At 47.7% G+C, this 141,341-nt stretch overlaps 6 protein-coding genes across 12 annotated transcripts; 4 read left to right on the top strand and 2 right to left on the bottom strand.

Annotated features, from left to right (window-relative positions):
* Nucleotides 1–1,908: 1,908 nt before the first annotated feature.
* KY (kyphoscoliosis peptidase) lies at nucleotides 1,909–19,567 on the top strand (the record flags this gene model as incomplete). The annotated part of the gene is made up of 12 exons (XM_082288407.1): nucleotides 1,909–2,041; nucleotides 3,027–3,089; nucleotides 5,239–5,301; nucleotides 6,890–6,964; nucleotides 7,070–7,102; nucleotides 7,664–7,714; nucleotides 9,407–9,489; nucleotides 9,848–9,956; nucleotides 12,557–12,674; nucleotides 16,905–17,093; nucleotides 17,657–17,847; nucleotides 18,660–19,567. The coding sequence occupies 12 exons, from the start codon at nucleotides 1,909–1,911 to the stop codon at nucleotides 19,565–19,567; spliced, it is 2,016 nt and encodes a 671-aa protein (XP_082144533.1).
* A 4,468-nt stretch (nucleotides 19,568–24,035) lies between these two features.
* Nucleotides 24,036–45,617, bottom strand: CEP63 (centrosomal protein 63). Of its 3 annotated transcripts, XM_082288078.1 has the most exons (16): nucleotides 45,437–45,617; nucleotides 43,066–43,245; nucleotides 42,759–42,877; nucleotides 41,009–41,189; nucleotides 39,702–39,797; nucleotides 37,446–37,568; nucleotides 36,516–36,629; nucleotides 33,910–34,143; nucleotides 33,509–33,654; nucleotides 32,617–32,751; nucleotides 31,721–31,835; nucleotides 29,691–29,888; nucleotides 29,181–29,267; nucleotides 27,463–27,662; nucleotides 26,639–26,936; nucleotides 24,036–24,477 (listed from the first exon to the last, which is right to left on the bottom strand). In XM_082288078.1, the coding sequence occupies exons 3-16, from the start codon at nucleotides 42,800–42,802 to the stop codon at nucleotides 24,319–24,321; spliced, it is 2,130 nt and encodes a 709-aa protein (XP_082144204.1). In that variant the 5' UTR covers nucleotides 42,803–42,877; nucleotides 43,066–43,245; nucleotides 45,437–45,617; the 3' UTR covers nucleotides 24,036–24,318. The 3 variants fall into 3 exon arrangements, with proteins under 3 accessions (XP_082144204.1, XP_082144206.1, XP_082144205.1); XM_082288080.1 differs by lacking the exon at nucleotides 29,691–29,888; XM_082288079.1 differs by lacking the exon at nucleotides 43,066–43,245.
* A 136-nt stretch (nucleotides 45,618–45,753) lies between these two features.
* On the top strand, nucleotides 45,754–49,202 carry ANAPC13 (anaphase promoting complex subunit 13). 3 transcript variants are annotated; one of them, XM_082287988.1, is made up of 3 exons: nucleotides 45,754–45,771; nucleotides 46,619–46,744; nucleotides 48,819–49,202. In XM_082287988.1, the coding sequence occupies exons 2-3, from the start codon at nucleotides 46,646–46,648 to the stop codon at nucleotides 48,942–48,944; spliced, it is 225 nt and encodes a 74-aa protein (XP_082144114.1). In that variant the 5' UTR covers nucleotides 45,754–45,771; nucleotides 46,619–46,645; the 3' UTR covers nucleotides 48,945–49,202. The 3 variants fall into 3 exon arrangements, with proteins under 3 accessions (XP_082144114.1, XP_082144115.1, XP_082144116.1); XM_082287989.1 differs by lacking the exon at nucleotides 45,754–45,771 and adding an exon at nucleotides 46,024–46,163; XM_082287990.1 differs by lacking the exon at nucleotides 45,754–45,771 and adding an exon at nucleotides 46,116–46,181.
* A 3,199-nt stretch (nucleotides 49,203–52,401) lies between these two features.
* On the top strand, nucleotides 52,402–64,688 carry LIPH (lipase H; the record flags this gene model as incomplete). Its single annotated transcript, XM_082288077.1, has 10 exons — nucleotides 52,402–52,453; nucleotides 56,457–56,824; nucleotides 57,490–57,598; nucleotides 57,684–57,785; nucleotides 58,730–58,819; nucleotides 59,923–60,090; nucleotides 60,872–60,967; nucleotides 61,861–61,972; nucleotides 62,931–63,104; nucleotides 64,616–64,688. The coding sequence occupies 10 exons, from the start codon at nucleotides 52,402–52,404 to the stop codon at nucleotides 64,686–64,688; spliced, it is 1,344 nt and encodes a 447-aa protein (XP_082144203.1).
* Nucleotides 64,689–65,038: 350 nt separating this feature from the next.
* On the top strand, nucleotides 65,039–68,017 carry TMEM41A (transmembrane protein 41A). Of its 2 annotated transcripts, XM_082287698.1 has the most exons (5): nucleotides 65,039–65,221; nucleotides 65,323–65,476; nucleotides 66,268–66,429; nucleotides 66,946–67,084; nucleotides 67,590–68,017. In XM_082287698.1, exons 1-5 carry the CDS (start codon nucleotides 65,124–65,126, stop codon nucleotides 67,808–67,810), a joined length of 774 nt encoding a protein of 257 aa, XP_082143824.1. In that variant the 5' UTR covers nucleotides 65,039–65,123; the 3' UTR covers nucleotides 67,811–68,017. The 2 variants fall into 2 exon arrangements, with proteins under 2 accessions (XP_082143824.1, XP_082143825.1); XM_082287699.1 differs by lacking the exon at nucleotides 66,946–67,084.
* Nucleotides 68,018–72,272: 4,255 nt separating this feature from the next.
* Nucleotides 72,273–140,739, bottom strand: MAP3K13 (mitogen-activated protein kinase kinase kinase 13). 2 transcript variants are annotated; one of them, XM_082287707.1, is made up of 17 exons: nucleotides 140,704–140,739; nucleotides 132,041–132,155; nucleotides 114,441–114,586; nucleotides 93,312–93,886; nucleotides 86,863–87,046; nucleotides 86,501–86,692; nucleotides 85,487–85,645; nucleotides 82,519–82,677; nucleotides 80,996–81,104; nucleotides 80,264–80,373; nucleotides 79,004–79,120; nucleotides 78,371–78,508; nucleotides 76,641–77,361; nucleotides 75,430–75,500; nucleotides 73,314–73,611; nucleotides 72,565–72,662; nucleotides 72,273–72,476 (listed from the first exon to the last, which is right to left on the bottom strand). In XM_082287707.1, the coding sequence occupies exons 4-17, from the start codon at nucleotides 93,811–93,813 to the stop codon at nucleotides 72,440–72,442; spliced, it is 2,895 nt and encodes a 964-aa protein (XP_082143833.1). In that variant the 5' UTR covers nucleotides 93,814–93,886; nucleotides 114,441–114,586; nucleotides 132,041–132,155; nucleotides 140,704–140,739; the 3' UTR covers nucleotides 72,273–72,439. The 2 variants fall into 2 exon arrangements, with proteins under 2 accessions (XP_082143833.1, XP_082143834.1); XM_082287708.1 differs by having other exon boundaries at nucleotides 72,273–72,662.
* Nucleotides 140,740–141,341: the final 602 nt, after the last annotated feature.

Raw genomic sequence — 141,341 nt, 5'->3', positions numbered from 1 at the left:
GGAGAGCAGAGTGTTCCACCCGGGGTGTGAGGGAGAAGGGACAGCAGGGACAAGGGCTGCACCCCAGGCGAGTGGCCAGGGAGGAAAGGGTGCTCCGGACCGGGCAGGAGCTGCGGGGCTCGGTGACAGGTGACAGGGGGGTGCTAAAGGCCAACAGGCAGATGGTGAAACTGTGATTAGAAAGTCACTCCAGCCATAAATCTCGTGGACCTGAAATGGAGATGGGCAAGCCCCAGATGGCTTGGAAAGTCTGCTTGGCGGAGCCCAGCATGGCTCAGCGTGCATCTGGCCCTCCTTCTTCCTCCTCCTCACCGGGTTTAACCACCTCCAGCCAGCTCCTCACAGCCCTGTCCTCCTCACAGGGACCCCTGTAACAAAAATTCCTCTAATGCATGAACCAAAGAGCAAAACCTGGACCCCAACAACATTGTCATCCATCCTGGGACGGGACTCTCGCCGCGTTACTGGGGGTTACAGGCACATCCCGTCCCTGGTGCTCCCCTCTTGGCAGGGATGCTGTGGCACGATCCAGCGGGGCACGGGGGGCTCAGGACTGTGCCATGGTGCACCAGCAGAGCTGGATGGATGCAGGTACCCTGTGGCCACACACGCTATTTCTGGATGTGCTGAGGAGCTGCTTAGGGCTGGATTTGCAGGCGAGCACGGGGGCGTATCAGCTGTCCGTGCTCTGGAAGGGGCTCAGGAACAGAAAAGGGGCAGGAGATTGGGAGGGGACGGGATTTATACAGAGATCCACGGGAAAACCCGTGTCTCCAAAGACAGTAACCTAACACCAGGTAGTAGTACCAGCTCTTGCCCGTGGATCCAGGACAACAAATTTCCCCACCTGCAGGCAGAAGAGCCCAGTGCTCTCACACTCCTGCCTGAAAAGCACCAGCAACACCCACAAAAAGGCACCCTGCCCATGCCACGCTCCCGAACCCCCTCTCTGCCAGCGGGTGCCTCCCACAACCTTTCCCAAGGCTGCCGGAGAGCCCTTCAGCCCACAGGTGCTGTCGCTCCCCCGGGACCCCCGGCCAAGGCGGGGGCTGGCAGCACGGCCGGGACAGGGGCCAGTGGTAAAATTAGAACGCGTGTCCCTGCCAGCCCCTTCTGCGAGCTGCAGGGACCAGCTGAGCCCGTCTAACCCGCACTGTAACCCTTCATGTCCCCCGTTTTGTGGGCTGGGACAGTTACTAGAAAGCCAGGGATTTGCAGGGCTTTCCTTTTTGATCAGCCGTCTCCAGCTACCCCAGGGAGCCGGGCTCGCGGGCTGATGGGGCAGAGAGGTGGGGTTTTTGGATCCTTTGGGACAGTTGGGATTGCAGCCTGCAGTTCCCTCCTCTGCTGTCCCTTTCCAGGCCAGGCAGTCCTGCAGAGACCCATCCTCCCGCTCCGAAGGTTCGTGTCTCCTTTCCAGACGCTTCTCCCCATCGCTGCCCTCCTCCTGCAGCAGTTTTGTTATTATTTACGCTCCTAAGCATCCTTTGAGTTCTGCCGGGGGACAGGATCCAAAGAGAAAGCCTTTTAAGGATTTGTGCCAGCTCCGGGAAGCGAATCCCCCCCAGCGAACAGTGGTGCTGGGGGATTTGAGTGTAGACAAGTGCTTAAAGCTGAAAAGGGCAGAGAGAGGGGAGGGAGCCGGGGGCACGCTCTGAAACCAGACCCCCCGCCCGAAACGCAGCTCCTTCCTCTGCTTTAGGAAACGGATCCCTCCTGCGGTTTCCTTTCAAAGGTGACTTGTAACCTCTTCATTAGGGTCGGCTTTGGCAGAGCCCTGATGGTGCAGCTGGCAGGGCCGGGGCTGCGCTGGGCGGGAGCGCTCGCCGTGCCAAGGCTGGGCAGCACTCGCGGCCGCTCGGCGCAGCGGCGGCTCGGCGGCAGCACCGGCGCCCCGGCCATGCGCTGATGGGTACCATGGACTTTAAGACAGATCCCAGTGCAGTCACCATCAATCTGTTGCTTATCGTGCGCCCCGAGGAGGCAGCGAGCAAGGAGAAGGGGCAGCGAGAGGGGCAGACGGAAGGCGGCCGAGGCGCAGGTAACACCGCGCCTGCATCGGGCGAGGGAGGGCAGGGCTGCAGCTGCACGCGGAGAAGAGAAGCAGCGGCTTTGGAGCAGGGTTTGGGCTTCCCCTCCTCTTTCTCCTCTTTGCACACATGCTGCCGAACTCCAAAACGCCAACTTTTTGTGTAGAAGCGCAGCGTGTCTCCGCTGGTGCAGCAGAGCCTTGCGGCAGCCCCGCTCCGAGCTGCGCCCTGCCCAGCTGCAGTGCGGGCAGCCCCGGGTGCACGGGCAGGGACCCACGGGGACCCTCCCGCCAGGGCTGTGTTTGCGCCGTGTGTGTCCTGCCCCGGCCCGAGCTGCCCGCACGGGCTCTCTGGGCTGTGCGAGGGGAGCAGGGAGAGGGCTCGGCAGCTGCACCCCACAGCAGCACCCACTGCCCCGGAGTACAGGAGCAGAACTGTTTTGTTTGCAGCGTGCCCAGGCTTTGTCTCCGAGGATCACTGTCCTGAGCCATTTATAGCTACAGTTTGGGACAGTGTCCCTGGCCCAGCTCCCTATCCTGCAGAGGGTCTTCCAAAAAGCTACCGCTGTGCTTTGCAACTGCAAGGGGAGCTTCCCTGCAGAAGTAACAGGAGGAGAATGAGAATTCCTGCTCTAAAGCCTGGGAGAGAAGCTGAATTTTCAGACAACCAGTCCCAAGCTAACAACTACAGGCAGAGCTATCACAAAGTTGTGCCCATGCTCCACCAAGCACGGCACCCAGCACCTGCTCAAATAAGAGCAAATCCTAACAAGCGGCTTAGACCTGGACCACTGCACCTCCTGCCCCTTGGTATTTCGTACTTCAGCAACAAGAACTGCAGCCAAGGCTGCAGATGAGACAGAAGGTGGATCCTGATGACACCTGGCTTCAGCTGGGAGAGTGTGTTGCATGCAAGGGTTTGGGGTGCTTGGCCTTCAGGCAGTGCCAGCACTTCAGTCCAGGAGGGCCCTGCCAATGTCCTGTTTGTACCTTACAGGTTCGGAGGGTGATGGCAACGGGAACAGCAGATCACAGCCACGCTGGGGCACAGAGCTGAACGGTATGTCACCCTCTCCCCTGTGAGAAACCAACCCCAGCACACAGCCCAGAGCTCCAAGCTGTGCCTCTCGAGCATAAATGTGCTTCATCACACAACTCGTCCCTTTCCAGCGCTTTCAGGGGCTCCAGAGGAGGCACACGGAGGGCCCTGGGAAGCATCCCCTCCCTCTGTGCTCTCCGTGCCCCGTGGGGCAGCATGCACAGGGGTGGCACTGCCGAGCCCCTGAACATCCATCTGCAGGGATTCTCCTGCTCGATCGGATTACAGGCGCACGGAGCTCTTACATTTCACAGCCAGCTGATGGCAGGGGAAATTCAGTGCCCCCAATTGCTCAGGTTGCAACCAGAGCTTCCAGAGACTTCCCCAGCACTCACACAGCTTAAAGTAGGGTCTGGGGGGATGCAAAGAACCTTTTCAATCATCTCTCCACCTCTCCTTTCTTCATCTCCCCCCTCAGAGACTGAGCACAAGGTGGGTGGGATTGCTGACCAGGAGTGATATGGCTGCTAGTTCTCAGTGTTCCGCTGCCAATTCCCAGCCTTCTGCCCTAAAATAGCTGAGGAGGAACATCTGAGGAGGTGATCCCAGAACTACGGAGCAGCTCCCAGGGAAGGGACTCAGACCTTCCCACTGCTTTCCTGGCACTCTAAGCCTACCATGGCTTAGCAGATAAAGGCAGGGGCAAAGGTAGAGCAAGACACAGGTAATTGTCAGGTTGTCAGTGGATTTTAGTTACACCAGGGAGGAACTTTGCTTCCACAGGTCAAGCAATAGCAGCGTGCAAAAGCCATGGCTGCTCCCAGCAGGATGCCTGGCAGGAGCCCTGATCCAGGTCCCTCTGTAATCAGTGGTGGCTGGAGGCTGCTCACAGTCTGGGAGCAAATGACATCTCATGCAAGGCACTGCTTTGGGGCTTTTTTTACAAAGCAGACAACAAAAGCCTCCACTCCAGGAAGCAGATAAATATCCTGCATTCTCTCCCTCTGTCATGCTCAAGAGGTTCTGCAACCAGAGCTGCAGAGTCAGCCTCCTCTACGAGTGAGTAAGAAGCTGGTATTGATCATTTCCCACCCTGAATTAATGGCAGGGGTATTTAGCATGCACATGGGAATCCTTCCCTTGCAGCTCTACCTTAGGCACAATTTAAACCCCTGGGAGGGGGGAATTCAGACACTGGAGGAGCAGGCAGAGCTTTGGCTCCTCTGGCACCACAAGGGTTAACGAATTCCCCTTTCACCAGCATGTTAGTGTCCTGATGAGGCCTCTGACACCCCTGGTGATGCCACAATATTTTCACACTTATATAATCCCCAGCCCCACTGAGGCAAGGAGGCTGTGGCCCCACTCCACAGGATCCCGTCATGGCCACACGGCACCAAGGGACTCGGACCAGCTGTGAGATCCAGGTTCCTCCCTGGCTTCTGGTGGAGGTGGGATGGGGATCCCAGGACGCCTTGAAAAAGAGCAAGAGATCACCCTGGCCAACAGCCACCAGAGCCTGGAGCGAGGGCTCGGTGTCCCCTGGCATTTGCTCCCTGCCCGGGGCAGGGATTTGTGCTGCTGCCACCTGTGAGCACCCTGGGCACGTCGGGTGCTGCCCACACCTCCCTCTGCCCCGAGGACTCCAGGGCCAAGACAGGCAGGGTCTCCCAGGGGAGAGAGCTGAGGATGAGGATGAGCTGCTGACAACCACACCGAAGTTCCCACTTTGCCTCCAAGCCGCCAGCACTGCCCTTCTCTCCTCCCCACCTCTCCGAACACCCCCTGCTAGTTCTCAGTGTTCCGCTGCCAATTCCCAGCCTTCTGCCCTGAAATAGCTGAGGAGGAACATCTGAGGAGGTGACCCAGAACTACGGAGCAGCTCCCAGGGAAGGGACTCAGACCTTCCCACTGCTTTCCTGGCACTCTGAGCCCCCCGTGGCTTAGCAGAGAAAGGTCCAGGCAGCCCGCCCTGAGCAGCAGCAGGCTGGGCTGGAGCGTCCCTCTGCAGAGGGGTCAGGCACCCCGGCCAGATCTCTGCATCTGAAGAACAGGGTTGAGCTTCCTGAGCCGTTCCTTAGCTCGCTGCTGAGCACGGCTGATTTAACCCCGTCCTTGCTGACGGTTCGCTCTCTGCAAGGCACTGAGATGTTTCCTTTCGTGCCCCCAGGCCGGCGCGGCCCCGCGGATCCCTGTGAGCAGGCACCACCCATCACTTCGAGCCTCGACAAAGGTAAGTGGTGACCCAAAAAACAGAGCAGGGCTTCACTGAGCTCCCAACAAGCTTTTTCTCCAATGAAATAACCTCAGAACATCCCCAAAGAGAGAAAATATCCCACCCTGGGACAGCTGCCCCTCAAAGCACTTGCTGGCCAAGGACTTGTCTGGCCACAAAACACAAGGAGAACAATAGCAAGTGCTTCTCTGAGCTTGGAGCAACCTGATCTAGTGGGCAGGGAGTTGGAACAAAAGGATCTTTAAGGTCCCTTCCAACCCAAACCATTCTATGATTCTTTATGAAGGATATCTTGATCAGGAATAGTTAAATAAAAAAATCATCAAAGCACCAGCAGCCATTTCATACCACCAGTTTTTAAAGCAATGATACAGCACGTTGAAAAGTTCGTGTGGAATCACTTTTCTCATTTGTTAAATGCCTTTTAAACTCATCAGCAGAAAGCATTCATCACCAGTAAGTTTGTTTCTTGAAAACAAAGGATTTTAATTTATGGGGGAAAACTTAGAAAGTGGAAGTTGGGGAGAAAACCCACAAAAAAGCAAAGGAAAATAATCTTGAGCAATAAGAAAGGATCCCTGAAAATATAAAAACTTTAAGGAAACCAAACCATTTGCATAAAGTCTTCCCTTTGAGAAACAACTTGATTTTACCTTTGAATTAACTGACAAAACACAGCAGCCAGCTCTGTCCTGACACCCTGATACCTGCAACCATCCTAGAACTGGAGTCGAGCTCTAAGATTTAGGTTATTACAGGCTTTACAGTTTTTCTTGCTTTCTGCTTTTGGGGCTTAAAGGACATTGAATCTCTCTGCATAATCACGGGAGAAACTTCACTTTTCTAAAGGTAAATGCTGCAGAAAAACTTATTCTTGGATGAAAATGCAGATTCCCACCTAATTAGCTGGTTCCAAGAGCTGCCTTTCAAGGAAAACCCCAAATGTCACGAGGCTCTTGATGAATGTGTAGGAGGGATCACTGGAAGGCAGCCCCGAGGTGCATTAACATCTTGACCTTCGGTCTCCCGAGTAACCTCTGCCTGATCCGAAACAGAAGCCCAGGAGCATGTGGAGCTCCTCCAGGGAACCTCGGGAGCTGCAAACGCTTCTGAAATACCTGCCCAAAAAATGCAGTCTCTGTCAAAAAGTTCAGGTAGCTTTTATCAGAGATTCCCTCACTCTTTTTCTGGTATTTCCCTCTCTGAAACTTTAAAGACCAGAGCCCAGGTTTCCAGGGAAGGTTTTTCTGGAGCATCAGGGCATGCCTGGACCACAGCTGGCCCTGCCAGGACAATGCCTCTTACAGGCAGTGGCCTTTGTCAGACATTTTAGTATCACAAGTCTAACCATTTTCATCACTTCAAGCCTTTCTCTGTTTAATTCCAAGAAAAATCAATGAAAGGCATTGATTGTCTGCCTGCTGTAGCTCCATCAAGAGCTCTTTAATATGGTGATAAACCTTGGCTATCACCGGAGCTGCTGCTTTGTCTGAAGCTAAGAGCTGCCTCGGCAGGCACTCCTGCCCCCTCCTCCACATCCTGGTTAGATTCCCCTTTTTAGGGAGTTTATCGCTGTTTCTTGCAGGAACCCAGGTGACAGTGGAGATTCACCACGAGGATACCAGCCCCCAGCTCATCAAGAGACTCTCCTTGGGAAAAGGTACAGCCCCAGCTTTAAACCCCGGCAGGGGCTCAGCCCATCCTCCCTTCCCCAGAGCCGGGGAGCCCGGGCAGGCTCCCACTAACCCTGCCGGGCTTGTTGCAGGTTCCCAGAGGCTGAAAGGACACGACAACAAAGGTGAGGCTCTGCTCTATCACGGCGTGTCTCCGGGCTCTCCCTCCCCTGGGAGGCTGCTGAAGGGCACATGCTGCTGACAGTGCCCATGACTGGGGCTTGAGGAGCAAAATCCCTCTGCTCCTGGGCTGTGGGTGTCTCCTCCTCCTCTGGCCCTGGGATAAGGCGGGTGGTGACACTCCAGTGTCCCTCAGCAATCCCCCAGCTGCCGCAGAGCTCCCACTGGGGTTATCACCTAACAGCTCTGGAGCTCAGAGCTCCCTTCTTCCACGCCTGGGGAGGTTTGGCCGTGCTGGGCTGGGGTTTGATGTCCCAACCCTCGGGCTAGAACAGGAGATGCCTGACTGCTGGAGAACGCGGGCTCTTCGGGATGGCAGGGCGGGGATGCGGAGCACACTCCGCAGGATGCTGACATCCGTGTCCAAACGGAAGGGAATGGGCAAAGAAAAGCCTCAGTTCCAGCTTTTTCCACCCAGTCCTGCTCCCCACAAAAATTTATTTCTATTTCTCTTTTCTTCTGCGGGCAACAACCTCCTCGCCATCCCTCTCTTCTTTGCTTTGCAGGTTTCCAGAGGACTGAGGCCCCGCGGCCACCGGGAGCGAAGGACCTGCACGGTAACTCGCCACTAGCACAGGAGGAGCGTTCAGCTTCCCGAGCCCCTCTCATCGGGACTGCAGAGGGCAGCGGCTTTGGGAATGGCACACGTGCCCAAGCCCTTCCCAAGGCTCTGTCCCCAGGGAAGGCAAACAGGCACAAGGCACAGGATTGTCCCAGGCACTGTGGATCCCACTCCTGCACAGAGCCCCTGCAGAAAGAACCTGGCAAAGACAAACCCTGATAACCACGTTTAAAAAAAAAAAAAAAAAAGACCATCCCCTTACCAAAAAGGCAAAAAGTCATTTTCAGAGCTGCAGAGAATGGGAACCTTTGAAGGTGTAAATCTGCTTTCTTTCCCTTTAGGTCAGTGAAACAGCTCTTTTCAGGGAAAACACAGACAAACAAACCAGCCTGTTAAGAAACAGGTGCCGTGTGCCTACACGCTGATTTTGGCAGGCAGCACTGGGACGTGGGACGAGGGATACCCCAGACCCCCTCCCTGGGCAGAGGTTTCCAAGAGCAGGGCTCACATTAACAACACACCTTGGCAAGCCAGGAATAGATCTTCTGGCCACCCCCAGAGTGAGCTGGAGCTGGGGCCAGAGCCCATTTTGGGGAGGTGGAGCAGGAGCAGAGGGTGGATACAAGTTTCAGAGGCACTTCTGGCTCCTCAGCCAGGACAGGATGCTCTGGGAGCCTCTCCTGCAACTCCCAGCACCTGCAGAGCAGGCAGAGGGGTGTCCCACTTGCCTAATGAGGGTCAGGAGTGAAGGCAGAAGTGACCAGCTGTGCCCCTACACTGCCCAAGGCAACCCAGGCAAACAGCAGCTCCACGGCACCGTCCGTTCACCTCTCCCAGCACTCAGGAGTCACACAACAGTGTTTTCACTTCAGGTTCTCTTTTAAATCCTTTTAGCCCAGAGAAATAACAATCCTGCAGAGACAGCTAGAGGAATCTCTCAGTCCTGAGCAGCTCTGACAGCACAGGACAGGCAGATGGCTCTCAGTTCTCCTCTCTCCAGCCAGCAGAGCAGGGAGGGCTCAGGTCCAGGGGATATGTCCATCCATCCCCCATGGCTCACTGACGGGAGGCAGCAGTGTCAGCTCCTTCCAAGACTGTTCAAAAAAAATCACTTATCTGGTTAATTAGGGCAAGGTATTAACCCTTTGTTCACACCGAGTAGAACCAGGAGCTCAGAGGCTGCAAAGATGCAGAGGGTAGGCACAGCAGGTTCAGTCTGACTGCTCCCAGTGTTCCATTCCTCATGTGCCTGAATTCCTGCAGAACTGTGGTCCTTTACCATGCAAAACTCCTAGAGAAACCCAGCTCTTTAGTGCTGGGGTTTTTTTAAGAAGTCATGTGTTTTCTAAGGCTTGCACAGTACAGATTTTCCCTGATACTTCTGCATTGTTCTCCCATCCCTCCACACAATATCCCAGGATTTTCCATGCTGTTATGCAGTGCCGAAGTTGCAGGGGCAGCTCGCACTCCAGCATTGCACAAATCCTAGCAGACTAGACAGGATGGCTCCTGCTTTCCACACAGCTGGCAGGGACCTCTGCGGGTGCCCTCGTGTCCTCTGCTCCCTGAGCACCCGCTGATGGATGTCTCCATGGGCCAGGCAGGAGCTCTGTCCCCTTGTTCCACCATACTGCCAGGAAAAACACCTCCTCCCTTCCCAAAACAATGACAACTCGTTTCTTCCCAGCATATCCATGGGACAAATCCTCTTTGAAATCCATGCCAGTAGATCTGCAGCAATTTGAGAAGCTGGATGCCTACGCGTTAAAAGTAAGTCTTGCTTTTGCCTCTGTCCTCCTCCCAGCTCCCCTGCATGGATGTTCCATGAACCTGGCTCCCAGCACCAACACCAGCTTAGGCTGAGCTATGGGGCAGTGGCAGAATCTCCCAAATAAGTGAAAAACCTTTTCCCTTTAAACATTAGCAAAGAGATCCCACTCTGGGAACTCTAACCAAAAATACACGGACCTACAGCACTGTAGCTCTATTTCTAAGGAAGCCAGAGGCAGAGCAGTCTCTGGCAGGTGGGGTCTCACTGGCTTCAGAAGAACAAGAGATGGGGAGGACAGGAGATCTACCACAGGGATTTCTTCACCATGACATTGCAGTGCTTCCTCCCCACACACAGGTGAACGTCAAGAACAGCGTGGAGGAACTGGTCAAAGCCCTGCTGAAACAAGCCCGCACCGACCTGGAAAAGGTCCGAGCCATATGGATGTGGATATGCCACCACATAGGTAGGCTGAGGTCTCCAACTGAAGATAAGGCTGCCGCTGTCACCCATGGCAGCTTACTCTGTATTTGTGAGTTAGTTCCATGTGGGGAGTGGAATGAAGGCTTTCTGGAGGTTTTTATCCAGAAATGCACCCAGAGTGTTTCCCAGTCCCTCTCCTCACACTGCCAGGCCCCACAAGGTTTGTGTGTACATGATGGTGTAAAAGCTCTGGTGAGGAGATCCCAGCAGAGCTGTCAGGGACAGAGACATCCCCTGAATGTTGAGGAGCTTGGACTGACTCCAACCAGGCCTGGCCCAGGTATCGTGGGCAGAAATGGGTTAACAGTGGAAGGAGAATAACCAGTGCTGGGTGAGTCAAAGCCTGGGCTTCAGGACATGCAGTGAAATCAGCACTCTCCATATTTCAGGGCAAGACTAAAGCAGTTTGAGACTGACCTGGCCACGCTAACCCTGTAGCTGCTGATATCAGTGCATGCAAGATGAGGCCAGTACTGCCCAACCTGTTCTTTTCCTCTCCATCACTTGGCCTGCACTGCAGCAGTGCCCCATCAGGAAGTGTAGGAGGTGAGGGAAAGGACAGCTCTGCCTCTGCCCCCAAGACTTAATGGGAAAGAAACCTTTCTGCTCATGTTATGCAAAATGCCATCATGTTGCATATCCAGCTTCCCCCCATTGGGGTGCTGGGGTGGCAAGAAGCCCCCCTTTGAGGTGCCACACAGGAAAGGCTACAAGTGCTGCCTCCTCCTCCTCTTGCCATCTCCAGGCTGTTGTGTAACTCTGGCCTTGGGACTGAGTAGGAAGGGGCAGGGGAACCTGAGTGGTTGCAGCTCTCAGGAGGGTTGGAAAGGTGCAGCTACAGACAGGAACTGCAGTCACACAGCTGCCAGTGTGGGACATGGAGCTGGGCAAGGCAGCTGGATGGTTCCTGGTGGTACCTGTGTGGCACTGGGACCCTCCCAGAGCAAAGGCACCAGCATCAGACTGTGCTGGAGGGGCTGTATCGGCCTGTGGGGACTTGGCGCAGGGATGGAGATCAAACTTAGAATGGTTTGAGTGGGAAGGGACCTTAAAGATCATCTCATTCCAACCTCCCTGCCACGGGCAGGGACACCTTCCACTAGACCAGGTTGCTTCTGAAGTCTGGATCATCACTTGCTCCCTGTCCACCCCCTCAAAACTGGGCTCTGGGGGTGGTGGGTGGCTCTGAAGGTGACGAGCAGGCCCCTGGTGTTGGGAAGCCTGGCTTTGTGCTCTGGTTCTTGGGTGCTGTGGACTTGTCTGGTCACACCTCCAATGGAGTTACACCACCTTGGCCCTGGCTCTCATTCCTTCCTGTGAGACTGACCCCTATTTACACACATGGAAAAGAAACAGAGTTGGGAATTTTAATCTGCTGGCAAAAATGCAACGAATCTGTCCTGGAATTGCACTGATGACATAAACTCCTTCCTCAGATGGATTTTAAGTGAGAACACTGTTCTCTGGGCATCTTTTCCCACCCCATTCAATTCCTGCCTGTGACGGGCTGCTATCCCCACGCAGCACCAGCACTAAAGGAAATCATTCTTTTAGCTGTCATTTGTGGTACACATAGAAAGCCCCATGGAGCCAGCACCCCCCAAAGTGCCCTGTAGCTTTGCTGGTGGTCAGTGAACAGCCAGGATGGAGCTGCCAGCCTTTCCCAGTGCCTGGAGCCAACGCCGAGGAGGCACTGGCTGAGCCCCTCGGATGAAAGTCAAGCAGTTGGCAGCATTTCATCAAAGCACACACACAGCCTGCTGCTGCTTTTCCTCCTCTGCCCCAGCACTGAGGGGAGGGGGAACCAGCTGATGCAGCATTCCTGAGAGCTTTGTCAGAAAAATAGATCTGTATTTGAAGAAAGAGGTTGTGGACAGGGCCAAGGTTGGTGGTATTGAATTAACCTTCCCAGCCCAGTTCCACAAGTTCTGCCTGAAGGAGCCCTGCTGTGCTGCTGTTGTGTACTTGTTCCAACAAATCAAGATTTCCTGAGCTTCCAGGTATTGATATGACCAGACTGGACAGGGCTTGGAGCAACCTGGTCTAATGGAAGGTGTCCCTGCCCCTGGCAGGAGATTGGAATGAGATTAGCTTTAAGGCCCCTTCCAACCCAAACCATTCTACAATTCCGGGACTTATTGCAACAAACCACTTCAGGTGTTTCCCATCAAGCTGCTTTTCAAGTATTTTTACTATAAATTGCTTGCAAAGAGTGCAAAAATCTCAGCAGTTTCTTTTGAGGTAACACCAATCCGACTCCCTCAGATGCAGCGTGCTCTGGGTTGTACTGGGAACTCTTGAGACTGTAGATCCTCCACTTGAGGACAACTCCTGAGGACACTCATTTTGTCCAAAAAAAATCAAAGTTTTCCTCCCACTTGGATTCAACTGCTGAACCCCAGCCCAAGCTCAGAGCAAAGGGTGATGAAGGGCAGAGCTGTCCCTCTGCCCCAGTGATGTCCAGGCCAGCTCCCCAGCACAGCCACGGCTCGTTCCGCTCCGCCCCGTGCGTTGCTCCTGCTGCCCATCGATCCCATTGCCTCAGGCTTTCGGATGAACTTTTGTCTGTGCTCCTCCCCCCAGAATACGACGTCGTGGGCTATCACAACAAAAGCCAGCTGTCGAGCAAGCCCAGAGATGTGCTTCAGATGGGCAAGAGCATTTGTGAGGGCTACGCTGAGCTCTTTGAACACATGTGCAGGTAAATTAAGTTCAGAAACATTCAGTGTCGGGAGAGTTAACATTCCTTGTCATCTCCATGCCTATCCTGTCTGCCTTTGCATTGACTGATGTGACTTCAAGCAGGACATGGAACTTCAGCTTTCAAACCATGCTGTGGAAAAACAGCAAGTCCTAGAAAGGTCAATTTTGCTCCCTCCTCCACCCCCCTCCCCAGCATAATTTACTTGGTGCCATCTGCTGAGCTTCGCATTGCATTAACATAATGGCAGATGAAAACACGGAGCTAATTTGATTAGAAGAAGTAGAATTTTCCTTGGAGTATCTGGATGTGAAGGTTAAAAGCATCGCAAGACTTGAACAAGGAGTGCTGTCTCCAACACGCTCCCTTAAAAGAAGTAGGCAGACTCCCAGGAGGAACTTTCCTCCAAACCCTCTGGAGATGCCCTGTCCCCTCCAGGAGCACCCCAGGGACATTGCCTTGCACTTACCACACTCTTTTCTGTGGCCAAGCTCAGGGTGCAGCACTGTTGAGGCCAATACTGCAATTCCCATTTCATAGCCACGTTGCCTTTTAATGACTCTAATCCTTTCTTCTACCAACAAAATCTTGTGGACTTCACTGAGGATTAGTCACCTAAACTCCTCCACAGAGCAGGGCTTTACAGTCACAAAGCCATTTCTAAGAAGAGGCAGCCCCTTCCTTGGTAGGGAGCACAGGGGGCAGCCCCAATCCCTTCTCCCTCACGTTTCTCCAACCCAGTAAGGAAAGGAGTTGGCTGTTGCACAAGGCAACCCCCAAAACCCACAGCAAGGAAAGCAATGAAGGTGCTTGGAGAGTTTGGGGATCAGCCTTAGGCAGAAGGGTTGCCCAAAAGGAGAAAACTGGACCTGACAACTCAGGGACGGGAGATTTAGGAAGTCATCCTAACAGGGTGGGCTTGCAAGGTGGCCCCCCCAGGGAGCAGTTTCCATTCCCTTGGAAAAATCACAGACCAGTTATTAATAGCATGTGCAAGTAATAATTGGCTTTCCAAAAGGATTTGAGAAGGTTTTCACCATAGAACAGACAAAATCTACAGGGAAAAGGAGAGAAAAAAAAAAAAAACCCCAGCATACTGTGCCAGATGCTGAAGTGGTAAATGCTTGCAGCCAACAACATATCCCACAATATAGTTTGGTCCATTCCAACCCAAACCATTCTATGATATTGGATCTTGTTTTCTAAAGAGTAAAGAAACAGGATGGTGAAGTATGCATTTATAGCTGCATCCTATGGAACAGTTATTAGCAGTTAGAAGGGGGGAATTTGCATCTATTCATTAAAAAGCATATGCTTAGTTCATTAAAAGCATTAATCTTTCCAAGGATATCTCTGACTATTTAAAGGCTCTGTTGATTTACCCGCAATTCCTCAGTTCCAGGCTGATTAGTCACCATGTGATTCAGGAAACCTCCCAGTCATCCAGACTATTATATTGTCAAATATTAGCAAAATGTTTAGCTCCTGTCCTGAAAAGCTGTACTTGAAGACAACACCTCTTTCTTGCACAGAGATCTCCTCATCCCTTCTTCCCGTGCTCTGTTCTGCTCTTACGCTGAGTCTAAGCAGAAAGGCAGGAGGCAAAGAGCACTCATCTTACTGAAAGGCTTCTCAGAGCCAGGTTTTTGGGGGGGAAAGGTGTTTTAACATGCCTTTTTTTCCCTAGCTCCTGTGAGGGAACTTGAACAAACAACCCAATTTGCCAGTCACCAGGAGTCCCCCCAAAGGTCCTCCCGAAGGCAACGGCTGACATTGATTGAGTCCTACTTGTGCCAGTGCCAGAGGGAACAATTCCTGCTGCAGACAAAACAGTGTCACCTCTGACCACAGCTTTGGCAGCCAGACTTCTTCCCATTAGCTGAGATTCCTGTCAGAGAGGAGAGGTGGGGACAGTGGGAAGCTGGCCATAAGGCATCACTTTCCAAACATCAGGTGTGATAGCAATGAATGCAAACACAGGCTCCTGACCAATATTTCAGCAGCACTTATCAAGTACTGGCTTCCCAGCTGGCAAGCAGACTCGAGGAGGCAGCATGGCTGAGTGAAGCAGTGCAAATCCATGAATCCAATTTAGGGCAAACCTCACAGCCTGGAATTAGGGAGACTCTCGCTCACCAGGGTTAGTGATGAAGGCACAACAATTGTTTTCCCAGGAGAGGTTTCAGCAGCTTTGGGAGCAAAGCTGGCCTCACTGCCCAAAGGGGATCTGACCACTCAGCTAGCTGTGCCTTCTTCATAACCCGTCTGTGAGTATTCCAGATTTCACATCCTCTTGCTTCTCCCATTTCCTGCAGGCAGCAGCTTTCCTCTTTTCAGGCACAGAGGCGTACACCTACCTACCACAAGCATAAACCATTCTGTTTCCTTCTGGAGAAGCCAGATTTGCTCCTTTTTTAGATGAAATGATCAAAGTCAACCTAAAATCAAAGGGAAGAAGATGCCATTGAATTCCAGTGACACCTGTAGTAAGAGCCAGACTATTTCCAACTGGTTTTGAGGCAGAAAAGCAACTTTGTGTTTAATCTCCTTGCTGCACCAAGCAAATGCTGCCAACTGTTTCTTAATTCTGTTCTTCCAGTCCATTTTATATCTAGGTCATCTTCAACCTCACACTGCCACCTCAACCAGTTCTGCAGATCTTCCCAATCTTCTCTCTGCCTGCTTAATTTATCTACATAAAGTCATTGACACAAGAAGAGAGACATGAGCACCCTTTTCAGCAATACAGAGTTGCTCCTTTACAGGATGTTTTAGCTTGGATTTTTGTCTGTCCATTACTAGAGAGACCAGTTTAAATGCTCTGGTCTTTATTTTGGGAACTTTGAACACATCCAAGCACAAACTCTTGCTGCTTTGCCAACATTCACTGTAATTGAGAGCACCGTGAGAGCAGAACTTGTCCCTTAATGTTCCCTCTGAATATCCCAGCTAACAAGAATGTCTAGAGAAGCCTAGAAGGATTAGATGCCAATCCCCATGAAATTAGTGGGAATTTGGTACTTAGCTCCTTGAAACTCCTAGGATCAAATCTTCCCTAAAGCTCCCAGGCCAGCTCCTAGTCTCAGTTACATCATGCAAATCCAGGCTCTCACCAGTCTTGTCAGTGGAGTTGTTCCAGATTTACTGCCCAGCTCCACGATAGAATTTGACTCACAGGGGCCTGTGGGCTGGCAAGGGCTTTCCAGACCACCTGCAGCACCAGGTTTCTCCGTGGCATTCCTTCCAGCCTGGCCTGTTTGTTCTGGATACTCGTGGAACAGGCAGTGCCCACTATCACTGCTCCATCCTCTCCTTTGCTCAAGTGCCCACCTCCCCTGGAAACCAGCATCCTCTCCCTGGAAAAAGCAGCCCTCCCTACAAGCTCCACTGCACTGCCGATTGTCAGCCAGTATCTGTTATCAGGCCTCCACTTCTTAACAACCATGCTAATTATCTTCCCCATAAATATCACTTTTCTCCTGAGCTAAACCCACATGATGCAGACAATCTCTCTCTAGAAGCCTGCACATTTTATTACTTAAGGTAGTTGTTCCATTTAGCACACTTCTCAATGAAGAAGAAAAATGTCAGTGCTGTCCTACACAAAAGACAACGCTCCAAGTGAAGCAATTTTAGATTAATGGTGAAATAAGATGCCAATGTTAGAATCCATCAGCAGAGAGCTTATTAACACAGTGCTTATTTAAATCTTATTTACACATCCACACAGGTATTCATCATGTTTTTAGAAAGAGACTATTTAATCATTTCTACCCTGGGCAAGCACAAGCTCATTCTTTCAGGAAACTAAATCAGCATCCACAATCCCATGAGGTCTGAGATACCTTAGCTGGTGTCAAACACCAGGCCCACAGTCACGGGGAGAGAACAGCCTGTGCTTTTAATTTATAATTACATGGGCTAATTGTGGACAGCAGCAAAGGGATTCCACTGAGTAACAAGACAGAGAGCAATTAAGCACACTTTATCTTTGTCATCCTCTAACAGTGCTGAATTGATGGCGCATCAGGCAAAAAGACTGGGAATACACAAAAACTGGGAGAGAAAAGGCCCTTCCTCCAGCAGGGCTCTCTGAGTCTCTGTGCAAAGGCTACAAAAACAAACAGCCCCACCCAACACCTCAGGCAGCATCACCTTTTCTCCTTCCCCAGAAGTACCTGACAGGTTTAAAACAGGACTCTCCTGCTGCAGCTTATCATTTCCTTCCAGTCTTGCAGGGATTCAGTGCAAGAAGCTCTCGGGACATGCCAAGGGACACGGGTACAGGACAGGGCAGACCTTTACAGGGGACTCTGACCATGCCTGGAACGCCGTCTACCTTGAGGGAAGGTGGCATTTACTGGACAGCACCTGGGGGAGTGGTTTTGTGGATGATTCCTTCACCAGGTTCACCTACAGGTAAAGAACCCCCTCTCTCTTAGTACATAAACCCTCCACAAAGGCAGAAGGAAAGCTGATGGGATTGGCGGACCAAACAGGTGCATTTGGTACCACAGCAAGACCCAAAGCCATGAGCGAGGTACCCAGGCTGCCTGCACAAGGCATGGGGCACAGCCTGTAGAGAGGCAGCAGCCCTGAGCAGCAAGTCACAAACTGCCAAAAGCCAACTGGGTTTGCTTATCACAGCTTCAGTTTAGGCAACAGTCCGTGGCACTCGATTCACAGCTTTTGTGAATCGATTGGAGTCAACACCCAGTGCCTCCCTCTTTTTCCAGAAGCCTGTGGGTGCAAGGGAATAGTGCAAATACCCAGGGTTTATCCCAAAGCTCAGCATTTGCCCTGGAAACAGAAGACCAGAGCTCAGGTTTCTTCTCTGCCTGGGGAATTTCAAACCCACGGATCTCAGTTTATCAGCAGCTCAAACCACTCCAACATCCTCCTGCTGAAACCACCACCACTGTGCGGGGGAAGAATTCACTATTTGTAATTACTCATTTTCCCTAATTTCTCCCTTCTCCCAGGTACAATGAGTTTTACTTTCTGACTCACCCGGCCCTGTTCATTAACAATCACTTCCCAGATAACAGTAACTGGCAGCTTCTTAAGCCCACGCTGACGCTGAAGGAGTTTGAGAACAACATGCTGCACAACAGCAACTTCTACACGCTGGGGCTGCTGGCCGCACACCCCGAGACTCCCATCATCCACACAGGTAACGGAGAGGCCACGGAGCATCTTCCCTCCTGCATCCCACATCCAGCACACACCACTGGGCACCTCTCTGGGCAATACTGAGCAACCTGAGTGCAGCAGCTCCTTTAACATAAAGCCACTCAGGTGCCATGACTGAATGACAAGGCCCACGTTTAAGATCCCCTTTCCTTGGATTTTCCAAGTGCTGCAGGAATTTAACTGGATGGCTGATCTGTGAATGCTAAGAACAGAGTTAAAACTTAAGGACATCAACATTTTAGGACTTAATGAAGACTTCAAGCTGTTTGGGAACAGGCTCACAGGGAGGTAGATTAATCTCATATCCACATACTGGAGAGTTCCTGCACTTTGAAGCTCCTGGGCTGGCAATTGGGTCTAATCACCTCTAATTCAGCCCTTGACGATCACAGAATTACCGAAGTCCATAATGGTTTGGGTTGGAAGGGACCTTAAAGCCCATCTCATTGCAACTCCCCGCCATGGGCTAGACCATCTACTAGACCAGGTTGCCCCATACTTTCAGTCATGTTTCACACAGGCTTTCACATTCTATCAGACCACAGCTCCATGTCAGGGTGTATCAGAAGAGGATAAATGCACATCTCCCAAACAAAGGCCACTCTCATTCTTTCTGAGGGACACTGGTCTATTCAAACAGCTGACAAGCTATGACCTGCCAGTTGCAGCTCTTGGTTTTACTGCTAGAGAAACAGCAATTTACTGGGCCAGATTAGCCTTCCCAGAACAGGGGGTACATGCAAAAATTGTACCAATACTCCTATGCAGCCTCTTCTCTTTTGTATTTCCTAGTAAAAGGAAAAGCCTCTGTATCCGTGGACTGCCGTTCCAGCATGTTATTCATGTTTAAGCTGGAGGGAACAGACAAACACGGTTTGATGACTTTGAAAAAACACGGAATGAAGCTGGATGTCTACCCACAGCAGACAGGGAGTCACAAGCTGGAGATCTTTGCCAAGTCCTCCAATGCCGAGGCTTCAGATGACGTCTACAAGTGCGTGGTGGAGTACGTGGTGGAGTGCGAGTCCGTGGACAGGGCCATGTGCTTCCCCAAGGAGCTGCACCAGCCCGTCGGGCCCAGCTGGTTCTCGGAGCGCCAGGGCTTCCTGCAGCCGTCACACCGCGAGCCCATCCTGCACACCAACGACGGGCGCTGCTCCCTCACCTTCACCCTGAGCAAGGACATCAGCGTCCTGACCTCGCTGCACACCGACGGCAGCAGCCTCGACGAGGACATGGGCAGGCGGCACGTGCTGCAGACCCACCGCAGGAACCAGGTCGAGCTGAAGGTCCACCTCCCGCACGCAGGGAGCTTCGTTCTCAAGATCTACTCCAAGAAGAAGTCGGACCCTGGTAATTACGACTACGTCTTCAACTACCTCATCAGGTGCCTGAACACAGAGGTGAAGTGGCCAGCCTTCCCCGAGAGCTACGGCAAGTGGCTGCAAGACTATGAGATCCTGGAGCCGCTCTCGGGCCTGCTGCCGGCCAACTGCAACGTCCACTTCAAACTCAAAATGCACAGCATTGCCAAGGTGATGGTCCGGGCTGAGGACATCCACCCTCTCACCCAGAACAGGGACTGCTGGGAGGGAACCTGCAACACCTCGGGGTGCAGAGAGGTGTCTGTGATGGTGCACGAGAACGCCAACCACAACTTCTTCTCAAGCGTCCTCAAATACAAAGTTGAGACCCAGTAACACCCACTCCTTGTTCTTTCACTCACCTGCATGAACCAACCTCCCCAGCGTGCCCCAAACCAAAGCACCTTTTGGAGATTGCTCATTCTCTCAACCAAATCTGTTCTTTCAACAAATGCAGGATAACACTTGCAGGCTTTTGCAAGACCGTGGGCTCAAAGATGGTCAAGGAAGCAGAAAATCCTGTTAAGAAAAGGAGCAGCAGTGGAAGACATGAGATAAAACCCTTGCCTGTATTTCAGTAACACTGTCCAGGCAAATACTTACAAGAAAACAACTGACTGTCTGCAGGGAATTCTGTGCCAGCAGGGATTGCTGGTTTCCAAGTTATGGACCATAAGAAAAGTCTTACGAGGGCTACTCCAAGAATTCACCTAGTTATGGGGCAGGATGAAGAAAGTGCACCCTGGTTTTGAGCAGCAACATTGGACATGAGGAACTTCAGGATATTTAAACCAAGTTTCTGTATAACTTTAGTCAAGTTGCAAAATACATCTGAGGAGAAAGAGGAGTTAGGAAGAGCATACAACATGAAGTTTCCTTGTGCACTTCACTGTCTTACAGATTTCAATAATACTGGAAAAATACTTTTTACACTGACTCTTAAATACAATAAACAAAATCATTTTTACCTTTTTATATTAGAGTATTGTAGACACTTTTTCTGCTGTAATTATATCTGAAGCATATGGGTGTTTCCAAATAACCAAAATGACCATAAAAATGAGAAAAAAGTTCTCAGAAATCACTCCTTACTCCAACCTGTCTATGCAATACTGCAGCTATGAACTGACTGGGTTTTGTGAGACAGCAGGCTGAGTGACATTATTATCTTGTAACAAATCATTTGGTGCTGTTCTCTTGGAAAACGCCTCCACTCACAAGGCAAAGGGGGGCTTCTACTGAACCCTATCACAAATGCACATCCTGAGATGGAGCAACATTTTCATAACTGATTCAGATGCCTGTGAGTGTTAGCATGACCCAAGAGGTATTCTGTTTGAGCTTGGATTGAAAATAAACCTGTTATGTTTTTGCACTCTGTTTCATTGACCAAACAATATGAATTCTCTTCCCAAAGCTGCTGTATTCTCCACACAAAAGAGCTGGGTTATTCCTACATTCCCTCCTCAGTGACTGGGTGGCAGGAATCACTCACAGGGCTGCCCACCTGCAGCAGGCTCACTCCTACATTACTCCTTCCACCGCAGCACCCAGGGTTAAGTTCCCACTTAAGCGGGTTGAGTACCTGCAGCCATATTCCAGGATCAGCACTCTCTGTGATGATGCAGGCTGCTGCAGACAGAAGCTGCCAGCATAAACACAACATGTAAGCTAACAGGGCTTACTCTAGGGTAAGCTGGGAGCACAGCAAAGCTTCAGAGTCTTTTTGTACTTGGAGACAAGATGCTCCATATGCGACATAAAAGTAGGTTTTAAGTCCTCCCCCAAACAGCTCAGTGTCTTTGCCCTCAAAATCTGGTGGCAGCAGCTCCTCCCTGCAGGAACACTAACAAGCCGTGGAGCCCAGCAGGCACCCGCTCCCTGGGCATCAGCACAGACTGAGCAGCACAGATGCAAGGCAGACTCAGGGATCTTTTGTTTGCCTAAGGACCTTGAAGGCTAAAGCAAGTATTGTCTGTCAGCACAGACAGCCCTGGTTTATTTTGGTGCCTGGCAGAACGGTTCTTTTTTCTCAGATCCCACTTTTCAGATCAAGGAGGACACACTGCAGTAGCTTTCATTTCACAGGTCAAGCTGATCCAGTCAAATACGTCACTTCTTACAATGGCAGGATAAGGAAGCATCCCAGAGAGCTTAGTGACTAAAGAAAACAACTCCTTCCACTGAACAGGGTCAAGGATACCGAAGTGCAGAGGCCCTTCACGGCACCACATATTTGATGCTCACTCACACGCACACAAACAGGCACAAGCACACAGACAGACACGTTGGGAAAGCCTCTCCGCAGGTGACACCGCTATGAGCGCGGTCCCTGCTCCTTGTCTCAATGACTCACTTCCACAAGCCCTCTCTCTAAGCCCACGTGCTCTATTTCTGTCTCAAGATGGCAGGGGGAACAAAAACTTACCCCAAGAGAGTAGAGAGGACAGTTTATGTACTACTGCCCCCTACCTAGCACGACCTCGGGGAGTATTCCCTGTTCCTGCAACCCAACTCTGCAAAACCCAGGCAGCTGCAATTCCACGCATCTACAGAGTCCCAGAGTCTTTAACCCCTCATAGTGACCCCAAGCACTGTCACACCCACAGCAGAACATCTGTAACATACTAAAGACAGATGGAGCCTGCACAGCTCCCCCCTCTGCAGATGGACAACAGGAAGTGATGCAAATAAAGTTCCACACTTCTGTCTCAAACAGAAAACAAACATTGTCTCTGCCCTGCAAATGTGCAAGAAATTCTCTAGTGCTATCGAAGGCATAAGTTCAAAGACACAAACCCCCTCTCCAGCTTCATTAATTATAAAGCTTCCAGGGCCAGGTGATTAGTCCAAGGGAGGTTTGACACTGCAAAGGCAGAGAATGCCTGAGAAACCCTGCAGCCCCAGATAAAAGCATCTCAGAAGTCTGCACTTGCTGTGACATCCCCCTCCAGGATAAACACAGCTCCTTCTCCTCCCCCTCATAAAAAATGCACATTCTTCAGCACAGCCAAGGCTCCAACACCAGGAGAACAGCTCTGGAACAGACTTTTCAGTTATCTCAGGGCATCTGCAAAGAGAGAAGCTGGGAAAGACAGAGCACACACACACCAACACAGGGAAGTAACTCAGCAGTTCCCCTGCTGCAGATGTTACTTTGGATCACATTAGTTCCAATTTTTTGGCTACTCCCTGAATGAAGCAGCTTATTACAGGTATTAGAAATTGATAAAACTGTAGGATTACGGCTGCTAATTAAACAAATGGATCATCTTCAAGCTTGCTCTTCCCTTCTTCCAACATGAACTGCCAAATATCTCTGAAGGGATATGGAAGAGAACATCAGAAACAAGGCAAAATGTCTCCTGAACTTCTGAAAACACCAACTCCATGATGCAACACTCAGTAACTAACTTAACAAATCTTCAGGAAATATACTACTACTTTCAAGGTATCATTTCAAAAATTAAATTGGTGGCCTCACTGAAGGCTGTGAGGGATCCCTAAGGGTTCTGGCATGTCACACACTCGGTGCATGTGCAGGGTCATCTGCAAAGAGGAAACAGTTGGGTGTATTCTGCTATTCAGATTTTATGAAATGCCCCACGACCAACAAGTCCTTACCCGAGATCTGGACAGACAGGGCAGATGCTCCAAAAACACTTCCCCATGGACAGCTCTGCAGAGGATCCGAGGCCACTGCTGACTTTGTGCAGAACACGACCACAGCCCAGCCCCAGCTGGGGGCAGTTCAGCACCCCATTCCAAAGGCAGCACAATGAGAATCCAGAATGGATTTGAAGGTTTCATCCTCGTGCAAACAACTCCACAAGAAAGCCAAAATACAAGGACTTTTGGATTGGAACATTTCTAAACCCTGGCATGCAGAGGTGCATGCCCAAGCACAGCCCCAGTCTGCAGCCAGGCATCCCCTTAGCTGAACTCACCTGCCTGACACAATGGCTGGGCTCTGGTGCACCAGGTGCTTTTGAATCCCTGTTCCTTGACAGCATTAACCTGCTCTAACATAAGGGGAAGCTGATGGAAAAGAACAGGAAACTTATGGACATGGAATGCCCTCATCCCAAGGTTTGCCTGTACAAAGGCTGTGAAGACTCAGCCACAGGAGCACTGCGGAGACCCCAAAAGAAAACAAGTCCATAGAAACAAGTCTTGTTACTCACTAACAACACATTTCCCTCGAGGAAAGACTGAATATTTTCCCCAAAAGAGGTCACAGATGTATTTTGATGCAGCAGTTCCACCAGACTGCTCAGATTCAAACCAGGCTGGCACCAGCTCATGTGGCAGCTGCAACGACGTGTGGATGAACCTCACCTGCTTGTGGGTTCTCCTCCCATCCAGTGTCATTTCCTATTTCCATATCTCTTTTCCAACAGCTGTGACCACAACCAGAATTCAGCCACTCATTCCTCAGCTATTCTGCAGTACTCCAAGTACCTTGTACAGCAAGATAAAGACACCAGATACTACACAAACTGTAAAGGGCAGAAGCTGCAAGAACCAGGAAATATTAAGAAATTCCACTGAGGGCAAATTAACTGGAAAAAATACAGATAGCCTAAAGGAAAGAGGAATTACATTCCTTGGTCCTTGAAGAACATAGCTATGCTGTGATGGAAAAGGTGTTGATCCAAGTTCCTGATGAGAAGGGAAGATAAGCCACAGGAGTCACTTTGTGTATTTGTACGAACAAGAAAAGAGGTGTTTGCCATTCTGATTTATTTCAATGCTTTTACATGTATAAAATATACTTAAAATACTTCACATAAAAACCAGCAAACGGTTTGCTTTTAAAAAACACCATAATCTTTGTGAGTGAGCACATAGCTCTGATGCAGGCCTCTGACCTACAGCAAGCTGCCTAAAATGTTTGTGGTGTAACAGCCCTCAGCAGAGCAAGCACGTAGAGACGAGCTCCTTCTCAACTCCCATCCTGCTGATTCAGCTCCAGCTGGGACACATGGCCTCTCACCCAAGCTCCAATACCAACTGGATATAGGCACCTTCCCAGTCACAGTTTGGAACCACATAAAGTAACCAGCATTCCCATTCCACAAGAAACATTATTCCTGGTGTTCAAATCGTCTCACTATCTTTGCACTCTCTTTTTTCAGTTCCTCAATGTGAGCATTTAGGCATTCCAGGATGTGCTGGGATCTTGCTTCTTCATCTTCCAGGTATCGTGCAGCTATGGATCCGACAGAAGCTGTAGGCAAGGGGCACTAAAGGGAAACACAGGGATTATCAGGTATTCCTTCATTCCAAGCTTTGGCCAGAAACACCCCTGATCTGCAAACCACACAACTGAAAATGCTCCTAGAGGGCTCATTTCCATCTTAGTGGGCAGACTAAGCACTCAGGCCTCACACTTGTATCACAGGTCATGTCCCTCCCAACACCTCCAGCCAGCAATGATTGCTGCACCAAGCCAACACTGCCAAAAAGTCAATACCAAAAAATCAGGGCTAGAGAAGGTCACTATGGAATACCAAGGGGTTTGTCCTGGCTGTTAGTACAACTCAAGGTCTACATCCTGCTCCTTGTCTCCATAAAAATCTCAGTGAGCGGGAGCACCACAGAGTTTGGGTCCAGGGAAGGGAAAGCACTGCCAGACTGGTAATTATTTCACCAGATATTCCACACTGGGAATATCTCTGCTTTCTTTCATATACCTCTCCTCTTCTTCCCCAAAGTAAAGGGCTCCTGGTACAATCCCACAGGCAAGTACAGGCCAAATCTCATTGCAGCTCATGGAACAGCACTTCAGCCAGCAACAGTCAACAAACTACTCCAGATTCTTTCCTTTACAGTCAAGAACTATTCCTGCTCCTCACATCGCTTACCCACAAGTTATTAACTTACAAAAACAACACTGTGAACTAGGCTTAATGTACAAGTTGATGAAGAGAAGCCTCATGCACAGGGGCTGGCACGTGAAATATTAAGGTTACTAAAGGGCTGCTATCCATTACAGACAAGTTGTCTCAGTGTCTTGGCAAGAGAAGACAACTGGCTATTTCCAAATCCTGAAGTCTCATCATTTTCAGGTCTTATCAACAGCCAGGAACAAAGGGAAACAGAAAAGGCTACAGACAACAATCTCTCCCACCCCACTACTGCCTACTGAAGAGAACTCTTAGCACTCTTAGTGCTAAAAGGATTGATTTAAGGACACTGGAGCCTGACCATGAGCAGGGAGTTCCAGTCAACACCAGGACAAATATCTGCATTTCCTTAGAAACCTTATTTCTACCTCTCAGAATAAAAAGCAGCCCATTCTCTTCTATTAAACATCAAGCCCTAGAGCTTCTCAGACCCTGAAGTGGAACTGTTCACACTTTAGGTCCAATCCTGCATCCTGAAGAGTTTCCATTTAGAATATTGCAGCTGCCTAAGTTCCCAACACTGTTTCCTGGGTGTGTGCACAAGCTACTTCAGTCTTGAAACAATCAAAACCTGTTCTTGGTAGTAAACTGCACCAAGATCTACAGACCTGACAAGCCTCCACTTATCTGTGCACCAGCTTTAGAGCCTCATCTCTGGACTCCCACAAAGAGATAGCTAATAGTTTAAAAGTTGTCACTGCTACCAACACACAAACAGAGGAGAAACTGCTCTGAGCACTGCTAGAGCAACACGTCTGGAGCAAGGACCAGTGCTCAGCATTCTCCCCTCCCCAAACACGACAGGGGAAGAAGTGATTCAGTGCAAATTTTCTGTATCTTGGTCAAGTGCTTCAGCAACTGAGCTGAGGTAGGACAGAGAAAGTGCCAACACTGCCCCCTATGAAAAAAGTATCATCAGCAATTGGGAAAAAGAGCAGGCTCCCCTTGTCAGTGAAGCAGGGATTTCAGGCTTTTCCATCAGCAAGCATAAGCAGCTTTAGGTTCAGTGTGCTGACTGCTGCAGCTCCATGGAAAGGGGTAAAACCGACCCTGTGCTTTACAGACGTGCAGCAACAGGCAGCCAGAGACTGTGTGAAACAGACACACCCAGCACTCCACATCCACACTGAGCCTCTACTACAGACCCAAGCCAAAAGCTGAAGCAGAATTCGGAGGGGACACGAGCAGGTCCTGGTACACACTGAGGTAGAGCACCAGCACGGAGAGAACCATGAGCTCCTGGAATTAGCTTAGCAAGCACACAAACACAAAGTTCTGCTCCAAGGAGCTCAGAAGAGCCACCATGTGGATCCCCCTGGCCAAGTCTTAACCATCCAGCAGTGGCTTTCTCTCCCTGTTTAACACTTGATTTACATACAGGATCACACACAACATGCAGTTAGGTCATGCATTCAAAAGCCTGTCTCTTTTTGCCAGATGAGAACCCAGCTCTGTTTTCAGCTGTTGAGCAGCAACTAGCTCCTGTACAACTGCTTACCAAAAACACAGATTCTCTGTGATGATTTGAGGCAGGCTGCTTAGATGCTTCATCTGCAAAATCTTTGTTTTCATCCACTGCATGGAGCACAGACTCCGCTCCCAGCCAGGCACGTGACTCCTTGCAGCTCTTGCTGCTGCTCTGGGAGGGCGGCTCACCCATCTCGGGGGTCACAGTTCCTGTTTCAGCAGCCCCACACCTCTGGGACTCCCTGTGATGATGCTGAGCAGTCCTGTCAGGCTGGAGATGTGTCCTCCCTGCGTGTTCATCCTGCTCGTGCTGTGCTTCCCGAGCTGTCCTGGAAGGCAGGTTTGAGCACAGAACTGAGTTTGTTTCTTAGCAGCTGAACTCCAGCAAAAATTCACACAGAGGCAACAATTAACATAGATGTTACTAACAGCCCTGGCAATCCAAACTTGTTTCCATAGCACTTCCAGATGCACATCCAGTCCCTGTAGAGAATTCTCTCTTCTGCTGCTGTAGATACCAAAAACCACAGCCTGCACATCCTAGCACAGCACAGAAAGGAGCACGGCTGCCTGGGTCACATCCAAGCCTGTCACCAAAAACAGCACAGACTGCTGCTCCAGAGAGAGGCAAAGGCAGCCAAAAGACAAACACTGCTGGCTTTGCAGAACACAAACCAGCTGGGACTCCAAGTCCTGCACTGCTTAAGGCATAAAGGCAGATTCCCAAAGAGTCCTTGCGTTCTCCCAGACACACGATGCACTGGAGAGAGACACAGCATGCCATTAAACCCCCCACACCCCCACACCTTCTGCCCTCCTTCCCCCTGAGGAAGCAGCATCCCCAGGGTCACTCACCTGTGCTGTACATCCCTGGGCTCTTTGCCCTGCCCTTGCTGAGCAGTGCCCTGGGGTTCACCCGGGCACACCTGTGCAGTGACCCCCAGTTTCGCCCTGGTCTCTGCGAGGTCCTTCCGCAGCTGCTGGTTCTCACATACTAATTTCTGGAGCTCAGTGGTGTAGTCCTCCCTCAGTGCTCTCAGGGTGCCATCGTCCCCCTAACAGACAAAGAAGGGCAGAAGTCCGAAGTTCTGGTTTGCAAGACACCACAGGCACATCCAGAGCAAGGGCCAGCAAGAGATGCCTTAAGGCATACCCCCTAAGCTCATTCTGACTGGTGAAACCTTCAAGACTTTCCTAGGAGCAAATGAATTACATATATGGCTTATGGGGCCTGCATCCAGACCCAGCGTGCTGATCTGCCTGGAAGATCAGTCTCTCTCACCACTGGATTCCTTTTAAACATGGACCTAGGATAGTTGAGATGCACCTGCCTCTGGCCTTTTTGAAACTCTGAACAACTTGCTTCTTCCCATCATCTTCCTCTTACTAGGCCAGGTGGGTGTAATTTCCACTGCTTCTACTCCCATGACATTCCCACTTGCTTTTTGCCACTTCTATTTAACTTAGATGCTTAACTCATTCTCATCACCTCTGTATCTAAGGTCTTTCCAAATGTACATTAGGACCCCCAGGCCAAGATCCAGCTCCTGTGCCTTGGGCTGTGGGGCTTTTTTTTAAGGCAGATTTCTTGCTTTGCACACTGCCACCACATTTTTGGGAACTCACACAGGCAAAAGCCACCAGCTACTTTTCAAGCAGAAAGTAATGGGCCTTAGGTTAATTCAGTTTCAAATCAGCCCCCCAGAAAGCTCTGGGTTTAATCCATCCCACCAGCCACAAGCTTCTGTTCAGCACTTTCCCAGGAACTTGGCACATTTGACAATCACTCCAAACTAATACTAAGAGCTGAGTATTTCCTTCTCACAGATCTAACAGGATAAAAGCTCTGATGTACTCTCATGAGGTTGTCAGCTGTCTGAATCCAGCCCTTGCCCTCTGGGAAGCATCCATTCTGCTTAAGGTGAGACAGAAATTGCAAACCAGCCACTTCTTCCTTCACAAAATGAGCCAGCTCATTACTTCTGCCAAGGCTGTACCTCTTCCACACAGGCTCCTCTTCTCCCCTCTGCCTCAAGTGTTTTTGGAGGTTTTGTTCAGCTGCAGGAGCCCACCACAGGGCCCTTTCCAAGAACACTGCCCCAGCACATCCAGCCCATATTCCCAGCCTGCATCCTGCCCATGGAGTGCAAGGGAGAGCCCTGCTGAATGGCTCCTCAACAGGGGAGAACACGCTCTCACCCCAAGTCTTTCAAGGGCCAGAGCAGTTACAGCTCTAGGACAGGTCAAAAGGACCTCACAGGTTGAGAATCAAAGGTTTGAGGTAAACTGGTTTAATATGGAAGTGAAATGAAATGTACTAAAAAATGTGGGCCAGAGCCCATGCAGAAGAAATGGAAATGATGGCTGCTTCTGCAGTTCTCTTCACCACTCTCTGACTGAACAAAAGCTTGATATTTCTGCACCTTATTTCCTCTCAAATTGCCCCTTTTGCTTGGGTTTTAAGTTCACTGAGCTCTATCCCCCATTTTGAGAGGCCTGGGCAAAGACTCTGACTATTCCCAAGCAGGAACACTAGGCTAGCCCCTTCCCAGCCCCTGGTCCTCATGGCATACCTTCAGCTGACCACACTCTGTTTTTTCCAGAGTCTCGGAGAGATGACGGTTTTCCAGCCTCAAGGTTTCCAGCTGGACCAGAATTACCTGAGGAGACAGAGGCAAAAAACAAGCTCAGAAAAAGAACACAATACATGCTCAAAACACCCTCCAAGCATTTTCCACCCTCAGATTCAAGTACTAAGCAAGGTTTGGGCTGTCAGTCGTACAAGGACCCTACAGAGAAGGCTACAAAAATAATCATGCAGTTTTCAAAGATGTCATCCATCCTGGCCTAGTTAGCATGAATGATCCCAAAGAATTCTGAGGGACTGTAGGCTGCTGGTTTGAAAAGAAGCAGCAAGACAGATTCAGTGAACACCATCATTAGAAGATTCCTTCAGAAGGTCTCAGTTTTTGTGCAGAGGCTAAAGAGAGAAGGAAAGTACTAATGTAGCTAAAAAGCAGGATGGTGTTCCAAGCCTTCAGATCCCTTGAACAGACAGCATAAGAGCCTTGTGCCTTTTTTACCCTGTGCTCCACTGCTTTCCTCTCTGCTCTTTCAATCTCTGCTCTGAGCCGCTGCTCCAGGTCTGAGGTGGAGCCGCTCGCCGACGCAATGGTGATGTCCCGCTGGTGCAGCTCCTGTGTCAGCCTGGAGATCTCCCTTTTCATCCCTTCTAGCTCACTGCTGTGCATTTGTTCAGCCCGAGAGAGCTGCTCTTTCAGCTGGAGGAAGACATGCACACACCACCCACGAGCTTTTAAAACACATTTCAGCAAAAAAAGCAAAAGTATGGCATGTGGTAACATGAAATCTCAGTCCTGGGAAACAAAAAAGCTCTATGTAACAAACCCTCTGCACATGCTTGTCCTTCCTGATTGAAAGCCACCTCATCCCAATCCTTTCCCACACCATACACTGCCAACTGAAAGAAGTTTCATGCCATGAAGTACGTGAGAAGACCCATAACTTATCAAACCAACAGCTTCTTCAGCTCATCATTCAACCTCTGTAGCCAAAACCAGAGAGCCAAAGGTTCACCATGACTGAGGAAGCACAGTAACTCTTGGAAAATATAACCCTGCAATTTGCCACTCTGCCTTCCGGAGGTATTGAAAGATAGGAACTTTAAATAGCTCAAGCCAGATATTCCTTCCAGGAATTAATTTGCCCGAAGTCTTTTGAATCGATATTAGAGTTGAATCAATGTTAGGTCGTAGCAACTAAAGCTTCCCATGGCAAACTTCCCCCAGCCAGCTATGCACGGGGTAAAAATACATCTCTTTGTTTTCATAACTCTGTGTGATGATCACTAGTCCCTGCATTATGAGAGAATAATCATTCCCTATTTACTTTCCACATGACAGGCATGATTTTATTTTTAGTCCATTCAATCTCATTTGTCTCTTTTCCAGTTGGGTAAGTCCTATTCCATTCAGCTGCTCCTTGTACAAAAACCACTCCATCCTTTTGGTCATCTTTTTCCATACCTTATCTTGGTTTATTCAATGCTTTTTGAGGTGGCAGACCTGCACCACATACAATATTCTGGTAGGCACACTGTATATTTATTCAGTGGCACAACAGAACGACAGCAGCATAATTCCTTCCCCCAGACTCCATTCCATTAGTCAGAAATATTAACCACCCAAACACCTAGGATTTTTCTGAGAATTACAAGCATTTTAGAAAATTGAACCAGATGATCTCTGCCTACCCATGTAAATACTGTACACACGGTGATTTATCTCCATGTCACCTCAATGCCTCCCAAGTATATAAAACAGAAACAGCCTTCATAAATCTCTCCTTCCTCCCCAGCAGCCTGTGGGAGATTCATTTACTGTGTGGCTGTTTAGATGTGTAACCAAGCACAGATCTCTGGCAAGATCTGCACCTCTGTATGTTCAGAATAAAGGATGAAAGATTTCCACACAAGTGAGGTTTTTCACTCAGGTTCAATGAGGCTTCCACTCTACCAGGCTCCAGTGAAAGCTCTCACATGAGCTCACGCAGACCACTGTGAAGAGCCCCCCTTGGGTGCTCAGAGCTCTGGGGTGAGCCCCTCGTGGCAGGTGAGCTGCTCCATTCCTCCCAGCCCCTGCCCTCATGTCCAGCTGTCAAGCCTGAAACACGCTCCCCTATTCACACAGGGACCAGGACACATTTGAAGTCCTGTCTCAAGTGTGAAAGGACATATTACAGCAAACTCATTCCTTGTCTGCTCTTCATCCTGTTGGGAGCCTGCATTAAGCTTAAACTCTGGATTCCAGACCTTAATTTCTTCACATATTTGCCCCTCCAGCACTAATTCAAGTATCTCCACAGTGTACAGAAGTACTGGGGGATGCCCAGGAGATGCTCACAAAGGCAGGTTCAGACACCTGCAAACAGGTGTCCTCTCAACCCTTCCTCTGCCAGGTGTGCTCCTCACCTCCAGCAGATCCCTGCCTGCACAGCAGCCCTGCCCTGGCCCCACTGCTGAGGCACGTGGCACACAGGGATCAGCTCACTCCACCAAGGGCCATCCCCCTCCCCGGGAACACAGCCACGTTACCTTTTTAATCTCTGCCCTTGACTCAGTCTGGTCTTCTTCCAGGGACTGCAGCTCTTTGATATTCTCACCCAGCTCTTCACTCAGCTGCACACACCTGGCATTTGAAGATACCAGGCTGGGTGCCAAATGCAAAAGTATAGATTAGAATAACCCAAGGAGGAGAAAATGGTCAGAGAAACTTTAATCTTCCAGGCAGTCCTTTATGTCCATTACAACAGAAATTGAACTCAGCCTACAAGTTCCTTACCAATCCTTTGGGTTTGTTTTCCAAAATCATTTCACAAGAGATCAGGAAGCTGATCTAACAGATGACAGCTGTTTCTTGCTTGTTTCTTTACAAACTAAGATTACAAAACTTCTATGTAAATACAAGTCTGAAAACCACAAACTTGGAGAGGAATCATAGAATCACAAAATGCTTTGGGTTGGGAGGGACCTTAAAGCTCAATTCGTTCCACCCCCTGCCATGGGCAGGGACACCTTCAACTAGACCGGGTTGCTTCAACCCCCATCCAGCCTGGTCTTGAACACCTCTAGAGATGGAGAGTCCACAATCTCCCTGGACAGATTTGTTTATAATCCTCACTTCACAGGAAGGTCTGGATCTGGTTCTTACCAGCTGCCTAACAAAGACTCCTCAGCCTATTAGGAGTGAAGGTGCTCAGTCTAAGCAAGCTAGAGCACTGAGAACACCCACTGTGTGCAGTGGAAGGCAGCCAGGCAATTACCAAAGCAGTCACTATTACACTGCAAAATGAATAGCACTTGATTTCTTTAGCCCTTTGATATTTAAAACAAGCCTACAAAAACCACTGGTTAACTTGATGAACACAACTAGGTGTCGTATTATTTTCCAAGACTAATTGCACTTCCAGAGGGAGCAAGCAGCAGGCTACCTGTTCTCAAGACGAGTCACCTCTGACTGCAAGTGCTGTTCCTTCTTCTGGGCAACATCCAGCTGCAGCAGCACCTGCTCCAGCTCCAACCCTGGAGAGGACAACAGCTTCCCTTGCAAGCGGTCCTCCAAGGCCCTGCACAGAAACAGCAGCTTTTATCTAAGCACAGAAACAGCAGCTTTTATCTCAGCACAGAAACATCATGTCTGAGTTCACTGGTACAGGGAACATAACTACTGTTTTCTTGGAATTCTCTGGAAAATGCACAGAACCTAAAAGCAGGTGACCGCTGCGTGCAGGGTGAGTAAGCAAACACAGCTGCTGGATGACAGCCCCTGCTTGAGCTCAGGCTGATTTAAAAAGACTTCATTTTATTTTGATGTTGGCCTTCCTGCCAGAGACTGGTAGGTGACCAACACCCAAACCTTCTGACACGGCCACCAGAACCCAACAGCCTCTGCACATGGCCAGGGCAGAAGGGGAAGGCCAAGATGATTTTGTCATTGATTGTAGTTACCTCACCAAGCCCCAGTCAGTGAGAACTTTAGCCTAGGTTAATAAGCACGTTATCAAACCCTGAAAGGTCTCCAGCACTTGGCTGAAAATGCCTGGGAGAAGCACCCTCAAAAGCCCTGTGCTGCCTCCAGAAACCCAGATGAGGAAAGTGGATTCCTTCCATGCTCTCCACTGATTATCTGCTAATTTCAAGAGCAATGCAAATTGAAAAATGCTGCAAGGCAGCGCAGCGCTTGTGAGAAACTGCAGTGCACTACTCTGAATACTAGCAGTACAGATCCAGCTGCATGAAAATGCTGCTGCTGTCCTCAGTGAGAGAACCTGGAATATAGATCTGGATTGAAAAGCCAAAGTACCAGCAAGGCACAGATGCTACCTGATGAGGAATTCTTTTGTGTGAAGAGTTTCAGTCATCCTGGCCAGCTCTTTCTGTAACTGCTCCAGGTGCAGCTTGGAGCTGCCAATGAAATCTTCTTGAGACTGCAAGGTGGCTTTCAGTTCCATCTTTTCATCCTGCAACACCTGCACAGGAGGCAGAAGGAACGACTGCTGCAAGATGGACCAAACCAGTTTGTTGCAATGTGATGAGAGGTTGATCAGATTTCTTATGACCCTTGGAAATACTGCAGAGCAGCACACAGCTACGAAGTCGATTTTGATGCCAAGCAGGAACTTTACAAAGGCTCTAGAAAGAGACAACTCCAGGATGAAAAGCCTTCCCACCACTTCTCACCAGCACTGCTTTAGACCCCGTTTCCTAGGAGTTCCTCCACTGACCTCTAACATTTTCTTGGACTGCCTTAATTCTTCTTGAACTCTCTGCTGATCTTCCAGAATCATGCGGTTGTCCTCACTCAGGTCATCCACCCTCATGCTCAGCCTCTCCACCTCCAGCTCATTGGCACAGATGGTGTCATTGGCCCTCTCCAGCCTGCTGGTTAAGTGCTGGATTTCCGAGCGGCTCGCCAGCTCCACCGAGTCCAGGATCTGCTTCCGATTGGCCAGCTGGGTCTGCCAACAGCAATCATCTGCATTAAAGTATTAAATTGCAAAAACACAAAAGTTGTACCAAAGCTACATTCAACACAACTACTGATTTCTTAGTGTAATGAGCCACATTCTCAGAGTGAGCAACAATACCTTCCAGGGAATTAGGGAGAGCATTGTTCCAGGGTTACGTGATGGATAAAACTTCCAAAGGCAAACAGAGTAAGTAAAAAACAAAATGAAAAAAGAGAGGACTCTTTGATTCCAAAAGCAGTTCAAAGAGAATCTGGAAAATGAGAATCTCAGATCACTCCTGCTGCCCGAGTATGATCTGTCTAAGAACAAAGCCTCCTGCTATTTCTTGCTCATGAGCCCAAGACTAGACCAGGACTGATGGCTGCGGGTAAGAAGGTTTGTAAACCATGTACAGGGCAGAGATTACCCAACCATTAATTCCACACCAGGACAGAAAGCAGCTCTGGGTGCACAGTGGAAAAACCACAACCACCAAACAGCCCCAAAACAAACCAGGCATAACAGCCAATTTGCTTTGCTCTCTGCAGTAAATACCAGGTTCCAGCAGCTTGGGGGAATGCTCACTTGGAATTTTTCAGTGTTTTAATGGCAGATGAAAAAGTTACAAGGAACGTACAAGAAGCAGACAATACCTGCTCTATTATTTATAGGCACAATACTTTATTGCAGAGCGTTTCTTTCCACGCAGCTAGCTGGTGAAATTTAACAAGCCAGCTCTCACATAAGCTTCTAGGAACATCTACTTCATATATTCCCTTTTTGTATACAATCGTTGAATTTTTAAAGGCTGGAACAAAATATTTGAGCAGTCCTATACTCCCAGTTTGAAAGAGTAGCAATGCCTGCCAGCTTCAGAATCACCACATGCCTTGATTTACTCAAACTATAAGAAGTGCTCATTTGCAAGGCTGTGGTAGAGTTTTGATTACAGCCTTTTATTATTATTTGAATAGTCACGACAGAAAAGGTAATCAAGAGGGCCGAGAGTTTAAAGCACAGCCTTTCTTCACCCAAGAAGCTGGAGTACAAGACTGCCTGAGTATTTATTTCTGCATTAAGAAAACATTTAAGCTGTCTCTTATTTCCAGCCACACAACATCCAAGCCAGCAGAGAATTCCAGGTTTTTAAGAAAGGCTGACTTTAAAGGCTGCAGGTGTTCCAGAAGGTGGTCTGTACTGGGGAAGAACTCCAGGCTTCCCTAAGCTGCTCTGCAAGAGATGAGGGGAAGCCAGATGAAAGGAGAGAGAGGGGAAGTACTCCAAGGTCATGGATCTCAACTTGACCTTGGTGCTAGAAAGACAACTAAGCACATAAAATGTACAGAAACATCTAAGGGGAAAAATTTAGCACTTCCATGCTGGGCTTTTCAAAGCAATTGAGGATTCAGGCAGTGTGTTCACAGTACCTGTGCACCTAAGGCACCTATGCTGCTTTGGGAAAACCTCCCCAACCTCCTGGTTTTCTGCTGCACAGTAAGACAAGTTCCTCTGTGCCCCAGTGTCCCAGCCTGCGTTCCAAGGACACATCTGTTCCCAAACAATTGAGCTATCAACGACACACAGACAGCAGAGCAGCAAGACCTTCTGCTCAAGGACTCTCTCTGCATTTGTAGATCTCCTGGTGTCAGCCTCTCACAAAGCCCCTGTCAGAGCCAGCTTCAATCCTGTCATCACAGTCTCCCTCCTCGCAGGAGCTTCCACTCAAGAGCAACTCAGGAGCCCATTAAGTGCAAAGTCCCAGCAAGAGCTTCTTATCAGTGTCGGCTGTGATTGTGTCTGTGTGACTCCACAGCTGTGCTCTAGGTCAATTCATCTCGCTCTGCTGCAGCACCACTAATTCACCGAGCCATCAGCTTTGCAGAACAGCAGCCCCACCACTCCTTACCTTTGAGAGACTGATAAAAAGGTGTGGGGGCTGAAAACTGCTGTTGCTTCAGTATTTTGTGAAATTCTCTATTGTAGGGGAAGACTGTTTTCCAACAGTACCCTCTCAGCTGGACCCACAAGGTACGTACTTAGCTGCTGGCAGGTACACAGCTTTCAACTAGACAACATGATGTAACAGATACTTTTAAGTGTCATATGCTGTGGTCTCTGCCTCCCAGGGAAATCTGCACCCTACTGTCTTCCCTGCTAAACAGAGGGATGGCAGGGAGAGCTGCACAAGGTTTATCTAATCTCTGATGACAGACTCCAGATCTTTTTTCCATACAGCACTCGTACAAGCAAACCTTATTTCGCCAGAACATTAAAAGTCACTTCAATGGCAATCTGAACTGGATGGGAGCCTCAGAGACTTCATTAGCCTGTCCCTCCCTCCCACAAACAAAGCAGAAACTTTCAGCAGATGTTAATTGTACCTGCACAAGCTCGGAGTGCTCTGCCAGAGCCTTGCGCTGCGCCTCCAGCGATGCCACCTGCTGCTGGTACCGCAGGCGCTGCTTCTCCCAGTCAAGTGATTTTTGACGGAACTCCTGCAAGGACAGCAGGGGTGGCTTGGAGCAGTACATCCCCCTCCAGTTCACATCCACGTTTGCCTTCTCTCCCCACCATATCCTCACACCTTTCCCCCAGCAGGGAAACCATTAGCCAGTCACCTGATGCAGAAGCTCAGCAGTGCAGAGCCCTCACACACCGTGCTCCCCTCCAGAGGTAAAGCTGCTCACAAATGTTAAGTGCCAACACATGCGTGGCTGGGTTCATGAGTTTGCTGTCAGGGGTTTAACAATTCAGACTGGCTTTAGCTTCCAAAACATGCTGCTATTGAAATCACCAAGATGACAAGAATTAAATACAGAATTTGAATGCTAATCTCTGCCCCAGAAACTGGGCACTACATCAGTCAGGTGTGTGCTGTTACCACGTCTTTCAGGAGGAGAAAACTGGGTGGGGTTGAGCTCAGCAGAGCAGAAAGATTAGAACATGAGACAGGGTTGAGAAGAAGTTTGACATGTAGCTCCCTCCTCCTCAAAGAAGTGAGAATACAACCTCCTCACACTGGAATTCATTCCATTCTCACAATTAGTTACTCTTCCAGCACCTTCTTCCTTTTATTTAGTCTAAGGGTAAGAACAGCACTAAGGTTTATGCTGTGCAGTCAGAGACCCCAAGACATGAAACTGCCTTTATTACACATGCAGTTAAGAAGAGCTGCACCTGGAGAGTGGATGGGCAGTGCTCCTTAAGCAGGACTCAGCCCACTTCCTAGCAGACTGTTCAGTCACCAGTGAAGCCCAGTAAGTCAGTTAATACACACAAGCTGGTCAGCACGTGCCTTTTTTACCACATACCTCCAGCTTCCTGGTCAGTCGGCTCAATTCAAACTTGTCCTCCTCTTGTCCCTTGTTAGCTTCTCCTCTGCTTCTTGTTTTTTTCTTCTGCAGCTTCTCATAGCTCCTCCTCAGCCGGGATAACTGCAGGATACAGTGAAAGAGAGAGCTTTGCTCAAGGCCCCAAGGCAAGAATTACACAGCCCTTTGAAAGAAGACACACAAAGTGGTTCACACAAACAAAGCCCTCATCAAGGCTGCACAGCTCCCAAGTGAAGGCTTCCATTTGGATAATGAGTCTTTTATACCAACAGCACTGCAAAACACACGAGTTGTATGAGAGTAGCAAGATGCCACTGAAGTCATGACATCAGCAGCTTTAATTACAGCTCTGTCTTACCACAATTAAAGCATGACTGAAATATTGATAAGATGGAGGTGTACATGCAGCTGTCAATGCAGCAAGGGCACAGCATCCCCCTCTCTACAGGTGGTTCCCAGCCCCAGAAGAGGCGGCAGTGCCTGTGGCTGATCTCACCCACAGGACCACACCACACGTGGGTAATTCTTGTGTGATCAAAATACCCTGGTGCAGCTCAGGTGGGAACTGGAACTCTCCTGCTTAGTGGGAGAAGGTTTGAGAATTGCCATTATCCATAATATCAACACCACTTCATCTGTCATTTTCTGCTTAGATACACTGTGTATTTCACAATGAGTGGAGAATGCCAACAGAAAATATCACTCCTACGCCTGCTGCTAGGATGCTGAAGTCGTATCAGAAGCAGGAATGAGGAAAAAACTCTTGACATTTAAATGACCCTCCATGCAAATAATCACTTGCAACTTGCAAAGAATTTTTCACCTGATGAGCTCCCCCCGACTCAACTATTAAACAAATGGTGTCCAAACAGCCACACGAATTTGAGAAGCCATCACTGCCATTTTACTGATGGGCAAAACCAAGTCTGTGGATGAACAGAAGGACCATGAGAAGAAAAAATATCTTATTCAAGACCTGATGCACTCAGTACTTTGGTGTGTTCAATGGGAACGGACAGATGTTCAGGCTTAGAGATAATACCAACATCTTTTGCCAAACATATCAGGAGATAAGAGGTTTATTCTTTCAACAGTGTCAGTAAGTTAGACACTGTACCTGTAATTGCACTGGAAATGGTGGTAAACAGGGACAGAAATAATTTCCCCAAACAGTACTAAGAACAGAAGACTGAGGAATATTGAAGCTCGGCGCCATCAGCATTAATACTGTGTAGGTAAAATACCCGCAAACTGCAATTTAGGCCCCAACGCACAGGGTGTATTTCAGCCTTAGCAATTTAGGCTGATCTGCCAATGCACCTCAGCTTTGCTTTGCAGCTTATCCACAATTCCAGTGAGGACACCCAGTGAATGAAGACTGTTAGTCATATGGAATAGTGAGGTGTTTTTAAATGAGAAAAGATGCCTTCTGTCATCGCAGCAGAGACTACCAAATTAATTTCACTTATGGTTTACAGTGAGCAGGAACTAGGTCCAGCCCTCCAGAGAAAACAGGTCAGTGCTCTATGAGCTGCTCATGCCAGTTCAGTCCCTGCTACGGGCAAGTGGAGACAGGCAGAGTTCAGGCATAAACCTGGAATGCTGCTATACCACCTGCAGGACAGGTACCACTATGCACTGAGCAAGAGGCTTTGAGATGAAAGCTTTGATATTATTGTAAACCAGCATTTTCTAAATATACTCGGTTTTTATGAAGGGTATTAAGACTAATATTCCTTGAGAGTACAAAATCTCTACTAAAGTCATCAGTGTTAACAGAGGCAAAAAGATGAGAGCACAGGCAACTGTTATTTCCTGATGTCACACAATCCAGGCCACTTACATCTCCACCCTGTTTGAATTTCAGAAATACTGAAAGAACAAACTGCTGCTGCCTGTACCTGTGGCAGCTCCAGAACCAGCACTGTGGTGACTGGGATGGGCAAACACAGGACATTCTTGCAGTAAATTTCTGCAGATGTCCAACATATGAAAACATTCCTACTCCAACACTTCTCTGTCTGTCACCAAGTTCCTCCAAATCGCAAAAAACAGGCCAAGTGAGCCATAAAAATGTCACTTTATCTATGCTCAATGCTCTTTTTGGTAAGCACACAAACACTAACAGAGTGGGGAGTTTTAAAACCACAGCATTGAAACAAAAACAATGACATGAGGTATTTGACCCGTCATCAAGTAGGAACTAAAAACCGAACTTCTCTTTTTGCAACTCACCTCCTCCTGGAATTTCTTCAGCTGTTGCTCATACTCTCTAACCATGTCCTGCTTGGATTTTTCCACGTCTTCGACCCGGCGACGCAACATGCCGACCTGAACAAAGGGATAAAAAGCAAATAACAACAACAGAAGTGCCCTTCATTGTCAGTAGGTACATGGACATTTCAGTGGGGTCCCTCATTATGAAACAGATGGAGGCTGTGCCTAAATCTTTGGTAGGCTGGGGTCACAACTGTTTCTGTTCCGGCCTCTTGTTTTGAGGCAGTTTCTGGATTTCACTTTTGGGGACAAAGCTGACATATGTGGTTTGTGCCAAAAGTCTATTTCTCTCCAGTATTTTCATCAGTCTTCACAAATATGCATTATGATTTCAAGCTATCTACCCAGAGAAAAGCTGACCATGTCATTATCTTACTATCCTCAGGCAAAGGAGAGATTCCTAATAGCAAGGAAAAAGAAAGAAATGGGGTTTTGAAGCTCACAGAAAAGACTTCCCTGGCCCTGATTCAACTGCTCCTGTGACTCATTTTTATCCCTTTTTTTTTTTCCTCCCATCTTTTTCCCATCTACAACCTGAGTGGTCGACAAGCCAACCAATTAAAATTAAAAGAAAACCCACAGAAAATTCATATGACTAAACCAAAAGCATGAATATACTCCAGCAGAGACGTCGAACATACTTTACAGTTCAGTTTGAAATTCATGTTTGCTTTTGGTGGTAAGAAACATTTCAAGTGTTTTGAGAAAACATAATTGATAATAAGAACAATAACCTGTATGATAAAAATCATCATTCTTGCAAATTAAAATCCTGTGGCTCAACTGCATCTTATGGTCCACATCCTGCACAAAAACTTCACTTACTGATAATTTTCCACCAATACAGAGTTCTTTTGCACTTTCTTCAGGCCTTTAATTAAGGACCACAAAACCAGAGCTCTGTAAAACTGCCCGTGGAAAGCTTCCCAGCAACATCTTGGTGTAGTTTACAGTAGGAAATGGTTTTCTTGGTGCAATTGATAGAGTAGAAAATGGGTTTTTTCTACCAATGACCACAGGTTGCTGGGCTGTCCATTACTGCTGTAGCCAGAACCAGTGTCTCTGGGTTCTCTCTAATAACTCTAACAGTTCAGTATGTGGGCTTCCACCAACCCTAGGGGAGCTGATCACTTGACTTGGATTGAACTATGAACCAGACACCTTGCTCCAACAGGTCCTTTAAGAATTCTCTTCCTGATTTCCTGATTCTAACAGGTAAAACACACTACTGACCCCAACCAAAAAACACCATGAAACAAAGGTACCTCCTTTTGTTTTTCCTGCAGAGCTGCCTTGGCAGAGGAAAGTTCCTGCTCCCGAGCACTCAGACAAGCTTCCAAAGCCTGTGTCTGCCCTTCCCACTCGGATTTCTTGTGAGCCACCATGATGTCAATCTGCTTCATCAGCTCCTGCAGCTCAGCCTCGCAGGAGGTCAAGAACCCGCCGCTGGAAGGGAGAGAGCCTGGAGTTACAAAGCAGGTCCCACCCAACAGGTCCCGTGTCCCAGACCAACAAAGGCAGCAGAACACACTGACTGGTACCAGGGCACCGACTCTGCACATGCAGTGCTTTGAACTCTCCTCAAATCAGCTTGCACAGAAATAGAACCAGAGAATCATTAAGGTCAGAAGAGACCTCCAGGGTCATCAAGCCCAGCCTTTTACCCAGCACCATCCATGCCTGCTAAACCACATCGCTTCACACTCAGGCATTCATCCCTTTGCCTTGGGTACTATGCATTACCTAAGTAAACCAAAGCGTGTTTAATTCATATTTTGTATTGCCTTAATTGCTCTCCAGGCAGAGGCATTTTATAGCAGGTTTCAGTCACCAGAGGAATCTTACAGCCAGGCTATGAGCTCCCAAAAACAGAAGTTTATCACAAATGCAGACAAACCCTGAAGCAGAGGGGGCTGGATGACAACATGATAATGAAGAATCAAACCCTCGCAATCCATCGGGGAGCACAAGCTCCCTAGCGACGCCCAGATTTCTAATTTGGTGCAGTAATTATTGAAGCCAATTCAAGTAACTCCTTTGAAACTTCCCAAGCTGCCAAGACAGGGACAATATTAAGGTTTGCCAGACACAGCCCTAGAGGGTGGCAAACTCCATAATGATCTCTACCCCTTTAATTTGCCTGTCAAATGGGAAGAACTGAAAAGAAATGGAAATCAATAGGTTAAGGGATGGAAATTTCTCTGTTCCCCCAGGGCATATGCACACTTCACGACTTGGCACTTTTTCTATAGGAAAAGAAATACTTCTTAAAGGAGCCAAAATCAGTCACATTTGAAGTTCACCCTGTCCTGCGAGTTAACCAAAAATTAGCAGCTATTATGCAGAGCAGGAACATTTCCTTCACAGCAGCTGCTAATATGTAGCAAATTCTAAACTTGATTTCTGCAACCAGCTCTCTGAAGAAGATACAGTATCAAATAAATTTGAGTCACATTCTCAAGGATGACTAGGAAAATGGCATCGGTGACTTTTGCTTCACGGTTGTTTAACACATAAAACATTTTGTTCTGTTATTGTCACTACAGTGTCTCTCGGGGATTGAAAAGTCTAGAGGCTCTCACCTCAGACAGAGCATTAAGAATTCCTCAGAGCTGAGTGGGACTCTGCAGTTTCAACGCAAGCAGGAAATAATCAGATGTTTTCAGATGAAATCAGATAACAAAGTCACATCTCATTAACCTTGCAAGGCTGTTACAAAATAAATATTTATTCACAGCTCTACTTACTACTGCTCCTGATGTTGGACAGTAAGAAGAGTTTACAACAACAGAAGAAGAAGAGGCAAGGTTTCAGGAATATGTAGAACTAAAATTCTGACAACTAAGGCTATAATACCTGAGCAGGGATTAGTGCAGATCCAGCCCACCCAGTGACTTTGCTCCTGCAGCAGCTGAAGGCCACTGCACACTGATACCAGAGGATTTATTCTGAGTAAGAGGCAAGGGTAATGCTAAAATCATTTGTAATGGCTGCTGTGTATGGTTGCATACATACCTCCCCTGCCCATTTCTCTGCATTCCTTCCAGCAAAGCCTCCATCACTGAATCCTGGTGGCTTCAGTACTAGGGAAGCACAGGAAAGCAGTGCACAAACCAGGCTGCTTCTCCATCCAACTGCAGAACAAGCAGAAGCCCACAAAGCAAAGAAGTTAAAAAACATACCAGGAGCATGCAGTTGAGGTGAGGAAAACAATGGCACCTTCATGAACTTACAAGCCAAATAGAGGAAAACAGATTTTTCTACCAGAAAAATATATCCAATGCTATCACCCAGCACCACCAAACTGCAGTGCCAGACTCACGTGATCTAACAAATTCAGAGAGGAGCAATGAGAATCTGCACTTGAGCAACTCTGCACTTGTGTGAACTCAATACAGAGGGACTGGTAGATGTCCTGAGAGCACCAGACTGTGGAGTAACAGGAACATTTGGGCTTCAAAGGGGTCAGCCCGAGATCCACGTCTGATGGGGAAGTTTGTCACTTCAGAGAGAAAACACAAGCAAGTAGCAGTAAGAATTCATCCATAAATTACATCTTTTCCAGGCCTTATTAGAGACTAGGTTAAAGAGACTGTGCAGTTTCCCACCACACTCAGAACACACTGGTTGTACAAATGGTTGTGGGAATTTTAACAAAACACAAACTCCTTAAAAATTCCTCTTAAATTATGCCTTAAATTATGAAAATAAGTTGAACAGCTTTACAGCAGCAGTACACTGTTTTAGTTTAAAATTATACGTTTTAAGTCACAAACACGTGCACACCCATAGAAATTTCACATCTTGGTGAAAGCAAGAAGGCTTTACATTAAAGCCAAAAATGGGGAATAAAGTGACCACAGCCAGGAAGCCAGAATTTGTTTCAATGTCTCCTTCATGAAGCTGCAGCTAACACAAAAATGATTAGACTCATCCAGAGCTATTAACACAAACTTATGTTTCCAAAATCTACACACTTTCCAAGATGTGTAGATCTTTCCAACATGAAGATGGATCCTTCCAACACCTTCCCTCAAAGATTAACAAGGCATTATTAAGCAATCAGCAAAAGGGGAGCAGGTCACAGCAAGGGAGACTTCCACAAACGCAGGCTCAGCTTTGCTCTCCTTCCTGAAGAATCTTCCATCCTGCTCCTACAGCACTTTAAAACACAATTCACAATTTAAAACCTGTCCTTGGGAGCTGTGTTTTAAAACACAAGCATATAAAAGATACACAGAAAAAACTGTTTCCCTATTCTGATAGTGTTTTGTCTGTCTTTGGCCCTCTTTGTGCTTAACAAAACCCCATCAGTATGCAGAACAACTTCATGGTTCTGCTGAGGGCAGGGTGCTGAGGAGAGCAGATGAGCAGACCCCCTGAGCTGTTGACAGCATTCCAAGAGTTCTCCAGGTGGCAACAGCGGCCACTAGACAGTAGCAGCTCTCCTCTTACATTCTAATCACACCAACACAGAATGAATTTTCAGTGGTCAGAGAGATGAGGAGACAGACAGCATAGAATTCCAGAACAGTTTGGATTGGAAGAGATCTTAAAGCCATCTCATGCCAAACCCCTGCCATGGGCAGGGGCAGCTTCCACTATCCCAGATTGCTCCAAGCCCCGTCCAACCTGGCCTTGGTCACCTCCACGGAAGGACAGCCACGGCTTCTCTGTGCCTTACCACCCTCACAGACTGCCAGCTTTGCTTACTTTGCTGGCATATCCAGATTTTGGGGGAAAGCCTTAAAATCAGACACCTCTAGCCAGTTTTATACTACATAAGGTTTGCTGATTTAGTATTAAATTTTGGCCTCTCATGCTTGCAAGTTGCAATGTGCAAGTTACAGGCACCTCAGTAAAGACCCACAAGAGGAAACAATCTCCTTCATAAACTACAGCTAAAGCAAGGAGAGCTGGCTGATCACTTCTGAAAATGAAGAAAATGGAAGTATTTGCAAAAAAAAAAGGGGGGGGGGGGCCAAAAAAAAAAAGCCCAAACCAAAACAACACATTTAAAAATAAACAAGGCTTAGCATCCCAGCTCAAGGCAGAATTGTAGTAGAGTCAAGAGGAGAGAACTTTATAATATGCAGGAGGACTTAAGAATAGCGCCCATGAGAAAAGATTGGGATTACTTCACATTTAAAAACATAGAAAGGTGCAATCTTAAAGCGCTGCTGGAAGCATGCTTGCAATGAAAGGAGCAAGAACCTCCCAAACGCAATACCACAGACAAGCTCCACTTGCCAGCGGCAGGAATGGCACCAGCGGCAGGAGCCCGGAGCCAATCACCCCTCGCCAGGGCAAGAATCCCAGAATCACTGAGGCTGGAAAAGCCCTCTGAGACCATCAGGTCCAACCTGTGACCGATCCCCACTTTGTCACCCAGCCCAGAGCACTGAGCGCTACGTCCAGTCTTTCCTTAAACACCTCCAGGGATGGGGACTCCACCACCACCGCCCTGGGCAGCCCCTTCCAATATTTAATCACCCCTTCTGTGAAGGAATTCCTCGTGATGTCCAATCCAGACCTGCAGCTTAAGCCTGTGAAGTAGCCGGGGCCAGTGTGCCCGGGCAGTGCTCCCCGCCACAGCCACCGGAGCTGCCCTCCGGCAGCATTCCCGGCTCCCCCGCTGCTGCAGCTCCTCCCCAGCCGGAGCCTCCCCGCTCCCGAGCCCTCACGGTGTTTACCCCGCACCCGCCGCGGGAGAGTTTCGCTGCCCGGGGCCCTTCCAGCGCCGCTCCCCGGGGACCAGCCCCGAGCCCCCGGGCCGAGCTCCGCTCCGGGCTGCCCAGCACCCCAGCTCTGGCTGGCTGGCCGACCCGCCCTCCTTCCTTGTTTGTTTGTTTGTTTGTTTGTTTCCTTCCTTCCTTCCTGCCCTCCTTCCTTCCTTCCTGCCTGCCCTCCTTCCTTCCCCCCTTCCCGCCTTTCCCACCCTTGCGGCGCGCACGGCGGCCCCGCGCCGGCAGCCCCGCGCATGCGCTGCGGCGGCGCCTGCGCAGCGCCGGCCCCGGGGATGGGCAGGGTAGGGCGGGCAGGGGCCCGCGGGGGGACACGGGGGGACACCGGGGGGACACGGGGCGGTCACGGAGCCGTGCTGGCCGGGAGAGGCAGGGATCGCATCGCCCCGGGGCCGGGATGCGCTCCGGCCCGCGCCCACCGCCGCCCACATCGCGGCTCCGGCAGCCGGCGAGTGCCAGGCCTGGCTTGCTTTTGAATGAGTGTCAGTTCTCGCGTACCCCCCGGATCGAGCCGCCTGCTGCTGCTGCCCTGCAGGGTCACACCGGGGCGAGGGCCTGAGGTGACCCTTCAAGGAGGGCAGAGTACAATGAAACACTCTGGAGTAATTATAGTAGCTGGGGCTGAAAGATAGGTCTCGTTTTGCTTCTGTTTGTTTCACTGGAAACTGGACTTCAGGTTCGGGCAGGATTCTGGGTACTTTCAAGTCCTTTGTTGTGACACTTCCAGACGTTTGAAGGTGTGGGTGAGGCACGGCACTGGTCAGGGTCTGTAAGCCAGCAGGCAGCAAAGGGTCCTGGGCAGCTCTAGGTGCTCAAACTCACTCAAATGAAGACTTCTAAAAGTCAGTCAGTAGATATAAATGAACGTAAATATCATTAACAATAACCAGCTGGTTGTATATATTCATCTCTGATGCATATCAATCTGCAATTCACTTTGATAGAGTTCTTTTCAGATTAAGTTCTTCTCCTGTGGTTCTAACCCCTTTTTGAGTAGATTAGGAAAATCAAGGTTTTCCTTGTAAGTTTAAGCTTCATATGGATTGCATCAAACCTGGAGCAAGCCTGTAGTCCAAACTGCAGCTCCTTGGCTGGGGATGTTGTTAAAACAGCATCTGCTTTGTGTCACAGATTTAGCTGCTCTGACCCTCTGTGACGATGGACAGCGAGGTGCAGAGGGATGGCAGGATCCTGGACCTGATCGATGATGCATGGAGGGAAGATAAATTGCCCTACGAGGATGTGGCCATCCCTCTGGTAGGTGAATTGCTACTTATCAATCTGAGTTAAGGCTGCTGTGTTTATCACAGCCCCTTCCAAGAAAAGACACAGTGTTGCTCGTGGTGTACAAAAGGCTCCTGGATCTGACCCCTTCCTTGCCCTTTATGCCAGTCATTCCTGTGTGCATGGACATGGAGGTTTCTGTCCCTCTTCCCCTGACCAGTTGCTGAATCTTCTCAGAACTGGAGTGCCCTTCCCATTGCACTGTCCTGGGTTTGGCAACAGGAAGAAGTAGAATTATCCTTTCTCTCTGCTTTGCTTTGTTGTTCCTGGTGTTTGGTATCAGTCTCGCACTGACAGTCTTAGTTACACTTTATTTCCACTTCCTGCAAAGCTATTAAAAGAAGCTGAGAGGTTTCCATAGGTGTTTCAAAGCAGTCTTTTCCAGATACAGTGTTGCTGTTGGCAGTTCCAGGATAGCAGTGAAGGGCTGGCAGGTGCAGCAGGACTCTTGTCTGCACTGCTGTGCCCAAGGCATGGCACCTCTCCTTTCATCCAGGGTACAGCTGCGAGGCCAAAGAGGGGCAGCAGGGGAAAAGCTCCTGCTGACCCCACAGAGCCCAGAGCTGAAGCTTCAGATTTCCCACAGTGATACCTTTCCTTAGCTATTTTGAAACTTCCAAGGAAGTGGGAGGTAGCTGAGGATTTCCCCTTTCCTTGTTCTCTCTGGTGCATGAGCTTCACCCCAGCTAGCACAGATAGAGCAGCCATGGGGATTGTGGGGTGCTGATTTCTTTCAGCACAGAGATTTCCAAATTTGTGACGTGGCTCAAGCTTTAGCCCTGCCACCAGTGGCTTTTCAGAGGGGGCGAGGAGCAGCTGCACAACTCAAAATCCATATGTACAGCACACATTTTCCTGCCAAGAGTTGGGCTTGAGGGAAGCGTCTTGCAGAAGTGTGATTCTCAGCTAAAAGAGCCTAAACCCTCCTTTGCTTCGGGTAACCTTTATTAAGTAAGCTGAGTATCATAAACAGGTTCCTTGTTGACAATTGCCTTCACCCTGAGTCGAAACATTATTGTTTCTTCCCTTAGAGCCATCTTGTGATGGCTTACAGTGACATACAGATGACAGCCCCAGAGAAGGAAGCCTCACCAACTAAGAATAGAAAGAAAGGCCTGGCTGTGGATATAAAGATCCCCAGAGATGGGAATGGCCCTGATCACATGGAAAGACCAGCATGAATTCACAGGGGGCTTACTCAGGGAGAATGCAAAGGAGCAACCAGAATGGCTGTGAAAGTGGTATTTGAGCCTGTCCTGAGAATCTGCCCCAGTGCTCACTTGAGACATTTCTGGGAACTCAAATGGGCATGAATCATTCACTGTTTTCAAAGCTGAAACATTTTATTTAGCTCACGCTGGGATTTCCAGAGGTCTAGAACTCAGAATTCCAGCCCAAATGGTATCTGGCAGAATAGCACATGCTCAGTGTGACTACACCAATACAGCAAGACAGAGAACAAATAATAGAAGGAAGGAAAATGAAATCTCAGTTAAACTCTCCTTCCCCTTACTGTGCTGTGAGCAGCTCAGTGGCACACCTGGCAGGGGGTTCTGGCTTCTGCTGTTCATCCAGCACAGCCACACCTGAGTCCAGCACACAGACAGGAAGGCCTTCTCACCTGCCATAGGATAGTAACAAGTTACAGAACCAGTTGTCTGCAGTATTTGTATTCTTGGCAACAGCAGAAGCAGCACATTGCAAACAAACAATGGAATAATTGCATTGTACTGTTATTTACTTCCTTTGCATTTGCTGTATATTCTCCCTCACTGTGTGTGCAGTCTGAGTGTATAGAAAGGCCCCAGGATCCTGGAAAACAATTTACCTTTCAGATTAAGCACCATATTCAAATGAAAAGAATACTGTTTGTGACAGGGCTCTGCAATATTTTTAAGTGGATCAGTATGTATGATATTTATTGTTCAGCTGCACCCTCTGGTCTCGTTTGTGGGTTTTTATATCTATCCATACAAATAGTAACAACCTGCTGCTTTCAGGAGGTGTATTACATGTGGAATGCATTGTACCTGTGTTTTGTTCTCAGAATGAGCTCCCTGAACCAGAGCAAGACAACGGCGGCACCACCGAGTCTGTGAAAGAGCAAGAAATGAAGTGGACAGATTTGGCTCTCCAGTATCTCCATGAAAATATTCCACCCACAGGAAATTAGTGAATCAGTGGGATTTCATACAGTGGATGCAAGAATGCAACATAAAAATACTTTTTAGCTGACCATTGCTGTCATAAGCTGCCCTAAGGAGGAAACAACATTTCTGAAATTTCCAGATTCCAACAGTGGTTCTGCTCACAGAGAAGAGTTTAAAATGCTTGTCTCTTGAATGTGAAATAGCAGAGGTTCTGACATGTCACAGCCAAGTGCAAAATGTTTCATGCTTATAAGATTATTTCATGGTTTTTGTTAAATTATTCTTAATTCTGATCTTAAATGTTTTCTACACATGATTAAAAAGTTTTTACTGTCTCAAATTGCAGTTGATTTCAAAGCTCACAGTGGGATTATTGTCTAGAGTTCAGTGTACAAAACCCAAATAGCTGTGAGTTGTTGCCATCTTTAACAAGTGTGTGGCTGAGGCAGGATGTGTGGGGCAGGTGTGAAAGGTTGGTCAGCAGAATCAAGAGCGGGGAGTAGCCTGTAAGCACTTGGATTCCTGCTCTCAGGATCTGACAGTAGTAGTGGACAGCATTTCCACTACTCCATAGTGCTGACATCCTGGGAATGCTTGCCAATGTGTACAGTGAACAGACAGTCTAATTGATGCTGAAATGGTGGTTACTCAAAATCATGGTCTTCTGAGGGATGGTTGAGAGTTCCAAGGAAGAGCCTGCCAGCCCCAGTGTAGGGCCTCTTGAAGTGAGAGCCACTCGGATGAGCAACCTCAGATGGGAAATGAAAATCCAAAACAAAAAAAAGAAACAAGTAGGGCTTAGCTTCAGGCAGCAAATTGTTACCTCTCTTTGTATTGAGATGAAAGGCAAGGCCCTCTCGATTTACCTTATTTTATCTCTGATTCTCAGGTGTCTTTTGCAACAGGTAAAAGCCTTCTGTTCTTCATGTTTCACTGTTGGACCAGTTCCGTCTCACCATTGGCAGAACTTCTTGCTAAGGAGAAAATATTTTGACAGAGTTTAGGATTACTGGTAGAGGTGAGAAAGGAGCTGGAAGGAAAACAATGTTTAAATTATATTCTTTTGCCAGTGCAGCAGAAAAAAAAGCACTGGAGCTTCCAGATCCGCAGAAGTTATTTGGTGTCTTTTCTCAGTGTTCATCCTATTCAAAATAACAGGCCCCAACTTTTGCCTGGGTGATTTTCAAATGGGACCACAGCATGGCACATGTTCAGTGAGACTCAGATTGCTGAGCTGCTTGAGGCTGAAGAGCTCAAGGTGCTTGTGAAGGAATCGTGCTAGGCACATGCTCTGCTTCAAGTGTGATCCGTGCCTGCACCAGAGGAGCAGCACACACTTGTCTGAACGAGAAGGAGCTGCAGACAGCAGGAAGAGTTAAGGATTAACCTGAGAATTAGCAAAGTCAAAAAACTTAATAAGTACAGCATGGACCAAAGAACCAGCTATGCAGCTGGGAGCTGTAATAGTTCAGCTCCTCTTTGGGTCATCACCAGGGGAAAAAAAACAGAGCCTGGGCTTAATGAGTTATTTCTAATCCACCCCACGTTCCCTTTCCCTGGCCTATGTTAGAAGAATTTGCTAAGAAAACACCAGGCAAAGCTACCACCCAACTTCCATCCAGCAGCCATCCCTGCTCCCTCCCTTCTCATCCCTTTACAGACTCCCCACCACCCTCGTTTTCCCAATTTTGGCCTATACCTTCCAGCTCCAATTTCAGACTACCTTTCCTGCCCCTGACAGTTGTCTTTCCTTGGCCGTCTTCTTCCTCCCATCCAGCAAGGAAAGAAAAAGCATTCCTTACTTGAATTAGAGCTGAATTCATGAGGTTCCAGCATGTCATACATGAAATCCCTATTAGTGCTTGGTCTTTGCATATTAAGTGCTTTAATTAATTAATTTTGAGTTAATTATTTTTAAATTGAATGTTACAATTAACCCATCAGCCCAGGTACAAAAATCCAGTTCCATTATCAGTGTTTTCATTTGTTTGAAGTAGTTTATTAATAGAGTTGCACCCTTCCCAGTTAAAATTTTCCCAGTTAAAAATCACAAACTTGTCCCTTCCCAAACTTCAAACCACCTATACACCATAAGAGTTACCTTTCCTGTGTTTACTGTATACTTTTACAAGTGTTTTGAGGTGTGTTGGATGTATTTTAATACTTTTTGTAGGTGTTTCACTTGCATTTTGATTCCAAGGCCAAAACCCCCACCCAGTCTTAATAGCCAGCAGCTATTTTTTAGCCACGGCCATTACTCTGCAGGCAAGTTCCATGGCAACCTGAATACGTGAATTTTAATGAAGGTATTGTTTTCCCTTATCTCTAACTGATACCACCAACCCCCCTTGACAACGATGAGCCATTGGTGGACGGAGATGATCCATCAAAGGGAAAGCACCAATCGCCTTGGACCGAAGGGGCGGGCTGTGGGCGGACTGGGGGCGGAGCAAAAACTATAAAAAAGACGAAGCCGAGAGGCGGGCTCTCTTCTCTTTTCTCCTCTTGCTCTCTCCAGACTAGCTGTGGGAGACATCGGTGCTGGGGCATTCAAAGCCTTACCCCTTTTAAGGGGCTTTTAGTAATTTTTTAAAGTCAACCCAGCACTGCAAGTTTTTTTTCTCTACCTGAGGTCTAGTGCTGTCTCAGCCAGAAGATCTCATATCCCTGCGCTCCTGGGGCATACCATCTACTGAGCCATAGGATCCCAAATTTTTATATTTTTCTGATTTCTGTAATTTTTCAATTTTTCTGTTTTCAATAAATTAATCTTTTTAAGAGTTGTCTCATTTCTCACACAGCAGGTCTGTGAGAAAATGTGGGAATGCCAGTTGTGTGTTATCCAAGACAGCAGTTGCTTGGGAGCCCAGTGGAGAGCCAGACACCTTGAAGTGGTACCTTCCCTTTGTCACAACACAGTGCTGTCACCTGTCTCCTGTCTGAGGTGGTGACAGGATTTGTGGAAGGGACTCTGCACCGTGGCACTTGGGAGAGCAGGAGGGACATGGGAGATTAGGGATCGTCATGAGCTCTCCAAAGGCAGGGCCCTGTGAAACCAAGCGCCAGCCCCGCCCAGATGCTTATCAGATTTGCAGACACCTACAACCATCCTGACATTCTTTGCAAAAGACAAATAGGCAATAATTTCCTTAGTTTCAACACATGTAGTCAAATTGCTGCTCACAGAGTGATACCAACCCATTTGTGTCTTTGATTAGTCATCCCCCAGGGCAAACAATATTTAAATTAAGGAAACCTGCTAGAATAGAAGGTGCCCCACCTTCTTAAGAAGAAGCTTCAGTTGTATAACCCAAGACTGGTCTTCATTTCTTGGCTGGTAACTTCCTCCTTTCACCACACCTACTGTTACTGGCAGAAGAAAAAGCAAGCTAATTGCTGTCAGAGCCAGCAGACACATGCCAGAGAAATTGTGGGATCCTTCAAATCTCTTACCCTTAGAAGTTCCATGAGGAAGTCCATATGCTGAGGCTGTGTGTTGTGTTCATCTACCTTTTGTATGGGGTGAAAACAGGTAAGAACTCAACTGCTTGTTTTGAATATTTTTGTCACATATAACACATTTTTTGTGTTTTACGGCAACATGAATGTACTTGCTAGGGTTTCTCACTAGCATTATTTATTTTGGCAAAGCAAATTATGCTGGTTACATGAATGTAGTCAGTTCTAAGAGTTCCAAATGGAAAACCAGAAGTATTTTTTATCTTTTCCTCCCTTTGCGAACATTTCTCTTATATAAGTACTATCCATTGACACTGAAAATGTCATTTGAAATCTTCAGAGAATAATGATTTCTTCTCAGGGGTGTCATGTATGACAGAGGTGAAGGATGAATTACCATTTATGAACAGTAAGATCCATTTGATAGCTTCACAGCCCTACAAGAACCAACCTGTGTAAAAATAAACAAATGTACTGCCTTGTGTTAGCATACACACGGGAGCAAGGCAAGTTACAGCTCTCTGCTTTGCAGGGAAAACAAAGAGGGTTAAAAAGACCCAGTGTTCTTCTAAATACTAACATGTGTTTCATTGGGTCCTCTGGAGTAATCTCAGGGTTGCCTTTGCTTGGTTTGTTTAATATTTTGTAGGAAATGCAGTCACAAGAAGTGGGGAAAGAGAATGCTGTGAGAAGGCACTGATGAAATGCAGTGAGCTACTGAGGACAGTTTCAGAGTGGAGGGCACACCCTCTCTGTGGAAAAGGGATGGAAATCTGCACTAATGCTCCCGAGATTCGTGGTGTGGTAGTGAAGTATGCTTAAATGGGGAAAGTTGTTGCTGATGGTTAAGACCAGTCTGATGACACACACTGCACAAAGACCAGGCAAGGTGGCAGGGGCTGGAGGACCAGAGCTCCTGCAGACAGAGAAGTGGCGACACGCTCACCTGAGCTCCACGCAGGTGCTTACTGGGCGAGCAGCTCTGTGTCCCAAGGACCACAGCCGGGACAGCCACACATCCAGCCAAGTGACCACTGACCCACTGAGGTGAAAAATCTGTTGGAACTTCCCTTTGCAAGATGACAGGCTGGTAAAAACCTCAGCTGCTACTTTACTCATGCAGACAGCTAGGTACCACAGCCCCAAAACACCAGCATGGCAAACCCTGCCTGTCCATAGGATCACCATCAAACAAAAAGCCTCCAAATATCATCTCCTAGAAAGGAATGAGAGAGACCAGGGGAATGCAGGCCTTAAGAGCACTGACTGCAGTAAATACCAGGAGTCTGCCTGGGACTGTTCCCACGACTGCAACACTCCCACCTGGGAGTATATAACTTCAGAATATATATATATATATATATATATATATATATATATATATATATATAAACTTCAGAACCAAGTTATTCTGAAGATACCTACACTGCTGCAATAGCACCTTTGAGGCTGATCTCAGGCTCCAGACCAAACATGTCCAGTTCCCAGGCAGGTACGTGGATTTAACACATTTTTATGCTCCCCGCTACAGGTTCTGGGAGATCAGAGCACCTTGCCCAGCAGAACAGTGTTTGCCTACTATTTTACATATCAGAAAACGGAGCAGAACGAGAATGGGGATTGCCAGAGACTGTCTAGCAAGCTAAGGCAGGGCTGGAAATGAGTTACTGGAATGCTGGGTTAATGGCCATATTCGTTCTCCTTTACTGGAGGGAAGTGGTCTGTTAGGCATGGGTTAAGTACAGTGCCAGGGGATGTTTCTACCTCACCTATTTGCTTGCAGAGTAAATCTCAATAAGCCACTTGCCCCAGTCATCCTGGAGTTTCAAAGACACTTCCAGCCATTTGGGTAGGAGTCACTGTGCTTAGCAGAAGGAAGAGCAAAGCCAGGATAACTGGCTGTCCTCATTTGTCAGTTTTTGAACACATGGTGGATGAGGCTGGGGTTGGCACCAGCTTGCCAGAAGAGAAGCTGGCAGGTTTCCTCCCCTTATTAGCACTGATTTGATGTTGTTAATCAAAACAGAACCAATCTGACAGACCTGGTGCAGATATAACAAGGCCCTTTATACAGACCCCGTATTAGGTATCAGCAAATGCTGACCAGCTCTTTGAAAGCACTTCTGTACCAGAAGGTTTGGGCTGTTCTGATGACAAACAGTGCTCCTCTGGGCAAGCCTAAGCACAGTGCAGGAGATACAGAGACAAATTCAGCAATTGGTGCAATCTTGCACCATATAGAAGCAATTCTTGCCTGGCATTTCTGCCTGTATTGCTACAGCTTCAGTGGCAGTAGATAATTAATAACACTATATAGTGCTACTATACAGTAACTAAAATAATGCCTAGTTATTAGTAAAACACACAGTTGTGGTTTTTTATGCTGCAGTAGCACCTAGAGGACAGTCACTGAGTCTCACTGTGTGAGCTGGTGTGCATGAGCAAAAAATGTTAATTTTTCTCAGCTAGTTACTTTGGGATCTCCACAAGAGCAGTGTCATAGAACTCTTGCTGCTGTTTCCCTGGAGCATCTTGGCACTGTAAGAATGAGCTGAGAGCAGGCTGGCCAGGAGGCAGCCACCCAGCTCACCTTTCCTCTTGGGAGCAGGGCCCAGAGTCACACTGCTCTGGGAGCTCTGAGTGAAGCATTACAGAGGCAGGACACCCTCCATTCAAAGGCCCCTGATTTCACTGGGCCTGGCTGAGGGCTCATTTCCCACCACTCCTGTCACACCATTCATATGTTACCATAGGCTTTATACAGGAAGGACTCCATGGATTTCAGATGTTAAAATTTATTTCTAAATTTATGGTAGCAATTTAAAATATTCAGTTGGACTTAACTGCAACATCCTTTTAGCCTATTAACTTTTATTTCTGGAGCTCTTGGGGCTTCTACAAAGTAATTAGCAGAACTGTGGCAACTGAGCAGATTGTTTTATGTGCTGGGCACATAGCATTTATATCACTCTCATGCTCCTGATTTCTCAAGGAGGAGAAAAGGGAAAGTTGCTCATAGAAACAGTGAGTTTCATCATTCAGAAATTAAAATGCACAGAGCATTGGAGATTTGCTAGAGCATCATTACCTTACAGCTGCAGGTTTTCTAAACCCTGCTACCTACTGCACAGTCCTTTAAGCAGCAAAGATCAGGAAGATTCCTCTAGAAGCTGTAGGCTGAACAATTACTGCAGCCCAGGACATATGTGTGAGAGAGACACTCTCCCCCACAAGGTTCTTCAATCAGATTATGAGGATTTGAGGGAAAGGACTGTGAGCCAGGAAGAGGCTACTAAACCTGGGAGGGCCTTCATAAGCAGTGTCTGTCTGGAGACAGTTATTCCATTCCCTGCCAGTGCCCTGCTGGAGACTGTATTGGGCTCTGAAGGCTCAGCTGGTGTTCTGCTGGAAAAGCAAAGAACAAAGACAGGCTTTCCAATGGCACAGGCCATCCCATCAAGCAGCACTTACATCAAATTCAGTTACACTTCAGCTGTGTATAAAGCTGTGTATATTGCCATCTCACACAGTCAAGGGTGCCTCATTTTGCAGTCTGGAATACCTGCAGATGCAGGCTGCATCTGCACATACAAATGAAGCACTGAGCTGCCCCTCACCACGGCAAGACTCTCTGCAGCTTGGCAGCTCCAGAAACCAACCCTGAGGACACCTGTTTAGCCTAGAACCTGTCCAGAGCACCTGGGTGTGCTCACAAACCAATACAGCAACCATCCTTCTTGTCAGTCTCTAATACCTTCCTCACACCAGTGAGATTTTTGGAGAGAGTCCCTGCCAGCTCCTAGCTGCCACAGGAAGCTGGGCTGTGGTGTTTCAGGGAATGCTGCTCCAAAAAGGTGTGATTGCTCTCTTTGTTCCAACATGGCAAGAAAACTTAAGTTCCAAGGTAACTTCAGTCATAAGCATGACAGAGAGGAGAGGGAGAGAGGAGACAGGAGCAGCCCCTGTGTTCAGACAACTCACAACACATTTCCCTGCCCTGTGCAGGGTTAGCAGGTACAACAGGCTAAAGAAAACCCTTTGGTGCCAAACTCCAATTGCCACTGTGCTCCTTTCAGATCCTCAGGAGACATGTCCTGCATTCACAGCCCTCAGCTTCGGGAATGCTTTGATAGGGACAGAGCTGAAAGTGAAGCTGCTGCTCTACACCCGGCAGAACCCAACCTGTGCTGAGGAGATCCACTCTACAGCCTCCAAGTACCTCAATGTGACCAAGAAAACCACCTTCATCATCCACGGGTACCGACCCACAGGCTCTGCCCCGGTCTGGATCCTTGACCTGGTGCGTCTCCTGCTTTCTGTAGAGGACATGAACGTCATCATTGTGGACTGGAACCAGGGGGCAACGACTCTCATCTACAGTTATGCTTCCAGGAAGTGCAGAAGAGTTGCTGAGATTCTGAAGAAACTTATAGATGAAATGTTGGTAAGCTGGACACTCATGCTATGATACAGTCATTAAGGCACAGTATGTAAAGGGCACAAAGGAAATGCTTAAACCAGCAGGATGTCTGGGAATAGAAACTCCTCAAAAAGGAATACATTAATTTTTGGAAGTGCATGTATACTGCAGTGCCAAATCCTACCCTTGGACTTGGTACAATGGTATTTTGGTGCAATATTCAGTTTACACTCTAATTCTCTACATTTCTGGGTACAAAACTCTCCAGACATGTTTTCCCATACATAGAAACTCTACTTCCACTTTCTATACATCCAAAGGCAGCTTATGGGGATCAGCTACAGTTCACAGCTCCTCTAAGCTCTAGCACAGGCAATGAGGAGGCTGGATCATTAGGATCATAGTGTCTGCTAATTCCTTGCAGGCACCACATGTGGGGCAACTGGAATTTTACTGCTGGGTTCCATCAGTGGTTCGTCCACACCTGTAGTCATTGCCCCAGGAAAATACAACCATTGCCTGAACTACTCTCATCACAGCTCTCTGAGGTATAGGCCTCAAACAGGAATGCTGGCTGCTCTGTGGGACTATCTACACAGAGTGGAACGCTCTGGGAGATGTTACATTCCTCCTCCTAACAATTTTTTATTTTCCGAAAACGCATGACCACGAGTACTTTTAAATCTCAGATTGATGGAGCGTCCCTTGACTCCATGCACATGATAGGAGTGAGCCTGGGAGCACACATCTCTGGCTTTGTGGGACAGATGTTTGATGGCATGCTGGGAAGAATCACAGGTAAGCCTTCCTCCAGCAGTCCTCTTGCCTCAAGGAAGGACAGCCCTGAGTGAGGCGATGCCACAGCCATGGCTTTGTGCTGCAGGCCTTGACCCCGCGGGCCCCTTGTACCGGGGGACGGCGCCGAGCGAGAGGCTGGACCCCACGGACGCACAGTTTGTCGATGTCATTCACTCCGACACCGACGGTACGTGACACTCCACCTCTTTCCTTTACACGGAAACCCAGAGCCTGACTGGGAGCACGGGGAAGGGGGGCTGCTGGTGGGGACCGGTGCTGGGGGTCCCCGCTCCTTTGGCCAGGAGCACAGCAGACTCCCTCACTGAGGCTCTGGGGCGCTGTGTTGCCCACGCTGTTCCCAGCACTCCCTCAGGAGCTGCTGGTTTATTTGCATTTCAAAACATGCTGCTGCTGACAGCAGTTATAACCTCCTGGCCCACGCCTTACAAGGACTTAGGAACCGGTAGAGGAGGTCCTGCAGCACAATCCTGCCAGAGCAGGACACACCAACATCCCACCCCAGGGTCAGGCTGCATTTCCAGAGCCGGTCCCACAGCTCAATGCCTTGCACAGCAGATCAGTTATCCCCAGCCCATGGCTCCCTGCATGATGCTTCCAGTCTCCATCCCATCTCCTAAGAGCTAAACCTTCCTCTAGGGCAAATCTGGACTCTCCCTCAGCCCTGTCCTTTTCCAAACCCACCAGCCAGGCCAGCAGTGCGATGCCAAGCCCCCCATGCTGCTCCCACGGCCACCCTATCCCTAACACTTGGCTTTCCCACCTAATTGCTGCCTCTTTTCTTCCAGCCCTCTCAGGAAGTCAGATTTCAGCAGCACAGCAATAGCCAGGTTTCACATCCCTTTTCCTCTCCTGCACACAAGTGACACAAACCCCCACATTTTGTACTGTTGCGTGCATGGACTTATTTAAGGTACTTGATACCATTGCTAAAATTACCCAGCTGGGTCACAACTGTTTGGCCTGCTGCCTAAACAGATGGATGACATTAATATTGCTGTACAAGCAGGCATCCTAGAGCTAAATAACTACTATTTTTTCCACAGTATTTCCTTCTTGTGCTTTTTACAATTTAATATTCCCTCCCTGAGCCCTGGTGTTCCCTTTTGCTAGGACTGGGATACGGAGAAGCACTGGGCCATGTTGACTTCTATCCCAACGGCGGGACCGACCAACCAGGCTGTCCACTTACAATATTTTCTGGTAATTAATCCTGCCCTGAATTGCACAAACCCTGACAAAATATTTCCAATCAGAAAAAGAGGAGAAAGCCAGAGAATAATCATCACTGCTTAGAAAATACATGAAATCCATACTCTGGGAAAGCCATGGCAGCAACCTCTTCTCAGCACTGGTGTGACAGGGGTTTAGCTGATGTGCACCAGGCAGACATGAGAGTCAGAGTGACATCTCTGTGCCTCTGTCACAGTGCAAGTGGGATTAATCCTCTGTGCAAAAAGTCATCAGGTAGATGTGTGCCTTCATTTTGTGTCCATGTCCAGAAAATCTGTGAGATTTTTTTTTTCTAATTACTTGTAACACACAAAAGCCCAAGGACTAGCAGTGGCAAGGACCTGTTCAGAAAACAGGTTCAAGATGAATGTGGAGCAGGCAGTTATCCCAAAGCCAAGGCACCTTCCTTGGCAGTGACAGATGGTGCAGTCTGGAAGGCACAGCCCTAGTCTTGAACACAAGAAAGCTTTTTTCATTTCAGCCTGGCAGCAGAACTGGTTTGATGAAAGCTGGCTGAAGAAGATACCTTACAGAAGGAAATGCAGTATTGTGAACTCAACCTTTATCAGACCCAAGAGAATCTACATTGGGGACCAGCCTGAGCCAAAAATCCCTAGGAAATGAGGCTTCACTCATATTGCTGCTCATGCAACAACTCATTTTATTAGTTATGTCTTTCTGAAGAGTTTTTTACACCAAAATGGAAGGTCATGTGCAAAGCTAAAAGCAATATCCAGCTGTCAGGCCTGAGCTCAGAGAGGAGAGGAGAGCACCAGAGACAGAACTTGATCCATAGTTGGATTCTCTGGAACTGCAGCAACCACATGAACAAATGCTTTTAAAACCAAAAAGACAAGAAGAAAAGCAAAGCAGACACAGGCAGAGCTGAGTGCACTCAAAGGGAGAGGCTGCTGCCCATTTACTGTTCTGCCACAGCCCAGTGCTCCCCAGTGCAATTTGTTGGGTTCAGACTGGTCAGTGACTGTCCACTGGTGTGTCCTGTGGGCATTAATCCCATTTCCCTGAGCCGTAAGGATTGCTAACGAAACATTTCTTCCCTGTACACGATCAAGGACTGCAGTATTTTAAATGTGACCACCAGAGGTCTGTTTTCCTGTTCCTGTCCTCCCTGACACAGAGCTGCAATATCACCACATACCCATGCAACTCGTACAGGAATTACAGGAATGGCAAATGCACCAGCTGCGAACCCTTCTGGCCCCTGCCGTGCCCCATCCTAGGTAAGGATCCAGGGAATGTCAACCCATCCTGAATACTGAGCTGCCTTTCATCACTGTCACTTGGAGGATGATGTTTTGCTGAAGGACTACTACAACACGGTGCTTTGTAAAAGCATCTAAGTTATTTCCACTGAGGTCTTTTGAGGTCTCTCAGGCCTGCTCCTTGTAATGTCACATCCTGTTATGATCTAGAACAGAAATCCACAGGTAAGGGATCCAGAACTAGAAAAGCCAAAACTAGACTTGGGATCTTTACACTAAAGTCAGAGAAAAAGTGAATTAAAGTCTCTCAGTTGCAGAGTTTGAGGGACAGGGGCCTGTTCTTGCTAAAATAAGATTTCCAAGTAAATTCCCAGCACCACAAACCCCTCTGTGCCGTAAAAGGAATGGCAAAGAGGTGGACAAAGGGGATTCTGGACCAGTCTGCCCCAGCCAGCCCAGCCTCAGGCTGGCAGCTATGAAATGTTGATGCTAAAACACCTGACACTTCCAGAAAGGAATGGACAAAGTCAAGGGGATGATTTTCATTCTGCACTGCAAAATGAAATCCTTCTTGACCACGGATAGAGATGTGGAAACAGATCAGCTCCAAGAAAGTGCTGAACAGAAACCAGACATATTCAGTCCTAAGCCTTTGGAGTACAGGAGGATGTGTGTCACAGTGCTACCTGGCAGCTGGAACACAATGCACTATTTCTTAAATATGTGCTTGTTTTCAGCCATGTAGTGGCTCACCTACCTGTGCAGTAACTCCTTTTCATTTTCAAACCGTCACCTGCAGGTTATTATGCCCATGAGTGGAAAAGCTATTTAACACAACAGAGCCATCCAGTGACAAGTATGTTTTTCGATACAGCGGACAAAGAGCCATTTTGCAGTAAGTGACTGAGATTCCTGAGATGATTTTTCTCTGTGCATTGCCTCCTTCAGCAGCAGCCAAGCAGAGATGGTTATTTGCGTTTTAGAAACTCCAGTGGCTGCTGGATGGAATTGTGTCCATCTGTGGTTTGCCATGACCTTCCTTACCTGCAAACCTGCCCAGTGCTGGGAAAGCCAACTTGCTTACAGTTCTAGGAAACTGGTTGAGAACTTTCAAATTAAGTATAAAAGTTCCCAAATTGTGTTTCAAAGCAACACACCATTCTTTTGTGAAAGTAATAGGTGTGTGGAAATGATAAAAGAGAAAGACAGGCTGTACAGGTGAAAAAGCCACCCTGGAGAAAAGTGAGAGAGAAAAGGAGAGGGGGAGAATCTGTGGAAAAAAAGGTTTCACCGAGGTTTCTCCTCATCCCTGTGAGTGCCAACATACCAGGGCATGGGCAGGGATTATGGCCTGAGCTCCAGTGCTGGTCAGCAAGTGAATTCAGACTCACAGATCAAAGAACAGACAATTCTGCTCCATGACAGAGATGACAAATGACAGGTATGAAGAACAGAAATGGAGTGGTTCAGAGAGGGACAGAAGAAAGAAAAGACAGTCTGGAAGTGAAGGGGGAAGGCAGGCAGTGAAAGGCAGTGTGCTGGGAACCATACAGAGAGGCCATCCGGCATGGATAACCCTTGCTGTAGTGCTCTCCTGACACCTCCTAGTGTTTCTGGCTGAAATCTCTGCAAAGGGAGATGGAGAGCAGGGAGGAGAAAGGGATTTTCCAGATAAACTGCAGGGGTTGTGTCCATCTTCCACCTGCAGCTCTGCTCCCAGACAGGGCACAGCCTGGACAGCAGAGTGAACCCACAGGGTCTAACCCCACCCACTCTCTCTCCCCTCAGTCTATCACTACTTGGTGGATATTATCACATGGAACAAAGACACCAGGAGAGGCACCTTCAGCATCATGCTAGTTGATGAAGCTGGGAGGAAGGCAGAATCAAGAGTCAGTCCGTAAGTCTTACTGGCCTGAGCATCTCTAAGTGTTCATGCATCCCTTGGTACAACTGCATCTGGGAGGAGGTGACACATCCTCCCCCAGTTTCTCTGCTGACACTTCCTGGTACCCATGACTATGGGATTTCCTGGCCCTATGGAATTTCCACAGCCTCCCCCAGCACACAGCCCCTGACAGCCCAGCCTTTTGGTTTGGGCCCTTCTCTGTCATCTTAAGGACTGAAGTGGACAATATCAGCCAGCAGCACAGCTTCCCTAGGCTTCCACTACAACAGAAGGAAAAACATCTCCCTCTCTTTCCTTCCTCTTCCAGGGAGTGCTCTGTTCCAGTTCCCAGTGCCCAAGACAGCTGGGGATTAACCTGGGCCTGAATATGTCTCATCCAAAACCAATTCATTCCACTCAGAGAGACAAATTAATGACTGGTGTTTATGTGACATGCAAATTCCTGATTGATCTTAACCACACTTCAGCCAAACAAACCTGCACAACCAGTTTTCCCATGTTTCTCTAAGTGCCTATTCCCTCAGCCATATCTGTTATCTGCTTGCACTGGAGCAATCAGCATCACTCCCACACCAAGGCCAGTGCAGATTTCATGCATATCTCAAGGTTCCTCAGTGTTCAGACCTGCACAGCCAGCCAGGTACAAATATCACTTGGGTCTAGTCCACTTGGGACCAAAGCAGGATCACAGTGAAAATCCTGGTTTGGGGCCAAATGGTATCCAACCTCTGTGTCCCCACTTCCACCCCAAAAAAATGAGGGCAGAAGTGGCTGAGCAGGTTGACACCTGGAGACCTGAATCCATACCCATTTCCTGTAAATCAGAAACTAATCACAAGTTCAGGCCTCCTCCCCCAGCCCTGTTTCTAATACTACAGTGACTACATTAGAACCAGTGCTATTCCCTTGGTGACTCTCTGACACTCTCTCTCGTCTGCTTTACCTCTAGAGAAGCTGCTACCTTCCAGCAGTACAACCAAATCACTTTGCTCATTGGGTTTGACCAGGATCTTGAAACTGTGGAAAGAATTTCCTTGACATTTTCCACGGGATCTGTCATTGGCCCAAAATTCAAGCTCAGGATTCTCCAAATGAGGTTCCGCTCACTGACAAACCCAGAAAGGTGAGCGGATGTTTACAAACAAACCATTTCTGTGGGTGCAGACTGGACAGAAGTAAAGGAATCTCCCAGATTCCTGGCCTGGCTGAGTTTGTGCAGTTTGTGCAGAAGAATTAGATTTTACATTTAGTAATTCTCATACACATATCTTGGGAATAAATTCCTCTTTAATGGAATCCTACGGCTGAATATTTACTTGAACACAGAGGCTGTCATTGCACTGGGAACATGTCACATGTGATGTGACTCTGACATGGCCTGACACCTTAACCTCTGGTCAGGAAAATGACCTTTGAGAAGCTGCCCAGGCCTGAACTCTGGGATGAAGGGAAATGCAGCTCTCTGGGAAGAACAGATGTTCAGCCTCAAATACACATTTTATATCCCAGCCAATTTCTACAGCCAGTGAGGCAGGGAGATTAATTTACTCCTGGAATTCCAGCAACTGGGAGCTTCTGGCTGCTTTGCCCCAAAGCCCTGGCTGGTACCCACAACATCAGGAGGTACCTCCCAGGCCATTGCTGATGAGATTTCTATCACCTCATTAACCTCTGTCTGCTCTGCTGTCCTACGCTTAAGCTTCCCACCTCTGGAGGTTGGGAGGTCTGCCTGAGCTCAGCAAGTACAGAATCTCTTATGCTGACCTTGTGTGCAAGGACACTATGTGGACACCACACTGTGCTTTAAACTTGGGTTAAAACAAGGGTGGAAGATCACAGGGTAAGGAGAGCAAAGCAAAAAGACATACAGAGCTACAGAACATGTTTCTTTGCATTTCATGAGGTCTGCTACCCTTATCCTAGCCTTAGAACAAGGAAAAGATTGTGTACATCTACTAAACAAAGTCCTGCAGCTCTCCCTTGCTGCCGCTCCCTGTCTCTTCCACACTTCCACAGTCGCTTTCAGTCCCAGCTACACATTTAGTCTTTTTAAAAGTAGACACAAATGCCCTAAATATTTAATCAGAGGATGCCCTCTCTCCCCGAGGAGGGGCTGCCACAGGCCATAAGCACAGTTCAGGACTTTCAACACTTCAACTAATCAGTCATCGCCTCTCCCCTTCCCTGTGCCAGGGCTAATGCTCATATTTCCCCAGTGAAAGCCCAAGTATTTCCTCCGATTTTTTGGCTGAACCAGACCAACGTTTGGACCCAGGTCAGAGCAGTGGCAGAATTCCTCATGCCAGGAGCAGGGAAGGGGCAGGAACAAGCAGATGAACTGGAAGGACCACCTTGTTTGGTGGACACAGGTGTGGACTGGCTTAAAGGTAAGCACAGACTCTGCAGCCAGTGCCTGTTTGTTTGCTGGATTTTTTGTTCCTTTTTTTCCACAAGCAAATAGAACAGAGTGGCATAATGCTCAAGGTATCCCTGTCTTAAAACCAACCTCACTGCAGGTGGACTTGGAGCCAGTTCTCCTGAGAAGATGACTTATTTTACATAGGCCTCCAGCACGTGCGGAGATGACAGAAAAAAAAGCGCCGTTTTTTCACTCTTGGCCGTGTTTCCACACAGACCCCAGCTGTGCCGATACGACCTGGTCCTGCTTGAGAACACCCAGAAAACCTTCAAGCCCATCCCGTGCTGAAGCAGGGGCCGAGTCCCGCGGATGCTGTGCCTGGACGGGGCAGAGACACTTCACCGCCGTGTGGGGACTCACCTGGCGGGGCCCGGGCGCCTTCTGCGGGAGCCGAGCAGCGAGACCCGCTCGCCCCGCACAGCGTATGAAGAGGCTGGGGAAGCGACAATAAAACCATGGCGGCACACGGCTTTAAAGCGTGGGTTTAAAACGAGGGTTTACAGTGCGTGTTGGCGGCTGAGCCAGCCTGGAGCCCTGAGGAGCAGCAGATCCCACCCAGTCCCCACAGCTCCGCCCGCGCCGCGCCCGCCACCGCGGCCCTCACGGGGGCCCCGCCTCGCGCGTGCGCGCCCGGCTCGGGGCGCTGAGGGCGGCAGGGCCGGGCCGGGAGGGGCCGCGTTCGCTCGGGTCGGTCCGGCGGCGGAACGGCGGCCCCGACCCGGGATGTGGCGGCGCCCGGCCGGGCTCCTGCTCGTCTTTGCGGCCGCCACGGCCGCGCTGTGGCTGCTGTCGGTGCGGCTGAGCGCGGGGCAGACGCGCAGGTGGGTGTGGGGGGCCGGGGCTGTGTCCGTCTGTCCCCCGGGGGCTGCCCGCGTGTCCCTCTCTTCCCCCGGGGCTGCCCGCGTGTCTTTCCTCCCCGCAGGGCACTGCGCTTCCCGGCGGACCTGGAAGAGCTGCGGGATCTGGCCGAGGCGCTGCGGGACTACGAGCGGCAGCACCGGGGCGCGGCGCTGGCCCTGTTCTGCGGCGCGTACCTGTACAAGCAGAGCTTCGCCATCCCCGGCTCCAGCCTCCTGGTACGGGAGCGCGGCGAGGGCCAGGGCACTCACGGATCGGGCAGGAGGAGCCGGAGGGACCCGAGCGGTCTCCCAGCTGGGCAGGAGTAACCCTCAGTGCCAGTACGGGTCGGGGCTGACCTGCTGGAGAGCAGCTCTGCTGGGAAGGATCGGGGAGCGTTGGTGGCTAATGAGGCCGGGAGGGTCAGTGGGATCCTGGAGTGCACTGGGAAGAGCGTTGCCAGCAGGTCAGGGAGTGATCCTGCCCCTCTGCTGGTGAGGCACAGCTGGAGTGCCAGCTCCAGTTCTGGGCTCCTCAGGACAAGAGAGGTGAGGAGGAGAGGGTCCAGTAGAGGCCACAAAGACATACAGCTGGAGCATCTCTCTGATGAGGAGAGACTGGGAGCTGGGCCTGGTTAGTGGAGAAGACTGAGAGGGGATCTCACTAATGCATATAAATATCTCCAAGGGGTGTCAGAGGATGGTGCCAGACTCTGTTCAGTGGCGCCCAGCAACAGGACAAGGAGCAATGGCCATAAACTAAAACACAAGAAGTTTCACCTCAATATAAGGAAGAATTTCTTTCCATGGAGGGTGGCAGAGCACTGGAACCGCTGCCCAGGAAGGGTGCAGAGTCTCCTTCTCTGGAGACATCCCAAACCCACTTGTTCCTGTGTCACCTGCTCTGGGTGACCCTCCCTTGGCAGGGGATTTGGACTGCATAATCTCCAGAGGTCCTTTCCAACCCTGACAATTCTGTGGTTCTGTGACACATTGTGTCCCCCAGGCCTCACTCCACATTGTCCCCACAGAATGTCCTGGCTGGAGCGCTCTTCGGGCCATGGATGGGGTTGGTGCTGTGCTCGGTGCTCACGTCTGTGGGAGCCACCCTCTGCTACCTGCTCTCTGCAGCCTTTGGCAAGCAGCTCATCGTCCACTTCTTCCCTGAGAAGGTGGCTCTGCTGCAAGGGAAGGTAAGAACTGGCAGTTCTGCTGACATCCAGGGTGGCCCTGGGCCAGGCTGCTCTTGGGGTGACAGTGAAAATGAGTGTGTGCAGGGGATGCATGAGGCCTGCTGAGGGCACAGTCTAGGAGCAGGCTGCTCTCTTGGAGCAAGCCTGTTGGCAAAGAGGCTGCCAGGAAAATCCCAGATCCTAAGGAAAAGCAGACATGAAATAAAGGAGTGTTTGGGAAGCCCCTGTGCTCCAGAACTGCCTCCATCCATGCTGTGTTGTATGCTGGAGGTGGTCCTGCTCTTGACTTCCTGATCTATGGTTCAGGTGAGGTCTCATTTCCATCCCTTCTTTGAAGAGGGCTGGCTCACCATTAAGCTCCCATACATACATAATATTGCTGCTTTCCATCAGCTCTGAACTGATGTTATGCAGTGGCATGTTAGAATAAAACCTAAATCCACTCCAGTATCGTGGCCATTTGAATGTTACTGCTGTCTGAGGAGCAGGAATAATGTGGAACGTTTCTTTTGGCAGGTAGAAGAGAACAGGAGCTGCTTATTTTTCTTCTTGTTGTTCCTGAGGCTGTTCCCCATGACACCAAACTGGTTCCTGAACCTCTCAGCTCCCATTTTAAACATCCCCATATCCCAATTCTTCCTCTCCGTCCTCATTGGTAAGGCCTGGGGACACAGCCTGAGGGGACAGTGTGACACTGCTGCTCTTGGTATCCCTGAGCCGGGGGGGCAGAGCTGGGACTCTGACCCTTGGTCTGTTTCCTCTGTGCTGCCCTTGAGCATTCTGTAAACAGGTGTCCCAAGTGCTGCAAATTTTGCTTTACACCCGGTTCTTTCTGCTACAAGCACAGACCCCTGTGTCTGTGTAATGGCTGTAAATGAAAACACTGAGTTCCACCTCAACATGAGGAAGAATTTTCCATGGAGGGTGGCAGAGGACTGGAGCAGCTGCCCACACAGGGCATGGAGTGTCCTTCTCTGGAGACATTCCTGTGTCACCTGCTCTGGGTAACCCTGCCTTAGCAAGGGAGGTTGGACTGGATGATCCCTAGAGGTCCTTCCAACCCTAACAGTTCTGGGATTTCTGTGTCTGGCCTTGGGCATATTTGAGCTCATTTTCCCTAGGGGGGTACTAACAGCTTTTTTCTGCTCTGATTCCTTCAGGCCTTACACCATATAATTTCATCTGTGTGCAGACAGGGGCCATTCTGTCCCAAATCACCTCTCTGGATGCCATCTTCTCCTGGGACACACTGCTCAAGCTGCTGGCCATGGCTGTGGCAGCGCTGATTCCAGGGACCCTCATCAAGAAATACAGCAAGAAACATCTGAAGCTGAATGGGGACAAGCAAGTTCAGACACTCAATGGCAAAAAGAGCTTGTGATGGCTCAGGTGCCCCAGTTTTGGGGTGAAAGCTGCAGGACTCTGTTCCCAGGGGTTATATTCTGCATGCTCTGTGCCACCAAGGACAGTGGCAATTTTTAATCATCCTTCTCATGTCAGAGGAGGTGTCAGTTCTTATTTTTAATGAATGTTTACCTGTGCGTGTGTCTGCACGGAGAGAGAGATACAGGGGCTTTGTGAACACTCAGTTAATTTGCCTGTTTCATTTAAATCAGTCTCCTGTGCCTGAGGCTTTGGGGAATCAAAGGAGGAGTATGGGCATCCTGTGAGAAAGGCAGACCAGAACACAGCTGTGGAACACTGGCCAAGCACAGCCCTGGCGGCAGTAGGCAGGCCCTGCTCCCTCCAACTCGACAGATTTAGCATTTTTGGCCTAAAATGATGAGCCCTGTGCTCCAGTGCAGCTGTACAAGCACCAACTCGAGAAAATAATGGTGTTCCAGGGTGCAGCTGTAGAACATTCTTCTTTGATTCCCATGTTAAACCAGCACACCCTGCAGCACAATGCTCAGGATTTGAGCTGCCTGAATCAGTCATGCCTGAATCAGTCATGTCAGAATACTTGAGATTGCTTCTCTGGTCTGCCAGTGGCTGCTACTCCCCATAAAGACTAAAGGGAAAAAGGACAGGAATGGATGTGCCTGACTGGCAGAGATTTGTCCTTGAAAAGCACCTTGAAACATTTGCTCCTGTATAACTAGGAGGATTCCAAATAAAGAGGTGGGCTCTGTCTATGAGAGCACAGAATCCCAGAATGGTTTGGGTTGGAAGGGATCCTAAAGCCCATCCTGTCCCTCTCAGGGGCAGGGACACCTTCCACTATCCCAGGCTGCTCCAAGCCCCATCCAGCCTGGTCTTGGACACTGCCAGGGATCCACGGGCAGCCACAGCTTCTCTGGGCACCCTGTGCGAGGGCCTCAGCACCCTCCTTCCCCAGGGATGATACTCTGCTCTTGGGGTTTTGGTATTTGCTCTCCATGAGGAGATCCACTTAGAGGATAAAGTAACCTTCATGGTATGGAAGGGGGCAGACGTGAGACCCCAGAGCAAGGCTTCATGACATCATACCAAAGTCCATGAGAACCCGTTCCCAGATCACCAGACCAGCCTGCAGCATTGAAGTACACTGGCTTTTTATTCCATGCATTGTTTGCTTTGATAGTCATTCTTGTTTCCATCACTGTACACTGGTCAATACAAAAAAAAAAAATCAAGTTTGTCTCAGGAATCCACAGAGCAGGGAGGAGGGGATGAACACTACTGGACAGGGCCAAGATGAAATGGGTACTTAACACGACAGCGGGGAGGGCAACATTCAGCTCTGGGAGAAAATCTAGGCTAGTGTTCAGGAGCTGTCAGCAGCCACGAGAACTGGATCAGGGTACTCAGGATGCTGGAAAGGGAACCCACAAAGTTTACTCCAGCCCTGGAACGCAGTGTTACTACAAGGAGTAAGCAGGCCCACTTACACCTCTCAACCCCAGACCCTGCCAGGAGTGGAAGTGCGAGGAACCGCAGCAGAGGTGCCCATACAGCGACGTGGGGACTGTGTCTGTGCAATCCCAGGGAGGTGTCACTAAGGAAAGTCCTATATAACCCCCCCAGAACTGACAGCAACCATCCCAGGAATGTGGGGGTGCTGAGCCAGCTCTGCCTGCACACAGCAAGGCTGTGGGACGTGTGTGCAGGGGAGGCTGGGGTGACACCTCCACTAGGGCTGCCCTAGTGGCATTCCCAGAGGGATGCAGCGTCGGGGGCAGCGGGTGGGAGCAGCAACGCTGGACTAACAGTGCAGTGACCCGGGGGTGTGAGGAGAATAGAGCTAAATGTGGCAGCCTGGAGGGAGCAGCTCTGCTTGTCCAGGCTGCAGAATGGGCCAGCATGTCCCCAGGCAAGGATGGGGAGGGATCAGCACACACCCAGGACAGCTGGCCCAGAAGGGTCCCGAAATCAGACACACCAAAGCTCTGCGAGCCCAGTGGAGCTTCATCCCATGGTGGAGCCTATGCAGAGACTGCAGGTACCCAAGCCCCTCTGGAATCTGTTTGTCAGGGACTGCATCACCACAGGCTGGAGGCCCTGGGGACAGTGACAGGCCTGAGCTGGAGGCAGCTCTGCTTCGGGGCTGTTTGTGGGACTGCCCAAGGATACCAGTGCTGCCCAGGGGTCTCCCAGAGCCTGCCAGGTCTGAGCAGAGCCTCCCCAGGGGCACAGGGCTTGGCACCCTCTGCTGGGGACACCTGATGGCAGCTCTCCACCTCTTTACACCACAATGTGTTACATGCACACAGTTCTCCACTGCTAAACTCCCACACCTCGGTCTCGAGTCTCCTGAGTAACCACCTGCACCACCAAACCCCTCTCACCCCACAACAGCAAAGCCATCTCTGGCCCTGCCAGCTCCTCCTGCCACTGGCCGAGAGATAAAGAACACTGGGGAGGAGAAACGAGGGGGGGGAAGAGAGAGGAAAGGAGCCAGCAAAGAGCTTCACTCCTCACGGGATTCTGCCTCCGCCCAGAGCAGGGTGAGCAGGTCACTCCCTCTCCAGGAGTCTGTCTGGTCCTGCCCAGGTGATCCACCACATGGACCCACTGCCCGGGGCAGCTGCCCTCCTCCCTGGTGTCCTTTTGGATGCTCTGGCCAGGGAATCTTGTCACAGTTACTCACTTTGTGATCAATTCAAAAGCCACTCACTCCCTGACCACCCTTCCCACATTCCCACCAGTTCAGCGGCTGCCGACCACCAGCAACGTGAGGAAACTGCAGCTCTGCCCACGAGGAACCTGACTGCAGCGCCCTCTCTGTTCTCTGCCCTGGGGTAACAGCATCCCTGGAAATCACGAGAGGCAGCAACTCCTGACAGCCACTGAGCCCAGCTCTGCTCCCACCCCTCCGGCGAGCAGGGAGAAGGTAACATCACACACAGAGATTACAATTGTGCTAGCGGTGAAGCCAACCTTCTGATCTACAGAAATGATAATAAATAATAAAATAACATTATAACTTAAGATCTGTCTGTAGTCCAGCTACAAAAATTTAAAAATATGGGATAATTTAACTCATACAATACTGCTCTCTGTATAAGTAAGACATTTTCCTTCACTTTGCCATGAGGCTATAAATTACCACAGTTAAGTTCAAACCAATATTTTAACATAAAATGTAAACAAACAAAGCAACAGAAGTACCTGTCCATGGTCCATTCCTGCCGTTCACCTCTGGCTGGCCATGCCAGCCAGCGCACTGGGAAGGGCAGAGGGAGGGCTCTTGCAGGGGGACATCAACTAAGGAAGGGGGGGAACGTGCTCTATCATTTTGTTCTCTTTCAATATTATTTTAGAAGAGTAGTGTTTGAAGGGAAGGCACTATGAGTTCTATCAGAAAACAAATTTTTCTCATCTGCCAATGCCTCGGCCTGTCACATACCAGTACTATCCTCACTTGCACCTGCAGAGTTTCAGCTTGGAGGAGAAACAGAGGCCTTGGGGCACGCCCGAGACACAGCCGTGCCACGGCCATGTCAAGATTCCCTGCACAAGGCCTGCCACGAAGGGCAGGCAGCTGCTAATGCTTCCAAGAATGTACAGTGAATAAGGAGACAGAGCAGGGCCGATGCTCCTAGCCAGGCCAGTGATTCCCAGTCTTCCCCCTCAACACACAGCTCTCTGCTGGTTCTCGATGCTGCTGTAGGTGAGAGGCTGCTTCTCCCAGTCCAGTCCAGGCGTCTCCAGTGTCCTCCCCAGAAGTGCTCGGGCTCTGCGGAATGTGCTTTCCACACTTTGCAAGTCCTTGCTTGGCCAACACTGAGTTGATTGATTTCTTTGACTGACTGAAACAGACAGGAGGTAAGAGGAGGAAGTAAACTGGGAAATGGCACGCTGCATCTGAGAGAGGTTTCCCTGCTCAGCTGGAGGTTGACACTCCCAGAGTGAAGCAAGGACGGTGGTAAGAAGTGCTCTGATACCAATTCTCGAGAGGACGAGGTTAGAATACATTTGCAGGATCTCACAACAAAATGCTGATTAAAAAAAGAAACTAAAAACCCTTAAAATAAAACCCACCATTACATTCCTGGGGATGTATCGACTCAGAAGACCCTGGATGTTAGCACCTCGGTACCAGTTTTCTCCAGGAACATGTCCACCTTCTGATTAAAAATGACCCAGCTGGTTATACTGAAAACACTTTGTTCACAGGTGACCCTACAGTCAGGTCTTTTTCTGCTTTTCCTCATTTGATAAGACTGAGTGGTTTAGTTCTCTTGATCTGTTCTCCAATCTTCAGGGCCACGAGGCCTGGTCCCCTGTGCAAGCAGCAAGAGAATCCCCCGTGTCTGTACACAAAGCTGTCCAGGCAGGACTCCCAGGATGTTTCTCCATAGTGTGCTTGCTTTCTGAACGGTTTTTTTTTTTTTTTTGCAACAAGTCTGTGTGTCTATAAATACAATCCACTCTTTACAGTAAAAAGTGTTAAAATGTCAAAAAAATAAATATCCATGTTACAGTAACTAGATTATTCAATAAAATACATCCCTGCCATTCTTGATTGAAATGCTCAAAGAGAATTAATTTCATTTGGACATTTTCCAGAGATTCGGGTTATTGCAAATCACTCCTGGGGTGGGAAGGAGAAGCATCTTCTCTTCCTGTAAAGTGTGATGAAGGGGAATGAAGTGGAATCTCAGGGAAATCAAAATGCCAGTACCAGGAAGCTTTGGGGGAGATCTGTATTACCAAGTAGCAGAGCTGCAGGGCTTATTGGTCCTGACTGTGGCATCAGAACACTCCCCTTCAGAAGAGTCACAGTCTGATTCTCCAAACTGTGGTGGGTTCTGCAAGACAAAAGGAAAGGGGGAGACTTGAGCACCATTCCCGTACTGCACATCACCCACACATCCCAGTCCGTCACAGCAGCCAGGCAAAGGTCACCAGAGGAGGAGAGTGGCACACACAGGAGAGGGCACAGCACACGACTGCCCCACCAAAGGTCACTTGTGTCCCCTCAGAGAGGGGCCAGCACAGAAATGCCTGGTCAGAGCACTCCCAAGCGCAGCGTTAGGAGGAGATGGTGCAGCAGGCTCTGCCCTTCCCCTCCCAAACACTTGAAAGGCAGCAAAAGGAAGAAAGTCATTCCAGCTTTGTCAGCAAGGCTGCCAATGGATATGTCTGAGGCAGTTTATATCCGCTCCATTTCATTATCTATTTTTATCCCACTTAATGCAACTGCAGATCTGACGGCCTCCCAAAATCACACTCATCTTGACCAGCACATTATGTTCAGCTTTGTTTGTGCTACTTTTCCCCCACCCACTCTTCTGCCAAGCAGGAGGAAGATTGGGCATTGCAGCAGTTGCTTTGCCATAGTACACCTACCACAGCATTTCCTAGGCAGCGTTCCAGCTTTCTGGCCCTTGGATTCCTTTCCATAACATTTATGTAGTTTTTTTCCACTGAGTGGAAGGACGAGGGGATAACCAACTCACCTCACAGCTGTGTTCATCTGCACAAAGTTTGCCCAGAGACATCTGAGTCTTGACCCTCCGCACAGCACACTCTTTGTCAGAAAGCCCATCTGACTGCGTGGAGATTTCAATGGGGATCTCTGGAGTCTGGGACAACATGTCCTCCAGCTTCTCAGCCAGCTCATCCTCCAGCTTGGTGGCCAGCTCATCCGGGCTGTTCGAGTGGTCGCTTGTGTTCCCCTCCTCTCCATCCGACACGGAGAAGTTCTCGGAGCTGAAGGTCGAGTAGGACTGGCAGCTACTGATGCAGCGGTGGGGTCTGCAAACAGGGAGAGAAGTTCAGTGCTCACCTTGGATCACACTCACAGGAACTTCCTGGGTGCTGTGTTCACTGCTCTGCTACACCAGGCCTTGGGGAGTGCCTTCCACATCCTGCAGCTACAGATTTCTACCTCTGCTGAGTGATTTAGTTCAAGACCTGCATCTTTAAATTCATCTGTTCTTATTTGGTCCTGTCTGCTATGTCCATATTAGCTGATCTGCCCTGGAGCAGATTTTTCTTTGACAGTGCCTTTTCCTAAAGGAAGGCAAGGCTGTACTGTGCAGTTCAAGCTAACTCACCTGGGAATACCTGCATCACCTGGCAGCCATCCCAAAAGCCAGGCAGGATTTAGGAGCGTCCACTCAAGAAATAAACTCACAGTTAGAGGACCGTGGAAGTGGCCTTGTGCCAGGATTCAACAGCAGTGGGGCAACACATCAGTTGAGGGACCATGCCAGGAGACCCACAAATGGGCACCACATGGAACAGGCAGTTTGTCCTCCTTATCTTCCAAGTTAGTAAATCACAGAGGAAACAACATCACGCAGGAGCTGTGTGAGTCACATAACTCATCCAGCCCAGCGTTCTGCCTTCAACCCCAGGCAGGAAGGAATCATCTGAGACAAGTATGAGACCAGGGCATGCAGACAGAGCCTGCTTTCTCCTGGCATCTCTTCCTGGTTTGTACCACTCAGCACATCTGACCTCTGAGTGGAAGCGCAAACCCAGTGACAATGCTAACAGTCACTGAGGGATCCATACTCCAGAAATTCTGCACTTATGGCTCTTCATGCTCTGATTTCCACAGCACACCTTGACAATGAGCTCCACATTTGAAAATGTTCTGGATGGAAAAAGTGCTTCCTTTTCTTCACTTTAAAGCCCTGTTTGCTTCACTGGCTGCCCCTACCATGAATGTGAAGAATCATTCCTTGTCTATTTTCTCCACGTAAATTACAATTTCATGCACCTCCGGTGTTGCCTCTCCTCCTGCTAGAGAAACATTTCACATGGATTTGTTCTCCTCTTCTATGGAAACCATCCCTAACCACTCTTGTCACACTTCTCAGTACCTTTCCAAACTTTACTGTGGTCTTTGAGCTGGGGCAATGAAGGGGGCATTAGGATTTAAGCTTCAGGTGTGCTGTGGATGCACACAACAGCAGACAAGCTTTTATTTTCTTCTTTGCTCCTTTGAATCAAACCTTTAACCTGTCTGCCTACTGGATCACTCCTGCACTTCAAGCAGCTGCTTTCATAAAGCTACAGCACCAAGTCCATGATGTCTTTCCTGAGCATAGGACTGTAAATCCTGCTGTTCCCCAGGCTTATGTAGGAACACTCCCCGAAGTCTTATTTTACAGGCAACACCATCACATTTGATCAGCTGTTGTCACTTAGCTCCGCAATCTTATCTGAATTCAGTTATGAAGGTGCTGGGCTGGAGTCCTCCCCACTGCAGCAACAATTAATAAACAACACTGGGAAGAGCCCCACAAAGGGTTCCCACATCCACTACATGTGATCCTGGTGAAACAGATGCAGCAGCTCATTTATAAAGGCAGAATAACATTATCAAGTGTGATCAAGTTGTGGTGCAAACAGGCTGCAGCAGGAAAGCTGGGCCAGAGAGAACATCTCAGGATGGGCTGGAACAGCGAGGGATCAGCTGAGGGTGGATGTGACACAGTGAATGGGATTCTATTCTTTTGCCAGCACCTTCCCCAGTTTCAGTGCTGGTGTGCAGCTGCTGTGAGAGTTGTCCTCCTCAGTTTTGTCCCACCAAAGAGAGATTAGAGTGAATTCACCTTTTACCTTTGTCTGCGAGGAAACTCCACTTCGCTATCGACCTCGCCCTCCTCCTCTTCTGATGACTCGTCCCCGCTCTGGCAGAAAACAAGGACAAAAAGGGTGTCATGTTTGGGGAAGTTCAAACGTGGCTGACCCTTGGTCCTCCAGGACAAAGTCACTGTGCCAACAGGTTGCAAGAATCCAGACCAGAAAACAGCCTGTGTGTCAGGAACACTGACTCAGACGTCATCTTACCAGGAGGCTGTTTCAGGCAGCCTCAAGGGCACCATTCCTGAATCTGGAGTGACTGCCTGAGAAATACACTGGAGTATTTTAGCAGGCAAGGAGCACAGAACGTTCCAGATTCTCACTGAAGCAAATCAAGTAATTAGTATCACATGGAAACCCACATAAATTATTGAGCTGATTTGGCGCTCTTGGCTTTACCCTCTTCTGCTGCAGCCCATCAATAGAGCAGGATGGAGGATGGCACAGCCTTTGCCAATAGGTTTCACCAACTAGGAGAACTTGGGATTTGTTTCATACCTCAGTGAGCACAGAGACTTTTATTCTCCTTCTCCCACCCAAATCTACCCCCACACTGCTGGGTTTTTACAGCCTCCTCCTATCCTATCCAACCTGTCATCCCCTCATTCAGTTTCAGTCTTTATTTCATGCCATCCCCTTGTCTTACAAGGTCCCACTCCCTTCCTGCTGGGGCCAACCCACACTCTGGTAGTTATGCTATTTTCCTTGACTTTTCCAGCCAGGCCCAGTTTTCCTGCTCTTTGAACTCAGACTGCTTCTTCTCTCACCTGGATGGAAGCAGGAGGAACAAAGAGCTGTTTCTGTACAACTGTGCCATAACCTCTTTTTTACTCTTGCAAAATCTTCACAAAATACAGGAGGAACTACGACTTTCAGTGCAGGGGGACAATTTCTGTCAGGTGCAGCAAAAGGGATGTCCCCAAGATCATGGCAAATGTTGAATCCTTGTTCTGAGACACAGCAGCAGCACAGATTCCCAAAGAAACTCTCACGTGATATTACAGAACAATTTAAAGAATGCATTTATCCCTTCCTTTGGAGAAAGGCTTGAAAGCATTTTGAGACTGTTTCAACATCAAAAATTCAGTAGAACAAGCTGCAACTCCAACTAAAATTGGCGAAACTGCACGTAAGAGAACCAGGCCCTACCAAAACCACATCTTCAAACCCCAGTGCTCTGTCCTCACCTTTTGGAGGGATCTTGCTTTGCAGGGCAGCCCTGAGGAAGCCAAGTGCTGGGGAGTGCCCAGGGCGGACGCTGCCGTGCCCTGCTCCTCCAGCTTCTCCATGAACTGCGCGCTCTCGTAGAGGGACGCGGACGCCGGCGACTGGGGGCGGCTCCCCCCTGGTTCAGCGGACGCCATCTGTGCCTGGCCACTGTCCTCGTCCCTGCACTGCAGGCAGGTGTCGTAGGGATCCGCCTGGCAGCACTGCCAGCGCTCGGCCGTGCCGTCCTTGCTGTCCAGGCCGCGGCGGCAGTCGGCCTCCATGGCGGTGGAGATGAGGTCGGGGCTGGAGCCGGACATGCGGCGCTGGGCGTGGTTGCTGAGGGGGCTGCGCAGCGCGGCCGCGGGCCCGAAGTAGCGCAGGTTGTTGGCGCAGGTGGCGATGTCCTGCCCGTGGGCGTGCAGCCGCGAGTGCTGCCCGTGGGCACCGTGGCCGGGCTGCTGTGGCGCTCCGGGGGCGTGGGGAGGGGCAGGCGGGGGGGCATCGTCTGGCGCTGGCTGGTTTTTCAAGATCCCTGCAAATTCATTGTAGCTGCCTTTGCTGTTCCCCCGGCGGTGCCGGGGCTTGCTGCGGTACCGGCTTTTGCCACTCAGGGTTGACATCTTGGGACTTCCTGAGACTGGGGAGCCATTGGATGCTGCTTCTGTGCTGGGTATGCCCTCCGACTTCAGTAGATCTGGCCTGGGAGACAGGGAGAGGAAGGCACATGTCAAGCCACAGACAAAGAAGTGACACCGGCCCAGAGCCAGGATGAAGAGGCAGCTGGAGGCAAAAGCACACTCTGCTTCCTAAAATCTACAGGCTGCCCTGCCCTTCAGCTGCTTGACTCCTGCATTTTGGTCCCTGAGATTCTCTCCACTCAACGTCCTTTCCACTCAGCTCACCCTGCTCTACACTCCCTTCTTGCTGTTTTCTCCAGGAGTTGTCACACGCTCTCCTTTTCCGCTCTGATTTTGATGTTCTCTCCCAAAATAGCTCCCTCCCAGGACCTTGGGGTAGAGCATGGCTCTCACTCTGTGTGTGTACAGTGGTGGTGATCAGGCTGCTCATCTCAGAGCCGTGTGGGGATATTAATTCAGAAGTGATTATTCACTGGTAATCAGGACTAACTCCTGGATATCCCCAAAAAAGTAAAGACTAAGACAACTCCTCTAGAAAAAAATAATTTCCCTATCTAAAAGTCATGCAGAAGAGAAATAACTGAAAGGACAGCATGAATTCCCAAATCTCAAATCCCAAATTAATTCCTCAACAATTGAATCCATCCTTCCTGAGGTCTGGCTGATTTCCACAATTCCTCGCCCTGCTTATTCCCATCCAAGTCAGGGATGATCTAGCTACTTGGACAGTTAGGAATTTGAGAAAACACAAGAGATAACTCCTGTCCAAGCACCATCATCTGCTCAAAAATCACACAGACCAACAATTCATTCACTCAACCAACATATCCTGTGATTCTGTGGCTCCAGAGAGCTGCCCAGGTGGGAGGGATGGCAGGATTCATCCCTTTCACCTTAAGATAATTAAACAATTATGGTTCTGAGGATCAGATGAGGCCCAAGTGTGAACACCCCTTTGTCCCACCCTGCATTTCATCAGGCTCAAAGGGAAGAACTGCCTGCTCATCCCAGTGGGGATCAGACCAAAATTGTCTCCGGCTCTGGCACAGGACTGGGTTGTTACTTCTCACCGTTTGGTCTGGCTGCCTGGTTTATGGGAGACCCCTTTCCTCTTCATCAACTTCTCCACTGTATTGGGGTGGATTATTGGTCTGACCGGGTGGCGTTTGTAAGTCCCAGGGTATTTCTTTTCCACTGCTTGTTCCCTCCTGAAACATCAGGGAAAGAAAAAACAAATGAAAACCACATCACTTGTCTCTCTCCCCACCTGCCACTCCCGCTGGGCAGGAACTGGCTCCGCAGGGAACGTGCTGCATGCCCGATTCCCAGCCACGGCTGGCTGCAACACAACCTGCTCTGCTGGGCAAGGACACAGACACTTCTAAACTCCTTCTGCAGGCAGCAGGGACAGGGCCCTAGCACACAGTCCAGAAGCAGCACTGCCGTTCCCTTCACTCATGGGCCAAAGAATGCCAGCACCAAATGGGAAGGTGCCTTTCTCCCAGTCAGTAAGCACTGACAGTGGTCTGCAGGAATTCACTCCACAGGGCTCTCTCCCTGCTGGCCAGCAATTCCCCAGCCTTTGGAGTTTGTCAGGGGACACTAAATCTACACGTGCCACCGTCCAGTTCAGAAATGCAGCGCTGTTTCTGCTCTGCTGTGTGCAGACTGCCACGTGCACCACGCCATTCCCACACACGTACTTGATGAGCTCCTTCTCCCGCACCTCCAGCTGCAGCATGATAGCACTGAGCTCCATGTACAGGTTATTGGCTCGCTCCAGCTTCCTCTCGTAGTGCTCACGGATATCTAATGCATGTCTGAAAGCAGAAAGGGCTTTATTCCAGTCTGACTTCCACGGACCAAGAGAATGAGGATAAGTACAGGTGCTTTAGGAAAAGGCCTTTCAAAAGTCAAATTTGCCAGATGTACTGCACTGAACCCCAGACACAGCTAACAGTGAATGATGATTAAGAGCCTGACACAGGAATAAATCATGGTATGGTTTAGAAAGTGTTTAATAGCCTTGAAAGGGTGGCAACACTTCTCCCTAGAAGAGCTGCAAATGCCTCACACGAACCCAGGAGCCCTCTGGCCAAGCCCTGATCATCCTGTTTGCATGGAGAAGGGGCTAAACCTCTCCTCTACAGGAACAGGAAAGATGTCATGTGTCTGTATTTCATTACCAGCAGGGTGTCCCCACAGCCCCAGTACAGCTACAAGATGTGACCACCCAAAGCTCCCTGGGGACAGGGAACACTGAACTGCATCAAATTGCCTGGCCAAGGGCCCCTTTGGCTCCTCAGGTTTGACACAGAACTGCTTCTTATGTGTTTTATGTTTCTCTGTCAACTGTATTTGCAAATTTTTATCACAGGAGGAAACACTTTCCCTTCTTTAAATAAACCTTCTGCTTTCATTTTTAAGTTGGTCTAATGTTCAAAATGCATTTCAGTGGGGCTGTTCATATGAAGTATGTTCACTTCTCTGGAATAACTAACCCAAAGAAAGTATCAGGGCAGAAAATGCTCACAGCCAACCTCAGGATGGATTTCCCACTGAGATGGATGTATCTGCTTCAGTGCTGTCACCACAAACGCCAAATCTCAGGCAGAAATATTCCCTGGGAAACACACACGCCTTTGCTACCTTGTCTGGAGCAAACTGTTGAGACTGCCCAAGAGCAGGGACAGTTCCCACTGCTTTTCTCCAGCTTCCCATCAGCCAAGCACTGCTCATGGCCCAGGCCATGCCCATGGGAATTTCAGTTTCTGGGTTCACAAGGAATTTAGGCTGCCCAAATTTATACCACCAGGAATACCGGGTCCTGTTTTGGGAACCTCAGTACAAGAGGAGAATAAAAAGAGTCAGGGGCTGGAGCAGGAGGCCCTGTGAGGACAAGCTGAGGGAAGGGGAGGCTGGATGAGAAAAGCAAACAGTAACACAAAAGACTGTGAACAGACCTCAGCTCCTCTCTTCGACGGCGAATCAATTCTTCATCCAGCCGGTGGATACAAGTTCCTTCACTTTTAATTTTCTCAAAATGTTTCTTCACTTCTTCTCTCCATTCAGCCTAGGAAAACAATTCACTTTCAGCTATTTACAAAGAGTTGGGATCTGTAGGTGCACCACAGAAAAATTCTTGGGCAATGTTCTTTGTGTCTGCAGAAAATTACAGCTTTGGCTTGAGAATGTACTTTTGTTAGCTGAATTATTTTGGGTAACAACACTGCAGCACATTTAGTGCCAGCATTTTCAAATGGTATTTACAATATTGTGCTCCAAATAGAGAATTTAAAACATTATCTGCATTTTCTAAGAAATATTTTTTTAATTCCTAGAGTTCTTTCTAATGTTTTTTAATTCCCAGAGTTCTTGAAATGTTCTCTCTTTAAGAGAACATTTTCTTTCCTTTCAGCAGCGAAAATAAGTAGAAAGGCTCATGATTTGGAAAGCTCCGTGATGATGCCTATCTAGGGTGATACTCTATTTGCCCCTTGAAGCCCTGGTTCCTGCAGAAGAAGTCTCAGCTTGGGAAAGTTTGGGTAAAAGATTTTCAAACACCCATCGGGTTGCTCCTCCCCAAGAATCAAACTGAAATCATGTATCCAGATGTGCTCTACTCAATGCACCCTCCAAATCAGATCCTTGGAGCTAATTCCAGCACTCACAGGCTCCAGCCTTTCCCCAGTTACCTGGGATTTGAAGTAGGTTTCCTGAGGAGTAGCCAGCACATCAGCAGAGGCGATATCCAGGTGCATCAGTGTCTGCCGGAAGGACGGACGGTTCCGGGGCTTGCTCTGCCTGGAACAAAACAGAAACAGCCAGGGGTGAGGTGAGGGGTGAGCACTGCCAGCCTCTGCTGCCCTGCTGGGGTGAGGGGTGAGCACTGCCAGCCTCTGCTGCCCTGCTGGGGTGAGGGGTGAGCACTGCCAGCCTCTGCTGCCCTGCTGGGGCAAGGGGTGAGCACTGCCAGCCTCTGCTGCCCTTCTGAAAGGGTTTCACTAGACCCTGTTCTCTGAACCAAGCACCTGACAGGTTAGAGAAAAGGAGCTTTTCTGGTTTTCTCTACAATTTAATTGTGCTAGAGGTGGTTTGTGATGACCCATTCTGAAGAAACAAAAGAGGTACAAAATGTTTAAGACTGGAAAATGCAACTACAGAGTGAAAGATAGGAACAGTTTCTATCCTAACTTGCTTGCCAAGAAGAAACATACTTTTGTTTGTTGTCCCATCAATTTCCAAATTTTGTAATGGGAAGACTCAATCTAGTAGAAATGAAAACTCCCATTCAGGGTGCTTCTAAGCACTGAAGGTCTGTGAGTTGTCACACAGCACATGCCTGAGTACTGCAATGCACTCAACAGCCCTTAGGATCACAGACAAGTACAAAAACATTCAGATTTTTGAACTTGAGTTTCAGGACTGAATCCACTTTGCACAGGGCAAAAGCAGCTTCTTGAGCCTCCTCTCCCCTACCAACCACCTCCTTCCACTAGGTGGGGATGCAAGTGTTTGTTTGTAGGTACTCTCTGTGGTACCGAGCTGCACAAGCTGCCACAGGGTAAACAGCCACTGGGAAAGATCCACACGTGCTCTGGCCTGTTTTCCCCTTTGTGCCATGGGGAGGATGGCTGCTAAAACCCATGGAGTGGGAAATGCTGGAAGACCCTTCACACTGTGTCAAGATGTAATTACAAAGACAAAGCATTAATGTGAAACCCAAGACAAAGAATTTCAACTCTAATCTGGTACATGGAGGAAACTGACAGCATTTTCCATATCTGAACCTGGAAAATCCGTGTTCCAGACAGAAAGCTCACATTTCTCTTTGTTCAGTCCAAAGCCAGTTGCTTACAAAGGGGTTTCAGAGGGAAAAATCAGTTCCCTTCACTCTGGATGTGGCCTCAAGGAATTTTACCCCTACTTTCCTTCCAGTTCCTTTTGTCTTCCCACAGAGCCACCTTTTATCCCCTGCTTTGCTACAGCAAAGCAACGCCCTCTGTGAAGGCTCCTGAAGATGTCCTGGGGTCCAAGCCTGCTGCCACAAGGAAGCAGAACCCAAAATGTTAAAACTTACTTCTCTCAGGTGTGTGAGATGCTCATCTAAGAGCCCTCTGCTGTGGGCTCCACATCCACAGGTTTTTTTCTCCTGACTTTCACAGGTTTTGCTGGGAGCCAGCCCTAGGTCTGTGCTGTGTGAGGTTCAGGCTCTTACCAGGTTTGCTTCATGAGGATTTTGAAGCCATCTGGGCAGGTGGAAGGGACAGGAAGGTGGAGGCTGTTACTGCCCACTCCCCAAATGATGGCCGAAGAGTCCACGTCCTTGTAGGGAATCTCTCCCGTGAGCAGCTCCCACAAAACCACCCCAAATGACCTGATGAAGAAACAAACCAGGATAAACTGAGTTCACACAGAAGCTGTTAACAGAAACATCTGGAGCTTGAAAAAAGCATTGGCAAAACAGGGAAATACGGGTGTCTGGTCTGAAACTGCAAGTAGGTGCAACAGTGGTTTTTAACACACCAGGAACTCCTCTGCTCCAGCACTGGGCTGAGCACAAAACCACACTGGTTTTCACCCACCCTTTCCTGCTTCTTTGTGAGATTTTAAAGATCATGAAAGCACATTTTCTGTACAGATTAAGTCTTGCTTCTGTTAAATGAAAAGACTCCAAAGTCTACTCTCAGATAAACTTTGGACTGTTCTTGCTGGTAAGAACAGATGATTGACTACTGCACAGACTGACAAGTGTCTTACAAAGACAACACAACAAAGGTTCTGTGGCTTTTTTACATTTCATTTAACTGGTTTTGTTTTCTTTTCCCTAACCAAAGGCTCTCTCTGCTGTTACCTGTAGTCCCAGGTAGGAGTTTTAAGGTTTGAGACTCAGCACTACAACTACTGCAACACAGAAATTAGGAAACAAATGCTACTTGCATAACTGTCAGGACCAAAAGCACATGAGGTCTCATCTGATATTCCTTTTGTTCTGAAGAAAGCAAGGATAAAGCAAAAAAAAAAAATTAATTAAGAGAACTCAGTCTGGGAAAGAACCTCCTACAAGAACTGAAAGATGTAGGTAAGAAAATTCACTTCGCTTCTCTTCCTTAGTGAAGTGCCAAGAAAGAACCAAAACCTTAATTTTTAACAGCAAACATCTGTTTTGTATACAATCATCACCCAATAAAACACCAGAGAAACACCAAACCAGTCAATACAGAGTAAACAAAATGCTGCTGAGAACCACCACCACCGTTCCTGCACATCAACAACTGGGCTGTGGTCCAGGTGAGGCACAACCATCTCCATTTCCAAGCCAGATGTGCCACCTTACTCCATGTCCCATCCCTCTGGGGACACCGACCTTGCCAAGCTGGAGGCTCCAGCCAGGTGAAAGGTGAGAAGGGTGTTTCTGTTTCTGGCTTGTACCAATACCCAGCTGCTTTTATTAAGTACAGAACTTCTAAGAGACAAGCTACCAGGTCTGAACAACCACCAGTCAGGAAACAACTTCATGTGAAAAACACTGCACTTTCAAAGCCCACTGGCTTCAAATCATGTGTAAAAAAAAAGAAAAAAACCAAGCAGAATTTGAATATTTTTCACTTCAAAATCCTTTTTCGTGGGCTGCACGAAAGCAGGGATCCAGAAGGTTGGACAAACTAGCAGGGAAAGCTCATCTGGTTTCATCTTTGTTATGCCTAAGAACTGACAAAGGATTTTCAAGACTCCTGATAAGATTATAGATTTATTTTTCTGCATGCTGTTGAAGATGAGCAAGAGCAGACATACAAGCAGCTCAGGAACTGCTCTCATTTGTTGGCAGCATTCACGAACATCATTTTTATTTATCTTGAGGGAAGAATGGATGGCAAGGGGGAGTCTGAGCAATCACCACTGTTGTGAACTCCAGAGAAACTGGCACCAAAGAGCAACATCTCCAAGTCACTGAGGGAAGGAGTAAAGGTTTTATTGGCCAGGAGGTTCTGTGAAATATCCCTAACCATAAACCAAAGGTGGAAAGCCAGCACCACTCATCCTCACAATCCCGTGACTCAAAGGGAGGGGCTCAGCAGACAAATGCTGGGTGTGTTCTCTTTCCAGAACAACCCAAGTGTTCCTCTCAGAGGAGCCGGCTGTGCTGGGGCCTGGACATCCAAAATAAACACGCAGGACACTGTGGCCACAAGAGCAGCTGCACACCACGGGTTACACCACCTTCCCTGCAGGAAATCTTGCCCTTCAGGCCAAGCCCAGGCCTGAGCTAGAACTCCAGCAGCAGCTCCTGCCTGACTCCACTGCCCTCTGAACCACCCGTGGCTTTGCCTGGCAGCTCCCTGCCCTGCCAGGGAAGGGACAGCATATGAAGCTGAAAAACCACAGGAAGCAAAATCCCTCCTGGCTGTAAAGCAGGGAGAAGGGCATTTGTCCTGGCTGCTGACATTTAATATGCAGAAATAATGAGGCAGAAACAGAGATACAGTTCCCTTGAGGGCTCTGAAACCTGTGGAGAGGCTTCCCAAAGGAACTCCAAGGCTGAGCCCTCTCAAGCATTTTTAATAGCACAGAGACTGAACCGTTCCTTGTGTTCCTTTCGACACAGAGCACGTTCCACATGGATGGAAACAGGTTCAAAAACTCTTACAACCTATCCTGGTTTCCTCCCTCTTGGATCCAGAACTGGATTCACTGGGCTGTAATCCTGGGGCTGCACATACAACAGCCAGCCTGGCGTGCAGGAAGCACAAGGGGGTGGGGAGCAGAGCAGGGGCCTCCCCACAGCTCCAGCATGGCCCTGGAGAGGGCTGGAAGCGATGGAAAACCACCCTGGCTGTGGAGGCTGCTGAGGGGCCCTGAGCACAGCACTGGGAGAAAGCTCCAGGCCAAATAACGACACAGGGAAGAACCTCTGCATTTGCTTCCTGCAAGACACACACTGTCTGATCCGAGCCTCAGCTGGAACCTGCAGGGCAGCACACAGCCAGCACACAGCCAGCACACCTGTGTCCCTTCCCTCTCCATCAGAGCCCACCAAAGCTCAGGGCACCAGGCAGGAGGAGAAAGGAACAGCGCGCCACAGAGCAACCCATGCTCAGGCACAGGATGAGGAAAGCACATGGGAAGTGCTGGGAAACCAAGTGACTGAGCAGGAGGTGAAAGACTTGACCATGAACACGACTCACCAGATGTCCACCTTCTCGGAGACGGGCTCGTTCCGTATCACCTCCGGGGCCATCCACGCCACCGTCCCCGCAAAGGACATTTTGGTACTTTTATCGCTGAGCTCTTTAGACGTACCAAAATCTGAAATCTTTACTGCATCTGTGTGTGTAACCAAAACACTGGAGAAGGGGGAAAAAAAAAAAAAAAGAAATCAGCACATTTTGTGATTTTTCTTGTACCACAACAGCCACTGGAGTAAATCCCTTCTTAATCAACACCACCAGGCGATGAGGCCGCGCTGCTCACAAGTGCAGTACAAAAGAAAAGATTTTGTATTTTCCCCAATAAAAGCTCTCACTCTCTTTTGGGTGGTTGTGTTTTGTGCCTCAAATGCATTTCTGAATGCTACGAGTCAAAAATCAATCTCAATAAAACTGCAAATTAACAAGTAACTGAGGATTCAGAGGCAAAGCTGTACCTTAAACTGTGCTGTAAATCATCTAAAAGCATTATCTTAATGCACTGTCACAGGCTAAAGAAGCGATAAACATCTAGAGAGTAAGAGTACAGAGAAGCCAGAACATTTTAGTCAGAAAGCAACAGAGAAATAAGGAAGACACATTCCAGAAAACCAGGGAAATAACAGGAGAATAAGAAGGAAAAATAAAAAGGGAGGAAGCAACAGAATAACTCACTTTCCAAGAAGACCAGGTATCATCAAATCATTAAATATTTCCTGACTGCAATTTATCTTGGAAGATACAGATAAAATTTCCACTCTTGTAAAGTGCCAACAAGTTGCAATAGTTTCACTCTCATTAGTTTTGAGTCAACATGGGGGAAAAAACAGTAGGGCCTTTTGACCAAAGTTTAAACTATTCCTCAAGAAAAGGAAAAAATAGACAGCCCCAGCTGGGGGATGTTTAACCATCTGAGACTCACTCTGATGACCTGAAGAACCACAACAGGGGGATGTTTAACTTTGGCGACTTGAGGAACCCAAACTAAGGGATGTTTAAGCAGCTGAGACTCACTTTGGTGACTTGAGGTCTCGATGGATGATTTTGTGGAGGTGCAGGTAGTTCATGCCACTGGCAATCCCCGTGGACCAGTCCACCAGCAGCCGCGGGGTGACCTTCCTGCCAGCCCGCAGGACCTCGTAGAGCTGCCCGTGGGCACAGTACTCCATGATGATGCAGTAGCACGGGGCCTGGGTGCAAACCCCCCTGTCAAAGAGAACACACAGTGAGGAGCAGCAGACAGACAACTGGACAGGAAGGGTGACCACCACTTTGTCCCAGACACAGCTTAGCTCCTGGATTGTAAAGACCTTCCCGGAGACCTTGAGCAAACAGCTGTTGCCTGGACAGAGTTCCTGACAAGGGTCACAACCTACTTGAAGGCGATGATGTTGGGATGCTTGAGCTTCCGCAGGTGCTTGATGTCCGTCTCGTTCTGATCCCTCACTTTCTTGATGGCCACCTCCTCCGCCCGGAATTTGCCCAGGAAGACGGCGCCCTGTGCCCCGCTGCCCAGCCACTGCAGCTCCGAGATCTCCTCGAACGGCACCTCCCACGTGTCTGGGCACAGGTGAGAAACGGGATAATGGAAAAGGTCAAGACCATGGAAACTGTCAGACCCCACCAGGGCAGCACCTGCCACCTCCCGCACCACAGGGTGGGCTCTCCTGGAGGGAGCAGGTGACATTTCCATCTTCTCCTGGCACAGCTGAGGCACACACCACACGTGCTCAGCCCCAACAACCCTTCCAGCCATCCCAGCCACCTCCAGCCTGCTCATTTCCATCCTTCCAGCTGCTTTTTCAGAGCTCACCACCCTGCTAACCACTTGGGTGAGCCACTCCAGCTTGGCAGGCAGCAATTTACCATACCAGGGATCTGGATTGGCAATTTTCAGACCCTCTTCCCTGACACTGAAAAAAGTGCATGACTCCATTGAAAAGCACAGATTAGAAGAAACATTTAACATTCACAAGTGATATAAAAAATATTGAGGGTCTTTTTCACTCCCTGAAATAAACAAAAATAGGAAATAAAAGTCAGAGGTGGCAGGCTGTAAAACACAGAGCAGCAACCACCAAGATAGCCAACACAAAGCACATCAACCAACAGCAGCAGACACAGAAATAGGTCTCTCCCACACCAACACTGTGTATATCAATGTCAAACAGGAAAAACAACCTTAAGCAATTCCTTCTCTTCAGTATCCACACACATTTGTAGGGATAATGCTGGAGTGCTCCAGTGGCACTGTATAAACTGCTTCAAGAGAGCTGCACCCATCTGAACAGAAACCTTTGTTTCCTGTCAGTCACCTTGAAATTACCTTAAATCTCACAAACAGCAGGATAAAAGGCAGGCAATTGTTTATTTACTGTAATTCAATAAAGATCTAAGTTTGGAGGATAAATTATTTAGCAGCAAACCCAACAAGTAACCCACTGATTTCTGAAATAAAAGGGAGCCACACCTGTACAGATCCCTGTTTCAGAAGACTACAAAGGTGCGTCCTTGTCTCATCCAGATTCCAAGCCCTTGGGATGTTCCCAGGGCTGCAGCTGGGATTATGCCAAAGTGTCCATTCTAGATACCATCATCACTGAAGGGAAACTTGTCTATCCTAACTGTCTGTGGGCAGATCCCAGTTGGAAGCTGTCCCTGGGATCCTCCCTGCGACAGGCAGGCAGTGGCTGCTGTCTCCTGCCGAGCGAGCGCTCCCCAGGCACGGCCATGGAAAAGCAGCTCCCCCCGGAGCCAGACCCCAGCGCTCCTTCTGCTCACTGAACTAGAAACAAAAACACTGCTCATCCACAGCAGAAATTCCCTCTGCCTTGGCAGGGCAGAGTTCAACCCCCAGCACATGTTCCTTCCCAGACACAAGGCTGTTTTCCATACTCATGGATCCGCTCACAGCTCTGAACGTAAACTGGGATTTAAGTCTTTGGGCATTTAAACACTGAAAGATTTTAAATAAAGAAAATAATTAGATAATTAATAAAATTACTTCATTCATTCATAATTAAATCAAAAAGATCTGTATTTCTATTTAATTCACAAATGCATCACTTCTGAAAGGAGGTGGCACATACAGGTGATTTTTGTGTGTGTTGATGAACACTTTTTATACTTGGCAACATAGAAACTATTCTGTTGTACTGAAATAGCTGTTTCTTTCACAGAGTCACAGAATAGACTGGCGTGGAAGGATCTTAAAGCTCATCCAGTCCCACCCCCTGCCACGGGCAGGGACACCTTCCACTAGCCCAGGTTGCTCCAAGCCCCGTCCAACCTGGCCTTGGACACTTCCAGGGATCCAGGGGCAGCCACAGCTTCTCTGGGCACCCTGTGCCAGGGCCTGCCCTCCCTCACAGGGAACAATTTCTCCCCAATATCGCATCTATCCCTGCCCTCTGGCAGTGGGAAGCTGTTCCCCCTTGTCCACAGTCTCTTTCCATCTTTACCTGTGGGAAGTCTATCTTTCCTGTACAGGGCACAGAACACTGACATTCATTTCCATGAAGCATCTACAGTTTGTGAGCAGTAATGGATAACTGTATCACCTTGGAACCCTAGTTTGCTCTTAATATTCCCTATCAGGTAATATTACCTTCCCCTAATATTCCCTCTGCAATGGCAAAGGCTGAGAGAGGCTGTAAACAAAGTAAGCAAAAGTTCACGAGGTTCCTCCTGCAAAGTCATTTCGTGTTTATTTGGGAACACAGATCCTCTCCCATATCCCGTTTGCATCCTGATTGTCAGGGGCACAATTCAGGAGAGAGGTTTCAATGTAGTGACAGTGAAATATCCCACAGCTTTGGGAATATCAAGAAGAACAAAGAGCCAAACCATAGGCAACATACAGTGCAGTAGTCAGACTCTTCTGGGCCTAAAGAAGCCAGTGGGATACTTCCCCTAAATAAATTAAAGTGTAATAGCAGCAGGAATTGCGCAAGAACTTGCGTTTCTGAGGTGATTAAGAACCATTTGAGTAGAATGATGGGAATCTATTTCCCATGGGGAAGAAACGCAGGAGCAGCCTGAGCTGTTGAGCCAATCTATTTGGAGGGAGTTTTTCCCAGCACTGGCTGCTCTCCAGCACTGGCACTGTGACAAGAAGCATCTCAGGTTTACACAAACCCCCCCAACACAAGCACCCTCCGACAGGCACCTTGCTCTCCAGGTCCACACAAAAACTCTCACAATGACAGTAAACACACAACTCGTGAAAGGGAAGGTGAAAGCAGCTCCTGGAGACAGCTTCTTAATCCAAAGGAAATGGCTGGTATGTCTAATGAGTCTCTAGGAAACACAAACAAGTCTTGCTTTAAAGTGTTGGAGTCCCCACAATCCCAATTAAATAACTGGTAGATGCAAATTAAAGAACTGAGTGTGTCCCCCTGAAAGCACTCACCAACAGCCTTTAGAAATCAGGGTAAACAACTGGGAAAACATAGGAGGGAGGGATTTTATGGGTCAAACCCCCAGTAGTTAAACCTCTAATAATCAGCTGGCACTGAACAATACAGAAGCAAACATTCCCTGCAGGAATGACTCCTCACCAAGCAGCGATTGGCATCACTTGGTCAACCAGCACAGAGCTTGTGGCAGCTCCCAGCTGACCAATGCTCTGCCCAGCCCCTGATCTGCAGGGAAGCACAGGGACACCCCTCTTGGTGACCATTTGGGTGTCAGGAAGGACACTCAATCAGTAGCTTCAACAAGAAGATAATGTAGAATCATGTAAAAGCTGTTCTTATCTTTTCCCTCTTTCACCAAGTCATGAGCCAAAGCTTCACAGGTAACAAGGGCTCAAGGACATGAAGCCTGTTTGTCTTTCACTACTTGCAACCACACCACCACCACCATGTCCCAAAGAACGGGCCTGCAGGACAGCCAAAGCAGGTGGGCAGGGATACCAGGGAGCAGCAAGAAGTACCACAAAGCACCTGCAGGCAACATTAAATGGTTTGGGTTGGAAGGGATCTTAAAGCCCATCCCCTTCCATGGGCAGGGACACCTTCCACTAGCCCAGGGTGCTCCAGCCTGGCTTTGGGCACTGCCAGGGATCCAGGGGCAGCCACAGCTTCTCTGGGCACTCTGTGCCAGCGCCTCCCCACCCTCTCAGGGAAGGATTTCATTCAAACATCTAATCTTAATCTCTCTTCTGTTAGTTTAAAACCATTCCCCCTTGCCCTATCACTACCTCCCCATGTAAAAAGTCACTCTCCTTCTTTTTTATAAGCCCCCTTTAAGTACTGGAAGGCCACATGGCTGCAGACCCGAACTGGACTCCTACCCCTGTTGTTGATTCAGCCCAGTGCAAAGGATTACTCCTGGATGAGGCTTTAAGTAGTTGTCTCGTGAAGAAGGGGGGGAAAAAAATCATCTCCACAGATCCATGGCACCAGCCCAAAGCTGTAAAGCAGCTCCCAGGGAAATGAAAAGCCACCACAATCCTCTCCCTGCTGCTGAAAGAGCCCCAGACATTTCCTCAGTCACACAGCACTTGCACAAACACAATCCATGCATCCTCTGTGCTCTTGCTAAAAGACAGCAAAAATAAAAATAATCACATACATCAGTTACTGAACTGCTGGCTTGTATGTAGCTGATGAAATGCACACAAAGATGATTTTCTGGTGGCAAGAAGCAAGAATGAGATCATCTGGAAAAGAGAACATGAATATTCTCACAAAATCCTCAAGTTTCAGCACAGAAGCAGTTTGAAAAGGTTTATCCTTGAGTAACAGAAGTGTAGTACTGCCATCAGGGTAACAAATGTCAACAGAGCTAGACAACTGAGCAGCTCCAGAAAAGAAATAATAATTTTTTTAAAATCTTCTTTTCACTCCCCTTTCTAACAGTGAAGACACTGAAAATGCAGCTCAACCACACAGGCTACATAAAGCTGATCTCAATTAATCCTCAGCCTTACCACATCTGTAGCCAGTTCAAATCTGCCTTTCTAGAAGGGCCTGATGCCAGCAAGAAGCTGCAGTGTGCCCCTGGATATGTGGCTCTGAACGTGCTCCCAACACAGAGAAGAGCAAGACACCCTGTGCACAGGAGGGAGCTCTGTGTGCACCCTCCAGCCCCAGCACTGCTCCCAGCTGCTCCTTTTCATTCGTCAGTGCTTCCATCTTTTAGTGTGGTGACTTCCCTACAAAAGCGAGTGTCCCCTGTGGGCCACCAAAGCACAGGCTGCCCTATGGTCTCCAGTGCACCTGCTGGCCCAGTTATATGGGAAATAGGATCTCTCTGTCTCACAGGCAGCTCTCCCAGAGCCACGGTCCGAGGTGACAGGGATGCACCAGCACGGGATGGCTCAGAGGCAGCAGTGGGGACAGGTGTGGGACACACAGGGAATTGCTGGGAGTGGCCACTGCCTCTCTGGCCTCTCCTTGGAAATGTGTAGCTTCACTTACAAACACTGAGCACCCAACCCAAAGCACTGTCACACACACACTGCCCAATGGCTGCTCTGAATGTCATCCGACTGCTCGGAACCTCCTTTTCCTTCCCAAGGGAGACTCGCCACCCAGACAGCCCCTTCCAAAACTGTCCACCCATTGTGCAATCACCCCAGCAGCCTTAATCCCCCAGGGAACTTTCTGTCACGTTTTTTATTTATAGTCTGAACCACATGTGACACACCGAGTTTACAACATGCAAACAAAACAGAACCAACTGTGCAAGAGAATTTCAAACCAAGCAAACCCTTGAACATAGGGCTGCTGCTCAGGAGGCACCTGGAATGCAGAAGTGCATTTCCTGCTTGCTTATGAACTGGAAATGACTGACTCCAGGAAGTTATTTCAAGGCAAATTCATCCAACATGTTATTTAACAGCTCTGTTCCCTCATATTAGGAGCTGTTCTCCATCCCTCTGGGGTTTAGATTTGAACCACTCAGACAGGTTTCTGACCTTTTATAATTTGTCAGTGCCAAAAAGCCATTTGATTACTACTGAGTGATGCTCAAAGGAGACTTTGCCCCATGGTACTGTGGTGGCCAGGCTGTTCCCATTTTCCATAAGCCTCAACCATTTCAGCTCCTTAATTCTAATGACAGCTTGTTCTTTTCCCATCTGCCACCTCCCTCCCCCTGTGCTAGAGGAGAAATCAGACACCAACAGCAGAGCATACTCTGCTCTTTAGCTTTCAGTACTCCCTAAAGATATATATAGAGAAAGATGTATAGATATATATGCAGTCAACTGGGACATCACTTTTTCCCAAGCTACAGATTTTATATATATTTATACTCACATGCACTTACACATTTACGCTTACACATCTAAATGAAAAAGGTATAAATATTAAAGAACATATTTCTGGAAAGACAAGTACTAAATGATATTTTAAAGAGGAAAATTACTCCTGAATAAAAAGAAATAAAAGTCATTTTAAAAGAGAAGCAATACTCCCGCTATGTGGTGGTCAACTGGGGACAGCCTTCACCTGCAGCTTCTGAAGTGCAAGTGCCTATGTGAGTATTTTCCATCTGGCATAAAAAACCTCCAGAAATTAACACAGGGATTGTACCAAGTACTTCAACACAATTCCTTCTGATCCCCACGCTCAGTTCAGGTTCAGGCCTTGTCACAATGGTCCAAGCCATGGGGCAGAGCGGGCAGTCGGTGCTGACTCCATCACGAGCTGCCTTTGCCACACATGACGGCTGTCGGCTCTACAGTGCAGGACTTATCCCTGGAAACCCGTGACAGGGCTGGGCGAGACAAAAACGGCCACGTGGAGAGCTGGGGAAGAGCCCTGGGCTCCTTCCCTCCTCTCAGCCCAAGGCAGTGCAGGTGGTTCCCTCTTACCTTGCTGCTGCAGTTTGTAGTCCGTGGAGTAGGCCTTGCCTATGATGTTCCACACGGGCCGCAGGCACCCGAAGAGCCCCTCGAGGAAGCCGCCGCTGCCGCTGCCCGTCCGGTTGAACTGGACCTTCACATCGTCAGCGGCGCCGTTCGTGTCCCCGTCCCCCGGGCTGCGGGTGCCCTGCGGCAGCCCCGGCTCGGGCTCGTCCTGCTCCCGCAGCTGCAGCACGCTGTTCTCGAAGTGGTCGCGGGCGTCCTCGCTGATGCTGGTCAGCACGGCCGCCGTGCCCGGGCTGCTCACGCCCTCCAGCAGCTCGGCCGGCAGCGAGCCCCGCTCCCGCACGTCCTCCAGCAGCTCGGGGGACGGGTGGCTCCCGGCAGCGGGGTGCTCGTCGGGGAACCTCCCCAAGTCTTTGTCCTCACAGAACGCTTTGCCCATGGAGTTGGGAGAGGAAGACAGGCTCAGGCGCTCCTGAGTGCTGGCCATAATGCCGTGAGGGTGCATCAAGGAGACGGCCCGAGGGGGTGCTCAGAGCATTTGTAGGACACAACTCACACGCGACACGTGGGCCCAGTACCTGAAACAAGAGGAAAAAGAACAACTTTCAATTTTTTATTTAAGTATTTTCACTACGTGCAGTTTCACTGAGGTGAGCTGATAATTAACTAGACTTTCCAGACAGCCGCTGATACTTGGTAAATAATTACTGCCCTAAAAGAAACAAATAAATGGTTCCAACAGAAACTCCACTCGGGCAATACTCCCGGTAACCTACTGCAGGAATTGCCCAGTAAACAAACACCACAATTTTAAATGAGAGCCTAAAGGTCAAAATCATGAAAGGTTCTTTGCAGAGAATTCCCACAGCATTATCAGACTGAAGCTGGCCCCAGCTCAGCTATGATTTGAGTCCCACCACTGTTCCTGGGCCTGGCTCAGCCCACAAACTCAGGATCCCTCTGCAAACCCTCGAGACAAGGTGTTAGAGAAACAAAGCCCGGTGATACAGGTACCTCGAGTCCACCAAGGGATGGTTTGTAGCTGCTCCCGCAGAGCCCAACCTAGTTATGACCATCCTGGGCCTTTGATTGACCCTCCATGTCCATTGTGGCAAGATATGTTCAATTCTCTAACCACACACATGTCATAAGCAAGTAAAACTCTGAGAGCTTCACAGAAGAGCAGACCCTCCTTGCTGATCTCCCACCACTGCTCTCCACCTCTTCCCTGCATGAGCTTTGGGGAGGGTGCACATTAAACAAGAGCTGGGATCCCTTTTAAGAAGTGCCCTTCTTTTTCCACAACCCGTGGTGGTGCTACCTTCCCACAGAGCCAGGCTGATGGCTGGGGGTCGTGCTGCCAGAGCTACCCACTGCAAAAACAGTTTTTTGGGATAGTCCCTTCTGAAACAAGAGGCTCTAACGCAACAGGCTCAGCCTGCAACATGGAACAAAGTCCAGTTTTAAATTCCACAAGAAGCTGAGAAGGGGGTAAAAAAACCAGCCTTAATAGAAAGTATTTTGTTAAAAAGTTAGATCAATTACAGTGGGTGCAAATTTCTGGGCTCTGCAAACAGCCACTGGAAGGGAGAAAGAGGTGGCCAGGTAGGACACAGCCAACGGCAAGGGAACAGCTCAGTGCTGTAACTCCTCAGGATGAGGTCACTGCAGAGAGGAGAGATAAGCCCTTCAGCCTGCAGGATGAAAAACTCCTGCCCTGGGCTTCAGGCCCTCTCCAGCAGCAAACAGGAACAGCCAGGAACCTGGATTACCTTCCTGTATCCTGCCTGATCACATGGGCTTTCCATAAAAGCTTTATTTACGTTGTAAAATTTGTTCTTTAAAAGAAAGCAAAACAGCAAGTGAGGCAGAGGTTGCAGCACAGCCCAAACCAGTGCAGGAGCTGAATCTGACTCACAAAAGCTGGAAAGTTGGTTATTCCCGACCTGCCAGTGACCAGCATTACAGGGACCAATTCCCCAGGGTGGGAAGCTGCAGTGTGACCTCATAGTACAATTACTACTAGCAGCAGTTGTTATGTTATCGCAGATTTTGTTATTGATAAGAAAATGCTTCAGACCTGAACAGAATTTCATAAAAACACCCGGCCAAGCCCAACTCAGCGTTCCTGGGCACAGCCCCTGCTCATTACCCAAAGTCAGGGAGTGACAAGTGATTGTTTAAACAAGAGCAAAATGCAACCACTGCTCCTACAGAGAAATCTGGGTTTTGTAACACAGAGTATTAAGCAATGCAAATAACACATCAGCCAGGTGTCCTGCAAGAAACCCAAATGTAAAGGCCAGAGTTTGAGGCAACAGTGTCCCAAAATATCTCAAATTGAAGCCTTGGGAAGTGCATTAAGGATTAAATCAGACTTGGAGGATAAAATAACTTTGCTGCTATGTGACTCTCAAAAGTACACTACTACAGTGTAAGGTTTTGCTTTTACATTTCTATGCAGTTTTCTGTCTCTGGAATGTTTGATTGTGGAGGTTTAACAGGGAATGAACAGCTTTTCACTACACAGCTCAGCCAAGAACAAAGCCCCAGACTCAGAGATGTCAGGTCTGTTTTCCCAGATCAAATTGCCTTCTCCAACACTGAGATGTTCCAAATAAAAAAAGCCTTTAGGCACAGTGTCCTGCCACTTTACATGCCCTTGTATGTGCTTCATGGGGAGAGGAGGCATACAAAAGTTATGGAATTATTCTCAAACGGGCCTGATACAGCCTTATTTAGGGCCTTACATAAGCAGCCTGATTTTCAGAGGTGTAGCAAACTCATTGTTTGGAGAGCATGAAACAGCAGCACTTCTTTTAAAACAGCTTCCTATCAAGCCAGCTTGAAGCAAAGTGGTGCAGAAACCCTGGGAGGGGGAGAAGGTGGTTTCTGCCACACCACATCAGTGTTGACTTGCTGGGGAAATGAATTTTTTAAATTCTCTTCTATTGCAGTAAATTCTGTAATGTGCAACCTCTTGCCTTAGCAAAATGTGACTTAATCCAATGAAATTAGGTTGGTTTAGACCTCACCATCTCTTCAAACAAGGGAATAAGAGCATTTCCCAAGTTTTATTGTCATGCCTCCACTATTTTTTTAACCTTAGTACCAAAAGGCTGAGATTTTTCATGTCGAACTCTTCCCAATAAAAGGCAAAGAAAAACATTTTCTTGAAAATTTTAAGTTTCATTATATCCAGACTGCCATTCAGGATGTATTCATAAGGGCACGTAGTGACAGGACAAGGTGGAATAGCCTTCAGCTGAAGGAGGGCAGGTTTAGGTTAGATATTAGGAAGAAATTGTTCCCTGTGAGGGTGGGCAGGCCCTGGCACAGGGTGCCCAGGGAAGCTGGGGCTGCCCCTGGATCCCTGGCAGTGTCCAAGGCCAGGTTGGACGGGGCTTGGAGCATCCTGGGACAGTGAAAGGTATCCCTGCCCGTGGCAGGGGTGGCACTGGGTGATTTTTAAAGTCCCTTCCAACCCAAACCAGCCTGGGATCCCATGTCTATGATCTGCATGTGCATCTTTAGCTTTTCCAGGGAAAGGCGTAGCCAAGGGCTGTGCTATTTCTACCCTAGTGATGCTCCTGCTGCAGCAGCCTCCCAGTCAAAAGCTGGAAGCTCCATGTGTGGGAGGACTGTGCATATTTAAGAGACTGAGATTTCACCAAGTGCTGCTGCACACACAGACTTGAAGGCAGACCCTCGGATTTGAACTGTTTTGATGAGTTCATGCACTCTGCACTAACAAATTTCTCTTCTGTCTGGAAGGGGATTCGAGGCTCGGTGTAATTTTGTACAATCACAACTTCTTGTAAATGACTCCATTTCCATGCAAAGTATTTTTTTCCAGGCAAAATCCTACCACCCCCAGACGAAAGGAGCATGAAATGCACCTCTTCTGGGAAGAGTGAGGCTGCACCTCAACATGTCAGAGAGCCCAAAATGCAGTTTAAAACTATACAAAAGTGAGAGTTTACCTGAATCACCAAGTGGGTGCATCAGTTACCAAGGCACGCTCTCACCTTGCCTGATATTGTGTCTGTCCCTGGAAACAGCCATCCAGGAAGTGTCCTCACACTCCCCCGGAGCCACCAAAGCACGTGGCTGCCTATACAAGTTCAATATTTACAAGAGTGTCAACACAATGGTCAGGTCTGCAGACACAGCTGAGTTAACCCAATGCCTTGCGTGGACCATTACTGAAGTTCCTCCTTTAAAGTTTCTCCTTTAAAGAGCTGTGCTAAAAATTGAGTGGCAAATCAGACACAGCATTCCAGACACAGCACACAAACCAAACCAAAAGTCCGTGTGCTGGAAAGGTGGTGTAAGCACAGAGGCCACCACTCAATCTCCCAACAGCCCAAAACTCCAGGAACACTAAGGTCGCCTCCTTGAACGCCATTTCTGTCTTAGCCAGGGAAGCATAATCTCTGCTTGCACTTCCAACATGCAGAGGGAATAAAAGCAACTGTCTGATCCATGTTTAGGGGCTGAAACAGAGCTGCTGGCAGAAATTATCCCCCTGGTACATGGAACTACCACGGACAGAGGAGATTCCTGTCCAGATCCCTACTTACAGCCAAGCCCTGGAGTCTCCTTGCTTTTTCCTGGTACTCAGTGTCATTTCCTCCTGGCTACAGTGGGCACAACAAGGTAACTACACATTCCCTCACTGATAACACAACTGGAATTTATGCGTGTATCATCTCAACTAGTGGCTGGTGACAGTGCTTTAAAAATGTTCTAAAATCTAACAAAACCACTAAAAGCCTGTCTATAGAGCACAGCCATCACGTTCTCCTGCCCCTTGGGACTCTCTCTCAAACTCTACAGGGAATTTTTACAACAGGTTGATGCACAGTCCTCTCCCATCTGTGTACAACTTCAGCACAGGAACGAGTGAGAGCTGCTGAAATGGCAAGTCCCAGAGCTTTGGTTGTCACTTCTGACCTTCGGGGTTTGAACCATGTGGTTTTACTATGCAGGATTTCATCACTTTCTTTTCCTGGTCTCCAGATGAGGAAAATATTACATGAGTGGATAAGATACTCCTCTTCTGCCACACTTTTTACATTACTCGGAACACAGGCTTGTGTTTTGCATGGCTGCTTTGTAAACAAAAAGTAAAAGCAGATATATTTATAGGGAATGAGTTACACATCACCAAAAGGCAAACTCCTTGTTTCAGGAGGGTTGAATTTTTTTTTAAGTTACATTATTACATTAATTAATTACATTACATTTTTATAAGTTACATTATCTGTTTCGTTAGGCTGTAAAAATAGAAACCACACTATGAAGCTTACCCACATTAACTTGGTATAACCCAGCCCAGGAGATGGGCAAACCTTTAAGCCAAGTATGGAGTAGCCCAAGGCAAAAGCTTGGGTGTTTTCAAGGCATCAATCTCCTTCTCAAGACACACTGCTCCTTCAAGGAAGCACATCTCTTCCCATCTCATACCACATGAATGCCCAGCCACAACCCAGCCTTATCTTTAAATATTGCAATTATATTGCCAAAACACAATAAATTTCTCATGAAGCAGTTGAAAATTCTTCATCTGACCCAGATGAGATTTTCCATCCCTGCAACAGCTCTGTTTATATTTCTGCATATAAACATTTTTCCACAACAAACAGCACGTTTACCTGGGAAAGTGAACTCTTGTAACACTGGCTTTTTTGTGCTGTACACTGCTCCTTCAGGTTGTCAGACAAACACTACACTACACTGCGCCTCCTGCAGAATCCTGACTGGAACACATACTTTTACTTCCTCTCTCCAATAAATACTTGGATGCCATCTCAACATAAGGAGACTTTCTTTTGGAGACACCGTAATCCTCACCTGAATGATGTGGTAGCAACTGCTTAGGGCTCACAACTATCATCCTCATCCTCATTTTAAAATGTTAAGAGAATATTTTAACATAGCCATGGGCATTAAGCACATGAGAGCACAGACATGTAACTATGTTGTATGCAGTCTGTGTTACCACAACAAAGCTTGACTTCATGATGATTTAATTTAGTCTTTATTCAGTATATTCCATCTATCCCCAAAAAGGGATGCATCATTTTTGGAACAGTGATTTTAGTTGTGATATCCTTTTGTCTGTGGCTGTACCAGTGAGAAAGAGAACACTGTCTAGCTCTGTGGCCTGAACCCTTTCTGACAATGACAAAAATAGCACCGTGTACCAGCCAAGAAATACCCATAAAGGCTAAATTCTGGCTCTGTGCAAAGCCAGCTGCAGGTTTGCTTGGTACCTTGCACATCCCAAGTAAGCCTGGCTGAGGAGAAAGAAGTGGCCCCTAGGCTGCAGCAATGGGGTGAAGCCACACCAGCTCAGGAGGTTCATCCATCCCCTTTCCTGCTGCAGCGCCAAGGGAAGGGTGCACAGGCAGCCAGAGCTCCCCCAGCAGCGCCAGCAGCTCACAGCACACCACGCACTGGTCCTGTGCAAATGTGCCAAGGAATGGTTTTAACCAGAACACTTTGGCAAACACTCTGCTGTGGCAGGGAGCTTTGTAGCTTAACTCTGCTGTAGAAGGTAACACCAGCTGCTCTTCACTCTGCACATCTTTAACTCCTTTCTTTCTTCGAACAGCCAGTTGTTCACTGCTGCAGCGACACCTGAACCTATTATCACCTTAATTCCAGCTGTGAGTTTAAAAACTATCCCACCCTCCACTCCAACATCTTTTCTCAAGTCTAACAATTCTGATTTGACCTTCTCACTCACCATATGAAACCTGCTCTGAGTCTTTGATCACCTTAGAGTTATAGAACATAGAATCACAGGATAGTTTGGGTAGGAAAAACCTTAAGATTCATGGGCAGGGACACCTTCCACTAACCCAGTTTGCTCCAAGCCCCATCCAACCTGCCCTTGAACACTTCCAGGGATAGGGCAGCTTTTCTGGGTAGCTGAGGAAGTCAGACCACAGCCAGGATTCCCAAAAAGGACAGAATGCCACAGAAATGCACAAAGGCACAATGATCATTTTGGTTCTTCAGGATCCTGAGCTAACTTCCATGGGTCTCTTACAACCTAAGATCTCATTCTTGAGCAGGAAAAGCCTAATTCCAACAGGATGTTAAAACTGAATTGTTCTTAATCAACACTAAATTGAACTGATATTTTATCACCCAAGTTCACTAGAGCCTTCCAGTACTCCCTGCAGGTGGCCTCCATAGTTATCACCCTCAACACCTTCCTTGTGCAGTCTTCACAGCCTAAACAGAATATTCCTAAACTATCTGGATAAGGGAAGAAAAGGTGGGAAGAGTATGAGTAATGCCATCTCCAAAGCAGAGAAAAATGCTTCAGCATTACCATCCTTTTATCCCTACTCTTATTCCATATCATTTAACCAGTGATCTGTCTGCCAGCCTGGTGCCTCTGTGATTTAATAGCTGCTTAGTCTCTTTAAGAGTCTCTGGTAAGTATTCCTGCCAAAATCCCAACAGATTGTATCAACCAGATCCCCTTTCCTAGCATGCTCTTGTCTCCTACAAAGATATTTAATAGATTTCCAAGGCAGACTTCACCTTAAAAGAACTGGTGACTCTTATCCCCACACGCAATGTGTGCATCTGCCCTGGCTCTCAGCACAGGAATGAATTTCTACCTCCAACACCATGAGACAAATGTTTCACCAGAACCTCCTTCAGCATAAGGTCACAAAATTGGGGGGGGGGGGGGGGGGGATGGTGAAGCAGTGCTAGATTTGGAAACAGAAATCAAGCACCCACTTCTTTTATTTTATCAAAAGGAACAAAAAAAAAAAAAAAAGGCAATAAAAATTCATCTTGGTGAAGAAGAGAGACAAAGAGCCCATCCAGCCTCCTGTGGTGCAGGGAGACCTCTCTCCAGTGGCAGGGAGAGCACGTCCTGCTTCACCTGGCAGCCCTGCCAAGCGCCGGCTGGGAAATAAGCACCTTACGTAACGGCGTATTTTCAGCACTACACACAGAAATGCTGCCTCTACCCTGCAGAAGGTATTTTTGGATCTGCTAAAATGCTACTGTGTTCTTCCAGGGCTTTGCATTCTTCTGCTCAGAAATTGCATAATCTGATGCCATAGGAAATAAGTGGTGTTGCATAATGACTCTCGTATTGGCTGCAGGGACCGGAGACTGCACGTTCCTGCTGGAGAGCAGCCCTGCTCTGAGCCCAGGTGCTTCGGGAGAAGGGGAACCCAGGAGCCACCCGCCTCTGGGGAGCAGGGGAACAAAGCAAGGACCACGCAGTTCCTTCACAAAAATCAGCGTCACTAAGTCGCCCATTTGCTGCTTGCTCCCCTCCCCATGGCTGCTGCACGTCGTGAGCTACGTGCACACAGGGAACACCAGCAGCTCCACACACCATGTTCTGGCATCTCACTCACCATTGACACCCTCCTCCACAGGCCCATCAATCTATTGGAAAACATTCAGCTGGGATAAAGACAGACTAAATGCTGATCAGTCTTTTATACTACAGAATTGCTACTGAAATCTGTCTCAGATTAAAATGTAGAAATGACCTTAAGTTACACTTCTCTTTCTCCTTTCCAGCTGTCTCCATAGCAGGAAACAACTTTTCAAACCAAGTCACAGGCTTCAGGCTCTGTTCTTTTCTCTTCATCCTTCCCAGTTTGCACTTTTACCTCATTGACAATTCCCATGGTATTATCAATCCCTATGTTGTTATATTATGATATAATTACTGTATGTTATTACTATATAATTACTACATGTTGTTATATTACAATTACTAAGTAATAACAACAGATTTAAGGATTCAAACTGAAATATTTTACAACAAACACCAGAAAAATTTCCAGTTTAGTTCACAGAGGCCTTACAGCCTCGCTGACACTGCCACATGAAGGCACTAAATGTTCCAGTCCTACCAACAAATGATATCTTGGAAGTTCCCCCCCTCACAGAACTGAAACACCCTATTTTCCTCCAAAGAGTAGCATTAAAATTAATTAATATCTGAAAGACCTTTGAGGATGAAGATCAATATCACGGTGCTGCTTTCAGGAATGCAGTGAATGAATCAAAGTCTCACTTGAATTCACGTGAGGTGTCAGACTGGTCTCAGGTAAACTCACTCACTCACTCCTACGCTTGTTTTTATTTTTATAGTAGATATGAATTATTCAACATTTGCAAAGCACATTCGACATGTAAAAGCTACTCACACAAACTTCTCAGCACTAAGAGCTTATGTGCTTCACACCCAGTATTAAAGTAACTCAACAGCTCTCCGTGGAAGTACAACAATTCCTGGGGTAGGTGCAGTGCTCCGGCCCCTGTCACCCCACACCAGGTCCCAGCCTGGGTGCACCTGCTGGGAAGGGGAAGGACACTCGAAATCCAGCTGGCAGATCTCGGATGGGAAATGACAGCAGTACTAAGTTGTATTTAGCAAGCACCATACACGAGCAAAGAGGATTACTCCTCGACAGAGGCAGCACAATGCCCCGCTCAGGAGCCTCTCGTAAGCCTGTATTAGCGACAGCGCAGGGTTAGAGGTGTGAGCCTGCTCCACTACAGCTTTACGTGCTGCTAACACACAAACAACAGTCCTGGGGCTGCATCCCAGAGGAGCTCCTGAGGCCTGGCACGGCTCGTGCCATCCAACCCTGCAGAGACCAGCACTCAGCACACCCCAGCTGGATCACCCCTGGGCTGCAGCTGGTGGCCCAACACCTGAGGATCTCCTCAGGCACAGAAGGAGGGTGAGGCTGGACTCCCTGTGTTTCAACAGGAGAGTAACAGCTGTACAGCTGCACTACTGATTTTGGTGTCCTCCAGAAGGTAACAGAGATGGGGGACTGGAAGGGACAAGCATCCCTGGAACGAATAGAACGTCTGCACAGAGACTTCCATTCCTCCAGCCCACCACACTGAGGAAGTCCAGCCTCTCACCCCTGCCTGGACTTTCTCCTTCCTTCCCTCACAGCACCTCGGTGCTACGTTACCAACAGCTCCAGAAGGAACAATGGCTCCAGAGGGAACAGCACCAACAATCACAGCTTCACCAGAGGGTTATAAACCACAGACTTTACACAAATCTGCTCTTCCTCCTCACCTACACCCAACTGTTGACAAAGCCTTGAACCCCCTCCAACCACCAACTCCTCAGCTGAAGTTGTAGCAGGGAGAGAGCACAGAGGTTAAAGCATACACTGAGTATTTATAGGGGTGGGAGTAACTACACACAGAGCTGCTGCTCCTGGCCCAGCCAAAGCTGCCAACTTGCTATTCAGCCCTAAGTAGCCTGTGTTTTGGGCGAAATATTTACCCCCCCCCCCCCCTACTCCCCAGGAGATGAGAGTGATTTGCTGCAATGTCACAAAACAGGAGCCTACAAAAGCCTAAGCCCCTGCACGGGATGTTTTTGCCAAGGAGGGATAAAAAACAAAGTCCCATAAGCTGGACAGGGCTTGGTGAAGTGCCAAACTCCTGAGAGCCTCAGAGGTAACATTTGCCTCAGTTGACTCATTTGGATTCAGTTATGGCTGAGAACTCACTGGAAGTTGTACAAGCAGTGAACCTGCTGCTGTGTTCCTCCACAGGGATCTCAGGTGAGAGCTTGGCTAAAGGGCTCAGTGCACCATCCCCTGCCTGCCCTGGCCCCAAGGACCAGAACTGAAGGGCAACCTGCACTGATTTAAAATCTGTTCACACAAGCCATGCCAGATTTCTTTTATTTTATTGTATTGTATTCAGAAAAAAAAAAGCTTTATTTAATAACTCTGCCATTTTGAGAAGCCCTACTCTTGAAAATCCACTCCCCACATCTCAACTGCAGACAGCCTGGAACAGGTACCAGGTGGGAACAGCTCCAGCCTGATCAGCCACCATCTCATATTTGCTACAAAAATAGTCCTAAGAAAACAAGAGATACTTAAAGCTTCTCTTATCCTGCCACTGTTTAGAGCAGACCCATGTTTAAATAACTCCTAATGGTGAAAGGTCTTACCCACGCAGAGACTTTCAAATAAATCATTACCCAATTTTCTGATCCACTGGAGATAAGCCACTTACCTAGTCTTTACAATAGGAGACAAAAGAAGGAGGTTAAAAATGCAACCAAAAAAACCCCAAACATTATTAAATCCAAGTTCACCTATAGCTGAGGAACAGTGGGAGTCCCTACCATATATTCTGTGCTAGAAGTTACTTGCTAATTCCAGGCACAGGGGTCAAAATGAATGCCAGCTATAAATTTAACTATCAGGCAGCAGGGGACAAAGACAAATCTGAATGACAGGACCATTCTAGATCAAAGACTCAGACTGGAGGCCCCAAAGACAGGAAACAAAACTGGTGTTAGAGCAAAACAAACAAACAAAACCCCCACTACATCAAAATCCGGATTTATTTGTGTTTCTCAGCGGAAGGCTGTCACAGACAGAGGTTCAAAGGGCTGCCTCTCTCTAGAAACAAAACCCGTATACATCCAGGAGCACAACAAAAAGGATAGTGACAAAAACTTTTAAACCCATGACAACTCTACCCTCCCCATTCTAGGGTATCCCAAGGTGTCTGTGGCTACCCACACAGCAGGTGCTGTGGAAAGTGCCCACATTTCCCAGCCAGACCAACTGCATCTCTCTCCTTTCAAACATTTTCGTATTTTCTCCCTCAAAATTATTGATCCAAATACATTCCTTCATCTTCTTCTGACTTCTACTGAACAGATTGCTTACTGCTAAAATCAGTATATGCAAACACATGGGCCTGATGTCATCCTTCTCCAGATCTACTTAAAATATCCCATTTTTCATTTACTTAAGGGAGACATGTGGTTTGATATGATTAAGCTACTGCAGCACCTAAACCACCCCCCAAAACAAAAATAAAGAGCAGCTCTTCTTTTCATTGGGAGAAAACATGACATCATGCCCATTCAGGTGAGCAGGAATATGACAAATCTTGCCCCAGTGAACAGTATCGTTAACTGCAAAGGTACTCCCAGCTCCCTCATTTATTAGGAAAATGAGGGGTGAAAATTGTGCTCAGCACATCAGAGACAGCTCAAACTGCTATTTTCAATAACACAGGAGCAAATTCCTACCCGGCTGATTGAAAGAAAAACGCACCTCCTTCATCTCAGAAATAAAATTAAATTATTTATCACTGTAACACACAGGAGGAATTGTTTGATTAGCCCACAAGGGGGAAAAAAAAATACAATTCCTAAAGGCAAAAATTACAACTCTGCCTCTTTACACTATCTAATAATTCTTATGTCATTGCCTGTATATTCCACTTATATTTATTCTCCATTGCCATTCCCTTCCCCTTTAAAAGGGGGGCACGAGAAGATAACGTGCAAAATTGCAAGTGAAAAATGTCCAGCACACCACACCGACAGGCAAAGGCCAGGCCAGTTCTCAGATTCATGTGCAGTGATGGATAAATTAAGGTTTCATGTCTCCTCTTCCCTTTCTCAGCATCATTTTTTCAGCCCTTTCCCATCACAAATGCAACATCCATCTGTCCTTCCGAAATAAATGGCGAAAGGGGAACGCTGACCATGGAACACCACACACAAATACACACCCCCCTCACAGAAACACATTTCCCCCCAAATACTCACAAGGATGAAGATTTCCTATGTGATGCTCCATTTTCTTGTTTTAAAAAGATGGAAGGCAAAAAAAAAAAAAAAAAAAAAAAAAAAAAAAAAAAAAAAAAGGAAGTGTTGCAAAATAAAAGGAAATTCCACCCACACAATCCTGCAGCCTGCTGCAAAGAAGCACCGAGCGTGCTGACGTCACGGATTCATGAATGGATGGAAATCGGGCTGGATGGAGCCCGGCGGGGGCTGCGCACCGGCAGCGGGGCCGCCAGTCCCCGCCCGCTCCGGCAGCCCCCGGGAGCGGCACCGCGCCGGGAGCGCATCTCCGCGGCCCCGGGCCCCGCCGCTCCGGAACAGCGGCGGATCAAGTAACAGCCATCTGCCACGGGAACAGAACGCGTTCGGCAAGCAGAAAAGGAGTTCATCACCGCCCCGGCTTCTTGCGGGATTACAAACCCTGCGTATGATTATTAAAATAACTAAATATAAGCATGCACCGGGAGGAAGAAGCAGGGGGAACAATAGGAGGCTTGTGCTTGATTAGCGATGCAAAAGCACCAGTAAAATAAAAATAGGAGCATTAACAAAATCCCACATTCAGCTCCAGTCAAACATTGCCGGCAGCGGGCGGACAAGCTCACAACCTCAGGAACATCCAGAACAAAGATCAGAGCAGGCAGAGTTTCACACCCGGGGCTGCGTAAGGAACGGTGGGCACAGCACCCACGGATCCCAGCCCTCCCCCCCCATTCGCACGGCAGTTCCAATCCCAAGGCAATGGAATACGCTTTACTGTGCAGCCCAGAGGCAAGGACACCCAAACCCTTGGCAGAGTCCTGGCGACCGCCGCCGTGAGCAGCGGTGACTCACTTGGATATGGACAGGGAAAGAGCACGAGTTCTGCCTTCTTTCTGTATCTTTGAAACAAGAGGGAAGGAATGGAGGGATGAGCATGACAAGGAATGAAGGTCAAGGTTTGAAGGATAACCTGGGCTGCAGGCTCTGCAATTACACCGTCTCAGGGTTGACTAGAATTCACCAATTTGGCCTCAAACTCCTTCTGAACAATTTCCAGCCTCAAAATTATTAAGAGACAGAACTGCCATATTTTCACCACACCTTTTCCTAGCCAGTAGGAAGCAATTACGTCAGAACAGGGTGTCCCAAAACTTACTCTGGTAAGGCACATCTGAAAAGAATGTCTGAGACAATCCCACTTTTCCTTATGGAAAGTGGGTAACGTCCCAAAATAAACCAGGACTGGATGTAACACCACCACAGATCTGGGCTGAAAAACCAAGGATTTTGTGCCCACTTGCTCTCACGTGAGCCAGCACCACTGATACCAGCTTCTGCAGAGGGAGGAGGAGGGCTTGGATTGCGGACTGCGGTTTCTGAATTGAGATTTATAAATCTGGCCAGGGAAAATGAAAAGGAATGCAAATTTCTTATTACCCACTTTCAAGATCAAAGAAACCACAAATTTAGTTTTGCTTTAGAGATATCTCTTCTTTAAGAGCTAAAAGTCACCAAAGCACAAGATTTCTGCCCAGACAACGCCACTGCTGCAGCCTGAGCACTCCTGTACCCAAGGGGAAGCAGGAGTGGAGGGATGGAGAGAGATACCAAAGGGATCACTTTGCGTCCCCATTTCAAATCCCAGCTGCACCTGCTTTGACTCCCTGCCTTGCCTTCCCTTCCCCTCCAGAGCCCAGCACTCAGCTTTACACCACCATGGGATGGAAACAGCTTCCAGATTTCCCTGGCATTTTCAAAACAGATAAATATGTTAATTTACTCTCTTACCCTAAAGGGATCAATTCAGGAACTAGAAGGGAGAGCACAGTAGCACATGTAAGAAGAGGAAGAAAAGGAGAAATATCGATATAGAATAAGAAAAGTCAGAATAAAAATAGAAAGGAAAATAATTTTCAGAGGCTTCCAAGGGTTAATTGCAGCAACATTAAAAAAAAACCAAAAACAACAACCCCCAAAAAAACAGCAGAGAAAATAAGTGTGAACAAAACCCCAGCAAGTTTCCAGAAGAAGAAAAGAGCTTGTGCATACCATTTCAGATTTTCTTGTCCATGGTGGCTTGGTTCAGTATCCCAACACTCAATTTCATCTATGCCTCAACTGCTGAGGTTAAAATTTTTAAACACAAATGTCCTGAATTTAGTACAAGGCAACATCTTAACTCACTGTGAAACAAAAATACAACCCACACTGTCCTAAAATTGATGGCTGCTACATGATTATGTTGCGTTGCAACCGGGTAAGTACTTTCATAGTACACATTACACAGCTCTTTTGATCAGTAACTAAGTTGCTCAATATTAGAAAGAGAAAATATTCTCCCCCGTCAGGCTCAGACAAAATCATTGGTAAAAGCAGAGAACTCAAGTATCAGATGCCAGATACAATTTGGCTCAGTATTAATGTGAGAATACGGGGGGGGTGGGGGGGGTGGAAATGTACTATATACGACAAGGGTGTAAGATACTAAAACCCCAAAGTTCCTAAGGGATCTCAAGAGTGCCAGTGAAAAGTTGACAGGCAGCAGGATTTCTGAAAGGAATTATGGGCAACCAAGTAACTAGACCAGTAGGAGAAGTAACAGGCCAAACTGATGGCAATGGGTGCAAAAAGAAAGCTAAAAGTATTTTTAAAAATGAACTCTTCACTATATTTGAAAAATACAAGATAATTAAGTATTTCCAAGCCAATTAATAACTATTAGGAATGTTATACAGCATCTGCTAGGCATAACATTTCTAGTTGGCACATCCTATTAATTTGAGCCCGGTCTTAAAATAATCATTTAACAAGTTCTCCAATCCTGTGACCTTCATTTTTAATAAACTGGTGAACGACTAAAATTGCAGAAGACTGAGAATACCAATATTATGCCAATATTCAAAAATAGCATACGTGGTTATTTGTAGGCCTTGGCAACTTGGGAAAAAGTCCTAAGCCAACCTTTGACAGGGAACGATGGTTCTGCTGCCTCGGACCAAAGGCTGAGTTATCCCAGGATCCTGCCTGTGACAGTGGCCCGTAACAGCCACACAGGGAAGCACAAACCCAAACAAATCCTTAATGCTTCCCGTGGCGTGTTCCACTGACAACAGCAGGAAATTAGAGAAGAGATGGGAGTGACTCAAAGGTTAATTTCATAATTATGCAGCAGTAAGGCTGTTAATAAACCTACTCAGCACACTCTTGGAGGTACGAGGGACTGCTCCGTGAAAGCTTCCTACCTGGGTGAGTAAATAAGTGAAGTGAGACAGCAAATGATTCGCAAACGCCTGGTTAAATATTTGCATAGATAAGGTGGTAAGAGGGGCATTTCATTGTCAAGTTCTAAACATCTGTGAAATCTTGAATCCACTCTTCCCAGCCCTAGGCACACATCCCTCTTGTGAGTGTCCTAACCTTCAGTAGTAAGTGGCTGACAGGATGGAAGGAGAAAATCAGAATCATAGATTCAGATTCTTGTTCATGCTGTCATTATGTCCAGACCTGACCTAGTGCAAGTCACCTTTTTCTTTTGTAAGGAGCAAAGCTTCTTTGTTACATCCTTCCAAACTTGCTATTTACAGAGATTTATGACTAGAGCCTATTTGATGCCCCAGCATTCCAGAAATATCAGTTACAGGAGACTGGAGTATTGTGAAAGAATTGAACATGTAACACAGTAGTATAGGCCAATTTATTTTATTCTTCTTCCTTTTCTTTGTGATTTTGTACCTCTCTTACACACTCAACAGGCCAAATACAACACAATTTAAAATCAATTGTCCCAATGGCACTTTACTAAGACCAGGAATGAAATGTATGTATTTATTGTATAGGATTTTATCCAGAATGTGCCCAGACCTGGGACTCTGAGAAGTCCTCCCTGCAGAGGCAGGTGAACAAGACTGTGATTTGACAGGACCAGTGTTGAGAGCTGAGAAGTGTGACCAGAGGAAAAGAGAAAAAGCCCCAAAGTGGGACATGTGCAACCCCCAGACAAAGGTGAGCTGCAATTGCAGACAGGAGCCCTGTCTGGAAAGGGGGTCTGTTTACAACAGGACAGCCCTGGTGATTTCAGACCCCATTCCTGAGTGGCCACAGCCCAGAGCCTGTAGCTGGGAGATGAGTCCCACACAAATTAAGGGGTAAAACAAAGCTGGGGGTAGGTTTTGGTGCCCAAGTTGCTCCTCCCCAGGCAAAAGGGCTGTGCCCAGAACATGGCTCAAAGCCTCTCAGATCAGGTTCAAAGAGCAGATCTGCCTCTGCTCTTTGAACAGCAGCTACAGTGAGCTACCAAGAGATCTCTGGGTCTGCTTAAAAATGAAAACAGGGAGCTGGAAACGGGCACAGACTCACAGACCTGCAATATCCCAAGGGAAAGCTCCTCTTCTCACAAGAGTATTCCTAACAGCTACTCAAGAAAACTAACAGACACTTGTACCACCATTGCAGTCTCCAAATCAAAGTACTACCAGCTTCTGTTACCCAAAAGTGAGGTTTCTTACACAAAGCCACCTTCCACGCTGTTGCCTGTAGTGTTTTTCGGTGTGCTCTGCAAACCATGATGGGTAGGAGCGCATAACAATTACAGTGATTTCCTTTAACCTTCTATTGCCTTCAGCAACACTCCAGGAATCAACAATAAAGTAAAATAAAGACACTGAAGGCACTAAAAGACAATGACAAGGCAAAAAGCATTGCTAGTTTAGGCATGAGATTCCTTTCTTAAGGAGTTTCTGAGTGGCTTCCCCTCCTGTTCCCAGGTGAGTCCTGCCTTTGGGGTTCAAGTCTGTAGCTTTAGGAGGAGACATAACACTGTAATGTTAAGAATATGCACTGATGAGGCTGGGAAAGTTCAAAAAACTCCATTTGCAGACTTTCATCTTCTGAAGGATGGCATCCCAGCTCCTGAGACAAAGAGAATTTCTGGAATTCCATCAGGAAGGAAAATGGTGCTACCTAAGAGACATTATAGCTGCTGAAAGGGCAGCTAATGCAGCAAGTGAACAACAGCCTCCCCAGACTGACAGTGGTAGTGGCCAGCTGGGCAGAGGCCATGTGAGAAAACCAGATCTATTTGTTCAGAGAAACAGGCACAAAACAATATTCCTCCTGAGAACAGGCTGAAATCAAGTCTTCCATAACAGTAATTGACTCTAATAGAGCTTCCAGCAGTGAGAAATACTGAACTTGAAAGTTTTAAAAGTATTCATAAATAGCAGTTAAGAGGGACACTTCTAAAGCCAGCTGAGCTACAGTCACCTTTCCTCTGCCAGGTGAGGAACCTGCAAAAAGCAGTAAGACCTGACAACAAAGCCTCAGTATTAGTGCCACGTGGAAAGAAAAGTCCCATAATTTATGTTATTGCCACAAAAAGACATGCATAAATGGGAAGCTATTGCAGGGAGGAATTAATGAAACTGAAGAAGTGATTAAAAATGCAGTCCAATTCCCCAAGGTCAAGTGTTGTTCAGATGGAAAAAAAATCACCTGCATAAATATAGAAACAACTGCTGAGCAGCTGCACTGTAGATAAGGATTGGGGATGGAGAGGATCAGGGACTGAGCACAAATTATAAATATCCAGTTGTCACAAACAAGGCACTTCTATCCATTGACAGGAACACAAATTCCTGTTTCTCTCAGTTTTGATGAAGCCTTTGGGAAAGTTCACTTTTGGGAAAGGCTTGTCAGGAATGTGAGAAACCACCCCAGAACAACAAGCAAAGGCAGACAGGTCATCAGGTGAGCTCTGAGGGATGGGGAAGGTAACTCAGTGAGGTGGCTCAGTCTGGACAGAGTGAAATGAGAAGCTAAGAATGAGATATGATACGTTTCTATTAAATACAGAAATGGTTTCTGCAAAGAAAGAGGGAATTCATACTCCACATCTGTGGTGAGCAGGAAAACAATGCACTCAAAGTGCAACAAGAAAAAATTATTTAGGCTGTGAGAAGAACTTTTCTAAATGGTAAACAGTGAAGTAGCAGCCTAAGGAACTTAAGTTGTTTCCTCCACTAGGAAGGAAAAAAAAATCATCTTACAGAACCTGTCCAGCAATAGTGATATTACTTTGATGGAAAAGATCAAGATGAACTTTTGGAGCCTCAGAGGGATCTTCTGTGAAGATATGGAAGCACTGAAAGCTTTGCAGCAACAGCAGGAGCTGAAAAATTCCTCTGATCTCTTGGAGTGCAAGGTCTCACCAAATTAAATCTTTCTCTCCTTGCTACTCTTACACAACCCCTTTGAGGAGTATTATTCAGATTTTCTACCAAAAAACCTACAAAAACTGCTGAAAGCCCATTAAGATAGCAGAACTCAAGTCATGAGACTCCCAGAATAAGGCTCTATATTTAGTACCAACAGTTTTCTCTGTAGTACTGTGATAAAGTTCCTTCAAGAAGAGTGGATCAGCTCTATGTAAATATTCTCCAGGCAAACAAAACCTGCTCAGCATCTTCCTCCCAGACTTGTGCCACTCATGAAGCTTTCAGTAGGTTTTGCTTCAGAGCTCACTGCTTCTTTTTTCCTCCCTCCCAAGGGACTTCTGCTCCCCCAGTGCTCACTGCAGACCCCAGAAGAGCCCTCTTAATCTGTGTGAGGTATCACGACGCAGAATTACTCACTTCATGACTTGTGACAGCACTTTAAATAGTTACTGTCATGATTAGCAGAATATTGGGGTTTAGAACACTGAACGTGTCAGCAGTAGGGTTGGGCCCTTGTTTTCAAGCACAATGTTGGACACTGCAGTATGATGGAGAAGGCACCCCAAAGGGGTCACTGCACAGAACCCCAAATATTTTCGGAATTAAATCACAGAACTGATCTTAAGGGACAACCAAAAGTTAAACAGACTTCACCTAAGGAGCACATCAAACTTTGCCAATACTCCAGCTCAAACCAGCAGCTGTGTATTGCACAGGATTTGCCCATCCAGGGAAAACCAGCAGCACAGCAGTAAATTCAAGTCATGGCTCAGAGAGGCTGACTGAGAGCCATGTTCAGAAGCACATCAGCTGAAGCATTAACCCTGGGACCTTCCAGGGCTTCACGGGAGTGTTTCATAACCTCTAGTCCTCTGTAACTGTCACAGTCCCCCTTAGGGCCAGACCTTCCATCCTCAAGCCTTCTCTACTCACCACCATCATACAGAGCACTCCCATATAGAGTGCCTTGTCTATTAACCACAAAAAATCAGATAAATTAGAAGCAGCAATGTCGATGAAGCAACTGATGAATTGTCACTGATGAAGCAAGGACAGGGTGGTTCAAGCAACTAATTGCTTTCACTGAGATGGAAGCAGGTTCAAATCAAGGGAGAATTCAATTCTTCAGCAAAATACTTCACCTTAATTATAGCTCGTAACAAGAGACAGCCAGAATCTAAATATATGGATGCTCTGCCTCTACAGCACCCACCACTCCTCACAGAATGGGTAAAAAATTGACAGCTTTTATATTAAGAAACAAATCCCAAAATGTAGCTCCATCTCACATCTTCCTGCAATCCCACTCAGAGGCAGCTCAGGCACATCCTAAAATTACGTATCTGTAGCTTTCTCTGCATGAAGCATCTCTGTACAACAAAGACCACACAAACGTAAAGAAAATGTGTAGAGCAAAACCATTTTCAGTCTCCTGGAGTGAAACAACCACATTTTCTTGCATTACACAGATATCCAGCTAACTAACTGAAGAAAACTCTAGATAATTTTATAGACAAGAATAAATGATTTTTCAGCTAGCATCTACAAAGAAAACAAGAAATTATTTTTCATATATTCTTCTAAACTTAATTCCCCAAAGCTTACGGAATTTTTATAGAGTTTGCTCCTTTTCAGTTCTTCATATAGACAGATATATGTGGTTCGCTAACATACAAGTTTTACAACTTAAGTTTTAATACATAAAATAGATGTAGTTACACTACAGAATTGCATATATGGCACAGAATCAAGAGATAATATATTCCTAGGAACAGCAATATCCAAAACAAACCATTAATCTCTGCGTTTCTGGAACTTTGCTGGCGTCCCTCCTCCAGCTACAACAGCCTGGATTCCTCTCAGAATCTGCATTCTCCAGTCAATCACCAGGGAAATACCATGAAAAAGTACTTATAACAATGGAAAATAATATCCTAAAGCTATCCCCTCACAACATCAATACACTGGAATTAATAGATTCAAATGGTTTCAGACTCCGAATTATATTAGAAAAATGTAAACACTAAGATTAACTTCACCTCAGTCTATGCACACACCCCTTTGGCACTTGTCCCTTCCTGTTACTCCCATGGGAGCTGGATCCCACCAGTTCTCTGCAGGGACAGCAGGGAAATGGCTCTGGACACAACATAAAACGAGGAGGTGAACTCAGCTCATCCCTACCTTAGAAAGGGAAGCATGTTTAGAATTTAAGGACAACTGCAGGAGTGAGCACGTTATCATTTGAGATCTTTTTGAGTTTCTGACTAGTTACTACAATCCAAATATCAACACTGCTGATACCTGATCATTGTTCCAGAAGCACTGGAAGCCCATGTCCTCTTGGCTCACTGCACATGTGCCTCCTCTTCAAGTCACAGAAATCAAGCTGTCCTCGGAAGCTGCACCATGGGTAACATCTAGGACAGTCCAGCACTGAATTCTTCTCTCTAGAAAGAACAAGAAAGCTCAGAATCCTGCTGAAGTGTATTGAAAAAATGCTCCCAAGATCAGCCCAGCACATCCCCTCAGCACATCGTGATGTTATGTGGCACATTCGAAGGCAGCAGAGAACACCCAAAATTAAGTATGCACTCTCAAAAAGAAGCTGGGAGTAGAAAAATACCTCAACATATTTAGTACATCCTTTCTTAGCACAGGCACACACTCTATAATCCTTTTATGGTACAATTTTAATCTAAATTAAGCAAGCAGCTCCAGTAAATAGCTCAGAGCTTTCCACATTACAAAATTACATCAGGATTTGATTAGCCTGTAAAATAACGTACTTCAAGGTAATCTATTAATGATATTTTACACTTAATTTTATACCCAAACTCTAAGCTATTTGTTTTCCTAATTTTAAGCAAATTTTAGGAAAAGCATAACTTATTACAGTCCTCCTACGTACATACAACTCACAATATCATTATTCCTGTTACTACCAGAAACATGCAAGGAGAGAGAGACAACAACTACTGAGACTCTCAGTCCTGAGCCCACTGCATCTTTTTTCCACCCCCTGTCCCGCTCCCCCCCCAAATTTCACAGGCTGCAAGACTTAGCCCAGCTCTTCATAAAGTTAAAGATAAATCAACACCCTGAAATTACAGAGCTTTAATGCAAACACTAAACTACCTGGTCTTAAAAGAGTTTCTCTCTACCCACAAATACTGTTTTCCTTATATCCTTCAGACACAACCCAGCTGCTACCACACTGAGGGATTAGAAATACCCTAGCACCAGTGTCTTGCCAAAATTAAGAGACTTTAGACAAAAAAAAAAAAATCCATGTGGCACCATCTGCCTCACATTTTGCACCACAATTGAGCTGCTCTCAAGGCCACTCCCAATGTTCGGGAAGTTCAGCACATTCCTAATTTTTTGCTGAAGTAGGAGCAAGGGCCAACTCTATTTGAGAAAAACACTAAGTTTTGTTCACCACTGTCATTTCATTTTAGGTCTCTCCTTATCTTTGCTGGTTTGCCACAAAAACAGGACAGCTAATTCCACATTCCCAACAAGGAAAAGCTTGTGAGGTCCAGGTTAGGCTCCATTCAGAGACTATTTGGGCAACAGGAGGATGATGATATAGCAATATTCTTGCACAGGAAAGTACCAATTTGCAGCCTCTGTGACCCCATAACAGCCCTGCATTAGCTATTTTAATTACAGAACAATTTCCAAATAAAATCTAGACTGAACATACATGTATTTTAACAGTTTTATTAGACAAACTTTATCATTTATACTTTAATATATTAAAAATGTAAATATTTGCCTTTGTTCACAAGGAAATTACACAGTTCTACTAAATCAATGAAAAAAGCTTCAAAAACCAGTAATTATAATTTTTACCACTATTTTAAGACAGGAATGGTGCATGTAAACAGAAGGTTTATTTTCTTGCTTAAAAAAACGAACACTGTAAGCAATACTACATATGAAACAATAATAAAGATTGAAAGAATCAAAACCACACAAAAATAGGAAAAAATGCATTGGGATACCTTATCCTTGTAAACACAATTCACATACATATATAGGAGACAGCAGAGAAAATTGGAGAGATGTTCATAAAAAACATGAGACACCAGATGCCCAAAGTTGGCCAAATGCCACTGGAATAAATTACTGCAATTCACACGAAAAAAATACAGCTTTTAAGGACAGGTTTAAAACCACCATTTGATAACTGGCAGCCAAGGTGGGAATGGTCAGTGCCTAAACGGGAAGGGACTTGTGGGGCCAGAGGACTTTCAGCACCAGAGGAGTTCAGCTCTTCCTGCAGTTCCATTTACCACCACCTTTTATAGCCTTCGATTGGCTTTTAACACTTGCTTCCCACATCCAACCTGAAAGATTTCCTGCCTCTACAATCCGGTCCAGAAGCCAGCATGGTGTGTGGCAGCTTCAAGCCCATAAGAAAGCATAAAAGCACTGACTCACTGGGTGAAAACGGCTGATGTGAACAGGACAGACCCAAAAGCCAGCACAGAAATCACCCCAGCTGGGAACAGGGTTACAAACACACCTGCTGATTGGATTTTATTTTTCCTCTTTAACATAACCATTGTGGACCCAAAGAATTCTTCCAATCTAGTATTTCTTATCCTACCAAAATACCAGCAGAATTCTGACTATTTGGATTCAAGTGCAAACCCCTGCAGATGGACTTTTGTTTAAAGAACTGAACAAACAAAACATTATTTGCTTCGAAATTCTTCTACTTGTGGTGAAAGCCGAGCTGTGCTGAAATCAATAGGACTGTTGGCATTGTTTTCAACTGAGCTGGAATTTCATTTCCTGTGCCCCACTTCAGATCTGCTAAAAACCACTAGAACACAGTTTTGACCTTTCATAACAACATCTATAGCTCAAAATAAAGCGTTTTGTGCAAAATAAATACTTGCAGGGCAGGTTACATAAACAGCGGGAAAGCAGCAGCTGTGGCTGGTTTCTTCAGAGAGCAAACTTTGCCCCCAGCCTGGCTGCTCTGGATTAATGATGTTCCTGTTCCATCCCCAGGCTCTGAAGCCTTGGGAAGTCCGTATCCCAACTCAGCAAGGTGGGAGGGTTTGTTATTTTAACCATTGGCTGATAACAGCTTATCAGCAGGTTTTCAAAGGTTAAGCTCAACACACATGCATGGCAAAAGTGCAAGGAAAGGACAAGGGAAATGCTGAATTAGTGCTCCCTCTCCTCCTGCCCCTGCAGCAAGGGACAGAACGTTCTCATACCCCACCACCTGCAGCAGTGCCAGCAAAGAAACTTCAACCAAAACTCCTGTTTGACCGAAAACACCTGAGAACCCACCAAAAGTGCTTTCTTTCAAAGGAGGAGCTTGCTTTGCCTGCTGCATTCCCACTGGCTGCCACACAGCATGGAAAAGCTAACCAAAATCTTTAAGTTTGGTCCTTAAATACAAGGCAGTTTTATTACTGCTGCCAAATTCATTGCTGACACCAAGCTCCATGACAACTCACTGGAAAACAAAAACAAAATCTTCAATTTAGGGCATGCTATGGTTTTTATTTCTATCCCAACCACGTTACTGAACTGTAAAGGGCTGATGCAACCTTAAACCAGGAAAAAAAAAAAGCCCAGTTACAGACTCATTACTAATTCATTCTGGCTGAAGCTGCATACCAGCAGCTGCTGCCTCTCTCAATTAACAGCAAATATTGAACAGTATTGTCATTTAACGGTGTTCACTGCCTGCTGCCCTGTCCACTGCTGCATTTTCAAATGCTCTGGCACAATTTAAAGCTCAACACTAATAAACAGAGCTTAGTTTAACCCCTTAGGTATCAGAGCAGAGCTCACAGCAGAAGTGTTTTACTCGTTTCCTACGTTCATTAGGTGTTTGGCAGAAGCTGAAGCCCAAGGATGCAAGGTGCCACCAAAATGGTATTTGTAATTCAGAGGCCCACGGGGTGCTTGGCTTCCGCAGAGGGCTCAGCACAAGTGTGAAAAATGATGGAAGTAACTCCAGCAGAGCAGCTCTTTAGGAATTATTGCCAAAAAGTTGAAACGAAAGAGGAGAAAGAGGAGGAGACCACACATTCAGCCTCTGCTGTTGAAGATTTAGAACAATAAAAACCCAAAACAAATGGGGAAAAAAAATAAAAATAAAGATACCACCATTCTTCAGGGAGAGCATAGCAATGCTGTGATTCCTGATGACCCCATCTCTGCACAGATGAACCTCCCTTCCCTCTACTGTGGCAGTGCCCACAGCTGCCTTTTGGCCAGGCTGGGTTTGAAGTAAATGATTATACAAACAGTGCAGCCAGAGCAAGCAACTGGAAGTGCAGCACTGCCACGCTGCCTCTGTAGGTGCTTCCATGCCCTACCTGCTCCGTGGTGTCAGGTTTACTGGAAGTCACTGCTGTACAAGGGACTGTACAGATCCTACATTTCATTTCCATGCCGTGTTCCCAGCACACCAGCAGGAGGGAGCATCTCCAGGCTCTCCTATGAGCCCACTGCCAGCTGGGCCAGGGCCAACATGTGGATACCAAGGACCTGGGGAAGGGAGGGGATGCTGAGCCAGCCCAACTGGACTGCAAGGTGCACACTGGCAATTTAGATACCACGAGAAAAGATGGAGCAGCTTCTGTCCTGTGTTTATTAGAGTAGAAGCTAGGATAATGCCATTTCAGCTGATCCTGAAATTAGGGGAATTCAGTTATTTCTCAGGTACTGGACCTTCGTTCTACCCCTTCTGCAGAGGGAGCAAAGCATGGGAGCTCCAAGGAGTGATGCTCTGAGGGCTTGTCAAATACATGAGGGAATGGCTTGGAAAACTGGGCAGGTAAATGTAGGCCCAGGCTCTGGCCAGGGCTCTCTGAGAACAAACTGTCCTTGGGTTAGCATCTGGCTGCAAGTCCCCTCATTTTCTCAGGTCCCTCTGCCTGTACCCTGCACAACTCCAACACCCAGCCTGGTTTGCTGGGAGGATTCCTTCCCTCCAGGTTCCCCCAGCACCTTTGTGCCCATGGGGTCTGAGGTGCTCAGATAAATTAGGTGATATGACTAATACCTGCCATCTGCTCGTTGTTACCTTCCCTCTCCTCTCCTCTCCTGAAGAGGAGTCAGCACTAAAGTGCTCGTTCTACTCGATCTATTTTAGGAGCGTGGGCTTTCAGCATCCATGCAGCACTGCTTTAAGCTAGGAAACTTAAATCAAAGAAGTAGACCATGCTCTGGCAGGGAAAATGGAGCACTAGGTCCTGTAAAAGCCTCTGGCAAGGCTCAGGAGCAACCCTTCTTTTGCAGAAGTTACCTCCACTCCGGTGTGCCCAAGGAACAGAACTACTGCCCAGGCTTCACTCCAGGCCACAGAGCAGGGGCAGATGAGATCCAGGCCTTGGAAAGCATCCCACTGCTCTCCATGGAGACCAAGGCAGCCAACACAGCTTGGAGCATAGACAGGCAGTGTGCTGCAGCACTGGGTTATTCCCTGCTTCCAGGAGTGAGGAGCTCCTACCCAATCACACCACCTGGGAACAGAGCAGGGAACAGAAACAGGTACCAATAACTGAGGGCACATCTCTGCCCATCAGACGGGGGGGAACCTCAACTCTCAGGGAATAGAAAGCATTGCTTCTGCCAACAGCTGCCCCCCGTTCGTCCTGGTGAAGGGAAAAAAGCAAACTGGGCACACAAAGGAAAGATGGGGAGAGAGGCCAGTGGGGGATAATTTGATTTCACTCTATTTCTTAGAGGAGCTGCATCAAAATGCAAAGAAAAGAATCATCACAGTGTAGGAGGCTGAAAGATTTGAGATGGAGCAGTGAGGAGTCTCTGGCCCCATAAATGTTTAATTTGAGCAAAGCAGCAGATTAGTAGTAAGCACAGTTCTGCTGCTGTTGCTGAACTGCACACTCCTGCTTTGATTTCTAGATGACACACAGTGAGAACGTAAGTATAAAAATAAAATAGGAGAAAAGCAGGGAGATTTTCATACCTGGCACTACAAACAGAGCTGCACAGGCCAGCAACACACTCAGCTCCCTCCCTTCTCTCTGCTCAGGGCAGCAGCACGAGGGTGAGCAGCACACATGGAGCTCTGGAGTGATCCCAGCTCTGACAGCCCAACACAGTGCAGGGGACAACAAGAGCTACTGCACCACACCTGAGGAAGCAGCCAGGGCTGCAGATCGCTGACAAAAGCCATCATGCTGCCTGCCAAGAACACAGAAGGAAGATGCACATGGAAACACTGAAAAAAATGGATCCCCAGGCCCTGGGAGCAGAGAAAGGACCCAACTGGAACTGTTCCTCTTGCAAAACTGTCCCTGCAAGGACTGACTTTCTCTCTGTGCTCCTTTCCTAACAAATAAAACTCACCAGTCAGGATCATTCTTTCCCCATCACTTCCTTGAGTTATTCCCATCCCACTCAAAACAGTAAGCTCAGATTGGTTAAATAAATCCTGAAGAAAAGTTGCTAATTGGTGTTTCTTCCTGCCTAAAATGCAAGAACAGTCTGAAAAAGAAATAAATGCATTCCATGACCCCTGTGAGATCTCCAGCTCCATTCTTCTTCCCTTTCCTGCTCTTTACTTCCCTTAGATTGCCACCTGATTATCTGCTTCTTTCCCCTCCACCGTCAGAGAGAAGCCTATTTCCTTTCCCTATTTATATCTTTCTCACCTCAAGCTTCACTCTATTTCCTGCTTCTATATCCACTTGCTGAAATTCAGACAACTCCTCTGCTGCCTCCACCAGCATATCTAGTCTTCCTCCCAGTCTGCAATCCTAAAGAGAAACGTGGCTTCACTAAAACCAAGCACAAAGGTTCAATTAGACCCCGATTTTACCCCAGCAGCATAACTGTTTTATTGGAATTATGTCACTTATCCCAAAGCCAGCTATGCCCAAGAACTGCCTAGACAGGCTCAGAATGAGAGCAGGAAACCCTCTGGCTCAGCCTTCCTCACTCCCTGTAGGAGAGCCTGATCCAGCTGAACACACTGGTAAGGTAGGGAATAGTGCACCACAAATCTGTCCAGCCTCTGGAAAATCTCCACACAACAAGTGAAGGTCATCCATCAGTACAGATTTTCTCTTTTAAAAGCACGAACAGATTTAAAAACATATACACTAGTATTCTTATATTTTGCACTCTCCTCAAGGCTGGGAGTGTATTTGAGAAAGTGACCACGAGATGCAACTCCCAACAAGTCGTTTACTGCTTGTGAAAAAAATTAGGAGGAAACAGACACCCACAGCAAAGCCCTGATGAACCCCCAAGAACACAACCACTCATTGCACATACAGACATACCAGAAGTCTCTCTTTTTCACTGCATTAAGCTGCTGGGGAAAAAAACTTGCAATGCCAGGACAGCACCCTGGACTCTTCCACACACACCTGACATAGGAAGGTATCACCTCTGATAAAGCAGGACCTCAATTGTCCCTGCTGGCTGCTCTGGATTTTCAGCTTCCCAAAAGCTGATGTCATGGCATTTCTCCTTGCAAAACAATGACCTTTGCAGGCCTTTGGAGAATGAAGCCAAGTCCAACACTAAAAAGATACAGATGACAAGGAAAATGCTGGTGTGCCCTGCTACTCAAATGACAGGAAACATTAAACATTTACACATTATGACATGATTCTACTGTAACTGCAATCTCCTGTGACACAACCATGGCATTTTTTCTTATGAGAACTCACTCTGAATATACAAGATGGATGGCACTGAGTAAGGGAAGCAGTCCCATCTCTCACCAAACGCTGGCTGGTGACCTCACCCTCGTATTGTACCAAGGCTGCAGAAGGGAGAACACTCCAAGGAAGCAGCTCTTGGACAGACTCACAGAACACCCCAGGAGCTCAGCCTGTCATGCTTTGTGCCAGGGAGGCTCTCTCCTCACCAGGACTGAGGTGACACTCCCCAGACCAGGACCCTCTGCTTCAGAGGAAAGCACAGACACATTAAATAGCTTGAGCCATAAAAAAAAAACATCAAAACCTTCTTCCAGCCACCACCAGAGCTGCATTTTACACCTTGCTTGCTGGAGAGTCAAAAGGAAACCTCCTTCACCTCCAGCTGACAGCAGCAGCTCCATCCCTCCAGGACAGAACCAGCTGTAAATATTGGCTGGAAATACTTATTCCCACTGGGGACTGGCAACTGTCTGTAACTGCTGGCAGCAGGGGGGCCAGGGGAGTCTCTCTTGTGCCAAACAGCAGACAAAACAAACCAAAGAAAAAACAATGTCACCTGCATATACTGCAATACCTGAACCTACACAGCATGGATGGGGCTGCATCTGTGTTGAGGCTGAAATGAAAAAATGTTAGAACAGCTATTCTAGACTAAACTACTAAAGCTGCTTATAAGCAAAATGACCGAAAAGATGCTCTGTCCTTTATGCTGTAGATCCAAGGTGAGGAAAGGCCACAAGGGTATGTGGCCAGAACACCAGAGATGGATCACGGCCCTGCAGGCCTGGATGTGGACAGTGGTCCTAGCAAAGATTTTTTTCATGAGTATTACAACACTCACACAGTTCACTCCATAAATACAATCTCAGCTTGCTAGGAATGCATTTCTGACTGAGCACAGTAAAGAAAATACACACCATGAGCAGAAGACCCAGGTTAATCAATGTTGTGTGTGTTTAGTTCAGCCACATCAATACAGACTTTATAAGATATTTTTCTCCATTTTCTTCAACCAGAAAGTGTTCAGGAGTTCATTTAAGTTTTTCATAAGAAATTCTTTACACAAGCTGATCAATAAACCAAGGTTTGGGAAAAAACAGACAACTATTAGAATTCTACAGTGGGACAGTAATTTCTACTCCTACCAGGTGCCCGTGTAAGCTGGGTTGCAAACCTGAAAGTCAAAGCTACCTGCTGACGTGGACTTGTTGACTGACACCAGGAAGACCAAGAAAATAGTAAAAGGAGCACCCAGAAAGAAGGCCAAAAGACAATTCAGTATTAGTTCGAGACAAAAGTTTATGCAGGAGGAAATTTCTGGCTGGCACACAAATGTGAACTAATCCCTGAGAAACTGCCCAGTTCACCTGCTGAGGACCTGCCAGCCATTCCATTGGAAGACAAAGTGAATTTATAATTTGGTAAATTCAAGGCTGAAGGGATGGAGAGCAGTAGCAGGTGGCCTTTGATATCAAGGTCTTCGCTATTGCAGCTTCAGTACCTTCCCTTGCTCCAGGCAATCACTTGATCTCACATGATTCCCAGAAAGACCAAATTCTACTTAAGAGGTTGCAACAAAGCTCAGGAAACATTTTCTCTCAAAAGACATCTTGGGAAACCGAAGCAATCAGAATGATGAGGCTTTTTGCTCCTGCCAAGTGCCCGAGGTAACAAAGGTAATCAAAATAAAGGCACAAAATAAGACTCTGACTGTAGATGGTCAGTGTCTAATACAGGGATGATATTTCGGGGTCAGATTTTGTGAATATAATCATCTGAGATGACAAGAAGAACAATTTCCTTCAGCACATGAGAGGAGCTTGCAGAGAAAAAAAGAACACTTGATGGTCCCTTCTGCCTCCCCTCTGGGTTTGCCTTTACTCTCCTCTGTAACAAACAGGTTGATCAAACCTCTTCCTTCCCACGTGCTCCACGGGGAGGGAGGCATTGCAGAAACAGGCTTGTTGCTCTCAGTACTTTAAAAGCAAATGTATTGTACAGATAAGGAATCTCAACTACACAGGAACATATGTATTTTAACCTGAAAACCACAGAAATTAACCTTGATGTTGCAAAATACCAACCAGAGAGAGTGAGGGAAGGGATTGTATTTTTACCCAAGTGTGGGAACAGTTCCTCTTGCTCCAGACACATCATCAGCTCAGAATGGGTAGAAGTATATTCTCTAGGCCCTGCAGTGTCTCCTGCAAGCCTGAACACACTGGTCCATCCGTTTGTGGTCATCCCAAAGATGGGCAAAGGGCAGGGTAGCACGGTCGAATGAACTGCTCAGGAGTATTGCATTCGACACTCCCTTGGCCAAGGGAATAATGGAATGAGGTCTGGAGGGTTCTGAAGCCAGACTGCTGATAGGAGAATAAAGATAAAGCACTACCAGAAATTAGCCCTGAAGATCAATCCTCAAGCACAATGCTGAGTTAGCTTCTTGCAAAGAAGAGCAGAGCAGAAGATCTCCTTTAGCAAGGAGCCCATTTCTTCTTACAGCTCAGTTATTGATTGTCATCTTGGGCTAGAAGGCCATCAGCCAGAAAACATAATGGCTCCTGCTCATGGCTACTGAGCACACAGCCTTCACAGCTGCAGCTGCATGTGGGACTGTTGTCTAACACCACAACACCTTCTCATTCCTCCCAGTTGTCTTGTTACACTTGCAATCCCAAAAGAGACTAGAAATTCTGCTTCCTGAGTAACTCCCAGTGAACCCAGTGAACCACCCCAGGGTGCTGCAGAGAGAAGGTTAAAGATTCCTCTCACACGACCCCTGTCAAGATCTTGGTCCTTCAATATTCTGCTCAGAAATGTTACTTCTACTGCAGTGTCGCAATCCAACACCTCAACACATGACAGGAGAGAAATATACCTTAGGAAAAGGTGGGGAAGGTACATTTAAATAGTACTTGATGTCGCTCCTCCAAACATTTAAGTATGAGCTAGACAGTGAACAGGGTTTACTGGAGCCTCTGAGCTGCTGTGCCCTCCCTGCTTCCAGCACCAGCAAAGCCATGGGATGAGGGTCAAACTCCTGCATGGCCAGTGCAGCACGGTTTGGAGGGATGTGGATGGAGAGAAATGACTTAAAATGGCCCAAACATCAGGTTTGAAAGCAGAGAAAAAGCCTTTCCTGACAAACATGCAGGTCAAAGAAAATCCCATATTCCTTTGACCTCCATGTCTTACTGCAACTATTCATATACTTTGGGGTTTTTTTTAAAAAAAAAGCACCAGAAGGAATGAAAATCATTCCTAATGCACTTACATGCAACATTAGTCTATTTTCACTGGTAACTGCTACTCACCCTTCTTCCATTCCAATTTCTGGTCCTCTCCCCTCTCACCACCAAGACTGAGAGCTGACACGTCCCTCACCCTTTCTTCCCCTCTTGTCGAAACCTTATTTCCACTGCTCTAATAGTTCTTGACTTAACTGGGACAAGGAAAATTATTCTGGGCTTCTCTGTCCTAGCAGTTAGTCTATTCTGTATTAACCATCCAGAGCACTGCAAAATCATACTGAAGCCCCAGGCAACCATTCTAACGCTTCCTCAAACTCCTGCTTTAACCAAATTGCCCATTTTTACCGGACATATCTCCAGCCATTTACATATATATAAATATATAAATATATATATATATATGAACTTCTTGTATAAAAATCCTTCAGTGTTAAGACAATTCAGAAAAGCTCACTTGACAGCATTCATTCCAAGAGCTCACAATAAGCTAAATTTCTATCCAACCTTAAAACAGAGTTATTGCTTGTGCAAGATAGAATTTTTGGCAATCCTTTTAAGCACTATGCAAAAGCATTTACCATACTTAAGAACAGAAACTTCAGTAAGTATTACACACCAATGAAATGTATAATTGCATCCACTAGTTAAGGCATGGAGTTGAAAGGCCTGGCTTTCAAAAGCTGGCTTTCAAAATGGCTCTCTTGGCCTGTTTTAATCTAAACTATCACATTCAGCCACCCTAGCCAAAGGAGAGGAATTTTTAGGTGCACTCATCTCAAACTCTGACCTTTACTTTGTATCGCCCAATGTCCAGTATCAACACCATGGTGCCATTAATTTCTTTAAGGGATGCAAATGGGTTTCTGCAGCATTGCAATCACAAATTTGGTTTGGCTGATGGCAGAAGCAGTTTTTGAACAACACCATGTGCACCTCTGAAGGGATGAGCTCTTTTCAGAGTAAAGCAAAATGCAAACTGCAGTGACCTACCCCTTACTCCGTTACAGAGCTGTGCCATTTCTGGTGGGGAAACAGCAAAGGGATATTTTCTGTACTGTGCTGTGAGAAAACAAATCCCTTGCATTTTTTCAGATGGCACTTCCCAAAAACTGCCAATCATTTTAACTGCAAGAGACAGCATGCTACATAAATGTATTATGACTTTCTAGAGAAGTACATCCAGGAAAGCCTTTACTTTGGAGACATATAACCTGTCTGGAAACTCTTCTATCAGGGAAAAATCGGGGCTGGTTTCCATTTCCTGCAGTCTGTGCCTGAGACAAGCAACCACAGTTTGAGTCCACCACTAAGTTATGCTGCCCAGGCTCTCAGTGATCAACACTCTCCCAGCCACGAGCATTAAGCACCAGCTCATTTTGCAGCCTCCACTCTGCCCATCCCAGGGCTGGAAACAGAGAGGGCTGGCTGAGGGCTGGTATCAGCACAGGGCAGAGCAAATAAAGATACCAGTGTAATCACCTTTGAGATAAGGCAGCCGGTGCAAGCACAGCTGTCTAGGAAATACACAGCAGAGAAGCAGGAATGCAAAGTGTAAGCAGGAGTTCTGCTAGACCTGAAATGATCTGGACTGAGATGCAACATCCTCTGCTACTGCTGCAACATTCTGTCAAACAAACATTAAGTTTTCCCCTTCTTACCTGCCCTCTCAGGAGAGAGCACAACCATTTAAGAGCACAAAGCTCCATTTTTCAAGTACAACAGAAAAATACAAAGTAGCAGCACACAATCGGGTTTGGGGTGGTAAACTACGCATACTCCTTTCCTTCCTAAGCTACAGCTGCAATGGACAATGCAAGGACAAAGGGGAATGGTTTTAAACTAAAAAACGAGAGATTTAGATTGGATCTTAGGAAGAAATCCTTCCCTGTGAGGGTGGGCAGGCCCTGGCACAGGGTGCCCAGAGAAGCTGTGGCTGCCCCTGGATCCCTGGCAGTGTCCAAGGCCAGGTTGGATGGGATAGTGGAAGGTGTCCCTGCCCATGGCAGGGGGTGGAATGAGAGGATTTTTAAAGTCCCTTCCAACCCAAACCATTCTGGGATTCTCTGAAACCGTCCAGGTTATTGTGAGCCCTTTTCTGCTCCATGTCATGCACCAGTGGCAGGGCCCCTGATTTCAGCCAGCTCAGCTCAGACTCCACCCAGGTGATGCTCTGGCAGTACCAGCAATGACAGGAGAAGGGCAGGACAGAGCTCACCAAAGGTGTGTGCTACCCACTCAGAGCCACCACCTCAAACCTCTGTCACAGGGCACTTCAAAGATGGACAAACCACTGAAGGTGGATGAAATAGCAGCTGAGATTGCCTGCACTTGCCTTCACAGGCTGGGACTTTAATTAAAGCACTCTAGAGTGCATCAATAACAATTTTAGAAAAAACAATACCGACTTCATTTACTTTTACAAAGCCTTTGCCCTCATCTTCACTGACTACAAGTGTCAGAGAAAGGTCAAAATAGCTTAATTTGCTTCTGCGCTGGGCAAAAAGGCATGAAGAACAGCCAGTACATTTAGCTTTCTTCATTTGCACTGGGGCTTAAGGAAGGAGAGAAGGAATTTGTTATCCTCAAACTGACCCCAGGATAACCTGGTTGCTTTTACCATGGTTGTGTAAATCGAAAAAGAGAAAACCAGAGATTAAAGCTGAGATTAAAAGAGATGCATCAACTCAAAGACAGTAGTTAGATCTCAAGGCAAAAAAAACCTGTGGTAACAGACATCAGAACACAAAAAACTGAGCAGCTTTCCAAACACAGCTACTCCAAAATAGCAGGCAATGCAATGCTCGGGCACCAGAGAATGGAGACCAAGCCAAGTGGTAAATGAATTAAATAAAAGTAGATTGTGGTCCTTATGAGTAATGCTGAATTCTCCTTTACCTGGAAGCACTGGGCAAACATTATTTTAATAGAAATGTAATTCTGCTTCAAGATGGCAAGTGCAATGTGCTTGAGAAACAATATAATCTTATTTGATAAGGGGACCTGCAGACAAGCAACGCTACCTGGCACATTTACAGTTCCTTTATTGCTGCACCTGTATCTATTAATCAGTATCCAAAAGTCACACATAATCAGAACATAATCAAACATTTTTTAAATGCATCCACACAATATTTAAATGTGGGATAAGTATATCTTGAAAATAGAATTGTTTTACTCAGGCAGCTGGAAAAAACATCATGGGAATCTGAAGCAATGTCTCCTTTTCCCTCCAGTGTGATTACAGGTTTTTACAGTGTATTTCCTCCACTAAATGTCAGCCTAAAGTGCTCTGCTTAGCAAAAATTATTTTCTTAACAGCAGATCTTAATAAAATAAAAGTGTGCAGTGGTTTTAGTCTGGACACTTTCTAACTAAACTGGGCTACAGACGACTCCTGGCATAGAAAGGTCCCAGACCAGGAATTCCTGAAGTTTTGTTCATGGCAAGTTAATTAACAGTGCAGTGGGTGAGCAGCTCGCCTCAGGCTGATGCTGATTGTACACTGTGCCATTAAGGGGATCCATCAGGCCTCAGTGGTGATACTTCACATCCAGTTAAAGCAAAACAAATGGTTCCCAACACAGCAGCTGGAACATCCCAGCAAGCCCACGTACATCCAGCAGCCAAGCTGTCAAATCCACTGCTGCAACACCGGCTGTAAATTCCATGCGGGGATGAATCTCAGGGATCTTCCTACAGGAAACTTGGTGTGTCAGGCTGCTCTCACTGCTTGTGCCACAGCTCAGCAGCACCTACTGGGCTTGCAGTTTATAACATGGAACCCTCGGGATCGCCAGGAAAGAGAGAGAAGCCCACAATTAGCTGGACTTCCTTAAGTGTCCTTGGAGGTGGCTGGGACAGCTTTCCTTGGCAGAAGGGAATAAGCAAAGCCCTGAAGGAAGTTTTAGTACAATAAAGATGTAACCAGAAGTTGATGCAGCTCTGCCCCACAGCTCTCACCTCCAATGGCCTGGTCAGCTCCCCCAGAACAGTCTCAGCCACCCAGCACCGGAAACATTCCCTCTCCCAGAGAAAATAAGGGTGGAAACTGATTCTGGCTGGGCAGCATCATCCAGTTTTTGCCCAAGGTTCAAACCATCTGTATTTTGTCAAGATGCAGGTTAAATTGATGGCATATTTTTGTCCTAATGAAACAAGAATTTAATCCACAAACACAAAGGCATTTTCAAATCCCATAAGTGACGACATGCTGGGGCAGACAGGCAAGGAGAGAACCTACCAGGGACCTCTACACCTATCCAAGGTTTTATAGTTAGGATAGAAGCCTGACAGAGTCAAATCTCCACATGGAAAACAGACAAATCCAGACTCCAGACAAAACCCAGTGGTTATCCAGTATCAGAACATGTGCACACTGCAAGTCAGCCTTATGATGCACAGGTGGGCTAGTGAGCAACATGCCCCTGTCCCTTGCTAGTAGAGCTTCCCAGTGAGCACACACACTTGAAGCACCCTGTCCCTGTCCCCATGGAAGCTGCAAATCTCCTCCAGGAGATGCACCATGTCATCATATGTTACCCAGAGAGGTTGTGGCTTCCACACCCCAGAATTGGTCAAGGTCAGGCTGGATGGAGCCCTGAACAACCTGATCTAGTGAGTGGTGCGGGGGGTGGAACTGGATGAACTCTAAGGTCCCTTCCAACACAAACCAATCCATGGTTCCAGGATTCTACAATCATTCCTGAGCCACTTCTGGCTGCAGCAGCTGCTGGAGAAGCACAGCTCACAGATCTCCAGCCCTCCCCGCAGCAGCCCAGCAGGAACAAAGTGCTGAAGGCTCCAGTGACAGCTCTGAACACCGTGTGCTCCCATGGGATGCACTTCCTCCCATGCCCTGTCCTGCAGGAGGGATGCAGCCAGAGCAGGCACCACATCCAGCCCACAGGCCACCTGGCAAGACGCCTCTGATCAAGAGCCAAGAACCAGAACTGTTTTACTGGAAATATCTCCAAGTATTTCCCAGCTACTCTTGAAAATCCCTCCTCGAACAAGGCTGGAACAGCTCCTGGCTCCAGTGCAGGCACCTCTCCCCAGCTGCACACCGTGAGAAGTCCTTGTGCTGACAAAATCTGCTGGGGTTGTGATAGCAGCTAAGAAAACAGAGAGTAAACAACACACAAGAAATAGGAACAAGTACTCAGAGCAGGAATACCAGCACAGCCTGATATTTACTTGATGACTCATCCAGAGGAGGATCCATCCCTTTAGGCTTATGGCCAGCATGAGAACAGGTAATAGGAGAGTGTATGAAATCACTGGAGCTCAGCTCCTCCTGACCTCTGAGAACAAAGAAGCCTTAGAACAGCAAAAAATATCCTCTTTTCACTCCCTCTCTTCACCCTGTTGCACAATCTTTCTCCACAGATTAAAGTCGCACCTTTTACAGACCAGGAAAGGAGAGAGCAAAAGGCAGAGAAAGTATTTCTGCTCATCCACACAACAGCAAAACACAGACTACACCAGAATAAGAATTTCCCAGTGAGACTCCCTAGCTTTAGGAGGGTTTTTGGCAAAAGGTTCACAGATAACATCTGAAGAGGACACTTGGAAAACACAGGCACTTAGGAAAGACAAGAGACCTTTTAGAACTTAGTCACACCTCTTGCTTTGGGGCTTTCAGGTTTCCATCCTTTTATGCAGAACTGTGCAGATCATACCAGACACCAAAGAGCACCAGTGAATGTGAACAGTATTTCTCTCTCCAGCCACAAGACTTTTCTTCTTCAACAAGTAAGATCCCCTGACACTGCATCCTCTTGTACCTGTCAACTCCTACACTCCTGAGAGGCTCACACTGCTGCCAAATATACAAATGTTCAAGGAACTCACATGGCTAATGAGCTTCAAATCTACAAAAACACATGAAGACTTCACTGTAGGCTGAACTTCTACTGGGATTTTTCCCTCACATGGAAAAGCGTTTATGTACTAAAGGCCTGTGACACCAGTGCTGAACATTTTCAAGCTATTTCTGTGCAGACAGAATGACAACTGACAACCACCTATTTTTTACCATTTACATTCCACTATTGTCTTTGAGTTCAGAGCTGCTAGTTGGCTCACGCCAAAAAATAGAAAAAATAATTATTAACAAAGTAGCCATCAGAAAAGCGAATTTATTAGCCTAATTTTAAAAAATCAGAATTAATGCTGCTAAGTAGGAAAACTTAGGCCTACATAGCTCATGACTTCCTTTTATACGTTATTTATTAAAGTGAGAGTAAAGTCTGAACCAAGATATTTTAAACCTTAACAGTCTCAGAAATGCTGGTTTTATTTCAATGTTGAGTGCAGGACTTATGTAACATTTCCCAGTTTGATTTCTGTTATTAAAGGATTTTAAAACAAAACTGGATGGTCACTGCCTACAGCCCTAAGGGGTTGAGTACAAAAATAACATAAAAGATATCACAAATGCTACAAAATACAATTCTGATTTAATTTCATTCAAGCATTATGTTCTTTACTTTGGGGAAATTACTTTACCATCTTTGATAGCAAGCACTCCTCTTCAGCTCTTCTGAACACTGAAAATATCATTTGAGGTACAACTGGAACAAAACTCGGAAATGCCTTATGTAATTTAACACACTTGCCAAACTAAACCAAAGTTTGTCTTACAAGCTTTACTTTCTCATGCTGCAAACAAAACACCTACGTTTCCTCCACTCACCAGAAAATATCCATGTTCCCAATGGCTCACCTCCTTCACTAAGCACTCCAGCTTTTTCAAAGGCTTCAAATCAATGATAATTCATTAGTGGAAAATATTCCCTACTTCCTCCCTATTTCTCCTGGTGATAAAATACACACTTTCACAAGCAAGTTGCCATGGGCTGTGCCAGCCCAGAGAGGCAGTGTCAGGCCAAGCTGGAGTGAGGGTGGATCGGCCTTTGGTCAAGGCCCAAGACATCAGGCCACTCATCTGTCACACACCAAACCTACTCACCTTCAGGACATGCTATTTTCCAGTAGGAAAGTGTGAAAAGGCTCATTTCGGAAGATGTAATGGTCCATCAGTTTTTGTCCTTAACTCTCTGTGCTGTTCCTCCCAAACTGGTGTTCTGGAGATATAAAAAGAACTTCAATTTAAAATACTGCTCAGATAAACACTAAATTTTTCCTGCTTTTTAGCAAGCTCACTGAAAGGTCACCTGAAACCCATCTGATGGTCCAGTGAATTACTGAATTACTGCTGTCTTATCTCAAAGGAGGCTGCAAGGAATTATTTCCTCACCCTTGTCACGCTCACAGCTTACACATCTACCATCCACAGCAGCACACTGAGAATTCATCCTGAAGATTGGGAACGGGCAAGAGACTTATTTACAGCAGTATTGGTGCCAGACCAGACCTGAGAATTACACTGTGTTATCAAAGGTCCCTTTCCACCTTGCCTGCTACATCTGATATAGTGACATATATTTACTACATTCAGGTCTATCTCAAAAGCATAAACACTGAACTTTTCTGCTGAATTTTGCTACAGTTCCCTTGACGACAGATTATCTTCCCTCTCCTCGCCAGAGACACTTCAGTCCAACTGCGCAGCACAACCAGGGCACTTCTTACCCTGCTTGGGACTATGAGGAGTTGGACACATGTTTGCAAAATTAGGCTGAAAAGGCAAAGCAAAAGCACTGGGAGCATAAATGAGCAAATACCACGTTAGAAGCAATCTCCCTGGCAGTCCCATTTTGCAGCCAAAATAATTAGACCACTAGCAAGAAACATCCCAAGTAGATAAATGGTGTGTTACGAGATTAACCAAGGTCGCTTCTCTTACATCCGTCTTTCTAAAAAGATGCCTCCCCCAAAAACTTAACCCTAGGGCTCCATCCAAATTAAAGATTCACTGTTGATGTACATCAGTACAAACTAAATCAAAGTATTCCAGAGCCTGCCAAGTGCTGACTGCCCAAGGAAAGGCCACATGCCTTCTAAGTGAGAGAAATCTCCATTTGAGAGCCACCTAAACTCTGAGACTGCTGCCGCTGCTGGGTGTTCAGAGATAACTGCCAACTCATTAAAATCCCACATTAGAAGTTTATTAAATATGCAAACATTAATGGAATTGGACTAGCAACTACTTAGGCAGATAAAATTTCAACGCGGCGCATCCCGCAGTTCCCGTTATCAGCGCTGTGTCCTTTTGGAAGCGTCTGTGAAAGACCCACAAAGTTGCTCAAGGCAGTGAAACCCTTCAGCTCTTTCAGATTACTTAGGTCACACTCTCAAGGTTCCCACTAGCCCAGAAAAGACTCCTGCTTCCCAGTAATTACAGCTCAGTATCTACCGTCCATTTCCACTTTCACACTTCACTGCTGGAGATGCAAAGTCTCCCCAAGGGTTCTTCCCCTTTTGGGGAATATCTGCAGGACAAGTCCCACAGCTCTTTGCAAGCCCACAGGTAGAGAGGTTTTATACATATCCCAAACTCACAGTCCTTGTCAACTTGCTGCTGGAAGAACTACAAAAGGAAGAGTAGGGTGTCATACAGACAAGAGTGATGAAAGAAAAGGGCTTCAAAAGCACCTCTCCTGAACTTCAGGTAACTCCACACACACACAATGCGTGTGTAGAGCTCTGCTTGGAGCTCCTCCTTTCAGCTCTCTCAAACACAAGTGTCAGTCCCCCCTGCAAACACCACTCTCGGTACATTTTGCTCCACAAAATGCAGTTTCATTCCTGGGTTACTCTGCAAAGTCCCAGTGCCTGCTGAGTGTCTCAACAAACCTCTAAGCTTTTGCTGTAGAGTGACATCAGACTTGGAAGTGTTCTTCACTAATGCTATCAGCATAATCTGAGCTAGCCTGAGGGAAAGTGGGACAAGGAATATCTCTCATCCCACAGAGAATAAACAAGTTCCTAAGAGTCCCTAATGCACCTTCAGGTGACTCTGGCAATAGCCAGTGGCTTCAAAGAATGTCTGGAAGATTTAATCCTCTAATTATGGAAAAACAAGTGTGGTCCAGCACCTCCTTCTTGGAGATGTGAGGTCTCAGCAAAAAGATGGAAATGAAATCTTAGGGAACAACCTTGGAAAAATGACTTACAGGGGAAGAAGGGAAATGAAGGAGTATGAAGTGATCTCCAAAGAAAACACTGAGCTCATTGAGCACAAAGAGTCTGAGCAGGTTCTTTACCACCACCATTCCTGGTTCGAGCGACAGTCTGGAGAAGCGAGGACTGTTGCCATTGTCAACAACCTTCCAGCACCAGCCCATGGGATGCAAAACTGAACTCTGTGTTTCTTTCAGTCCTGCAACTATATGGGCCTCTCAAAATAGAAGGTTCAAGATGCCTTGGCCAAGATGGAATCAACAAAATCCCCCGTCCATCACCTGATGCAACACCAGGCATCACATGCTGCAGAACCTTGAGCAGCAGCCAGTTTGAGGTCAGGCACACAATAGCCTCCCACTCCTTGAACCAGGAAGCCAGGGTTTAGGTTTAGATTTTTTAAAGGAGAACCAAATTATTTTGGAAATTAAGGCAAAGAGAGACTTCAAGGTAATCTGGGTTCTGAAAAGGGTACTGACCAAATTTCACAGAGATTCTGGGGACTGATCTTTGCTGCTTCAGTGTGTTCAGAAACACAGGAAAGCAGCCAGCTCGTGGCTGGCCCCAAGGTCAGCTATTCCCTGACAAAGCAAAGGAAAACCCATACAAATCCTTTTAAGAGACATCATTATGACTTTCTGTTGCAGACTGTACGTTCTGGCCCTAGACAAGGGGAAAAATGACTGTGCAAACACTCCCTAAGGCTCGAAGCACTAGGAGGCTTCTATACAGGTATGTCCTCAGTCAACTGCCCATTTGGTCAGTCCAGAGCTCCTCAACTTGACTGCACTACACAGAAGCACATCAACAGTTTGGATTATCTCTGCCCAGAGAGCTCCTGCCCACAGGAACAGGCAGTGGATGACTGAACACAAAAATAATACTTGTAGCTTACAGCCAGCACCCTTGTTCTGCCCACCAGGCTGCAGGAGGAGTCTCTACCCAGAGAGCACACTAAATCAGTTAGCCAGCACCAGTATTCCCTCCCAGTACAGACAGGCAAGCACACTGAAACTACAGGACACTGTGCCTTGGGGAATGTAAATAACCCATTGAAGGAGAGCCCCATTTGTAAGGGAACCAGGGAGGTCACAGTGCTCCGTGTCAGGTGTATGACATACTGACCCGTGCCCAGGGACACAGGAGCCCTTCCAGCAACCCTACAGCTAAAGCAACTGCTAAACATCCTCCTTTCCAAGGTGGTGTCCCAATGACACCAAGCACTGGTGAACTTCAGTGTTCAGGAAGACAGGTGGAAAACAAATGATTCTATGAGGACTCAGCTATCCATCTGCCACCTGCTGAGGTCCATGGCACCACCAGCACAAGACCCCAGCACTCTGTTTCCTCCACCATCATGGAGGTGTCAGGCTGACCTGAAGCCAGCAGCAGCACTGGATACACAGCATCAGTGGGAAAGTCCTCTTTGAGAGATACGTGAGTTGCCCAGACACAGGGAAGGATGACATTGCAAGGAAATTTCATCTCCCTTAGCACTGAGCCATCCTGCCACAGGCCAAAGGTCACAACTGTAGTGGCACCAGCTAAGAGAGTGACAATACAACCTGACAAAACAGGCTGGCACACTGATACGGAGATGCAGATGCTGGGGACAACACCCTTTATCCATGAGTTGTAGGGCAAATCTGCTGAGCTAAGATAGGAGCAACCAAAACTCCCAAATCTCTGAAATGCGGACAAGGTGTTTCCTGGCAACAGTAACAAACCAATGAAGTAAAATGAATGTTTTCTCAGCAATTTGCTGTCGGGTGACCTCGCTAACACCCTTCTGCAGGAGAGAGGACCCTCTCTGACAGTACCACCACCAGCAGCTGACCCAGTACAGTGACACCAAGGCTGACACTGCTGCACTCCCCTCTGCTCGGCTCCAAGGCTGGATTCCTGACCACCTTCTCCCCAAGGGAACTTCACAAATAGCCTTTGCTCACTCAAGGGAGACCACGCCTCAATAAACCACAGGCAGAGGCCTTTGTTCACAGCCCACACCACAGCGGCTCGCCTGCTCCAGAGATGGATGCGAGGAGAAATGTAGGGCACACATGCAGAGAAAAAGAGACACCCAGATTTCAGAAATGCCACAGATCCCATTGGCAGAGTCAGGAATGCCCATTAAAACATCCTGCACGTGCTGGGGTACAGCTCAACACAGGCTAGGCAGGCTAAGGGCAAAACACACCCCATCAGAAAGTTAAAAACTTGTGGGCTATGTCCCCCACTAAACTGCCTGATGAATCACTAAAGAAATATCTTTGTGATGTAACTATTCAGACTTACACAAAGAAGCCTTGTAATTAGCTCTCAGAGTAATCCTCTGGCCACCATCTGGAGCTCAGCCTAAACCTTGACCTCAGTCACACCAGACGACCACACAGACCACACATCCGTGACACACACCTGACAGTGAGTCACACCACTACACCGCATTCACAACCTGGAGAAAGTTGACAGGAATGCTAAAAAGTCGAGCCACTTTTTACTCTACAGGTTCTTCAGTTCACACCCATCACACTTAAGGAAATGGTTTCAAAAATATAAAGTTAAAAAGCAGGAGTAATCAACCCAATCCTGCATCTAAAACAAAATGTTTCTTCCATCGAAACCTCAGTTTATAGTAAACAAAGCTGACACATGACATATACAACCTTCTTCCAATAACAAGGAGAAAAATCTTCCTAGAACCAGATTCTGACAGAAAACAGACTTACCACAGATATAAAATAACTTATTCCCCCAGGTATAGACAGGTCAAAGTATTTTACTATTAAAGGATGCCAAAATTCTTTTACCTAAAGCACCATAGATGACTGGATGTTCTTTTTTGTTAAAACCTTCTGATTAGCTTGAAAATCCTGTTCCCCACAAGCAAATAAAGTCCAAGATGCCTCCCACCTCTTAAAAAGCCTCTTAGCTAGAGAAAAATGAGTTTTCTTTATACTCTGTGTTGCTTGCTGAGCCCCCCACAGCAAAGCAGTCAAGAACGATACACACCACATCACCAAGAACAAAATTTATCTTGTCAGTCCCAGAGGAACTCTATTTCCAATGAAGTTCAGCAAGCAGATTTTAGACTTTTGTAGGAAAGCCCACGACACAAGGAAGGAGGGATGGAGCAGGCTGAAAGTGCTGAAACAGTTATTGCTTAGTTCATATCTGAGAGCAAATCTCTGCAAGAATGAGAAATGTTTATTTTTTCTAGGGATCACGTGTCTATAAAGCACAAAGAGCCTTCTGTAGTAGGAGCCATGGTCCCAGAGCAGAGACCTCCTGCCAGCTGGGCTCCTGGCACACACAATTCCCTCCAGCTCAAGGGACGGTTAAATACAAATAAGAGCAAGATTACAACAGACCACCAGACTTGGCACCACCAGGGAGACCCCACATTCCGGTCACTTCGCTACAGAGACACAGACTGGGGCTGTCACCACCACCAGGTACAGACGTGGCTGTCTCCTCACATCATGCAGACTCCCAGCCCTGGGCATGGGGACACCATGAGGGGTTTCTGAGCCTCCTCTGGGACCACTCCCCGCAGCCAGATCGGCTTCAGTTTGGCAGGGGGTGGTTTAAAGTGATTATCTTTGCCATAACACCTTTCTCCTGGCTGCAGCTTCAGCAGGGATTACCCAAGACCAAAGTCCTACACAAGTCAATATTTAACTTGAGCTCTGCACTGCTGAGACCCACCTGGAATGTTGGATGTAGTCACTTCTTAAAGCTTATGCTGCCGTTTCTAACAAAACAATAACAGGCAAGTTATCTTCCCTGTGAGAAGTTGTGAAGAAAAATTCTACAGAGACAGCAGTAAGATCCAGCATAAGTAATTTTAATAAAGGAACTGAAAGAAAATGCTTCCAGGAAAGGAGTTCTACACAATGGGATGGGTACACTGCAGAGCAGGTTCAGGGCAGGGGCAAGAGCCACATGGCAAAAAGCGTTTAAAACCAAACCACACCAAGGTCTGGAAATTCAGCATTTGTCCCAGAAGTAGTATTTTAACATTGCAATTAAGCCATTAATCTATGTCACAAAGGTTTATATAAAAGTCTTGCACATTACAAGGAGAAGCATTTATTCTCCACTAATTACCACTAAGTACAAACTGCTGTATTAACACAGACTTTAAAATAACACAATAAACAAAAGTGATGTTTTTCCAGGTTAATTGTTCGTAGTCTTAGTGAGGGAAAGAAAATTGTTTATGTTAAAAAAAAAAAATTCTCTGCATGCAACCAATATAAATTTTTGCCAACAGTCTCACCTTTTGTCTTTTGGACAGAGAGCTTTCTGCTGTGAGAAACAGCTATTAAAATACAATTCAGGCCAAAAGTGAGCAACTGAGAGTAATTCCTTCTTTCCTACATCTGTTTCAATTCTTTATCCACCTGTTCTTTGTGATTTCTTTATTTATTGTTAGCACTCCCACCTTTACATTTAGCAAAAACTGTTTTTCTTCTCTAAACAAGAACATCTGTTGCAGCAATGATTCCCGTGGAGTTACGGGTGAAAATCACCACAGACAGCATTCTAAAAATGCCCCAGTTCTACATTTTTAACCCTTCACAGGTACCAGTTTGGTCAGCACCCAAAAGGAAACTTTTTCAAGGAACGAAAATATTTTTACTGGGAAAGAGTGGAAGGAAGAGGCTGAGGATATTAGGAACACCCAGAAATAAGGAGTAGCGCACAGCTTTCATCTCAAAAACATCCACGACAAAACAACAAACGCCACCAAAAAGCCAAACCACAAACACCAGGCCTCTCCAGTGAAGTGCAGCCTCAGGGAACACTTTCAGGAGCAGCTTAATTAATTTTGATCCCTGTCATTGCCTAATGGGCGGGCCTGCCTCTCCCTGTTGGATGCACAGGTACAGACACTCAGCTCCATGGATTCCATTTCCATATGGTGCTAATTGCTGGTGGGTTTGGCACGTGAATCCAGCCCACCACACCACCACTTACACCTGCACTTGAGGAGCAAGGAAAACAGACAAGCAGACAGATGGAAAAGAGGTGCACAGGGCTCCCCTTTCCAGCAGTAATATAATACCAAACCCGCTCCTGAAATTCTACGCTTCCCAATACATACAGTTACCACAAAAATGCAAAGTTTCACAGCTCAACTGGCTCCTTGGAGGAATCAGATCACGACTCCATTCCATCTGGGAGTGAATGCAGAAAGTATTTACCTGTATTCTTCTGCTCTGCTTTGAGACTGAGATCACTATATATTAAGACTAGCCTACCTCTGAAGTAGTAAAACTACAGGTTAAAAGAACAACTGCCAGTGAAGCCCCAGCAAGGTCTCAGCAGTTTCCAGCTGCAAAATTTCCACAGAGCTCAAATGAGAGAGGAGGCAGGTTGCCATCTGTTTTCTCTAAAGGTTTTATTTTCATTGTACTACACCTACAAGTGTTCCTTACACCCAGTCGCCATCCATTTAGCAAAAATGAGGCACAGTACGAGACTGTGTCCAGGGAAACGCCCTTCCCTACAAGGAGAAAAGAGGAATGCTTTGGATTGGAAGGGATTTTAAAGCTCATCCCATTCCAGCCCCTGGGCAGGGACATCTTTCATTATCCCAGGTTGCTCCAAGCCCCATCCAACCTGACCTTGGACACTTCCAAGTATGGAGCAGTCACAGCTTCTCTGGACAATCTGGGCCAGGGCTTCCCCACCCTCACTGGGAGGAATTCCTTCCCAATATCCCATCTATCCCTGCCCTTTGGCAGTGGGAAGCCATTCCCCTTGACCTGGCACTACAGTTCCTGCCTTCCCTCTCTAACTTAAGAGCTGCACTTCTCTGGGCACATAGCCACACAGCCCAGAGAAGCGTCCACTAAATTTATCCCACCCACTCTCCCAGACTTCTGCCAGGTGAGAGAAGCATCAAAATTCCTACACTTATTTTTTTTACTGGAGAGGGCACAAAACCATTGGAGCCTGTGCTGGTCTTCCTTGCTGACAGCAGCCCCCAGACAGGATTAGGACAGACACCACAGGCTTAACTCCGGTGGGATTTGCTCGAGGTTGTCTGGAGGCTGACTGAAACGCTTCCTGCTGCCCGGAAAGCAGCGATAACACCGTGGGACTGCTCCCCTGCCTCACAACAGGCACCGCCAGCACCTCGGCCGGGGCACCGGATCTCTTAAACTGGAGAAAGTCCCTTTTTGTATCAAATACACAAGCGTGAGAGCTCCGTGCCTGCAAACAGGAGCGGAGTTTCCTGAGCACCCCATTCCCCGAGCACCCCGTGCCCCTGAGCACTCCCGTTACCTGCCTACCGCATTCCCTGCGCGCCCCGTCACCCGCGCTCCCTCAGCACCCCGGACCCCGAGCACCGCCTTCCCTCACAGGGCACATCATTCCCTCAGCACTCCGTCACTCGGACACCGCGCTGCCTCAGCATCGCGCTGCCTCAGCATCGCGCTCCCTGCGCCGCTCGTACCCCTGAGCCCCCGTTCCCTGCGCCGCCCGTACCCCTGAATCCCCCGTTCCCTGCACACCCCGTACCCCTGAGCCCCCCGTTACCTGCGCCGCCCGCTCCCGCAGCCCCGCGTCCCCGGCCGGCCCCGCCGCTCCGCCCCGCTCCGCCCGCACACGTCACCTCCGGGCGCGCGCCAGCGGGCGGGCTTTAAAGCGGGGGCGGGGCCCGATGGGTGTGGGCGTGGTCCGGGCTGTGGGCGGTGCTTCGGGTCGTGGGCGGGGCCTGAGATCGTGGGCGGGGTGCCTGGGTGGGCGGGGCCTGAGCGGGCGTGAGCGGGGCCTGAGCGGGCGTGGGCGGGGCCTGAGCGGGCGTGGGCGGGGCCTGAGCGGGGTCTGAGCAGGGCCTGAGGGGTGTGAGCGGGGTCTGAGCGGTGTGAGCGGGGTCTGAGCGGGGTGACGGGGCGTGGGCGAGAGCTGAAGGAGCGCGGGAGGGCTCCGAGGGGCGCGGGCGAGCTTTAAGGCGTGTGGGCGGGCTCTGATGGAGCGCGAGCGGCTGAAGGGGCGTGGGCGGGGTCTGGTGTCGTGGGCGGGGTCTCGGGCCGTGGACAGGGGCGGATGGGCGTGGCCGGGGTCGACGAGTGGGGTCCCCGCGCGTGGGCGGGGTCTAATCCGTGGGCGTGGTCTGAGGCGGTGCGCGGGCGGGTTTTGGGCGGGAACTCGTGAGGCGGCCTCGGGCCGTGCCC

This window comes from Coloeus monedula (assembly GCF_965178545.1).
Source record: "Coloeus monedula genome assembly, chromosome: 10".
In the NCBI taxonomy this organism is placed as follows: Eukaryota; Metazoa; Chordata; class Aves; order Passeriformes; family Corvidae; genus Coloeus; species Coloeus monedula.
The sequence above is the reverse complement of the archived record's forward strand: the minus strand, read 5'-3'. Positions and strand labels throughout refer to the sequence as shown.

What these genes read in the sequence shown, in the direction of transcription:
- CEP63 (XM_082288078.1), bottom strand. Translation starts at nt 42,802, where the DNA reads ATGGAGGCTTTGCTGGAAGGAATGCAGAGAAATGGGCAGGGGAG. An exon ending in ACAAAAGAATTCCTCATCAG is followed by an intron (nt 32,752 to 33,508) that starts GTAGCATCTGTG and finishes GTTTCTGTGCAG; the next exon opens with GGCCTTGGAGGACCGCTTGC. An exon ending in ACAGAGAATCTGTGTTTTTG is followed by an intron (nt 24,478 to 26,638) that starts GTAAGCAGTTGT and finishes GTTTCCCTTTAG; the next exon opens with TGCCCCTTGCCTACAGCTTC.
- ANAPC13 (XM_082287988.1), top strand. Translation starts at nt 46,646, where the DNA reads ATGGACAGCGAGGTGCAGAGGGATGGCAGGATCCTGGACCTGATCGAT. An exon ending in AGGATGTGGCCATCCCTCTG is followed by an intron (nt 46,745 to 48,818) that starts GTAGGTGAATTG and finishes TTTTGTTCTCAG; the next exon opens with AATGAGCTCCCTGAACCAGA.
- TMEM41A (XM_082287698.1), top strand. Translation starts at nt 65,124, where the DNA reads ATGTGGCGGCGCCCGGCCGGGCTCCTGCTCGTCTTTGCGGCCGCCACG. An exon ending in AGCGCGGGGCAGACGCGCAG is followed by an intron (nt 65,222 to 65,322) that starts GTGGGTGTGGGG and finishes TCCTCCCCGCAG; the next exon opens with GGCACTGCGCTTCCCGGCGG. An exon ending in TCCCCGGCTCCAGCCTCCTG is followed by an intron (nt 65,477 to 66,267) that starts GTACGGGAGCGC and finishes TTGTCCCCACAG; the next exon opens with AATGTCCTGGCTGGAGCGCT.
- MAP3K13 (XM_082287707.1), bottom strand. Translation starts at nt 93,813, where the DNA reads ATGCACCCTCACGGCATTATGGCCAGCACTCAGGAGCGCCTGAGCCTG. An exon ending in TCCGAGAAGGTGGACATCTG is followed by an intron (nt 82,678 to 85,486) that starts GTGAGTCGTGTT and finishes TTTCTTCATCAG; the next exon opens with GTCATTTGGGGTGGTTTTGT. An exon ending in GAGTTTCCTCGCAGACAAAG is followed by an intron (nt 73,612 to 75,429) that starts GTAAAAGGTGAA and finishes CCCTGTTTGCAG; the next exon opens with ACCCCACCGCTGCATCAGTA.